Below are 144179 nucleotides of genomic sequence, written 5' to 3'. Positions count from 1 at the left end.
CACCCCTGGGTCTGGGACCTGGTTCACTCACCCCTGAGGTCTGGGACCTGGTTCACTCACCCCTGAGGTCTGGGACCTGGTTCACTCACCCCTGGGGTCTGGGACCTGGTTCACCCACCCCCTGGGGTCTGGGAACTGGTTCACTCACCCCTGGGGTCTGGGACCTGGTTCACTAACCCCCTGGGGTCTGGGACCTGGTTCATTCACCCATGGGGTCTGGGACCTGGTTCATTCACTTCTGGGGTCTGGGACCTGGTTCACTCTATCCTAGGGTTTGGGACCTGGTTCACTCACCCCTGGGGTCTAGGACCTGGTTCACTCACCCCTGAGTTAGGTCTCGGGACCTGGTGAAGGTCTTTTGATTGAAGGAACTGGAGCTATGCTGCTCCTTCCTCGGATCAAATCTGACTGCTTCTCGTTTCCCAAGTTCTGTATGTCCCCTACGTGTTTAGAGCTCCCTGTGAATGAGGTGAGTGAAAGAGGCGAATTAAAGGAATGAAAAGCTGAGTGGAAAGTGACATGCCTGACGAGGTGTGGGTTCAATACTGGTGCTGCGTACTCCAATATGGGCCTGATGTACACCGTGTACACTGTACAGTGTCTTGTATGACTACTTACTGAGGTGTCAGAGTACTATTCTCAGGTTTGCCAGCCACCCATGTGCTGCAGCAGTTATTGGTTGATGTGCGCCTCTGGAGATGTGTTCGGTATGGTGCTCACCCCAAGATCCTTTTCCTTGAGTGAGGTTTGTAGTCTTTGACCCTCTAGCATGTACTCCGTCTGCGGTCATCTCTGCCCTTCCCCAAGCATTATAACTCTGTACTTGGCGGGGTTAAACTCCATGAGACAGTTGCTAGACCCGGCTTGCAGCCTGTCCAGTTACTTTTCACGTCATCTGCGAACAGGGACACCTCTGGCTCTCCCTTCAAGTCATTCATATACTCGAGAGAGAGGGAGAGAGAGAGAGAGAGAGAGAGAGAGAGAGAGAGAGAGAGAGAGAGAGAGAGAGAGAGACAGACAGACAGACAGAGAGAGAGAGGAGAAACCCACGTGAGACAAAAACAAGAAAGAATTCTTATCATATATTTCGACTTCCAGCTGAAGTCCTCTTCAGCAGATACAGTGGAATGCAACAGATCAGATATTTATAGTACTAGGTAGAGCAGGTGTTGCATTGTGTGTTGAGTAGCGCATCACGTTGTTAGAGTCCAGCTGCCTGGGTGCTGTGAGTACTTAATGATATCTCTTAGTGCTCTACACTCTCTTAGAAACAGGCAGATGTGCATGTCAGGCTGTTTCTGACTGATAGACTGTGTATACTGAGAGGTGTATATCTCTCAGCTTATATACACTGAGAGGTGTATATCTCTCAGCTTATATACACTGAGAGGTGTATATCTCTCAGCTTATATACACTGAGAGGTGTATATTTCTCAGCTTATATACACTGAGAGGTGTATATCTCTCAGCTTATATACACTGAGAGGTGTATATCTCTCAGCTTATATACACTGAGAGGTGTATATCTCTCAGCTTATATACACTGAGAGGTGTATATCTCCCAGCATATATACACTGAGAGGTGTATATCTCCCAGCATATATACACTGAGAGGTGTATATCTCTCAGCTTATATACACTGAGAGGTGTATATCTCCCAGCATATATACACTGAGAGGTGTATATCTCCCAGCATATATACACTGAGAGGTATATATCTCTCAGCATATATACACTGAGAGGTATATATCTCTCAGCTTTTATACACTGAGAGGTGTATATCTCTCAGCTTATATACACTGAGAGGTGTATATCTCCCAGCATATATACACTGAGAGGTGTATATCTCCCAGCATATATACACTGAGAGGTGTATATCTCTCAGCTTATATACACTGAGAGGTGTATATCTCTCAGCTTATATACACTGAGAGGTGTATATCTCTCAGCTTATGTACACTGAGAGGTGTATATCTCTCAGCTTATATACACTGAGCGGTGTATATCTCCCAGCATATATGCACTGAGAGGTGTATATCTCTCAGCTTTTATACACTGAGAGGTGTATATCTCCCAGCATATGTACACTGAGAGGTGTATATCTCCCAGCATATATACACTGAGAGGTGTATATCTCTCAGTATATACACTGTGCGGTGTGTATCTCCCAGCATATATACACTGAGAGGTGTATATCTCTCAGCTTTTATACACTGAGAGGTGTATATCTCTCAGCTTATGTACACTGAGAGGTGTATATCTCTCAGCTTATGTACACTGAGAGGTGCATATCTCCCAGCATATATACACTGAGAGGTGTATATTTCTCAGCTTATATACACTGAGAGGTATATATCTCTCAGCTTTTATACACTGAGAGGTGCATATCTCCCAGCATATATACACTGAGAGGTGTATATTTCTCAGCTTATATACACTGAGAGGTATATATCTCTCAGCTTTTATACACTGAGAGGTGCATATCTCCCAGCATATATACACTGAGAGGTGTATATCTCTCAGCTTATATACACTGAGAGGTGTATATCTCCCAGCATATATACACTGAGAGGTGTATATCTCTCAGCTTATATACACTGAGAGGTGTATATCTCTCAGCTTATATACACTGAGAGGTGTATATCTCCCAGCATATATACACTGAGAGGTGTATATCTCTCAGCTTATATACACTGAGAGGTGTATATCTCTCAGCTTATATACACTGACAGGTGTATATCTCCCAGCATATATACACTGAGAGGTGTATATCTCCCAGCATATATACACTGAGAGGTGTATATCTCCCAGCATATATACACTGAGGGGTATATATCTCTCAGCTTTTATACACTGAGAGGTGTATATCTCTCAGCTTATGTACACTGAGCGGTGTATATCTCCCAGCATATATGCACTGAGAGGTGTATATCTTATATACACTGAGGGGTATATATCTCTCAGCTTTTATACACTGAGAGGTGTATATCTCTCAGCTTATGTACACTGAGAGGTGCATATCTCCCAGCATATATACACTGAGAGGTGTATATTTCTCAGCTTATATACACTGAGAGGTGTATATCTCTCAGCTTATGTACACTGAGAGGTGTATATCTCTCAGCTTATATACACTGAGCGGTGTATATCTCCCAGCATATATGCACTGAGAGGTGTATATCTCTCAGCTTTTATACACTGAGAGGTGTATATCTCCCAGCATATGTACACTGAGAGGTGTATATCTCCCAGCATATATACACTGAGAGGTGTATATCTCTCAGCTTATATACACTGAGCGGTGTATATCTCCCAGCATATATACACTGAGAGGTGTATATCTCCCAGCATATATACACTGAGAGGTGTATATCTCCCAGCATATATACACTGAGAGGTGTATATCTCCCAGCATATATACACTGAGAGATAACTAGAAGATAATCGCAAAAAAGTTAGAACTGGGAATAACTAAAAGATAATCGGAACTAATAGTTAAAACCTGAAAGATAACGATAAAGCAAACAGATAATAATCAGAAATAGATAATTACTAAAATGGTCAAAAAATGGGTAATAACTGAAGAATAATCGCAAAAAAATAGCCAAACATAAACAATAACTGATAGATAATCAGAGAAAATAGGTAAATCTGAGTAATTAAAAAATAATCAGAGAAAATAGGTAAATCTGAGTAATTAAAAAATAATCAGAGAAAATAGGTAAATCTGAGTAATTAAAAAGAAATTAGAGAAAATAGGTAAATCAGAGTAATTAAAAAATAATCAGAGAAAATAGGTAAATCTGATTAATAAAAAAGAAATTAGAGAAAATAGGTAAATCTGAGTAATTAAAAAATAATCAGAGAAAATAGGTAAATCAGAGTAATTAAAAAATAATCAGAGAAAATAGGTAAATCTGAGAAAATAGGTAAATCTGAGTAATTAAAAAGAAATTAGAGAAAATAGGTAAATCAGAGTAATTAAAAAATAATCAGAGAAAATAGGTAAATCTGATTAATAAAAAAGAAATTAGAGAAAATAGGTAAATCTGAGTAATTAAAAAATAATCAGAGAAAATAGGTAAATCTGATTAATAAAAAAGTAATTAGAGAAAATAGGTAAATCTAAGTAATGAAAAAGATAGAGAAAATAGGCAAACCTGAATAATAACTGAAAGATAATCAGAGAAAAGGTAATCAGAGCTGAGACCACTCATCGTGAGAGGGAATCAGAGGTCCCTCTCGCCTCTTCTTACTCCACTTTTTCGTACTTTCTGAGTGGGAAGACAGAGGTTCATTAATCTTGCGTTGAGGCTCGAGCCTCCGTACGTGTCGTTATGAGGAACAAATTAAGTCTTACCCTGACTCCATTTGCTTAAGTAAATCAGACTGATAATTAATTTCTTTCAAGATTCTTTCATTTTTTTTTCTTTCTTAATTTTATTTGAAGTAAATGAATGCGCACTCTGTTTTGTCTGGAGTTACGTCTGTCTGTCTGTCTGTCTGTCTCTCTCTCTCTCTCTCTCTCTCATTCACACAAACACAAGAGTTTTTACAGAGTTGGAGAAGAGCGTATGTGAGTGATGGTGAATGAATGTGAGTTTAAATGAGTGAAAGTTTTGTACTCATAAATAATCACAGGTTAATTAAGTCAGAGGACCCCCCCTGGGGGGGGTAGAGAGACGGGGGGGGGGGGTAGTGCAGGGTTGATGACCATTGATTTCTCGTTTATAACAACACTCTACCACCACTACCCCCCCCTGTGTGTGTGTGTGTGTGTGTGTGTGTGTGTGTGTGTGTGTGTGTGTGTGTGTGTGTGTGTGTCTCCATCAACTAGAGTGCACACACCTGGATGTGCTGCTTCGAGGAGGTCTTGTCGCACCTCTTTCTACCGACCGTCTTCACCGTTTCCCCCTTCCGTTATATTTAGTGTTTTATAGACTCTGGTCGTGGATCGGGCCACGGGGGGGCGTTGACCCCCGGAATACCCTCGTGGCATACCTCAGTTTAGGTGACTCTAAATGATGCTCTCAAGTCTCTGAAAAAAAATCTTAGCTTATAAAGTTCTGTATACGAATATTTAGCTATGTATTTTATATGCATATATGCAGTCATATATTCCATATACCTTTATATGAAATATACAGCTATATGTGCTTCTGGCGCGGGTATATATTACTCCAGCAAATGTCTTCTTGAACGGTGTCTGCAGCATCTGTCTTCTTGAACGGTGTCTGCAGCATCTGTCTTCTTGAACGGTGTCTGCAGCATCTGTCTTCTTGAACGGTGTCTGCAGTATCTGTCTTCTTGAACGGTGTCTGCAGCATCTGTCTTCTTGAACGGTGTCTGCAGCATCTGTCTTCTTGAACGGTGTCTGCAGCATCTGTCTTCTTGAACGGTGTCTGCAGTATCTGTCTTCTTGAACGGTGTCTGCAGCATCTGTCTTCTTGAACGGTGTCTGCAGCATCTGTCTTCTTGAACGGTGTCTGCAGTATCTGTCTTCTTGAACGGTGTCTGCAGCATCTGTCTTCTTGAACGGTGTCTGCAGCATCTGTCTTCTTGAACGGTGTCTGCAGTATCTGTCTTCTTGAACGGTGTCTGCAGCATCTGTCTTCTTGAGCGGTGTCTGCAGTATCTGTCTTCTTGAACGGTGTCTGCAGCATCTGTCTTCTTGAACGGTGTCTGCAGCATCTGTCTTCTTGAGCGGTGTCTGCAGTATCTGTCTTCTTGAACGGTGTCTGCAGCATCTGTCTTCTTGAACGGTGTCTGCAACATCTGTCTTCTTGAACGGTGTCTGCAGCATCTGTCTTCTTGAGCGGTGTCTGCAGTATCTGTCTTCTTGAACGGTGTCTGCAGCATCTGTCTTCTTGAACGGTGTCTGCAGCATCTGTCTTCTTGAACGGTGTCTGCAGCATCTGTCTTCTTGAACGGTGTCTGCAGTATCTGTCTTCTTGAACGGTGTCTGCAGCATCTGTCTTCTTGAACGGTGTCTGCAGCATCTGTCTTCTTGAACGGTGTCTGCAGTATCTGTCTTCTTGAACGGTGTCTGCAGTATCTGTCTTCTTGAACGGTGTCTGCAGTATCTGTCTTCTTGAACGGTGTCTGCAGTATCTGTCTTCTTGAACGGTGTCTGCAGTATCTGTCTTCTTGAACGGTGTCTGCAGTATCTGTCTTCTTGAGCGGTGTCTGCAGTATCTGTCAGTATCTGTCTTCTTGAACGGTGTCTGCAGTATCTGTCTTCTTGAACGGTGTCTGCAGTATCTGTCTTCTTGAACGGTGTCTGCAGTATCTGTCTTCTTGAACGGTGTCTGCAGTATCTGTCTTCTTGAACGGTGTCTGCAGCATCTGTCTTCTTGAACGGTGTCTGCAGCATCTGTCTTCTTGAACGGTGTCTGCAGCATCTGTCTTCTTGAACGGTGTCTGCAGCATCTGTCTTCTTGAACGGTGTCTGCAGCATCTGTCTTCTTGAACGGTGTCTGCAGCATCTGTCTTCTTGAACGGTGTCTGCAGCATCTGTCTTCTTGAACGGTGTCTGCAGCATCTGTCTTCTTGAGCGGTGTCTGCAGTATCTGTCTTCTTGAACGGTGTCTGCAGCATCTGTCTTCTTGAACGGTGTCTGCAGCATCTGTCTTCTTGAACGGTGTCTGCAGCATCTGTCTTCTTGAACGGTGTCTGCAGCATCTGTCTTCTTGAACGGTGTCTGCAGCATCTGTCTTCTTGAACGGTGTCTGCAGCATCTGTCTTCTTGAACGGTGTCTGCAGCATCTGTCTTCTTGAACGGTGTCTGCAGCATCTGTCTTCTTGAGCGGTGTCTGCAGTATCTGTCTTCTTGAACGGTGTCTGCAGCATCTGTCTTCTTGAACGGTGTCTGCAGCATCTGTCTTCTTGAACGGTGTCTGCAGCATCTGTCTTCTTGAACGGTGTCTGTAGCATCTGTCTTCTTGAACGGTGTCTGTAGCATCTGTCTTCTTGAACGGTGTCTGCAGCATCTGTCTTCTTGAACGGTGTCTGCAGTATCTGTCTTCTTGAACGGTGTCTGCAGCATCTGTCTTCTTGAACGGTGTCTGCAGCATCTGTCTTCTTGAACGGTGTCTGCAGCATCTGTCTTCTTGAACGGTGTCTGCAGCATCTGTCTTCTTGAGCAGTGTCTGCAGCATCTGTCTTCTTGAGCAGTGTCTGCAGCATCTGTCTTCTTGAACGGTGTCTGCAGCATCTGTCTTCTTGAACGGTGTCTGCAGTATCTGTCTTCTTGAACGGTGTCTGCAGTATCTGTCTTCTTGAACGGTGTCTGCAGTATCTGTCTTCTTGAACGGTGTCTGCAGTATCTGTCTTCTTGAACGGTGTCTGCAGCATCTGTCTTCTTGAGCGGTGTCTGCAGCATCTGTCTTCTTGAACGGTGTCTGCAGTATCTGTCTTCTTGAACGGTGTCTGCAGTATCTGTCTTCTTGAACGGTGTCTGCAGCATCTGTCTTCTTGAACGGTATCTGCAGCATCTGTCTTCTTGAACGGTGTCTGCAGCATCTGTCTTCTTGAACGGTGTCTGCAGCATCTGTCTTCTTGAACGGTGTCTGCAGCATCTGTCTTCTTGAACGGTATCTGCAGCATCTGTCTTCTTGAACGGTATCTGCAGCATCTGTCTTCTTGAACGGTGTCTGCAGCATCTGTCTTCTTGAACGGTGTCTGCAGCATCTGTCTTCTTGAACGGTGTCTGCAGCATCTGTCTTCTTGAACGGTGTCTGCAGCATCTGTCTTCTTGAACGGTGTCTGCAGCATCTGTCTTCTTGAACGGTGTCTGCAGCATCTGTCTTCTTGAACGGTATCTGCAGCATCTGTCTTCTTGAACGGTGTCTGCAGCATCTGTCTTCTTGAACGGTGTCTGCAACATCTGTCTTCTTGAACGGTGTCTGCAGCATCTGTCTTCTTGAACGGTGTCCTCAGCATCTCTCTCCCATGTTTTATTCCGTGTTCATTCTTCTCATCTCCTTTCGTTATTCTCTTTATCATATTCTTCATTTTAGGAATGATTCAGTTCGTTAGTGTCTTCATCATGCTGGTAGTCGGTTTAATACGTCTTACAGTGTCTTCCTGTAATCTCTGTTTGTTGTCTCCTTTAATATTTTCACATTAACGGCAAACAGTGATATATATATTTCAGTTTTATCCTGTGTATGTTTGTGAGGAACGGTGGGGGACCAAGTACTGATTTTTGGGGACTCCACTCGTCACTTGTGCCCATTCCCATGCGTCTTCCGTGCTGCCTCTGCCTGGAGTATACCTGGAGGGCATTCCCAGGGTTAACGCCCCCGCGGCCTGGTCCATGACCAGGTCTCTTGGTTGACAGGGCCTGATCAACCAGGCTGCTACTGCTGGTGGCACGAAAACCGACGTACGAACCACAGCTCGACTGATCACCTACTGACTTTAGGTGCCTGTCCAGCGCCAAGGGTCTATTGATAATCCCCCTAGAGTATGCTGGGAGGCAGATGAACAGTCTTGGGTCCCTGACTCTTATTGTGTTGTCTCCTGGCACCCCTGCTTTCCACTGAGGGAATGTTGCATCTCCTACTGAGTCTTTTGCTTTGGTAGGGAGTGATTTTCGTGTGCGAATTTGGAACTAGTCCCTCTAGGATTTTCCAAGTGTATATTATCATTATCTTTCTCACCCGCTTTCCAGGAAATACAAATCAAGAAACTTCAATCGTTCCAGTAATTTAGATGTTTTATCGTACTTATGTGTGCCGTGAAAGTTCTCTGTATATTCTCCAGGTCAGCCTAGAGAGAACAAGCGGTTTGAAGACAATCATCCTTGGCTTGGCATCTCTGGTTTTGAAGATTCTCATTACTCAACCTATCATTTTTGTAGCAGATGTGGTAGATACATTGTTGTGATCTTTGAAAATGAGATCCTCTGATATTATCATTCCCAGGTCCTTCACATTACTTTTTCGTTTCTCCACTTTGTATACAGCCTCTTACGTGATTGCTAAATTCTTTCTTGGAGTCGAGAGAGATATGTCTACCCAGCTCTGTTTCTTCTTTCACCTCCATATTTTTGCCATAAATATACTTAAAACCTTAATTTTTAAAAGGGGGGGGGGGGACCGATAAGCCAGCGGAAGGCCTCGGTCAGATGACCGAAAGTTCTTTGCCATAGAACTCGAGGTGATTCACGAGACAAAATTTTGCTCTTCTCTAATCCTAAACTGATTGGAATTTATATTTATATTTCTTTCGAAAATGCTACAGTATTTTGATTCCTGTCTTCTTCAGTTCATTAATACCTTGTATAATATCATCCTCACAGAATATATGCGCCTAGAGGTGTATATCTCTCAATGTATATATGCTCAAAATTTATTTTAATCATGTAGTCGATAGGCTTCAAACCCCAATCACCAAACAACATTACCCCTCTGGATAATGTTGTTGTCTTGCTGTAAACTCTGTATGAGTGTCACGTTTATTATTTAAACGAAATCCTGTCGACCACTAGTCAACACTAGTGTTGCTGAATCAACACTAGTGTTGCTGAATCAACACTAGTGTTGCTGAATCAACACTAGTGTTACTGAATCAACACTAGTGCTACTGAATCAACACTAGTGTTACTGAATCAACACTACTTACTGAATCAACACTAGTGTTACTGAATCAACACTAGTGTTGCTGAATCAACACTAGTTACTGAATCAACACTAGTGTTACTGAATCAACACTAGTGTTGCTGAATCAACACTAGTTACTGAATCAACACTAGTGTTACTGAATAAACACTAGTGTTACTGAATCAACACTAGTTACTGAATCAACACTAGTGTTACTGAATCAACACTAGTGTTGCTGAATCAACACTAGTGTTACTGAATCAACACTAGTGTTACTGAATCAACACTAGTGTTACTGAATCAACACTAGTGTTACTGAATCAACACTAGTGTTACTGAATCAACAGTAGTTACTGAATCAACACTAGTGTTACTGAATCAACACTAGTGTTGCTGAATCAACACTAGTGTTACTGAATCAACACTAGTGTTACTGAATCAACACTAGTGTTACTGAATCAACACTAGTGTTGCTGAATCAGCACTAGTATTACTGAATCAACACTAGTGTTGCTGAATCAACACTAGTGTTACTGAGTCAACACTAGTGTTACTGAATCAACACTAGTGTTACTGAATCAACACTAGTGTTACTGAATCAAAACTAGTGTTACTGAATCAACATTAGTGTTACTGAATCAACACTAGTGTTACTGAATCAACACTAGTGTTACTGAATCAACACTAGTGTTACTGAGTCAACACTAGTGTTACTGAATCAACACTAGTGTTACTGAATCAACACTAGTGTTACTGAATCAAAACTAGTGTTACTGAATCAACATTAGTGTTACTGAATCAACACTAGTGTTACTGAATCAACACTAGTGTTACTGAATCAACACTAGTGTTGCTGAATCAACACTAGTGTTACTGAATCAACACTAGTGTTACTGAATCAACAATAGTGTTGCTGAATCAACACCAGTGTTACTGAATCAACACTAGTGTTACTGAATCAACACTAGTGTTACTGAATCAACACTAGTTACTGAATCAACACTAGTGTTACTGAATCAACACTAGTGTTACTGAATCAACACTAGTTACTGAATCAACACTAGTGTTACTGAATCAACACTAGTTACTGAATCAACACTAGTTACTGAATCAACACTAGTGTTACTGAATCAACACTAGTGTTACTGAATCAACACTAGTTACTGAATCAACACTAGTGTTACTGAATCAACACTAGTGTTATTGAATCAACACTAGTGTTACTGAATCAACACTAGTGTTACTGAATCAACACTAGTGTTACTGAATCAACACTAGTTACTGAATCAACACTAGTGTTACTGAATCAACACTAGTGTTACTGAATCAACACTAGTGTTACTGAATCAACACTGAATCAACACTAGTGTTGCTGAATCAACACTAGTGTTACTGAATCAACACTAGTGTTACTGAATCAACACTAGTGTTACTGAATCAACACTAGTGTTACTGAATCAACACTAGTGTTACTGAATCAACACTAGTGTTACTGAATCAACAGTAGTTACTGAATCAACACTAGTGTTACTGAATCAACACTAGTGTTACTGAATCAACACTAGTGTTACTGAATCAACACTAGTGTCAACACTACAACACTAGTTACTGAATCAACACTAGTTACTGAATCAACACTAGTTACTGAATCAACACTAGTTACTGAATCAACACTAGTGTTACTGAATCAACACTAGTTACTGAATCAACACTAGTGTTACTGAATCAACACTAGTGTTACTGAATCAACACTAGTGTTACTGAATCAACACTAGTTACTGAATCAACACTAGTGTTACTGAATCAACACTAGTTACTGAATCAACACTAGTGTTACTGAATCAACACTAGTGTTACTGAATCAACACTAGTTACTGAATCAACACTAGTTACTGAATCAACACTAGTTATTGAATCAACACTAGTTACTGAATCAACACTAGTGTTACTGAATCAACACTAGTGTTACTGAATCAACACTAGTTACTGAATCAACACTAGTTACTGAATCAACACTAGTTACTGAATCAACACTAGTTACTGAATCAACACTAGTGTTACTGAATCAACACTATTGTTACTGAATCAACACTAGTTACTGAATCAACACTAGTTACTGAATCAACACTAGTTACTGAATCAACACTAGTTACTGAATCAACACTAGTGTTACTGAATGAACACTAGTGTTACTGAATCAACACTAGTGTTACTGAATCAACACTAGTTACTGAATCAACACTAGTGTTACTGACTCAACACTAGTTACTGAATCAACACTAGTTACTGAATCAACACTAGTTACTGAATCAACACTAGTTACTGAATCAACACTAGTGTTTCTGAATCAACACTAGTGTTACTGAATCAACACTAGTTACTGAATCAACACTAGTGTTACTGAATCAACACTAGTTACTGAATCAACACTAGTTACTGAATCAACACTAGTTACTGAATCAACACTAGTGTTACTGAATCAACACTAGTTACTGAATCAACACTAGTTACTGAATCAACACTAGTTACTGAATCAACACTAGTGTTACTGAATCAACACTAGTTACTGAATCAACACTAGTGTTACTGAATCAACACTAGTTACTGAATCAACACTAGTTACTGAATCAACACTAGTTACTGAATCAACACTAGTTACTGAATCAACACTAGTGTTACTGAATCAACACTAGTTACTGAATCAACACTAGTTACTGAATCAACACTAGTTACTGAATCAACACTAGTGTTACTGAATCAACACTAGTTACTGAATCAACACTAGTTACTGAATCAACACTAGTTACTGAATCAACACTAGTTACTGAATCAACACTAGTGTTACTGAATCAACACTAGTGTTACTGAATCAACACTAGTGTTACTGAATCAACACTAGTTACTGAATCAACACTAGTGTTACTGAATCAACACTAGTTACTGAATCAACACTAGTGTTGCTGAATCAACACTAGTGTTACTGAATCAACACTAGTGTTACTGAATCAACACTGGTTACTGAATCAACACTAGTGTTACTGAATCAACACTAGTTACTGAATCAACACTAGTGTTACTGAATCAACACTAGTTACTGAATCAACACTAGTGTTACTGAATTAACACTAGTTACTGAATCAACACTAGTGTTGCTGAATCAACACTAGTGTTGCTGAATCAACACTAGTGTTACTGAATCAACACTAGTGTTACTGAATCAACACTAGTTACTGAATCAACACTAGTGTTGCTGAATCAACACTAGTGTTACTGAATCAACACTAGTGTTACTGAATCAACACTAGTGTTACTGAATCAACACTAGTGTTACTGAATAAACACTAGTGTTACTGAATCAACACTAGTTACTGAATCAACACTAGTGTTACTGAATCAACACTAGTGTTGCTGAATCAACACTAGTGTTACTGAATCAACACTAGTGTTACTGAATCAACACTAGTGTTACTGAATCAACACTAGTGTACTGAATCAACACTAGTGTTACTGAATAAACACTAGTGTTACTGAATCAACAGTAGTTACTGAATCAACACTAGTGTTACTGAATCAACACTAGTGTTGCTGAATCAACACTAGTGTTACTGAACCAACACTAGTGTTACTGAATCAACACTAGTGTTACTGAATCAACACTAGTGTTGCTGAATCAACACTAGTGTTGCTGAATCAGCACTAGTATTACTGAATCAACACTAGTGTTACTGAATCAACACTAGTGTTACTGAATCAACACTAGTGTTACTGAGTCAACACTAGTGTTACTGAATCAACACTAGTGTTACTGAATCAACACTAGTGTTACTGAATCAAAACTAGTGTTACTGAATCAACATTAGTGTTACTGAATCAACACTAGTGTTACTGAATCAACACTAGTGTTACTGAATCAACACTAGTGTTACTGAATCAACACTAGTGTTGCTGAATCAACACTAGTGTTACTGAATCAACACTAGTGTTACTGAATCAAAAATAGTGTTGCTGAATCAACACCAGTGTTACTGAATCAACACTAGTGTTACTGAATCAACACTAGTGTTACTGAATCAACACTAGTTACTGAATCAACACTAGTGTTACTGAATCAACACTAGTGTTACTGAATCAACACTAGTTACTGAATCAACACTAGTTACTTAATCAACACTAGTGTTACTGAATCAACACTAGTGTTACTGAATCAACACTAGTTACTGAATCAACACTAGTGTTACTGAATCAACACTAGTGTTATTGAATCAACACTAGTGTTACTGAATCAACACTAGTGCTACTGAATCAACACTAGTTACTGAATCAACACTAGTTACTGAATCAACACTAGTTACTGAATCAACACTAGTTACTGAATCAACACTAGTGTTACTGAATCAACACTAGTGTTACTGAATCAACACTAGTTACTGAATCAACACTAGTGTTACTGAATCAACACTAGTTACTGAATCAACACTAGTTACTGAATCAACACTAGTGTTACTGAATCAACACTAGTTACTGAATCAACACTAGTTACTGAATCAACACTAGTTACTGAATCAACACTAGTGTTACTGAATCAACACTAGTTACTGAATCAACACTAGTGTTACTGAATCAACACTAGTTACTGAATCAACACTAGTTACTGAATCAACACTAGTTACTGAATCAACACTAGTTACTGAATCAACACTAGTGTTACTGAATCAACACTAGTTACTGAATCAACACTAGTTACTGAATCAACACTAGTTACTGAATCAACACTAGTTACTGAATCAACACTAGTGTTACTGAATCAACACTAGTGTTACTGAATCAACACTAGTGTTACTGAATCAACACTAGTTACTGAATCAACACTAGTGTTACTGAATCAACACTAGTTACTGAATCAACACTAGTGTTGCTGAATCAACACTAGTGTTACTGAATCAACACTAGTGTTACTGAATCAACACTGGTTACTGAATCAACACTAGTGTTACTGAATCAACACTAGTTACTGAATCAACACTAGTGTTACTGAATCAACACTAGTTACTGAATCAACACTAGTGTTACTGAATCAACACTAGTTACTGAATCAACACTAGTGTTACTGAATCAACACTAGTTACTGAATCAACACTAGTGTTGCTGAATCAACACTAGTGTTGCTGAATCAACACTAGTGTTACTGAATCAACACTAGTGTTACTGAATCAACACTAGTTACTGAATCAACACTAGTGTTGCTGAATCAACACTAGTGTTACTGAATCAACACTAGTGTTACTGAATCAACACTAGTGTTACTGAATCAACACTAGTGTTACTGAATCAACACTAGTGTTACTGAATCAACACTAGTGTTACTGAATCAACACTAGTGTTACTGAATCAACACAAGTGTTGATTCAGCAACACATGCAGCAGCAGTGTTTGCTGGACCATATAGGGCGGAATTTTTTACATTTTGTCCAGAGGGAGAGATTTTTTTGGACAGTGATGCTCAGCCTGTGAGCGTGAAGGTAACTGTGAAGATAGACAGTATTGAACAGTGTCACTCATACTGTGAGTCAACATACCATCATAAAGGCAGTATTGGACAGTGTCACTCATACTGCGAGTCAACATACCATCATAAAGACAGTATTGGACAGTGTCACTCATACTGTGAGTCAACATACCATCATAAAGACAGTTTTGGACAGTGCCACTCATACTGTGAGTCAACATACCATCATAAAGACAGTTTTGGACAGTGCCACTCATACTGTGAGTCAACATACCATCATTAAGACAGTATTGGACAGTGTCACTCATACTGTGAGTCAACATACCATCATAAAGACAGTTTTGGACAGTGCCACTCATACTGTGAGTCAACATACCATCATAAAGACAGTTTTGGACAGTGCCACTCATACTGTGAGTCAACATACCATCAATAAGGCAGTACTACTAACAATCTCGGCTTTTCCAACCTACACAGCGTTGATGAGCAGAACACAGACAACACACAGGGGCGCATCTACTATTAAACTAATGAAGCTTAAGCTTGAGGGACCCTAATCCCTGAGGGGACCCCATAAGCGTCTTTAGTCCACATTGTTTAAAAATTTTGGGTCTACTGTATAAGTATCTTATTCATTATTTTCACGGTATTGTACACCCACCATAATGTGTTTCAGTTCCTTTGCTACCTGGAGAGAGTTCCGGGGGTCAACGCCCCCGCGGCCCAGTCTGTGACCAGGCCTCCTTAGGTCAGTGTCCCAGGATGCGACCCACACCAGTCGACTAACACCCAGGTACCCATTTTACTGATGGGGAACATAGACAACAGGTGGAAAGAAACACGTCCAATGTTTCTACTCTGGCTGGGAATCGAACCCAGGCCCTCACCGTGTGAAGCGAGAGAGTTAACCACCAGGCCACCAGAGCCATATCTTAGTTTATCCATAATTGATCCAAGATCTATCTTAGAGAATAAAAGCAGGTTAAGCTTAATAACTTTCAGGAAGTAAGGTAAGAAGTTAGTACACATTTCTCTTGGTGAAAGTTACTCTCGCTTCCTCGAGGAAATTTCCTGCAATAAAGAAAGAAAAACTGAAAATATATCTGTGAAATCATGAGGTTTGTTATCTAATAATTTTTAAGTCTTTACTAAGAAAACATTCCGAGTATTGCTAACTGGTTTGAAAATATTTTCCTTGGTGGAAGACGGAGGTTCGAGCCTCAAGGGGGCCCCACACACACATTAAAATCATCATCGCTATTAAAAATCCTCCCTTCATTGGTGCTTAATAAACAATATTACAAAATTTAATTTCTGCACCTGTATATCTATTTAGGATTGGATACCTTTAGACATTCATTGAAAACTTATAACGAAGGAATTGAATCGTAATTTCGATCCTATTCATTTTGTTTTCTTTATATCACTTATACAGTTTCAGGAATCTATACTTTTGTTTCTGTTTTGGTCGTTGTCAGATAATTCTTCATGGTACAAGTTTTTTTTTTTTAGCTCAAATGAATGAGTTGTGCTTCCAGCTTGATGAACTCTGTTTACATGTCTGTAAAAAATATAGTGCTTAACAGATGGTTTTAAAGCAAGGATATTCAACCTGCAACCTGCAGTGGTAACGTCGGCTTGTTTCCCGGCCTGTAATACCGTAGCTGTTTCCCAGCCTGCAATGGTGAAGCTGCTGTATATATATATATATATATATATATATATATATATATATATATATATATATATATATATATATATATATATATATATATATATATATATATATATATTGAGAGAAATACACTCATCAGAGTGTATTTAAATACTCTGGCATACACCTCTTGTGTAAGGAGCAGTTAGAGAACTTGTAAATACAGTGTCTTCGGTCACCTGGATGCACAACTAATGGTGATTTATAAAGAGGTGGTCTAATAAGCCAGTGGAAGGTCTCGGTCAGATGACCAGAAGCTCCAGTTGCGGGTCATCATGTGACCAAGACCCTCGTCAGGAAACACTTGTCCTTTTTCTTGACCAATCTGACCTAACTCACCTGACCTAATTCACCTGACCTAACCACCTGGACACATGATTCTTCTATGCATAGTAAAATAAAATCAATAATTAGTGTCAGTGTTAAAAATCAGACTCACTCACTCACTCTCTCTCTCTTTCTCTCTCTCTTTCTCTCTCTCTCTCTCTTTCTCTCTCTCGCTCGCTCGCTTTTTCTTTTGCCGTCGTGCAGTAGCGTGGCAGTTTTTAACTTGTGCCAAACTGCCAAGTGCAGCTTTACAATCCCCCTCCACACACACACACACACACACACACACACACACACACACACGAGGGATACAAAAAACATGATAACGACATTTAAAACACTGAGAGAAATTGACAAAGTGGATTGAAAGAAAATATTTTAGATATAAAACACACCAACAAGGGGTCACAACTGAAAGTTGAAAAATCAAATGACTCACAGGGATGCTACGAAGTATTTCTTCAGACGTAAAGTTGCCAGAAAGTGGAACAATCTGGAGAGTGATATAGTGGAGGCAGAATCCATTCATACCTCAGGGCCAGGAGCTGTGAATCGACCCCTGTAACCACAAATAGGTGTGTACATACACTCATTTCGTCGCTGCTCGAGAGAGTACAAGGAACCATGTTCCAGTACTCCACCAACACAGTGACACGCGAACTTTTTCTTACTGCCATTTCTGGACTGTGTTTTCTAAGAGCGTTGTGTGTGTACATGTTTTTGGGCAGTAAAGTCCGGCGCAGACTGTCGTTTTAACTGCACTATTGACATCCCGGAGAAGCAGAGTCACAGACAAATGGTGCAAAGTCGGCATGTGGTGAGACAGACACATTTGCGGAGAGGAAGTTTAGTGAAACGTTCCGCCTGTGGGACAGGCTTTTGCAGTCAGTACACAGGGATGTATAATTAAGCAGTTCACACAGCGGCCTCACTCACCCGACTACGGTTCTACAAATTTCTTTGTCGTGCATCCCAGTGTATTGAATGAACAAGCCTGCCCACGGGCGAAACGTCTCAATAAAATTCGTCTCTGCAACTTAGTCTTTTCACCCACAAAAGCAGGGTTAGTCTCACTAAGACTCGATAAGGCTCCGCTGGCTGTCCGGCGGCGCCATCAACCGCCGTGCCCTTTCACAAACAAATCTCTTACATTATGTCTTAATGGACTTAGTTTCTGTGCTTTGCCTTGTGTTGCAGAGTACACAAACTGAATCCGTAAAGGTCTTCTAGTGTGAACTTTGTCGCTAATTTAGCTTCTCTAGCGTGGACTTAGCCGGTGACTGCTGGTCGAGTATGTATTGTGTGAACTTTTCACTAGATGGCACCTAAACATATAAACCACAGAACGGGTGGGGTTTGAACCCATGGCAAATAAGTACCTAAACTCCAGGCCAGTGCAATCATGTTAAGAGTACGTGAGTCACTAAATACATATACTGTGTGGGTTTGTGGTGGTGTGCTAATTAGCTACCTACCTGGAGTCTACCTGGAGGGTATTCTGGGGAGCAACGCCCCCGTGGCCCGGTCCACGACCAGGCCTCCTGGTGGATCAGGGCCTGATCAACCAATCTATACTTGCTTGAGCATTAAGAGTTTTGTGTGATGTATCTTATATATGAACTCAGATTAAGTTGTAATAAACAACTGTCGATGAATAAACAGAAGGGTAGACGAAGGGATCGAACCGGGGTCCGTAAATTGGCAGTCTGGGTTAGCCTAGATGACACACCGTCTGTCAATTTACGGACCGCGGTTGAAGCCCCTCGTCCACCCTTCACTTTATTAGTCTTATACATGTTTAGTCAGTTGAAGGACTAGTATTAGTTATCATACGTTATCAGTGCTTCAGATGACACCCGAATCTGCATGACAGTGTCTTCCATTGCAGACACTGCAAGGCTCCAGGCGGACATCAACCAAATCTTTCAGTGGGCTGCAGAAAACAATATGAAGTTCAACGATGAGAAATTTCAATTACTCAGATATGGTAAACACGAGGAAATTAAATCTTCATCAGAGTACAAAACAAATTCTGGCCGCAAAATAGAGAGAAACACCAACGTCAAAGACCTGGGAGTGATCATGTCGGAGGATCTCACCTTCAAGGACCATAACATTGTATCAATCGCATCTGCTAGAAAAATGACAGGATGGATAATGAGAACCTTCAAAACTAGGGAGGCCAAGCCCATGATGACACTCTTCAGGTCACTTGTTCTATCTAGGCTGGAATATTGCTGCACACTAACAGCACCTTTCAAGGCAGGTGAAATTGCTGACCTAGAAAATGTACAGAGAACCTTCACGGCGCGCATAACGGAGATAAAACACCTCAGTTACTGGGAGCGCTTGAGGTTCCTGAACCTGTATTCCCTGGAACGCAGGCGGGAGAGATACATGATTATATACACCTGGAAAATCCTAGAGGGACTAGTACCGAACTTGCACAAGAAAATCACTCACTACGAAAGCAAAAGACTTGGCAGACGATGCAACATCCCCCCAATGAAAAGCAGGGGTGTCACTAGCACGTTAAGAGACCATACAATAAGTGTCAGGGGCCCGAGACTGTTCAACTGCCTCCCAGCATACATAAGGGGGATTACCAACAGACCCCTGGCAGTCTTCAAGCTGGCACTGGACAAGCACCTAAAGTCGGTTCCTGATCAGCCGGGCTGTGGCTCGTACGTTGGTTTGCGTGCAGCCAGCAGCAACAGCCTGGTTGATCAGGCTCTGATCCACCAGGAGACCTGGTCACAGACGGGCCGCGGGGGCGTTGACCCCCGAAACTCTCTCCAGGTAAACTCCAGGTATATCGTGACTATGATTTCTCAGGTGGACTGTAAACGTATGTTTGGGACATCACTTCAAACAGTAGAGAAAGATCATATTGGAAAAATGTCATTTTCGGTTTATAGTCGTGAGATGTTTACCTACAACAGACGCTGCTGCTTTGTAAGCAATGGTAAACCTGTCTCACAAAAGTGGGCGCTCAAAACACATAAGTTTACCCTCAAAACGCTTCAAACTCTGAAAGTCTACCTTCAAATCCTCTAGTTAATCCTTAGCTCAGACACCACACGGAAAAATGTTAGTGCCTTTAAACCCTGGCTCTCAGATGCCTTCTATTTTTGCACTGAAAAATACAACACAGGAACACACATCCTATATTACACCCCCCTTCTTAACGCATTAATTACCTTGGATAGACTATCTGTCTGTTATAAATTGATCATGTCAGGTTAAGAGTCAGAGATATTCCAATATGACCAGGAAAGTATTAATGATCCCATATATATATATATATATATATATATATATATATATATATATATATATATATATATAATGTAGTAGGTTGGTAGACAGCAACCGCCCAAGGAGGAACTACCGTCCTGTCAAGTGAGTGTGAAACACAAGCCTGTAATTGTTTTGCATGATAGTAGGATTGCTTGCCTTTTTTCTGTCTCATAAACATGCAAGGTTTCAGGTACGTCTTGCTATTTCTACTTACACTTAGATAACACTACATACGCAGGCACAAGCATACATATATTCACCCTCTGGGTTTTCTTCTATTTTTTCCTAGTTCTTGTTCCTGTTTTTTTTCCTACTTATCTCCATGGGGAAGTGGAACAGAATTCTTTATCCGTAAGCTATGCGTGTCGTACGAGGCGAATAAAATGCCGGGAGCAATGGGCTAGTAAGAAAGAAATGATTGCTAATGTTATGAATGAAAATAGTTTGGATGTCCTAGCCCTAACCGAAACAAAGCTGAAGGGGGTAGGGGAGTTTCAGTGCGGAGAAATAAATGGGATTAAGTCAGGAGTATCTGGGAGAGTTAGAGCTAAGGAAGAGGTAGCAATAATGTTAAAGGATCAGTTATAGAGAGAGAAGAGGGAATATAAATGTATAAATTCAAGGATTATGTGGATTAAAATAAGGGTTGGATGCAAAAAGTGGGTCATAATAAGTGTGTATGCACCTGGAAAAGAGAGGAGTGTAGAGGAGAGAGATTTTTGGAGATGTTAAGCGAGTGTGTAGGAACTTTTGAGCCAATTGAGAGAGTAATTGTGGTAGGGAACCTAAATGCAAAAGTAGGAGAAGCGTTTAGAGAGGGTGTGGTAGGTAAGCTTGGGGTGCCAGATGTAAATAATAGTGGGGAGCATTTGATTAAATTTTGCATAGAAAGAGGTTTGGTTATAAGTAACATATATTTTAAGGAAAAGAAGATAAATAAGTCTACAAGATATGATATAGGGCGTAATGACAGTAGTTAGAGTACGCATTGGTAGATAAATGACTGTTGGGTGGACTTTAGGATGTACATGTATATAGAAGGGCCACAGATATATCAGATCGCTTTTTAGTTGCAGCTACAGTGAGAGTAGTGCTGGCAAGAGGTATGTGGTTAAAAGATAAAGAGTCTAACACAGAGTGAGAGTTGTCACAGTTGCTCTTTGCTGATAACACTGTGCTTTTGGGAGATTCTGAAGAGAAGTTGCAGAGGTTGGTGGATGAGTTTGATAGGATATGTAAAAAAAGAAATATAGGAAAGAGTAAGGTGATGAGGTTAACATGAAAATTAGGTAGCGAAACATTGGATATTAGATTGGGGGGAGAGAGTATGGAGGAGATGAATGTGTTCAGATATTTGGGAGTGGACGTTTCAGCGGATGGGTCTATGAAAGATGAGGTGAATCATAGAACTGATGAGGGGGAAAAGGTGAGTGGTGCACTGAGGAGTCTGTGGAGAGAAAGAACTTTATCCATGAAAGCAAAGAGGGGAATGTATGAGAGTATAGTTATACCAACACTCCTATATGGGTGTGAAGCATGGGTGATGTTGCAACAAGGGAAAGGTAGGAGGCAGTGAAAATGTCATGCCTGAGGGCAATGTGTGGTGTGAATATAATGCAGAGATTCCGTAGTTTGGAAATTAGGAGGAGGTGCGGGATTACCAAAAATGTTATCCAGAGGGCTGAGAAGGAGTTATTGAGAGGGTTTGGACATGTAGAGAGGATGAAACGAAATAGAATGACTTCGAGAGTGTATAAATCTGTAGTGGAGGGAAGGCGGGGTAAGGGTCGGCCTAGGAAAGGTGGGAGGGGAGGGGGTTAAAGGAGGTTTAGTTTGCGAGGGGCTTGGACTTCCAGCAAGAGTGCTTGAGCATGTTAGATAGGAGCAAATGGAGACAATTGGCTTTTAGAACTTGACGTGTAAGCAAGGTAACATTTATGAAGGGGTTCAGGGAAACCGGCAGGCCGGACTTGAGTCCTGGAGATGGGAAGTACAGTGTCTGCAATCTGAAGGAGGGGTGTTAATGTTGCAGTTTTATAACTGTAGTGTAAGTGCGCCTCTGTAAGACAGTGATGGAGTGAATGATGAAAGTTTTTCTTTCTTGGGGCACCCTGCCTTGGTGGGAGACGGCCGATGTGTTACTAAATAAATATATATATATATATATATATATATATATATATATATATATATATATATATATATATATATATATATATATATACATATATATACACCGAGGCAGGGTGGCCCAAAAGGAAAAACGAAAGTGTCTCCTTTTACATTTAGTAATATATACAGGAGAAGGGGTTACTAGCCCCTTGCTCCTGGCATTTTAGTCGCCTCTTACAACACGCATGGCTTACGGAGGAAGAATTCTGTTCCATATCCCCATGGAGGTAAGAGGAAATAAACAAGAACAAGAACTAGAAAGAAAATAGAAGAAAACCCAGAGTAGTATGTATATATATGCTTGTACATGTATGTGTAGTGTGACCTAAGTGTAAGTAGAAGTAGCAAGACATACCTGAAATCTTGCATGTTTATGAGACAGACAAAAGACATCAGAAATCCTACCATCATGTAAAACAATTACAGGCTTTCATTTTACACTCACTTGGCAGGACGGTAGTACCTCCCTGGGCGGTTGTTGTCTACCAACCTACTACCTACAATATATATATATATATATATATATATATATATATATATATATTATGCAATAATACCACAGTAAACAGGTGATTTCAGAATATGCAAAACAACCACTGTGAAAGAATAGAGAAATTCCAAGCGCATTCGTGACTACTCACATTATCAAGGAACAATAAAGGTAATGCATCAAAGGAAGGCATCTAAAGGGTCTAGACCACACCTCGCTATCACATTCCACAACAAAGCAACACCTGACGCGCGACTCATAAGAAAGGGAACACTGCAGGACGCCCGCTGGCCCAACTAGACAGGTCCTTAACACAACCCACAAACTATTCTACGCAAGAATTAAGAATTTTAAAATTTATTATTTGTCCAATGTATTATTAAATTCTTCCCAAATTCTATTAATTATAAATGAATCTAATTTATATAAACCAAAGGAAATATTCATGTTATTGTCAAAACTGCTTTTTATGAAACAAGATTCAATTATATTCCTGTCGACCATGGACTTGCTTGATACAACTTTCTCAACTTTTTGAAAATCAATTGGATGGTTAAAATCTCTCACATGAATAAATAGAGCATTGGAATCTTGTATAGTTCTAATGCTAAATTTATGTTGTTTTAATCTTAGTTCGAGATTTCTACCAGTTTGACCGTAATAAACTTTATCGCAAATTTTACAAGGAATCTTATAGACACATCCATCAGCATTTTGGGGGGAATTCTTTATCAAAAGTTTTTTTTACCGTATCAAGATTTTTAAATACAACTTTGATATTAAAAGTCTTAAGAAGAGAAGGCATATCAACCAAGTTTTCATGGTAAGGGAGAACCAACATATTTTTAGTTGAATAAGGCTGGTTGTGATGAATTGTTTGAAAAACCGACAAGTTGAAGATTGAGACACTTATGCAACATATGGGAATCTTTATTCAGGAAACGTTTCGCCACACAGTGGCTTCATCAGTCCAATACAAAGCAGAAGGTGTAAGGAGAGGAGGAGTTTGAGGTAACCAGTCCCTCAGCCTGGAGTCGATGTGTTCAGTCCATCAATCTTGCAGAATGTACAGCATAGGGCCGTAGACGTGGATGGTACCACTATGACCCCACCTCCTCCTGCTTCGCCTCACCTCACTACAGTATATAAGCCACGTCTACGGCCCTATGCTGTACATTCTGCAACCTATGCTGTACATTCTGCAACCTATGCTGTACATTCTTCAAGATTGATGGACTGAACACATCGACTCCAGGCTGAGGGACTGATTACCTCAAACTCCTCCTCTCCTTACACCTGTTTTGTATTGGACTGATGAAGCCACTGTGTGGCGAAACGTTTCATGAGTAAAGATTTCCATATGTTGCATAAGTGTTTCAATCTTCAAGACCGGTTGTCCCTTTTTGGATTGTAAAAAGTATTTCTAGCAATTTTAAAAGATTTATCAATTACGTTTCTTGGGTATTTCAGATCATTAGCTATTTCATAAATTTTGGATATTTCCTCATCTATGAACTTCTTCTTATGACCAGAGTCTTTGGTAAGATGGGTAAGGAAGAAGAATGGGTAAGGATAGAAATATTGGAAAATGGTGGGAGGGGGGAGAGAGGTAGGATATAAAAGGTAAGTGGCCCAACCACTTTGGTGCAATTTAAAAAGTGTATGTGGAATAATAAAATATTCTTGAAGGGGTATAATACTAACCCATCAGTCACATAGATATAACATATATAAGTACATGACTCTGAATTGGTAGTAATTATACAAGTTGCAATTGCTTTTTTTTCGATTGCACAACGAATATTTAAACGACAATGAAGGCGATAATTGTCTGGACAATTCGTAAAGAATTAGTTGACACGTTAACTTCTTACACGGTGGTGTCCCGCCATAGTAAATGTAGCATAATTTTAACAGTAGAATGCTATACAAGATATCTCCCTAATTGGGGGTGATGATTTTCTTAGTAGACATAGAAGGGTTGTGGTGTTACCCAATCATCTTCATCTGCAGAGAGGTTGCTCAAGATCATTGGTCGATAGTAATCGTCTTTATGGATGAAGCGACGCAGCCTCTGTGGGAGAGTCATTCTTTGGGTCCTGTGAGGAGGAGTATTGATGATATAATCCGTGGTATTTACAACTTGGAGAGGATGTTCTCTATCTGGCATGTAGAGTTCTTGCATTGCATAGAGTTGTTTCTTCTTCAGGGTATCACGGCGTACATTTAAGGCAGTATTATCCTGTTGTACGTGTAAATCTGCCATTTTGACTCTGTCTCTCCTCCTGGTACCCGTAATAAAGCGGAGAGCTCTATTCTGGACCCGTTGTAACTTTAGCATGTTGGTCTTTGTTGTTAACGACATTGGGACACAAGGGTATTCGAGTGTTGGTCTTATCATCATTTTATACAGATGTTTTTTGACATATGTTGGGGCTTCATTAAATCTAAAGAGACTGCTAAGACCGGCTTTGGCTATGTTTATCTTTTTATTGACGTGAGATGAGTGGAGCAGCCTGTCTATTTCATATCCCAAGATCTTGTTAGGATTTCTAATGGCTACATGTGTACCTCTGATGGAGATATCCCCTTTATCTTCGATGGTTGATGCAAAACATCCTGCCGTGCTAAAAAGGACTTTGTCAGGTTGGTCGTAATTCTCCATTTCTTTTCCCAATTGGATGTTCGACGAAGTTCAATATTCATTTTTCTATGACTCTTTCATATTTGTATTTTCCTGTTACAGGAGTTGACGAGACAACATGGATAACATCATCTGCAAATTGCGTTATAATTGTATCACTAAACTCTGGTTGAGGAAGATCATTCACATAAATATTGAATAGAACTGGACTAGGACAAGAACCTTGTGGGACACCAGCTGTTGGTATAAAAGGCTCTGTTGATCTGCCATGAAAGGTAGAAATGATTTTTCTTTGAGTTAGGAAGTTATATATAAATCTGAGAAAGGTCCAGTTATGGTCTGGTAGGTCAATAAGTTTGTATATAAGACCATCATGCCATAAGCTATCAAAAGCTTTATGAACATCTCTGGTGGCAATTAGGGCAAGATTGTCCTGATGTTTTAGACTCGGTACAGTATCATAAATAATATTTATTGCGTGATGAGTACCTCTATGTGTTCTAAAGCAAAACTGTTTTTCAGTAAAAAGGTGATTAAACTCCATATAGTAGTTCAGTCTGTTGGTAATGATCTTCTCAAGAACTTTCCCAGTGACTTATCTATGAACTCTGGACTACAATTACGTAAAGCTCTCAAAAACATTGATGAGAAAAGAGACAGTTTAACTCTATCTTGAAGTGAAGAATAATAGTGTACATAGGAACAGTTATTTGTAGGTTTCCTGTAAATTTTAAATTTGAATTCATTATTACCCTTAATAATTGAAACATCTAGAAAAGGCAATGAATTATTTTCTTCAAACTCAACAGTCAAGTTTATAGAATGGGCTAAGCTATTTAATTTGCCAAGGAAATTGTGTATATCTACATTCTTGGGCATAAGACACAAAATATCATCAACATATCTGAACCATTTTGCTCTATTAGGGAGGATTGTGTTAAGCAACCTTGTTTAAAAAAAATTCCATGTATAGGTTACTAAGAACAGGTGAAAGAGGATTTCCCATTGCCATACCAAACTTCTGAGTGTAAAACTTATCATTAAATACAAATTTTGAATCAACAATGCAAAGTTTAATAAGTTTAATGATAGTAGGAACTGGCAATGTGTGTGTGTGTGTGTGTGTACTCACCTAGTTGTACTCACCTAGCTGAGGTTGCGGGGGTCGATTCCGAGCTCCTGGCCCCGCCTCTTCACTGATTGCTACTAGGTCACTCTCCCTGAACCGTGAGCTTTATCATACCTCTGCTTAAAGCTATGTATGGATCCTGCCTCCACTACATCGCTTCCCAAACTATTCCACTTACTGACTACTCTGTGGCTGAAGAAATACTTCCTAACATCCCTGTGATTCATCTATGTCTTCAACTTCCAACTGTGTCCCCTTGTTACTATGTCCAATCTCTGGAACATCCTGTCTTTGTCCACCTTGTCAATTCCTCTCAGTATTTTGTATGTCGTTATCATGTCCCCCCTATCTCTCCTGTCCTCCAGTGTCGTCAGGTTGATTTCCCTTAACCTCTCCTCGTAGGACATACCTCTTAGCTCTGGGACTAGTCTTGTTGTAAACCTTTGCACTTTCTCTAGTTTCTTTACGTGCTTGGCTAGGTGTGGGTTCCAAACTGGTGCCGCATACTCCAATATGGGCCTAACGTACACGGTGTACAGGGTCCTGAACGATTCCTTATTAAGATGTCGGAATGCTGTTCTGAGGTTTGCTAGGCGCCCATATGCTGCAGCAGTTATTTGATTGATGTGCGCTTCAGGAGATGTGCCTGGTGTTATACTCACCCCAAGATCTTTTTCCTTGAGTGAGGTTTGTAGTCTCTGGCCCCTAGACTGTACTCCGTCTGCGATCTTCTTTGCCCTTCCCCAATCTTCATGACTTTGCACTTGGTGGGATTGAACTCCAGGAGCCAATTGCTGGACCAGGTCTGCAGCCTGTCTAGATCCCTTTGTAGTTCTGCCTGGTCTTCGATCGAGTGAATTCTTCTCATCAACTTCACGTCATCTGCAAACAGGGACACCTCAGAGTCTATTCCTTCCGTCATGTCGTTCACAAATACCAGAAACAGCACTGGTCCTAGGACTGACCCCTGTGGGACCCCGCTGGTCACAGGTGCCCACTCTGACACCTCGCCACGTACCATGACTCGCTGCTGTCTTCCTGACAAGTATTCCCTGATCCATTGTAGTGCCTTCCCTGTTATCCCTGCTTGGTCCTCCAGTTTGGAACTGTGTCAAACGCCTTCTTGCAGTCCAAGAATATGCAATCCACCGACCCCTCTCTCTCATGTCTTACTGCTGTCACCATGTCATAGAACTCCAGTAGGTTTGTGACACAGGATTTCCCGTCCCTGAAACCATGTTGGCTGCTGTTGATGAGATCATTCCTTTCTAGGTGTTCCACCACTCTTCTCCTGATAATCTTCTCCATGATTTTGCATACTATACATGTCAGTGACACTGGTCTGTAGTTTAATGCTTCATGTCTGTCTCCTTTTTTAAAGATTGGGACTACATTTGCTGTCTTCCATGCCTCAGGCAATCTCCCTGTTTCGATAGATGTGTTGAATATTGTTGTTAGGGGTACACATAGCGCCTCTGCTCCCTCTCTCAATACCCATGGGGAGATGTTATCTGGCCCCATTGCCTTTGAGGTATCTAGCTCACTCAGAAGCCTCTTCACTTCTTCCTCGGTTGTGTGCACTGTGTCCAGTACATGGTGGTGTGCCCCACCTCTCCGTCTTTCTGGAGCCCCTTCTGTTTCCTCTGTGAACACTTCTTTGAATCTCTTGTTGAGTTCCTCACATACTTCACGGTCATTTCTTGTTGTCTCTCCTCCTTCCTTCCTTGGCCTGATTACCTGGTCCTTGACTGTTGTTTTCCTCCTGATGTGGCTGTACAACAGTTTCGGGTCAGATTTGGCTTTCGCTGCTATATCATTTTCATATTGTCTTTGGGCCTCCCGTCTTATCTGTGCATATTCGTTTCTGGCTCTACGACTGCTCTCCTTATTCTCCTGGGTCCTTTGCCTTCTATATTTCTTCAATTCCCTAGCACACTTGGTTTTTGCCTCCCTGCACCTTTGGGTAAACCATGAGCTCATCCTGGCTTTTTCATTATTCCTGTTACCATTGGGTACAAACCTCTCCTCAGCCTCCTTGCATTTTGTTGCTACATATTCCATCATCTCATTAACTGGCTTCCCTGCCAGTTCTCTGTCCCACTGAACCCCGTTCAGGAAGTTCCTCATTCCTGTGTAGTCCCCTTTCTTGTAGTTTGGCTTCATTCGTCCTGGCCTTCCTGCTTCTCCCTCCACTTGTAGCTCTACTGTGTATTCGAAGCTTAAAACCACATGGTCACTGGCCCCAAGGGGTCTTTCATATGTGATGTCCTCGATATCTGCACTACTCAAGGTAAATACTAAGTCTAGCCTTGCTGGTTCATCCTCTCCACTCTCTCTTGTAGTGTCCCTTACGTGTTGGTACATGAAGTTTTCCAGTACCACCTCCATCATCTTAGCCCTCCATGTATCTTGGCCCCCATGCGGGTCCAAGTTCTCCCAATCGATCTCCTTGTGGTTAAAGTCACCTATGATCAGGAGCTTTGCCCTGCATGCCTGAGCTCTTCTGGCCACTCTAGCCAGTGTGTCAACCATCGCTCTATTGCTCTCGTCGTACTCTTGCCTTGGCCTCCTGCTGTTCAGTGGTGGGTTATACATCACTGCTATTACCACCTTGGGACCTCGAGAGTGAAGCGTTCCCGCCATGTAATCACTTTCTTCTCCGCTGTCTCCTCTCTCCAGCTCATCAAAATTCCAGCAATTTTTGATCAGCAATGCCACTCCTCCACCCCCCCCTGTTCCCTCTGTCTTTCCTCAGGATTTGGTATCCCATTGGAAAGATGGCATCTGTTATCATACCTGTAAGCTTGGTTTCTGTGAGAGCTATGATGTCCGGTGATGCCTCTTTGAGTCTTTCATGCCACTCCTCCCACTTATTTGTTATACCATCAGCATTTGTGTACCATACCTTCAGTTTCCTTTCCAACACTGTGGTTTGTGGGGCCTGTGAGCATGGGAGACCTGGTGGCATACTGTGGGATTCTATAGCTCGGTGTTGGGTGGAGGCTGTGGGTATGGATTGTAGTATGTGTTGGGATGGTGTGATAGGTTGTATGGTTCTGAGAATAGTTGTGTGTGTGCTTGCCCTTGCTGTTCTGTTCTGCTCTGACTGACCTCTGCTGGTTCCATCCTTGTCTCTTTTCCTAGCTCCTTTCGCTTTTTTGTCCTCTCCCTCAGCTGCTGTCGTTCTGATTGTGTTCTGTCTCTGTCTAGGAACACCCTCTTGTACTCTTTCAATCGTGGTTTCTCTTGGAGGATCCTGTTCCGCACTGTTTCCGTCCTGAGAATCAGCATGATTGGTCGGTTTCTCCCCTTCGAGTACCCCCCTATTCTCTGAAAATTTACAATCTCGTCCATCTCTTCACCTATTTCCGTGATGATTTTCTCAATCTCCTTACTTTCTTCCTGCTGCCTTTCAGTGTGTGTCCTTTCCTCTCTCTCCTGAAGCCCATGGATAAACACTGATTTTGCCCTTTCCTCCTCCCATTGCTTCACCCTCTGTGACTCTGGATCCTGCCTGTATGTGGTCAGTTTCTCCCTTGATTTTTCCAGTGGCTCTTGATAGAATGGTTGTGCCTCAGCATTCGACCTATCACCCTCTCCGTCTGCAACCAGCTGTTCTTCCCTTCCACTCCTTGGCTCTTTTCGGCAGGTTGATATGACCTTAGCATAATTCATATTTCCTTCCTGTTCGGCCTTGCAGCTTCATATGCTGTGTCTTCTCTGGTCACTGCCCCTGTAACTCGCTTCAGCCTATTTATCTCAACTTCTAGGACCCTTATCTTGGCTACTGCAGTTTCGACTTGTGCCTCACAATTCTTTGTCTCCTTCTCCAACCTCTTTTCCAATTTCACAGAGAGCTCTTTCTCCATTTTTTCAGAAAGCTCTCCTAATTTTCTCTCCCACTCTTGTTCCATCCTTTTCCACTGCTCCTCCATCCACTCCTCCCTACAAGAACCATTCTCATCTGATCCTTGGTTCCTGCGAGTCCCCACCATTTTTTTTTTGTAAGAGAAGAGAGAAGGGAAAGGTAGAAGGAGAGAGAGAGGGGAAGAGTGAGAAGGGAAAGGGGGAGTGTGAGAGGGGGAAAGAGAGAGAGGGGAAGGGAAGGAGGGGGGGAGAGTGAGAAGGGAAAAATGGGGAAGAGATGGAGAGAGAGAGAGAGAGAGAAGGGAAGGTAGAAAGAGAGAGGGGGATAGTGAGAAGGAAAAAGGGGAAGAGAGAGTGAGAGTGAGAGAGAGAGGGGGGAGAGAGAGTGAAGGGAAGGGTAGGAGAGGGGGAGATTGAGAAGGGAAAATGGGGAAGAGAGAGCAAGAGAGAGAGAGAGAGAGAGAGAGAGAGAGAGAGAGAGAGAGAGAGAGAGAGAAAGAGAGAGAGAGAGAGGGAGAGAGAGAGAGAGAGGGAGAGAGAGAGAGAGAGAGGGAGAGAGAGAGAGAGGGAGAGAGGGAGAGAGAGAGAGAGAGAGAAGGCAAAGAGAGGGGGAGAGAGGCAGAAAGAGGGGGGAGATGGAAGAGTGAGAGGGGAGAGAGAAGGCAAAGAGAGGGGGAGAGAGTGGGTGAGAGAGGGGGAAAGAGGGGGGAGATGGAAGAGCGAGAGGGGAGAGAGAGGCTAGGGGGAGAGAGAGGCTAGGGGGAGAGAGAGGGGAGAGAGATGGGAAAAGGGAAAGGGGAGAGATAATGGGAGGGGAGAGATGTTAGAGGGGGAGAGATGTTAGAGGGGGGGAGGTGTTAGAGGGAAGAGATGTTAGAGGGGAGAGACGGGAGAGGGAAGAGAGAGAGATAGGTAGAGAGAGATATATAGGTAGAGAGTGAGATAGGTAGAGAGAGAGAATAGGATAGGAAGAGAGGGAGAGAGAGAGGAGCGAGGTTCAGATGGTCAGTTCACAGGATGGTGTGAAATCCTGTGTATGTGTGTGTTTGCATGTTTACTACAGCTTACAAGTGCTTGTTCCTGTGTGTGTGTGTGTGTGTGTGTGTGTGTGTGTGTGTGTGTGTGTGTGTGTGTGTGTGTGTGTGTGTGTGTGTGTACCCCCACTTCTAAGTATTCATACTGCTAATAAATACCGGTAGATACCAGTAATTCTAAGCTTACCAATACTTGTAACACTTATCGATTCTACTTCTAAAATTCAGAAAGTAGCTAGGCTGTAAAATTTAGCTTGTCTCAGCTTAAGTGTCTGACGTTATGCCTCACTACCGCTTTACTCCTTGCACTCTCCTCTATGCTATTTCTACTCTAATTCTGGTAATGGCTTGCAGGAGTGAGTGACCAGTATCTAACAGTGATGCAGGACCAGAACTCAATCTTGCAAAATGCAACCTCAACAGGTGAAATACTTGCGCTGACAGCGGTGTGATGACAAGTTGCCAGAAGCTGATGATGTAGTCGTCGTACATAGGCCTTCTATCACCATTTTGTAACTCCTTCACCCGTGATGTTTATAACCATATATGCTCATGCATCCCGCGTTCCTCAAGTGATTTCACTTTTCACTTATTACAGAATACACTTCACATTCGGTGTTACACTTTATATGTATAATGGCATACAAACTGTTGTGACGTCATTGCTTCAGTAGGCCTACTGCCACCTTCCCTTGTTGTATATTTTATTTTTATTTTTCCTTTTGCTTATTAACTTTTTCACTCTCACATTATGGTGCCCCACATTTCACTTGTTAACCAAACGCTGGTAATTCTTGATCACCCGTTTCCACACTCACTTTGATCTTTTTATGTTTGTATCTTTGTGGCAACAGTGCCTAGTAGATCCACAACGGTTTGACACTTTTAAAAGAAAATACTGAATTAAGGTTTCCTCTCGAATTTTTTCAACTAATAACTATAGTTATCACTCGTAGGTTTGTTCACTGAGTTTGTCACTACCACTGAATACTGCTAGCGGTTATTGCACGCCTCAAAAACACAAAGGTTCTTGGAGCCTTGTGCACCCACGTCTGCACCCACCGCGTGTGTGTGTGTGTGTGTGTGTGTGTGTGTGTGTACTCACCTATTTGTACTCACCTATTTGTGGTTGCAGGGGTCGAGTCTTAGCTCCTGGCCCCGCCTCTTCACCGGTTGCTACTGGGCCCTCTCTCTCCCCGCTCCATGAGCTTTATCAAACCTCGTCTTAAAACTGTGTATGGTTCCTGCCTCCACTACGTCATTTTCTAGGCTATTCCACTGCCTTACAACTCTATGACTGAAGAAATACTTCCTACTATCTCTCTGACTCATTTGTGTCTTCAACTTCCAATTGTGGCCTCTTGTTTCTGTGTCCCCTCCCTGGAACATCCTGTCTTTGTCCACCTTGTCTATTCCATGCAGTATTTTATATGTCGTTATCATGTCTCCCCTGACCCTCCTGTCCTCCAGTGTCGTCAGGCCGATTTCCCTTAATCTTTCTTCATAGGACATTCCCCTTAGCTCTGGAACTAACCTTGTCGCAAACCTTTGTACTTTCTCTAGTTTCTTGACATGCTTTATCAAGTACGGGTTCCAAACAGGTGCTGCATACTCCAGTATGGGCCTGACATACACGGTGTACAGTGTCTTGAATGATTCCTTACTAAGTGTGTGTGTGTGTGTGTGTGTGTGTGTGTGCGTGTGTGTGTCAACGGTAAACAGGTACCTTCTTGATTCGCCAGAACTCTCCCGGTCCGGGTCTTTTCCAGATGGTGATCCGGCCCTGGCTCCCTGTTTTGGGAGTGTCTGAGACCTACGTCTGTCATGGGAGGAATTACAAGTACCTCCTCATCTTCTGGGACCACCTGTCCTCAGGTCTAGCCCCATTTCCCGCCCTCACGGGGTTCTTAGGAAGAAGCTAGGCCTCTGGTCTGCCATCTTCCCAACCCCAGGGGGGCCCGTGGGAATGGCAGTCTTTTGAGCTGAAGGTGGCAACAAGCTCTGGCCAAACAGGTACCTGGGTGCTAGTCAACTGTTTTGGGTTGCATTCTTGGGAAGAGGACCGAAGAACAACACAATAGAAATAAGCCAGGTATCCTGGGTCAATAGCAAGAGAAAATCTTTTCCATCTTGGAGTGAACGCGAGAAAGAACACTCGTTATATATACACTGCGAAAAGCGGAGGCGCGAGTAAATCGTGTTAAGGAAAGCAGGTCGTTGAGAGAGTAAAGGACCAGAGAAACTTTGAGAGAGAGAGAGAGAGAAAGATGTATGTGCTAGAGTCAGTGAGATTATTCCCCGGCTCACGTCTCCTCGCCACTCCAACACATAACACAGTTTGAGACCTCTGCCAAGGAGGTCTCCGCCAGCTCTTTCAAAAGCGAGGAAAGATGTACCGCTTTTATTCCTGTCGCGTTATTCACCGGCCTTGCATTCTGTTGAATGGGTTTGCGTTCCTGTTTGAACCTCTCACTGGAATTTTTCACTGGCGCCGGGGACGTGGGAACCTTGCTACCCTGAAATTGACAAAATGATACGTACTTTGATGTGTTTTTTTTATGTCCCTCTGGCAAGGAAGTTTATTGTGTAGAATAGCAAAAAAAACTGACAAAATGATATGTAAACTTTGATGTATTTTCCGAGTCTCCCCAGGAAAGGAAATTTATTATGTAAAATCGCAAACGAAGTCTTTACTTGCTTAAAACTGAGAGCCTTTGATGTGTTTCCATAAGACACCTGCTGTCCATGTTCACCAAGCAGTAAAATAGGTACCTGGGCGTTAGTCGACTGGTGTGGGTCGCATCCTGGGAACATAGTTGACCTAATTTCGCCGAAATGCTCTCCCTAACAAGAGGTTTTCTATATAGTAGTATGTCATCGATGTCAGCTATGGTCTGTAGACGCTATATATGCACTTATAGAAATAAAGATTGTTGTGAGAATAGTTAGGTTCTGTCTTCTGTTTTCTGTATCGCCATGATGGTTCCATCGGTCAAACTCAAGAAAAGAGCATGGTGCCATAATCAGAAAATAAGGAATATCCGCTAGGAATTTTTATTGACCTAAGAAAAGAGTTTGACACAGTAGACCACGGCATCCTACTCCACAAACTTGACCACTATGGTATAAGAGGCCATGTGCTTGCATATTTTAAATCCTACCTTTCTAATAGGTATCAGTATGTCACCATTAAAGACTCAGCCTTATCAATACAGCCACTTGATACTGGAGTTCCGCAGGGAAGTGTCCTTAGTCCCCTGCTCTTCCTCATTTACATCAATGATTTTCCAAACGTATCCCTACACCTGAAACTCATTCTCTTTGCTGACGACACGACTTATGTAATCTCCCATCCTAATTTTGCCACCCTCAACATCATTGTTAACGAGGAGCTGCTCAAAATATCGACTTGGATGACAGCCAATAAACTTACACTTAACACTGGCAAAACCTACTATATTATGTTTGGTAGCAGAGCAGGTGTTGCGCAACTTAACATTAAGATCGACAACACTCTAATTGCCAGACATAATGAGGGCAAATTCCTTGGCCTATACCTCGACAACAACCTAAATTTCAGCACCCATATCCAACACATAACAAAAAAAGTATCCAAAACGGTGGGGATCCTCTCCAAGATACGATACTACGTACCGCAAACTGCCCTTGTCACACTATACCATTCACTTATATATCCATACCTCACCTATGCTATTTGTGCTTGGGGATCAACTGCAGCAACACATCTAAAGCCAATAATAACCCAACAAAAAGCCGCAGCAAGAATAATCACTAAATCCCATCCCTGGAAACACCCCCCCCCCACTCTTCATAGATCTAAACTTACTCCCTGTTCAGAACATCCACACTTACTACTGTGCAATCTACATCTACAGGACCTTAAATTCCAATATTAACCTTGACCTAAAACGCTTTCTTGATAGTTGTGACAGGATCCACAGGCATAACACCAGACACAAACATCTCTATGACATTCCCCGTGTCCGACTAAACCTTTACAAAAATTCAATATATTTCAAAGGACCTAAAATCTGGAACACCCTACCTGAAAACTCTAGAACTGCAGACACATTCATCACTTTCAAACCTACAGTTGAAAGTTAAGACACTTGTGCAACATCTGGTTATCTTTATTGTAGACGTTTCGTCCTCCAGTGGCTTTATCAATAAAGATTCTTGGACATAACAAGAAAACAGAAGAACTATATACAAAAGATGAGGTAATCAGTCCTTCAGCCTTGGAGGTGGTGTTTGGAGCACCGTGGTTGTAGAGATTCTACAATCTCTACAACTATGGTGCTCTAAACACCACCTCCAAGGCTGAGGGACTGATTACCTCATCTTTTGTATATAGTTCTTCTGTTTTCTAATTATGTCCAAGAATCTGTATTGATAAAGCCACTGGATGGCGAAACGTCTACAATAAAGATAACCAGATGTTGCACAAGTGTCTTAACTTTCATCTTGTCGGTATTGTATACCTGTCTTGCACAAAACTACAGTTAGAAAACATCTTATCTCCCTGATACACCCCGACAACTAACTACATGATAACCACCTGGTGGTTCACAATTACACTCACTCACCCACTGACTATAAACCCAGAAATACTAATCTTAATCTTAAAATAATAAATCCTAACTAGTCATAAGTTTGCCTATGATTCTCCAATATAGACACCTTGTATTGTGCCAAAACAAAAGCATTCACATTGCTAAACTCACAAATTATGATGTAGTCACTTAGCCTTAATACCATAATCTGTAAGGATTTAATGTTAAGAATTAATCTAAGTCTGCCCAAAATGCCTAGCCATGCTAGGTGTCCTAGTGGCTCCCTCTGTAATTAGTATTTTATAACATGTAAACCACAAAATACCCAAAACCTGTAAACCCCACATTGTAACCATTATAGAGAATAAACTTGAACAATGAACAATGTGAACGAAGCAATTCTGTCGTCAAGTGGAGTTCAGGCTGAGGGAGGGACTGTACGCAGTTACACTGAGTGAAGACCACGGATCACACTCTGACTGGGATACATGTTGGTGTTATTCAGAGGCAAATTATCATCATTATAGTGAATTATCAGTGTGTTAATCCAGTATTCAACCATCACTGCAAGAGGAGAGGGTAGTATAGTGAAGACAATGTAAGAGACAGACATAACAGTCACCTGGATCCACACAACTGCCCACCGTGACCACATCAATAAGGTAAATAATTACTGTAAATCTGATAATATTGATGAAATTTGTTTCTCCGAAGAAAGGTTTACCATCGATTTGGAAAAGATGGTAACATTACCATCCATGTTAGATACAACATAAAAAATTAATAGTGCAATAGGCCTACTGGCCCATTCTGGGCAGGTTCTTCTCAAACCAACTAATAAATATTTGCCCAACCTACTTTCAGTGTTAGCAATCTAATGGTAGCCAACCATTTACAGTGGTAGAAACCAATTTACAATGGTAGAAACCAATTTACAATGGTAGAAACCAATTTACAATGGTAGAAACCAATTTACAATGGTAGAAACCAATTTACAATGGTAGAAACCAATTTACAATGGTAGAAACCAATTTACAATGGTAGAAACCAATTTACAATGGTAGAAACCAATTTACAATGGTAGAAACCAATTTACAATATTAACGATCCATTTACAATGAATAATTCATTATCAGTGATAGAAATCCAATGGTAGTAATCCATTTATAGTGCCCCGCTTCACACGGCGAGTGTCCGGGTTCGATTCCCGACGAGGGTAGAAACATTGGGCGTGTTTCTTTACGCCGATTGTCTATGTTCCCCATCAGTAAGATGGGTACCTGGGTGTTAGTGGACTGGTGTGGGTCGCATCCTGGGACAAAACTGACTTAATTTGCCCGAAATGCAGAGCATAACAAGTGGCTTTCTACATAGTAGTACGCCATTGATGTCAGCTATGGTCTATATACCTTGTACATGTACTTGTAGAAATATAGTATTAAAAGAAAAAAAGGCCATGTCGGACCGAAACGTCGTCGTAAGCTCCTTTCTTCTATGTGCGAGTTTTGTGTATTAGTATTTACAACGCTAGCAACCCATTTTCAATGGTAGCAGCTCTTACACAGTCCCAGGTTATGCAGACATGCCTTACAATAGCTGCATTCATCCTCGGCGTTATGTCCATAAATTCCCCTAAAAAAAAAAATCCCGTAAAAAAAATATAGAAAGAACGCAGGAGAATGTACGTGAGAAAAGGGGATCACCTAAACTGCGTAAACACATGAACGTCACAAGTCAGAAGACAGAAGTCAACCTTCAACTTCCAGACCAGACGGATTATCATCATGGGGGATTTTTTATTTATTTTAATCATAGGGAAGCGCTAAGCCCGTAGGGTTATACAGCTCGTGTGGCGGAGGGGGGGGGATGAAAGGTATTCAGGCTCAATTCAGGGAACCCGAGCACAGATGCAATTCCCTAGATCAAGAGCCCCTCACCTGTCGTCCTGTCTGGTCAGCCCCTTGAGGGGCTGAAAAAGACAGGTCGACAGTGTAAGTTTATTTAGGTACAGGTATACCTAATTACAATTATCATACTGTAAATTATTTAGGATATACGATAAGCTCCGTATAGACTACGATGATGTGCTGAGATAGTGTATAATGCTTATTACTGATTATCGTAGGGATGATGTGTAATTAGCAAGTGGCTTGACTCTGGGTTACAGCAGTTAAGGTGGAACAAGTTGTAGATAATTAGGATTGATGTTGAGCTTAACTTTGACGTCATCTCGTAGTGAGAGGTCAGCGGTCACTCCTCGTACTGTGAGGGAGGGGGTGGTGACGCTTCGTACTGTGAGGGAGGGGGTGGTGACGCTTCGTACTGTGAGGGAGGTGGGTGGTGACGCCTCGTACTGTGAGGGAGGGGGTGGTGACGCTTCGTACTGTGAGGGAGGTGGGTGGTGACGCTTCGTACTGTGAGGGAGGTGGGTGGTGACGCTTCGTACTGTGAGGGAGGTGGGTGGTGACGCCTCGTACTGTGAGGGAGGGGGTGGTGACGCCTCGTACTGTGAGGGAGGGGGTGGTGACGCCTCGTACTGTGAGGGAGGGGGTGGTGACGCCTCGTACTGTGAGGGAGGGGGTGGTGACGCCTCGTACTGTGAGGGAGGGGGTGGTGACGCCTCGTACTGTGAGGGAGGGGGTGGTGACGCCTCGTACTGTGAGGGAGGGGGTGGTGACGCCTCGTACTGTGAGGGAGGGGGTGGTGACGCCTCGTACTGTGAGGGAGGGGGTGGTGACGCCTCGTACTGTGAGGGAGGGGGTGGTGACGCCTCGTACTGTGAGGGAGGGGGTGGTGACGCCTCGTACTGTGAGGGAGGGGGGTGGTGACGCCTCGTACTGTGAGGGAGGGGGAGGTGACGCCTCGTACTGTGTGGGAGGGGGTGTTGACGCCTCGTACTGTGAGGGAGGGGGTGGTGACGCCTCGTACTGTGAGGGAGGGGGTGGTGACGCCTCGTACTGTGAGGGAGGGGGTGGTGACGCCTCGTACTGTGAGGGAGGGGGTGGTGACGCCTCGTACTGTGAGGGAGGGGGTGGTGACGCCTCGTACTGTGTGGGTGGGGGTGGTGACGCCTCGTACTGTGAGGGTGGGGGTGGTGACGCCTCGTACTGTGAGGGAGGGGGTGGTGACGCCTCGTACTGTGAGGGAGGGGGTGGTGACGCCTCGTACTGTGAGGGAGGGGGTGGTGACGCCTCGTACTGTGAGGGAGGGGGTGGTGACGAGACTGACAAATTTAAGAATAGCCTTAAGGAACATGAACCAGGAGGCCTTCACCTTGTAAACGGTGTACGTCATGCCCGTCTTATAATACGCAGAGCCAGCATGGAACCCACATCATGGCTCGGCTGGTAACGCACTCGACTCTCACATAAGAGGTGCCCGGGAATCACTCACAGGCACAGGTGAAATGTAGGACATGTTTCCTTAAACCTGCTGTCCCTGTTCATCTAGCTGTAAGTAGGTACCTGGGGTGTTAGGTTAAGGACCCCCAGTGGAAATCCCAGTTCTCTGGGCTGCTAACCTTCAAGGTTAAAAATCCGGCCAAAATCCTCAACAAGCTTGGAAAAATGGATCGACTTTTACTGAAACTAGTCCCAGAAGCGAATGGAAGACGCTACGAGGAGAGGCTAGAGGAGCTAGCCTAGCGACATTAGAGGGCAGAAGGACCAGGAGTGACATGATTACGACGTACAAAATACTGACAAGGTTGACAAGGAGTGTCTGAGAGGAGGATCACAGATGCACAACGTCACACCTGGAAGTTGAAAAAAAAAAATTTTTTATTATCACACTGGCCGATTCCCACCAAGGCAGGGTGGCCCGAAAAAGAAAAACTTTCACCATCATTCACTCCATCACTGTCTTGCCAGAAGGGTGCTTTACACTACAGTTTTTAAACTGCAACATTAACACCCCTCCTTCAGAGTGCAGGCACTGTACTTCCCATCTCCAGAACTCAAGTCCGGCCTGCCGGTTTCCCTGAACCCCTTCATAAATGTTACTTTGCTCACACTCCAACAGCACGTCAAGTATTAAAAACCATTTGTCTCCATTCACTCCTATCAAACACGCTCACGCATGCCTGCTGGAAGTCCAAGCCCCTCGCACACAAAACCTCCTTTACCCCCTCCCTCCAACCTTTCCTAGGCCGACCCCTACCCCGCCTTCCTTCCACTACAGACTGATACACTCTTGAAGTTATTCTGTTTCGCTCCATTCTCTCCACATGTCCGAACCACCTCAACAACCCTTCCTCAGCCCTCTGGACAACAGTTTTGGTAATCCCGCACCTCCTCCTAACTTCCAAACTACGAATTCTCTGCATTATATTCACACCACACATTGCTCTCAGACATGACATCTCCACTGCCTCCAGCCTTCTCCTCGCTGCAACATTCATCACCCATGCTTCACACCCATATAAGAGCGTTGGTAAAACTATACTCTCATACATTCCCCTCTTTGCCTCCAAGGACAAAGTTCTTTGTCTCCACAGACTCCTAAGTGCACCACTCGCCCTTTTCCCCTCATCAGTTCTATGATTCACCTCATCTTTCATAGACCCATCCGCTGACACGTCCACTCCCAAATATCTGAATACATTCACCTCCTCCATACTCTCTCCCTCCAATCTGATATCCAATCTTTCATCACCTAATCTTTTTGTTATCCTCATAACCTTACTCTTTCCTGTATTCACTTTCAATTTTCTTTTGCACACCCTACCAAATTCATCCACCAATCTCTGCAACTTCTCTTCAGAATCTCCCAAGAGCACAGTGTCATCAGCAAAGAGCAACTGTGATAACTCCCACTTTGTGTGATTCTTTATCTTTGAACTCCACGCCTTTTGCCAAGACCTTCGCATTTACTTCTCTTACAACCCCATCTATATATATATTAAACAACCACGGTGACATCACACATCCTTGTCTAAGGCCTACTTTTACTGGGAAATAATTTCCCTCTTTCCTACATACTCTAACTTGAGCCTCACTATCCTCGTAAAAACTCTTCACTGCTTTCAGTAACCTACCTCCTACACCATACACCTGCAACATCTGCCACAATGCCCCCCTATCCACCCTGTCATACGCCTTTTCCAAATCCATAAATGCCACAAAGACCTCTTTAGCCTTGTCTAAATACTGTTCACTTATGTTTCACTGTAAACACCTGGTCTACACACCCCCTACCTTTCCTAAAGCCTCCTTGTTCATCTGCTATCCTATTCTCAGTCTTACTCTTAATTCTTTCAATAATAACTCTACCATACACTTTGCCAGGTATACTCAACAGACTTATCCCCCTATAATTTTTGCACTCTCTTTTATCCCCTTTGCCTTTATACAAAGGAACTATGCATGCTCTCTGCCAATAGTTATAACTATATTAAGAAATTAATCTTTAGCTTATTAGTTAGCAATGGAAACGACCTAGACAGTGGCAGGATCCATGCATAGTTTTAAAAATAGGTAAGATAGGGCTCGCCCAGCCAGGAGTGAACCTAGTAGGAGCCAGGAGCCGGGGCTCAACCCCTGTAACCACAATTCGGTGAACATCACATGTACATATATACGCACACTAAATCATACATATGCATACTGGATATTCTGAAGGTTTGTAGACACTGCAGAGGCGAGTCGATAAGTTACAATATATTAGGCAGGCACAGGAACTCTTACAAAAACTTGCTATCACAGTAATGACATCAACGCTGAGAGTTATGGAACATTTATTGCATGATAAACATAGCGACACAATCGCCCGGCAGCTAGTGGAAACAGCCTCTACCCACCCACTTGCCTACCCACCCACTTGCCTACCCACCCACCTGCCTACCCATCCACCTGCCTACCCACCCACCTGCCTACCCACCCACTTGCCTACCCACCCACTTGCCTACCCACCCACTTGCCTACCCACCCACCTGCCTACCCACCCCCCTGCCGACCCACCCACATGCCTACCCACCCACCCACTTGCCTACCCACCCACCCACTTGCCTACCCACCCACTTGCCTACCCACCCACTTGCCTACCCATCCACCTGCCTACCCACCCACCTGCCTACCCATCCACCTGCCTACCCACCCACATTCCTACCCACCCACTTGCCTACCCACCCACCTGCCTACCCATCCACCTGCCTACCCATCCACCTGCCTACCCATCCACCTGCCTACCCACCCACTTGCCTACCCACCCACTTGCCTACCCACCCACTTGCCTACCCACCCACTTGCCTACCCACCCACTTGCCTACCCACCCACTTGCCTACCCACCCACTTGCCTACCCACCCACTTGCCTACCCACCCACTTGCCTACCCACCCACCTGCCTACCCACCCACCTGCCTACCCACCCACTTGCCTACCCACCCACTTGCCTACCCACCCACTTGCCTACCCACCCACTTGCCTACCCACCCACTTGCCTACCCACCCACTTGCCTACCCACCCACTTGCCTACCCACCCACTTGCCTACCCATCCACTTGCCTACCCATCCACCTGCCTACCCGCCCCCATGCCTACCCATCCACCTACCTACCCGCCCCCATGCCTACCCACCCACTTGCCTACCCACCCACTTGCCTACCCACCCACATGCCTACCCATCCACCTACCTACCCATCCACCTACCTACCCATCCACCCACCTACCCATCCACTCACATGCCTACCCATCGACCTACCTACCCACATGCCTACCCATCCACATAACCTATCCACCTACCTATCAACCCACATACCTACCCATATACCTACCCATCCACTTACCCACCTACCTACCTGCCTACCCATCAACCCACCTCCCCCCCCCCCCGGTCAAGCACGTCAAGAAATTAGAGAAAATGCAAAGTTAGCAACAAGACTAGTCCTGGAGTTCAGGGTTATGTCCTATGAGAAGAGCTTAAGGAATATCAACTTTAAAACACTGGAAGACAGGAGGGGTAGGGTTGACATGATAATGACGTATAAAATACTGAGAGACATTGACAAGGTGGATAGGGCTAGAATGATTCAGAAATGGGACACGGCAACTAGGGGACACAACTAGAAGTTAAAAACTAAGACTAGTCACAGGGATGTTAGAAAGTGTTTCTTCAGCCTTAGAGTTGTCAGGAAGTGGAACAATCTGAAGAGTGAAGCAGTGGAGGTAGGATCAATACATAGCTTTAAGAAGAGGTACAATAAAGCTCGTGTAGGCGGGAGAGAATGGACCTAGTAGCGAAGAGGTGGGGCCAGGAGCTGTGATTGGATTCCTACAACCGCATATAGCTGAATATGTACTCGGTTCTATAAACGTGTACATAGCTGACTATAGAGGAAGGACAGGGACTGAAGGTTCACCAGTAATAAATTGAAATCCAAGGGAATTATTGTAAATAATCAGAAAAAACTGAAGAGTGCAGAACTAGGATTCCAAGTCGGGAAGAGGAAGGGGGACCGAGGTGGCATAGTGGTGGTGAGAAATGGTATGGTGATGCGAACAAGATGTGGAAAGACACGTACAGTTCAGGACATTTATTAGAGGGAACGTTTCGCTACCAATGGCGAAACGCTTCCTGTAATAAATGTGGTGAAGTATACACAAGCGTGTTGCTGGTGCAGTCTACCAGATATACTCATGTATGTTAGTGGCTTTCTTTGTGTTTACCATTGTTACTACATGTAAACTACACATTGTATACTATGCAAAGAAATCAATTTTGTAGTAGTATTAGTGGAGGTGAGCTCGATCATTACCAGTCATGCTCTGGTGGTTAAAGACAGGAGATTTAAATAACTTACCACCCTTTATATACAAAAAAACGTCACAAGTACTACCACCAATCATTGCAACACTCTTTAACAAATCCATAGAATCCTCTACCTTCCCTACAGTTCTCAAAATAGCAAGGGCCACCCCGATCCATAAAGGAGGAGACCAAACAAACTTGAATAAATATAGGCCAATATCCAACTTACAGCCTCTCTCTAAAATCTTCGAAAAATTAATTCATAAGCGAATCTATTCCTACCTCATCTCCCACAATATACTCAACCCCTGTCAATTTGGATTCAGGCCTAATAAAAATACTAATGATGCTATTATACACATGCTAGAACACGTATACACTGCAATAGAGAAAAAAAAGAAGTCCCACTGGGGATCTTCATTGACTTACGTAAAGCTTTTGATACAGTTGACCACGACTTGCTCCATATAAAATTGTCGCACTATGGTATAAGAGGGCGCTCCCTCAACTACCTAAAATCTTACCTCTGCAACAGAAGCCAATGTGTACACAAACGGGGCAAACTCTTCCGCACAGCCAATTACAGTTGGTGTCCCACAGGGAAGTGTCCTAGGCCCTCTTCTCTTTCTCATATACATAAATGACCTACCAAATGCATCGCAACTACTCAAACCCACACTATTTGCAGATGACACTACATATGTCTTCTCTCACCCGAGCCCAGTCATTCTAGCCAATACTGTAAATACAGAATTACAGAAAATATCTACCTGGATGAGTACTAACAAACTTACTCTAAACATAGACAAAACCTACTTCATTCAGTTTGGTAACGGAGCTACAGACGTCCCTCTTAACATAATGATAAACAGATCACCTATCGCAAAACTCAGAGGGAAAATTCTTAGGAATCCACCTTGATAATAGACTCAAATTTCAAACACATATACAACAAATTTCCAAAAAAAATTCCAAAACCGTAGGCATACATGTACTATCAAAGATACGGCACTATGTTCCACAGTCAGCCCTCCTGGCCCTATGTCACTCATTTACCCCTATCTCACCTATGGAATTTGTGCATGGGGCTCGACAACAATAAACCATCTCAGACCATTAATTACCCAACAAAAGGCTGCAGTCAGAATGATAAATTCCCACTACAGGCAGCACACTCCACCAATATTCAAAACTCTAAACCTACTCACCATACAAAACATCCATACTTATTACTGCACCTACTACATACATAGAACACTTAACTCTGATATAAACCCTCCCCTCAAACGTCTCCTTACCAACCTCAACAGAACACGTGAGCATAACACAAGGCACGGATCACTCTTTGATGTTCTTCGAGTCCATCTCACGCTATGCAAAAACTCAATGCACATAAAAGGCCCTAAAATCTGGAATTCATTACCTATAAATATAAAAGAAACACTGTTTATAAATTCAAGTCTCTTCTCAAAAAATAAATTACCCACAACTAAATAAATACTGAATAACTGTATCTCATAAATTCTCATATAAATGTTTCTCATTATTGTATCTCATAATGTCTAACCTGTGACATTAAACTTTATTTTTTAATTACACTACCTAACAGAGTACTTCATTCTACTGAATGCTCAGCAACACAGTAAATGACCATATGACCTGTCTTTGTAATACTCATTTGTGCTAAATTGTTATCTGTTTACAATAATGTTTTTACCACTGAATATATCATTGCTTAGTTAATCTTAAGTTTAAGCCTGCTCATAATGCTCTGCATACATGGGGCTTTGGCATGTTGCACTTTAATAACTGTATTCCTTTGTACTTCTCTGTATCACGTTCAAATTAATAAATAAAATAAATAAATAAAAGCTCTCTTCACACGGCGAGGGTCCGGGTTCGATTCCCAGCCAGAGTAGAAACATTGGGCGTGTTTCTTTCCACCTGTTGTCTATGTTCCCCATCAGTAAAATGGGTACCTGGGTGTTAGTCGACTGGTGTGGGTTGCATAATTAACCTCGTATGCCCGAAATGCTCTGCATAACAAGGGGTTTTCTATGCAATATGTGTTGCGCATTTATTATTTCGCATTTAAACTGACGCCTGATACGATGAATAATGAGAACCTTCAAAACTAGGGACGCCAAGCCCATGATGATTCTCTTCAAATCGCTTGTGCGCTCTAGGCTGGAATACTGCTGTACACTAACGGTCCCTTCAAGGCTGGCGACATTGCAGACATGGAGAGAGTACAAAGAACTTTCATGACACACACAAGTGCAATAAGGCACCTAAACTACTGGGAACGGTTGAAGGTTCTTTATCTGTATTCCCTCGAACGTAGGCGAGAGATAAAAGATAATATACACTTGGAAGATCCTGGAGGGATTGGTACCAAACCTGCACACGAAAATCACTCCATATGAAAGCAAAAGCCTCGGCAGGAGATGCAACATTCCCCTGATGAAAAGCAGGGGTGCCACGAGTACACTGAGAAACAACACAATAAGTGTCCGGGGCCCAAGACTGTTCAATTGCCTCCCAGCATACATAAGGGGGATTACCAATAGACCCCTGGCTGTCTTCAAGAAGGCACTGGACAGGCACCTGAAGTCAGTACCTGACCAACCGGGCTGTGGTTCGTACGTCAGCTTGTGTGTGGCCAGCAGTAATGGCCTGGTTGATCAAACCCTGATCCACCATTAGGCCCGGTCTCAGACCGGGCCGCGGAGGCGTTGACCCCCAAAACCCTCTCCAGGTAAACTCCAAGAAACGCCTAAGGGGTTAAAGCCTTGTTTAAGGGCAGCTGATACTCAGGGCAGCCAAAACTCGGGGTTCCACTGTAATTATATAAATAATATCAGCACATCTGTGGATGCATATTAGACCCACCAGTTGACATGTATTAGATGCGTGACATAATTTGTTTGCTCTTGAACATTGGCAAAAATCAAACATTTCTGCTAATTTGAGCTTGATTTCAAGCTACTTTTAGTCTTTAAACCACTGAAAATCATCTCTATTTCTGTAATATCTTCCATATCTTTATACTGTGCACACTAATCATGCAGACCCATTCTCTCACATGTAGGCCTACCAGCTTTCTCCTGCAAGATTTGAAGCCACTAGAATTTTGCCATTCTCTCTCTTCTGACAGGTAAGAGGCAGTTAAATTTTCATTTATTGTACAGTACAGCGATCCTCTGGTTTGCGATGCCATCGGTATCCAATAAATCCGGTATTTGATACATTTTAACGCAAAATTTTTGCCTCGGTTCCCGTTAGAATACCCGGTATGTGATTCGTCCAAGACGTGTCCACGTGTGTGCCAGTGTTTACAAGCCAGCCAGTGTGCTCGCATCTAAGGATACATTCGGAACATTCCATATTATCAGTGTTTTTGGTGCTTGTTTCTGTAAAATAAGTCACCATGGGCCCCAAGAAAGCATCTAGTACCAACCCTTCAAGAAAAAGGGTGCTAATGACTACTGAAATGAAGAAAGAGATAATTGCAAAGTACGAAAGTGGAGTGCGTGTGTCGGAGCTGGCCAGGTTGTATACAAAACCCCAATCAACCATCTCTACTATAGTGACCAGGAAAACGGCAATCAAGGAAGCTGTTGTTGCAAAAGGTGCAACTGTGATTACAAAACAGCGACTGCAAATGTTAGAAGATGTTGAGAGACTGTTATTGGTGTGGATAAATGAAAAACAGATAGCAGGAGATAGCATCTCTCAAGCGATCATTTGTGAAAAGGCTAGGCAGTTGCATGATGATTTGGTAAAGAAATTGCCTGCAACTAGTGGTGATGCGAGTGAATTTAAGGCCAGCAAAGGTTGGTTTGAAAGATTTAAGAATCGTAGTGGCATACATAGTGTGATTAGGCATGGTGAGGCTGCCAGTGACTCTCAAGCTGGTCCTAGTGGCATTAAAAGAAGGGAAGTAACCCCAGAAAGGACTTGCTACCTCAAGTCCTATTGGAAGGGGATTCTCCCCTCCTCCCATCCCATCAACCATCACCAGATCTTCATTATTATTATTATAATCAAGGGGGAAGCGCTAAACCCGTAAGACCATTATAAGTACAGATCTTCATTAAAGGTAAGTGTCATGTATTCTATTGTTAGTAGAGTACTACAAACTGTACATGTCTTCAGTTTGTGTGCATTAAACTTAATATTTCATGTAAAATTTTTTTGTTCATACTTTTGGGTGTCTTTCACGGATTAATTTGATTTCCATTATTTCTTATGGGGAAAATTGATTCGCTTTTCGATCATTTTGGTTTACGATGAGCTCTCAGGAACGGATTAATATCGCAAACCGGGGGTCCACTGTACTTCAGTTAAATTTTCATTTAGTATTCATTTTTATAGTTTCTGTGAGCTGTATAATTTTATACATTGCTTTAAGTAGAAGTTAGTACATTATTATTAATAAATTATATTGTCATTTTTAGTCTGGAACAGATTAACCCTTTGACTGTCGCGGCCGTATATATACGTTTGCGAGGTACCGTGTTTGACGTATATATACTCATAAATTCTAGCGGCTTCAAATCAGGCAGGAGAAAGCTAGTAGGCCCACATGTGAGAGAATGGGTCTGTGTGGTCAGTGTGCACCACATAAAAAAAATCCTGGAGCACGCAGTGCATAATGAGAAAAAAAAAACTCCGACCGTTTCTTTTAATTAAAATGCCGACTTTGTGGTCTATTTTCGTATAGTATTTGTGGTTGTATTCTCGTTTTCTTGGTCTCATTTGATAGAATGGAAACTATATTATAGAAATGGAGGTGATTTTGATTAATTTTACTATAAAAAGAACCTGGAAATGGAGCACAAAGTACAGGAAATGTTTGATTTTTGCCGATGTTCAAAAGTGAACAAATGATGTCATTGTCCAATAAATGTCCAAATAGCCATTCTAATACGCAGTCATGAATGGGTTGATGTAATTTTTACAATTATTACAGTATTGCAGTAGTCTGCATAACAGTAAATCTTCTATTTTTTGTTTGAATAAAATTTCAAAATAAAAAGCAAGAGTAATATCACAGGGACCTGGAGACATGACTGATGAACAAAGAAAATGTTATTTTAGAGCCAGGAATGTCTGCATTGTTCATTCTGGACCTTATTTTGAAATTGTCGTATTTTTTAATTTTCGTGAAATTGGCCAAATTGCAAATTTCTGACCATGTTATTGGGTAGTTGAAATCGGTAAATGGGCAGTTTCTTGTACTCAATCGATAGAAAAAATAGAGTTCTGAAGAAATAGTTATGAGTTCGGTTGACTGGAATAACGGAATTAGCCGAAAATAGGGCTCAAAGTGGGCGAAATTGCCGATTTTTAAATATCGCCAAAGTTGCTAACTTCGCGAGAGCGTAATTCCGTCAGTTTTCCATCAAATTTCGTTTTTTTGGTGTCTTTACAATCGGGAAAAGATTCTCTATCATTTCATAAGAAAAAATAATTTTTTTTTTTTCGAATATTTTGCGACACCAGAAGCAACTTCAGGATTTGGCCCTTCGACAGTCAAAGGGTTAATTTTATTCACATTATTCTTTATGTGAAAAATTGGTTTGGTTGTCGACCATTTTGGCTGTCGAAATAACATCTGGAACAAATTAAGTTAGACAGCTGAGGTTCCACTGTATAAAGATTAAGGATTTTATTTCTTTGCATAGTTTACAATGTGTAATTACAATTTTGATTTGCTAAGTACAAAGAAAGCCACTATCATGCCAGGGCATTTCGGGAAAACTGAACCTAATGCTTAACAGACAACTTAGTACTAGGCATATTTATCATAGCTGGTTCGAATTGTACATGATTTTTTATGTTACAACAGAGGCAGTTAGTGATTTAACATTAATTGAATTAACAAGTAATTGATTAACAAGTTAATTATAATATTTTGGCTCGTTTTACATAATGAGATTGAGACCATTTTAGTTTTGAAATCTTGTAATATTTGGAAATTTTTAAGTTGTTGGTGGCAATAATATACAGCCTCTCCTCACTTAGTGACGTATTCGTTTACTGATGCCTCGGACTTACAACGGGCTCTCTGACCAGTATGAATGCCTAAATAATGTATATTAGAGCTGATTTCCTCTATCCTGTTTATTACAATATACAGCACATAACTGTATAACATTTAAAAATATACCAGAAATGTTAAAAATAGTGCAAAGGTGACATTAAAACAATATCAAAGATAGATAACACAAACCCACTACCATTATAGTATGCTCCTCACTTAGCGATGAATTCGTTTACCCATGTAGTCTTAGGAACGGAACTCCATCATTAAGTGAGGAGAGGCTGTACAGTGTTTGTGTGGTTAATTTTGGAAGATGAGGTGATTTCTAAGTAGAGCCTTGAATTGGTGTGCAGGCAGCAGGGGCCCTTTTGTACGTTCAGGCAATGAATTCCAGATCTTAGGGCCCTTTATATGCATAGCATTTCTGCATACGGAGAGATGGACACGAGGGATATCAGTGTGTTTTGTCTTGTTATGCAATTGCGTTAAGGTTAATGAGGTGAAATAACATTACTAACAATGGGTCACAGCTAACTAGTAGTGCCTTAAGCTCACTGAATGACTCTGGTTCCATTCTGTAGTAGATGATGCTGAGCATGATGCCTTACACTTGCTACCTGTCCACCTAGCAGTTGTCAGGTACTATACCTGGTGTTAGCAGCTGTGGGTAGCATCCTCATAGTTAAACCATACTACGGGCGGGGATAGAACCCGCGATCAGAGTCTCTCAAAACTCCAGACCATCTCGTTAGCCACTGGACCAGCTAGCCACAATAAGATTTGTCCAACTAGGTATATTTCTACACCATAGGAAGGTTAGCATAGGCACCACTGTGACCACAAATGCAAGTTTTTAACTAGTTGGACAAATCTTATTGTGGCTAGCTGGTCCAGTGGCTAATGCGACGGTCTGGAGTTTTGAGACTCTGATCGTGGGTTCTATCCCCGCCAGTGGTATGGTTTGTTTGCAATCGTATCATTACGATTTCATGAGTCATCCTCATAGTTGTTAGCATACCTATTACAGCTGGGCTTTGAAATCAGCTAAAGTTAAGTACAGTGGAACCCTGGAGTTTCTGGTGTGGATATAGTGCAATTTGGGTTTTGACCACTTTTTTGGGGTGAAATATAACCCCAGGTTACGTATCTCCGCTCGGAAATCGTCCATGCCAGACGCGTCCACTTGGGCCGCTCATACATTCGTGACAGTCCGCCATTGTTACCAGTTCACTAAAAGTGTCCCTCTAGTTTTAATGCCATAGTAATAATACTAATACAAAATAATCACTCTTGGGCACATTAAATGTCATATTTTATGTTAATATAGACATTTTCATTAATCCATCTGATATTTTCTTCAAAATTATATAAGAAATGCATTACATAGCATATAAACATGCAATGGTGGTGTGCTAGCCAGGCAGAGGGAAAACATTACATTTTCTCTGGAACAGCACCAGAGAAGACATGTATGAATCTGGCCCCCTTAATACATAATGATTTTGTTTACAATTCTTGGCATGAATTATTCATTACTTCTCCCTTTGTTTATGATAACCTCTAAAGTTGGTTGACAGAAATAATTAAACTCGGTGAACATTGTACGTCGATGGTAATATGGCTCTGGGCCACATTAAATATTGTGCAGCTAGGATGTGAAGAGTTGGAGAAATATCACCCTAACAAAGCTGTTGCAAGCCGTGTCTGCTTGGTCCGGCAACTCTCAAGCTGGTCCTAGTGCCAGTAAAAGACAAAGAAGGGAAGTAACCCCGGATAGGGCTTTGATACATGAAGTTCTTATGGAGGGGGATTCCCCTTCCAAACAATAACCTCTCCTCACTCTTCCCTCCTCGCCGTCTTCCATACGCCACAAGTCTCTTCAGTAAAAGTGATTTAAATGTTCATTTATCAATTAAAATTAGTCGTTTATATATTTCTTATTGTTTTCTGTATGTAAAACTATAGTTATTCTCTATAAATTGTATATTTTTTTCTTTTAATATTTTTGGGTGTCTGTAACAGATTAATTGGATTTACACTACTTCTTATGGGAAATATTACTTCGGTTTGTCCATTTAGGATACGACTGACCTTCTGGAACGGATTAAGGACGAAAACCGGGGTTCCACTGTACCTGTTCTTAGCATGTGAATTAAACTGTGTAAAAAAAAAAAAAAAAAAAAAAAAAAAATGATATTCATCTATAACGGGGACACTTGGTATTTTCTCAAACAAAAACACACTGAATATTTTATAGACCATGTATGGTAGATTAGGCATGGAGTATTATTATAATTGAGGGGGAAGTGCTAAACCTGTAGGATAATACAGTGCCTGTGGGGGTAATGGAAGGTATTCAGGCTTAATTCAGGGAACTGGAGCACAGATCCAATTCCTAGATCAAGAGCCCCTCACCAGCATCAAGGAACCTTCCTTGAGGGAACTATTTCTGTAATCCATTCATTTTACCCTATATTCCTGTGGCCCCTCAAGGGAGGTTCCTTGATGCTGAGGAGCTCTTCATCTAGGAAATTGGATCTGCTCAAGTTCCCTGAATGCCTTCCATCCCTCCACAAAAGGCACTATATAATCCCTGTGTGTTTAGCACTCCCCCATGATAAAATATTCTTGTGGGTATAGCACTTAGTTATAATTATATTAATTTACCCAACATTACATTTACAGAAAAGCAATGAACATGAATGGGTTATACAGTGCAAAGTGGCAATTAACTTGGGATGCAAATGAATCAAATTTATTAATCCTTTTTTATTCACATAAATGTACCCACAACAGCAAGATACTGTATACAGAGCTATCATTCCATAATATTATATACAAACTTACAACATTCACATAACCTGTTAACTGTACACAAAGATGCAGCAATATATACTGCTGAGTTTTAACACTACTCAAAAAACCATTTGCTAGGTCAAATTATTTATTCCTAGAGAGAATAATTGTTCTCTTCACAGGTAGACAATGGCAGAAGCTAACTAGTGGAAATAAACACACTGGTAGCAGAGAATATTTCAAAGGATTCTGCTACCAGTGTCTATATTTGAACTCTTCACAGACAATTACCTCTGATTTTATCACTGTGGGAAAATTGTTTAGCCACTGGTGGTATTTACAGTGATCATCCATTTGTGCATTATTAAAAAAATATTCACAACAGATAATCGTGGAATAAGCAATAAACAGGACCCACCACTATAATGGTCATTAATAAAAAGTAGACAGGTCTGCAAAATAGAAAAATATTGAGTACATCTGCATTTTTCCACGGACATCTCCAAGTGAAGTATAAGAAAACACTCCTCACTCATTGAAGTGTGCTTTTCAAAAAAAAAAAAAATCTACAAGACTTTCCCAGCATGAAACACTTCTCTTGTATTAGCTTAGCTATTACTGTACAAATATTGTGCACCTTTCTGGTAAGGTGTACTAAATGTATATGTAATTAATAAAGTCAGATTTACAAATACATGAAGCCTCAGCATTATTAAAAGATAAATACTAAGATTTTATTGCATTTAAACACAAATGCACTTCCCCATGAATATAATCTGTAAAATTATTAACAATGAGGCTTCATATAAAAGAATATAAAATATATAAAAAATTTTTTGGTTCAATAAAAGTTTGAATAAATAAAAGTAAAAAAGTCACTTCTTCCAAACAAAATGAATATAAATATGTGTGTAATGTTAACCGACTCCTTCACTGCATTAACTTAACTAAAACACGGAATGTTTCAGTATTTAACACATCCTGACTAAGTCTTGTTTCCCATCTTGGCCTTCGATGTCTGCAGTGAAAATAGAAGTGCCATTAGAATAGTCAATTAGGAGGAAAAAGTTTATTAACACAAGTTCATAATATACACATCACTGATTATATTGAATAACCAAACTTAGTTAAGTTTTGTTTGGAAGGGAGAGGGGGGTGGAAACTAGTTGAATGTCGTCTAAATGGATCATGTCCAGAACGACTATGCACAGCAAGGGGGACTTAAAAAAGTTTGTATGACCCTTGTGTGCATTTCCATTTTTGGGTTGCCCAACTTTGTCCCCCACCAATGTAATAAATTATTATTATTATAATCAAAAAGAAGCGCTAAGCCACAAGGACTATACAGCGCTGCAGGGCAGGAAGGAAGCGAGGGCATCAGGTGGCAAAAGGGAGATGGATGAGCAACAGGTTACGGATAACAGCGGGGCAGTGGATGGTGAAAGGGTAAAGGGCAGCAAGAGACTGAACTAGAAAGGGCTGAGGGGAGTGCGAAAAGTATCATCAGAGTTTGTGGAGTAAATCAGTCGTTGTCAAGAAGTCAATGAGAGAGTCAGGATTAAAGGAGGGTCCATCAGCAAGAAGGGAAGGTAAAGAGAGAGTAGGAGAACGAAGACGACGTTGGAGGTAAATTCTGCGTGCTCGTTGATAGAGAGGGCAGTCTAACAGAATGTGGCTAATCGATACTGGAACTTGACACTGCTCACAGAGAGGAACAGGGTGCCTCTCCATGAGATACCCATGAGTAAGACGAGTGTGGCCAATGCGAAGGCGGGAGAGAGTGGTCTCCCAACCTCGGCACTGATGACAAGAAGACGGCCAGTAACCTATGCTCGGTTTAATAGAATGAAGTTTGTTACCGAGCAGAGTTGACCAACGTTGTTGCCAACGGGTGCGAAGGTGGGTAGCTATTGCAGCAAAATAGTCCAGAAATGGAACACCTCGATAGGAAATTGGTAGGTCATATACTGCTGACCGCGCAGCAGTGTCTGCCTGTTCATTGCCCTGTACGGCGACATGACCAGGGACCCAACAAAAAACAATATCTTTATGTTTGGTAGAGATACGGCGTAGCCAAAGTTGGATACGGAGAACTAGGGGATGAGATGTATCAAATTTTCGAATAGCCTGTAGAGCACTAAGGGAGTCTGAGACTACTACAAATGATGACACAGGCATAGATGCGATACGAATAAGTGCTGCAAGAATGGCATACAGTTCAGCAGTAAAAATGCTAGCTGAAGATAGTAAATGCCCTCGTACGACGCTGTCCGGAAACACTGCTGCGAATCCGACGCCGTCTGAAGACTTAGAGCCATCTGTGTACACAGCGGTGGCATGAGAATGAGAGTGGAAGTGATCAAGAAAAAGAGAGCGGGAAGCCACCGTAGGCAGTTGAGCTTTCGAGCAAGGGAGTGAGAAAGAACAGACCCGAACAGCTGGAACTTCCCAGGGGGGTAGGGAAAAGTGAGATGCTACATGAACATATAAAGGTGGTAACTGAAGGGAAGACAAGAGTGAAAGTAGGCGAAGAGAAAAGGGACGGAGCAAACAGGGGCGGCGAACGAATAAAGAATGTCTACTAATATCGGTGACCATTCTATAAATGGAAGGATTGTGTAGATCGTGAGAGCGTACATAGTAACGAAGGCAATGGGCATCACGGCGATCAGACAAGGATGGAACATTTGCTTCTGTATAGAGGCTCTCAACAGGGGAAGAGCGAAAAGCACCAAGGCACAAACGTAAGCCTTGGTGATGGATAGAGTTAAGGCTAGAGAGAGTAGCAGGAGAGGCCGCGGAATAAATCTGGTCACCATAATCGAGTTTCGATAAAACGAGGGCTGAATGTAGGCGAAGCAGAGTTCGACGATCAGCTCCCCAGGAAAGATGAGCAAGCGTTTTAAGAAGGTTTAGCCGGCTGTGACAAGTTGCCTTCAGAGAGGTAATGTGAGGTTTCCAGGTTAACCGACGGTCAAAGAGAAGGCCTAGAAACCTGACTGTATCACGTTCGGGGATACGGGAGCCATAGAGATACAAAGGATGATCGGAGATAACAGAGCGTCTAGTGAAAGTAATTTGGTGAGTTTTGGTACTTGAAAATTTAAACCCATGTGTGGTGGCCCAAGTGGAAACACGGTCGACCGCATGCTGGAGAGAAACTGCAATAAGGTGACAGTCAGCGCCTGCACAAGCAATAGCGAAGTCATCAACATAGAGTGATGACCAAATATTGGGTGGAAGAACAGAGGCCAAATCATTTATAGCAAGGAGAAAAAGTGTTGTGCTTAGAACACATCCCTGAGGGACACCTTCAGCTTGGACGAAGTCCGGGGAAAGAACATTATTGACTCGAACACGGAAATGTCTGTCAGTTAAAAAGTTCTTAAGGAAGGATGGTAGATTGCCTCGGAGGCCTAAGGAATGGGCCTGGGCCAAAATATTATACCTCCAAGTTGTGTCATATGCCTTCTCAAGGTCAAAAAATATGGCAATAACTGAGTGATTATTCGCAAAGGCATTACGAACATACGTATCCAAGCGTAGTAAGGGGTCTATGGTAGAACGACCCTTACGAAAGCCATATTGACTAGCGGAGAGACTGTTGTGAGTCTCTAAATACCACATTAAACGTCGATTTACGAGGCGTTCCATCACTTTGCAAACTGCACTTGTAAGAGCGATGGGGCGATAGTGGGAGGCATCATGTCCTGTAGTACCCGGTTTGCGGAAAGGGAGAACAATGGCAGATTTCCACAGCTGGGGAAGAACTCCTTGTGCCCAAATAAGATTGAAGAGGTGTAAGAGGACTACAAGGGCTGACCGATGTAAATGTTGTAACATACGAATATGAATGTCATCAGGCCCAGCTGCCGATGATCGGCAAGCTGAGAGCGTTGCCTCCAGTTCTTGAAGTGTAAAAGGCACATTATACTGTTCTTCTCCGAGAGAAGAAAAGTCCAAGGGTACTAACTCTCTGGCAGACTTTGAGGAAAGAAACGAGGGGCATAGATGGAGCCCTCGGGAAATACGGACCAGATGTGTGCCAAGTTCAATGGCAACGTCGAGAGGGTTTGCTATATCAACACCAGTGACCCGTAGAACAGGAGCCGGGTCAGGAGAGTATTTACCACTCAATTTCCTCACTTTTTTCCAGACTGCACTCATAGAAGAAGCAGAGGTGATGGTGGAAACATAGTCTCGCCAACAAGTGCGTTTAGCTTCACGGATGACACGGCGAGCGATCGCACGCTTCTGCTTAAAATCAACAAGTCTCTCAGCGGTTCTATTGTACCGGTACCTGCCCCATGCAGCACGTTTCAAACGTACTGCACGAGCACAAGCAGGAGACCACCAAGGCACGCACTTCTGAGAATGCCTGCCTGAGGTTTGGGGTATAGAATGAGAAGCTGCGGTATAAACTGATGTCGAGAAGATGTGTAGGAGCTCATCAATGGAGGATGAAGAAGGAACCTCACTAAAAGCAGTGAGGTGTGAGTAAAGATCCCAATTTGCCCGATCAAATTGCCAGCGAGGGCTACGGGAAGGTGGTGAATAGGAAGGAGAAGTAAGAATGATCGGAAAATGATCGCTGTCATGTAAGTCTGGTAGAACAGACCAGGTGAAGTCTAGTGCAGTGGAGGAAGAGCAGACTGATAGATCGATGCAAGAGAGAGTATGAGTACGAGGATCAAAATGGGTGGGAGTACCCGTATTTAAAACATGGAGGGGGTGAGAGGCAAGAAAAGCCTCCAACTGAATGCCACGTGAGTCACAATGAGACCCCCCCCAGAGGAAATGGTGGGCATTAAAATCACCAAGTAACAGAAGTGGTGGTGGTAAGGATGAAACAAGAAAGGCAAAGTCTGGGATAGAAAATGCTCGAGAAGGAGAGAGATATAAAGAACATATTGTAAACCACTTATTCAAGTGGATACGGGCTGCAGTGTAATGCAGCGAGGTATGGACAAATAGTTGACAGTACGGAATATCATTGCGTAGAAGAAGGGCACTTTCATTAAAGGTCCCATCTGAGAAAGGATCCGAGGAATACAATAAATTATAGCCTGAGATAGGTTGGAAAACAGCCGAGTGTAATTTTGGTTCTTGTAAGCAAGCACCAACAGGGGAAAACCTGGAAAGCAACATCTGAAGCTCACCCCGATTACCCCTGAGGCCGCGGATATTCCACTGTAAATAGGCCATGATTGGCGATGAAGAAAATATCAGGAATCTGTAGGTAAAGGCACCTACGGACTAGAGGGGTTAGAAAAGTCAACGTGTGGTGGCATTGGAAGATGTTCAAGTAGCGAAGGAACGGAGCGTTGCGAAGAATGGGGTTGTGAAGATGGAGGAGAGGGAAGAGAAGGAACAGGAAGTGAATCAGTGTCCATTGAAGGTTTAGTCTCTGCAATATATTCTGAAATGGCTTCAAGTGTTTCTGAATTCAAAGATGTATGGGAAACCATATTGGAGATAGGAGGAGGAGGGTGAGTAAAGATTGGGACAGTAATGGACTGTACCAAAGTAGAGGGGGAGGGAAAAGTGTAAGGGACTGGAGATGAAGTGTGGGGGGGGACAGAAGAGGTAGAAACCTGGGAGGTGACAGAAGAGGGAGAAACTTGGGAGGGGACGGGGGTGGAAGGCATAGTACGAGGAGGAGGGTGAATCTCCACACTTGTAATAGAGCCAGAGAGAGGGGAAGAACTAGGTACAGAGACTGGAAAAGTAACGTGTGGAGGTGGAAGAAGGGAAGGAAGGGGCAAAGAAGATTTGAGCAATGTGGATTTTTTGGACTTCTGAGTAGAGGGGCGATTGGTATTAGGTGTCGTACGAGGTCTTGTCGATACTGGGGCTTGTGAGGAAGGACGCGAAGATGTGAGAACAGACTGAGTTGTAGTCGGGACGTCAGAGCCAAGGACAGCAAAAGGATTAGATGCCGTAATGGCTATGGGAGGGGTAACAACAGAGGAGGCTGCAGAAGATGGGACCCCAGAAGTGGGGGGATGTTTGGAAACACGAGAATAAGAAACACGGGGTAGTCTCCCTTGGAGGCGGAGATGAGTAACTGCCATAGCATAAGGGAGACCTTCTGCCTCTTTGAGGCAACGGATTTCACGTTCATTTAAGTAGACCTGGCAACGGCGGGAGTACGAAGGGTGAGCTTCATTACAATTAAGGCAAGATGGAGGTTGACTGCAAGATGTATTAGAATGGTTGTCGGCACCACAGACTGGGCATTCGGCCATAGATCTGCAATATTTCGCTGGGTGACCAAAACGCCAGCAATTTCTACATTGTTGCGGTGTAGGTATCACCTTTCGAACTTGTAACCGATGTCCCGCGACATATACAGAGGACGGGAGTTCTCGGCTGTCAAAAGTTAAACGAGCCACATTGCAAGGGTAACGTCTCCGCCCCCGGGCAGGAAGGACATAAGTGTCTACTTTGAGGATTGGGAGATCCTGGAGTTCCAGCTGTTCAAAAATGTCATTGCCACATGACTGGAAATTCTGTTGGACTATGGTATGGGGCAGAATGACAGTACCACTACAAGAATTGAGAGAAAGATGTTTTTCAATAGTGATAGGAGTAGTATCGATATTCGAAAGGAGAGAAAGATCATGAGCTTGGGTAGCATTCTGGACAGTGACGATGCGCGTACCGCTCTTGAGAGCGTGAAATGAAATATCTCTGCCAACATGACGCAGGAGCGCTTTGGCAATACTATGGTCGGAAAGGTAGGCAGAAGAAGAAGTTGGTCTTAAAGTAAAGAATTTAGTCCATTGTGTGGTCCGAAACTGAGCGTGGAGAGGGAGTGCTTGACGTGTCGGTCGTTTCCGAGTAGAATGGGAAGGTAACGACGGAGCATCATCAGGAGATTGACGTTGGCGTTTAGGAGTAGGACCGGAGTTGGTCCGGCATGAAATGGGTGGGCGATTCGAAAATTGCCGTACCGTAGAGGGAGAAGCCGGAAGCATAGTCAAAGGAGAGCGGAGTTCAGACAAATCGAAGGAGTCAGTCGAAGCCCCGGTACCTGAAGCGGGTGAGGAAACAGCACCAGCAAGAGGTACAGGGGCATCAGGAGTGTCCGAAGAGTGGTCTAAACACAAGGCAGGGTCAGAATGGGGTGCGGTATCAAGGAGGGGCCCGGGGGTAGTGGTTTCATGGACTAGGGCTGCCATGGTTAGGTTACTCCTTTGCTTTTTGTTTTTAAGAAAAAAAAAGAAAGAAGAAAAGAAAATAAAAACAAAAAAAAGAATAAAAAAAGGGGGGAGCGGGGAGGAATAGTTCCCAGGAGGAATGAAAGGGCCGGAAATCTCCCTCCGCGCCCAAGAGGACTCGACACCGCTAGTAGCGCAGATGCAGCATGGAACCCGTGCCATACCCTACCCTTCATGCCAGTAAACCAGCAATCCGGGATAGCAACCTCACATCTGCCGAGCTACCTCGGTGGACAAAAGAGAGGGCGGCCGGATATCCGCCACAAAGCATACCTCCTTCAGCCACCACCCCCGGAATCCGAAAGGTGGCTTCCAGAGATACACCCGTCGCCCAAAAGACACCCAAAGCTACTCCGGGATACCGGAGAGGGATCGGGACATCCCTAGGCAATCCAGATTCCACGGCAAACTACGCCACCGCCAAGAAACCTCAACGGAATGGGATCGACCCCGGTGTCCTTTCCCCTACCTAGGAACTAGCGCGCCTGTGGGAGAAATCACGAAGGCTAAAAAGAGGAAGGGCAAAAGGGAGGGGTGAGGAGGAGGAGGAGGAATGGAAAAAGGGGAGGATGGGGAGGATGGGATAGGGGAGGGGAGAATGGGGGGTAATTAGGTTCGGTCTGAGGAAGAAGACCGACAGGGCTAATTCCTCAGACCAAGAGCCTCTTCACCACGCCAAGGAGCCCCCCTTGAAGAGGCAATGTAATAAAAATAACCACAAAATGATGCAGACACATTTTCACAGCCTCCAAAACACCACTCCTACACAAGTGTGATGAATACCTTCATTTTGTACAAACTATTTGTTTCTGCATTCCAGTAATTAATCTAGGAAAGAACTACTACAACCTGGTGAGTGGGTCACTAATTTAAGTTTTTTTTTTTCATTCGATTCTGTAATAAGCACCCCTCAAGGAAGGTTCCTTAATGTTGGTGAGGGGCTCTTGATTTAGGGAATTGGATCTGTGCTCCAGTTCCCCAAATTAAGCCTGAATGCCTTCCACATCCCCCCCCCAGGCGCTGTATAATCCTCCGGGTTTAGCGCTTCCCCCTTATAATAATAATAATCTGTAATAAGCATTCAGAGCACTTGGATTCGTTTCTTAGATTTTACTGAGGTTACCTGTATTAGCTTCAGGTTTATTTGAAATAATGTACCACCTATTTCTCTAAGCCATTACCTAACCTCCATATTTTTCCAACCCACAGGTTTTGTCAAGGATCAGTAGTCAGTAAAGACCAGTGAAGCAGTCACTTACGGCAAGTGATACTGGAAGGAAGTGTTCACCCTCAAATCTGTGTTAACTGTCCAGCTGCTTGGTCTAATGATGATGTCAAGGAGACAGTCTCTACTATATTCCTGCTACTGGACTGTGCTGGCCAGGAATATACTCTGTTGCCACCCTCTATCTTTATAAACATTCCACCACTACCTTGATTACTGGACTTGTGTGGAGCCTAGTACACTCCATCAAAAAGCTAAACAGCCCTCAATATCTTGTGTGGCTGGGATTATTTATTTTTTACAGGGTTATAAGTTAATGTTTTCCTTTATTATAATAGATGTGTGCTTTAAAAAAGTTACATACTGTTGTACAGACAAATCTCTATTCTATTTTCAAAATGCTAAATAAAAAATGCTTTCTCACTAATGCATACTTAAGTTCTCTTACTTTACTGCACATTATTATTATAATCAAAAAGAAGCGCTAAGCCACAAGGACTATACAGCGCTGCAGGGCAGGAAGGAAGCGAGGGCATCAGGTGGCAAAAGGGAGATGGATGAGTAATACGTTACGGATAACAGCGGGGTAGTGGATGGTGAAAGGGTAAAGCGCAGCAAGAGACTGAACTAGAAAGGGCTGAGGGGAGTGCGAAAAGTATCATCAGAGTTTGTGGAGTAAATCAGTCGTTGTCAAGAAGTCAATGAGAGAGTCAGGATTAAAGGAGGGTCCATCAGCAAGAAGGGAAGGTAAAGAGAGAGTAGTAGAACGAAGACGACGTTGGAGGTAAATTCTGCGTGCTCGTTGATGGAGAGGGCAGTCTAACAGAATGTGGCTAATCGATACTGGAACTTGACACTGCTCACAGAGAGGAACAGGGTGCCTCTCCATGAGATACCCATGAGTAAGACGAGTGTGGCCAATGTGAAGGCGGGAGAGAGTGGTCTCCCAACCTCGGCACTGATGACAAGAAGACGGCCAGTAACCTATGCTCGGTTTAATAGAATGAAGTTTGTTACCGAGCAGAGTTGACCAACGTTGTTGCCAACGAGTGCGAAGGTGGGTAGCTATTGCAGCAAAATAGTCCAGAAATGGAACACCTCTATAGGAAATTGGTAGGTCATGTACTGCTGACCGCGCAGCAGTGTCTGCCTGTTCATTGCCCTGTACGTCGACATGACCAGGGACCCAACAAAAAACTATCTTTGTTTGGTAGAGATACGGCGTAGCCAAAGTTGGATATGGAGAACTAGGGGATGAGATGTATCAAATTTTCGTATAGCCTGTAGAGCACTAAGGGAGTCTGAGACTACTACAAATGATGACACAGGCATAGATGCGATACGAATAAGTGCTGCAAGAATGGCATACAGTTCAGCAGTAAAAATGCTAGCTGAAGATAGTAAATGCCCCCGCACGACGCTGTCCGGAAACACTGCTGCGAATCCGACGCCGTCTGAAGACTTAGAGCCATCTGTGTACACAGCGGTGGCATGAGAATGGGAGTGGAAGTGATCAAGAAAGAGAGCGGGAAGCCACCGTAGGCAGTTGAGCTTTCGAGCAAGGGAGTGAGAAAGAACAGACCCGGACAGCTGGAACTTCCCAGGGGGGTAGAGAAAAGCGAGATGCTACATGAACATATAAAGGCGGTAACTGAAGGGAAGACAAGAGTGAATGTAGGCGAAGAGAAAAGGGACGGAGCAAACAGGGGCGGCAAATGAATAAAGAATGTCTACTAACATCGGTGACCATTCTATAAATGGAAGGATTGTGCAGATCGTGAGAGCGTACATAGTAGCGAAGGCAATGGGCATCACGGCGATCAGACAAGGATGGAACATTCGCTTCTGCATAGAGGCTCTCAACAAGGGAAGAGCGAAAAGCACCAAGGCACAAACGTAATCCTTGGTGATGGATAGAGTTAAGGCTAGAGAGAGTAGCAGGAGAGGCCGCGGAATAAATCTGGTCACCATAATAGAGTTTCGATAAAACGAAGGCTGAATGTAGGCGAAGCAGAGTTCGACGATCAGCTCCCCAGGAAAGATGAGCAAGGGTTTTAAGGTGGTTTAGCCGGCTGTGACAAGTTGCCTTCAGAGAGGTAATGTGAGGTTTCCAGGATAACCTACGGTCAAAGAGAAGGCCTAGAAACCTGACTATCACGTTCGGGGATACGGGAGCCATAGAGATACAAAGGATGATCGGAGATAACAGAGCGTCTAGTGAAAGTAATTTGGTGAGTTTTGGTACTTGAAAATTTAAACCCATGCGTGGTGGCCCGAGTGGAAACACGGTTGACTGCATGCTGGAGAGAAACTGCAATAAGATGACAGTCAGCGCCTGCACAAGCAATAGCGAAGTCATCAACATAGTGATGACCAAATATTGGGTGGAAGAACAGATGCCAAATCATTTATAGCAAGGAGAAAGTGTTGTGCTTAGAACACATCCTTGAGGGACACCTTCAGCTTGGACGAAGTCCGGGGAAAGAACATTATTGACTCGAACACGGAAATGTCTGTCAGTTAAAAAGTTCTTAAGGAAGGATGGTAGATTGCCTCAGAGGCCTAAGGAATGGGCCTGGGCCAAAATATTATACCTCCAAGTTGACATATGCCTTCTCAAGGTCAAAAAATATGGCAATAACCGAGTGATTATTCGCAAAGGCATTACGAACACACGTGTCCAAGCGTAGTAAGGGGTCTATGGTAGAACGACCCTTACGAAAGCCATATTGACTAGCGGAGAGACTGTTGTGTGTCTCTAAATACCACATTAAACGTCAATTTACGAGACGTTCCATCACTTTGCAAACTGCACTAGTAAGAGCGATGGGACGATAGTGGGAGGCATCATGTCCTGTAGTACCCGGTTTGCGGAAAGGGAGAACAATGGCAGATTTCCACAGCTGGGGAAGAACTCCTTGTGCCCAAATAAGATTGAAGAGGTGTAAGAGGACTACAAGGGCTGACCGATGTAAATGTTGTAACATACGAATATGAATGTCGTCAGGCCCACCTGAGAGCGTTGCCTCTAGTTCTTGAAGTGTAAAAGGCACATTATACTGTTGTTCTCTGAGAGAAGAAAAGTCCAAGGGTACTAACTCCCTGGCAGACTGAGGAAAGAAACGAGGGGCATAGATGGAGCCCTCGGGAAATACGGACCAGATGTGTGCCAAGTTCAATGGCAACGTCGAGAGGGTTTGCTACATCAACACCAGCGACCCGTAGAACAGGAGCCGGGTCAGGAGGATATTTACCACTCAATTTCCTCACTTTTTTCCAGACTGCACTCATAGAAGAAGCAGAGGTGATGGTGGAAACAGTCTTGCCAACAAGTGCGTTTAGCTTCACGGATGACACGGCGAGCGATCGCATGCTTCTGCTTAAAATCAAGAAGTCTCTCAGCGGTTCTATTGTACCGGTACCTGCCCCATGCAGCGCGTTTCAAATGTACTGCACGAGCACAAGCAGGAGACCACCAAGGCACGCACTTCTGAGAATGCCTGCCTGAGGTTTGGGGTATAGAATGAGAAGCTGCGGTATAAACTGACGTCGAGAAGATGTGTAGGAGCTCATCAATGGAGGATGAAGAAGGTACCTCACTAAAAGCAGTGAGGTGTGAGTAAAGATCCCAATTTGCCCGATCAAATTGCCAGCGAGGGCTACGGAAAGGTGGTGAATAGGAAGAAGTAAGAATGATTGGAAAATGATCGCTGTCATGTAAGTCCGGTAGAACAGACCAGGTGAAGTCTAGTGCAGTGGAGGAAGAGCAGACTGATAGATCAATGCAAGAGAGAGTATGAGTACGAGGATCAAAATGGGTGGGAGTACCCGTATTTAAAACATGGAGGGGGTGAGAGGCGAGAAAAGCCTCCAACTGGATGCCACGTGAGTCACAGTGAGACCCCCCCCCCCCCAGAGGAAATGGTGGGCATTAAAATCACCAAGTAACAGAAGTGGTGGTGGTAAGGATGAAACAAGAAAGGCAAAGTCTGGGATAGAAAATGCTCGAGAAGGAGAGAGATATAAAGAACATATTGTAAACCACTTATTCAAGTGGATACGGGCTGCAGTGTAATGCAGCGAGGTATGGACAAATAGTTGACAGTACGGAATATCATTGCGTAGAAGAAGGGCACTTTCATTAAAGGTCCCATCTGAGAAAGGATCCGAAGAATACAATAAATTATAGCCTGAGATAGGTTGGAAAACAGCTGAGTGTAATTTTGGTTCTTGTAAGCAAGCACCAACAGGGGAAAACCTGGAAAGCAACATCTGAAGCTCACCCCGATTACCCCTGAGGCCGCGGATATTCCACTGTAAATAGGCCATGATTGGCGATGAAGAAAATACCAGGAATCTGTAGGTAAAGGCACCTACGGACTAGAGGGGTTAGAAAAGTCAACGTGTGGTGGCATTGGAAGACGTTCAAGCAGCGAAGGAACGGAGCGTTGCGAAGACGGAGGAGAGGGAAGAGAAGGAACAGGAAGTGAATCAGTGTCCATTGAAGGTTTAGTCTCTGCAATGGCTTCAAGTGTTTCTGAATTCAAAGATGTATGGGAGACCATATTGGAGATAGAAGGAGGAGGGTGAGTAAAGATTGGGACAGTAATGGACTGTACCAAAGTAGAGGGGAGGGAAGAGTGTAAGGGACTGGAGATGAAGTGTGGGGGGGGGGACAGAAGAGGCAGAAACCCAGGAGGTGTCAGAAGAGGGAGAAACTTGGGAGGGGACGGGGGTGGAAGGCATAGTACGAGGAGGAGGGTGAATCTCCACACTTGTAATAGAGCCAGAGAGAGGGGAAGAACTAGGTACAGAGACTGGAAAGGTAAAGTGTGGAGGTGGAAGAAGGGAAGGAAGGGGCAAAGAAGATTTGAGCAATGTGGATTTTTTGGACTTCTGAGAAGTAGAGGGGCGATTGGTATTAGATGTCGTACGAGGTCTTGTCGATACTGGGGCTTGTGAGGAAGGACGCGAAGATGTGAGAACAGACTTGAGATGTAGTCGGGACGTCAGAGCCAAGGACAGCAAAAGGATTAGATGCCGGAGTGGCTATGGGAGAGGTAACAACAGAGGAGGCTGCAGAAGATGGGACCCCCGAAGTAAGGGGATGTTTGGAAACACGGGGTAGTCTCCCTTGGAGGCGGAGATGAGTAACTGCCATAGCATAAGGGAGACCTTCTGCCTCTTTGAGGCAACAGATTTCACGTTCATTTAAGTAGACCTGGCAACGGCGGGAGTACGAAGGGCGAGCTTCATTACAATTAAGGCAAGATGGAGGCTGACTGCAAGATGTATTAGAATGGTCGTCGGCACCACAGACTGGGCATTCGCCCATAGATCTGCAATATTTCGCTGGGTGGCCAAAACGCCAGCAATTTCTACATTGTTGCGGTGTAGGTATCACCTTTCGAACTTGTAACCGATGTCCAGCGACATATACAGAGGACGGGAGTTCTCGGCTGTCAAAAGTTGAGAGAGCCACATTGCAAGGGTAACGTCTCCGCCCCCGGGCAGGAAGGACATAAGTGTCTACTTTGAGGATTGGGAGATCCTGGAGTTCCAGCTGTTCAAGAATGTCATTGCCACATGACTGGAAATTCTGTTGGACTATGGTATGGGGCAGAATGACAGTACCACTACAAGAATTGAGAGAGATGTTTTTCAATAGTGATAGGAGTAGTATCGATATTCGAAAGGAGAGAAAGATCATGAGCTTGGGTAGCATTCTGGACAGTGACGATGTGCGTACCGCTCTTGAGAGCATGAAATGAAATATCTCTACCAACATGACGCAGGAGCGCTTTGCCAATACTATGGTCAGAGAGGTAGGCAGAAGAAGTCGGTCTTAAAGTAAAGAATTTAGTCCATTGTGTGGTCCGAAACTGAGCGTGGAGAGGGAGTGCTTGACGTGTCGGTCTTTTCCGAGTAGAATGGGAAGGTAACGAAGGAGCATCATCGGGAGATTGACGTTTAGGAGTAGGACCGGAGTTGGTCCTGCGTGAAATGGGCGGGAGATTCGAAAATTGCCGTACCGTAGAGGGAGAAGCCGGAAGCATAGTCAAAGGAGAGCGGAGTTCAGACAAATCGAAGGAGTGTCGAAGCCCCGGTACCTGAAGCAGGTGAGGAAACAGCACAAGCAAGAGGTACAGGGGCATCAGTAGTGTCCGAAGAGTGATCTAAACACAAGGCAGGGTCAGAATGGGGTGCGGTATCAAGAAGGGGCCCCGGGGTAGTGGGTTCATGGATTGGGTTCTCCATGGTTAGGTTACTCCTTTGCTTTTTGTTTTTAAGAAAAAAAAAGAAAGAAAAGAAAATAAAAATAAAAAAAAGAATAAAAAAAGGGGGGAGCGGGTAGGAATAGTTCCCAGGAGGAATGAAAGGGCCGGAAATCTCCCTCCACGCCCAAGAGGACCTCAGCACCGCTAGTAGCGCAGATGCAGCATGGAACCCGTGCCATACCCTACCCTTCATGCCAGTAAACCAGCAATCCGGGATAGCAACCTCACATCTGCCGAGCTACCTCGGTGGACAAAAGAGAGGGCGGCCGGATATCCGCCACAAAGCATACCTCCTTCGGCCACCACCCCCGGAATCCGAAAGGTGGCTTCCAGAGATACACCCGTCGCCCGAAAGACACCCAAAGCTACTACGGGATACCGGAGAGGGATCAGGACATCCCCAGGCGATCCAGATTCCACGGCAAACTACGCCACCGCCAAGAACCTCAACGGAATGGGATGGACCCCGGTGTCCTTTCCCCTACCTAGGAACTAGCGCGCCTGTGGGAGAAATCCCAAAGGCCAAAAAGAGGAAGGGCAAAAGGGAGGGGTGGGGAGGAGGAATGGAAAAAGGGGATAGGGGAGGGGAGAATGGGGGGTAATTAGGTTTGGTCTGAGGAAGAAGACCGACAGGGCTAATTCCTCAGACCAAGAGCCTCTTCACCACGCCAAGGAGCCCCCCTTGAAGAGGACTTTACTGCACAGTTTATACATACAGTTGTAAATAGGTTCTGATATTGTGCTGTCAAAATAGTGCATACTTTTTTATCTCGTGGAAAAAAAGCGATACAACCTTGGCCCTCACCTAACCCGAAGTTGGTTAGCCTACCTAAAGTAAGTCGCAACTCGTCTTTTCTACGCAGTATAGCAGGTTCTATACTTCTCGCATACATTTTCCTTAGATTGCCCTAATTCTCCAGAAGCTGGTTAGCTGTACCTCAAGTAATCCTTCACTCATCCCCTCAAGATTCCTCGATGCCACTGAGGGGGCTCTTGCTCTAAGAAATTGGATCTATGCTCCAATTCCTTGAATCAAGCATGATTGCCTTCAATTTCTCCCTCAGGAACTGTATGACCCCCTACAGGTTTAGTGCTCTCCCATGAATGTAATAACACTTAATAACAGCTGTAATTTACTCATGAATTCCCCTAATACAGTTTACTGGCCAGTACCTCATCTTGAGTTTCCTTTGCCATGCCACAGATAAAGCTAAATATTGACTCCCTACTTATGCCACTTTGATTTCTTAAGATTATAACCAAAACAAAGCGCTGAACCCACTAGGATTCATACAGCGCTGCAGAGCAGGGGGTGGTCTGGATCAGAGTAGCAAGGGTAGAGAGAACAGATGTAGACACACAAAGGGCTGTGAGGAGTGCTAAAGTATTATCAATGTTTATGTAATAAATCTACTGTCAAAAGTCAGAGGTCTGAGTCAAAGGTAGGAAGATAAAGTAAGGGTGTTAGAGCTGTGACAACATTGGAGGTAAATTCTGTGCTCATTGATTGGACAGTCCAGAAGAATATAGCAAACTGAAATTGGAACATGATAATTCTCTGAGTGAGCCTCTCCATGTGATACCCGTGAGTAGGCGAGTGTGCCCAATGCGAAGATGGGAGAGCATAGTCTCCCAACCTTGGCATCGATAAGGCCAGAAATCTAAACTTAGCTTGATAGAATATGATTTAAGTCATATAAGGGGACGACTAAGCTGGCGAGAGGAAAGGTTGAGTGAGAGGGATAGTACCAGGGCTTAACCCAGTTGCTAGGTCAATAGTGGATCAGGAGGTCAGGAGACTGGACTTGGCGAGGATGACTGATAAGGCATGTGGGCAGGCAAGCACCAACACGCAACTGTGTAGGGTTTTGGAGGGGAGGGTAAAGGGGGTGTTGGTTAAGGTCCATGCCTGTTAAGACAGGCTAGTGCATACAAATTTAATTATAATGGGAATTTGGATCAGGAGCCAGCAGGGATTAGAATAGATAGTGGGGGTTGGCAGGTCTGCGAATGTCTTCATCAAGGAGAGCAGTCCAATAGTCGTGTAATGTGTCTAGTTTGTCAATCTGTCTGTCACTAAGCATCTTCCAGTACGTTCAGTGATGGGATGGTCGACTGGGCATGGAGTGACTTTTGTAACGAAGTTGTCCCAACTGGCAACAAACACCCAATGCAAAACCTTGTTCTGGATTCGCTGCAGTTTGAGGATGTTAGTTTTAGTTGTGAAGGAGAGAGAGCTAGAGGGTAGCAAGTGATTAGAGGACGAATAAGTGTTTTATATGGGTATAGTTTGGTGCGTTGAGAGGCTTTCCGTAGTTTGAAGAGGCCTGTGAGGGCTCTTTTTGCTATGGCTTGCCTTTGTTCATGCATGTGAAGGGGGTCGTCTAGAGTGATCCCCAGCACAGCAGTTGTTCTGGTGACTGGGAAGAATGTGTGGGTATCAGCTGTTCTGAACTCAACAGGTAGTGGGGGATCAAGTTTTCTATAGTTGAAATACGTGATGCTGGATTTGGTAACATTGGATTTAATCCTCTATGTTCCCGAAGGCTAACCTGTCAACCTTGTCTTGTGTTCTGCGTGCAAGTGCATTTGTTCTGGAGTAGAAGAGTTGTGTAATATTGCCTGCATATGCAAGAGTGATGGTGCTGTCGAATACAGATGTTGGGATGTTGTTGGTGTATAAAATGTATAGGGTAGGGGAGAGGACAGAACTTTGGGGAACTCCAGCATGCAATGGGAAGTAGTCAGAGTAACAGCCTTGGAATTTAATCCTCATTGTGTGTCCATCTAAGAAGTTGCAGAGTAGTTATTGAGTAGTGAGGGGGAGGTTAAAGTTTGTGTTTTAGCCGGTTATGCCAGACTGTATCTAAAGCTTTTTCTACGTCTTTTGCAAATGGAATACTTCCATAAAATTGGAGGTCGTGTACTGCTGACCACTCAGCAGAGTCCGCCGGCTCGTTGCCCTGATCATCAACATGACCAGGAACTCAGCAGTGGCCAGCAGTGCATGTGCAGCATGGAACCCATGCCAGTAAATCGGCAATCCAGCATAGCAACCTCACATCCACCGAGCCACCTTGATGGATAAGAGATAGTGGTTGGATACCTGCCACAAGGCATTCCTCCTTCAGCCACCACCTCCGGGATACAGGAGAGGGACTGGGACATAGCCGTATGATCCATATTCCATGGCAAACTGCGCCAAGGAACCAGAATGACTGAGGGGAGGACCCTAAATGCCAAGAAACAGGAGAGAGAGGGATGTGGAGGATGGGACAGGGAAGGGGGATAATTAGTTTGTCTGAGGAAGGAAACCGAAAGGTCTAATTCCTCATTTCAAAAGCCTCTTCACTGCCCCAAGGAGTGGATTGATTTCTGGTATGATTTCAACTGTTTTAATTGACAAACATCCACCAAGGAAAGTTAATCACAATTACTCCATTTGAAGCCAAAACACAAAAAAAAAATAATAAACAAATCTCATTTTTATTTTACCTCAGGGGCCATCTCCACCAAAGAATGGAACACATTTGCCATTATTGTACTGACCGTGACACTTGTAATTCTAGTTAGTAGCTTACCTGCAAAATGCCGACAATAAGACCAAAGAGACCAATTGCACTACCAAAGATCTCTATGATCAGGATTCGCACAAAGAGAGAGCCATCAGCAGCATCAGCCAGTGCAGCAGCTGATCCTGTTTAATGAAAAGAGTAAATATAATTTAGTTTAAATTTCAGGAGGACTCAAGAAATATATACTATTTCTATTAATTTTATAAAATCTGCAAAATCTATGATGCCTGTTTCCTTCAGAAAACCCAAAACACTAATTAGTGGTAAAATAAGATAACAAAGAGGGTGGACCAAGCTAGGGTAGAAGTACAAGGCCCCTAAGGCCAACCTATACATGTCTCTCCCATCAGTTACTATTTTTTTTATATCCAAGTGGTTTCTCTGCATACACTGCATTTTTAACACTATATAATTCAGGCATCTTACCAACTATGCCAACAGCAAGGCCACAGAACAGATTAGTGAAGCCCACAGTCAAACCAGCAGCAAACATCAAGTAACCAGACAGTTGGTTCTGCTCCAAAACACCCTCATCACCTAACTTGTATTCCTGCAAAAATAAAACCAAGGAATGAGGAGGTATAAATGATAACAAAATGCGTTACATATTATGCATTTTTTTTTTTAAACAAGTCGGCCGTCTCCCACTGAAGCAGGGTGACCCAAAAAGAAAGGAAATACTTTCATCATTCAACACTTTCACCTCACTCACACAATCACTGTTTTTGCAGAGGTGCTCAGAACACAACAGTTTAGATGCATATACATATAAAGAGACACAACATATCACTCCAAACCGCTAATATCCCGTACCCCTCCTTTAGAGTGCAGGCATTGTACTTCCCATTTCCAGGACTCAAGTCCGGCTATATAAAAATAACCGGTTTCCCTGAATCCCTTCACTGCTCACACTCCAAGAGATTGTCAGGTCCCAAATACCATTCGTCTCCATTCACTCCTATCGAACATGCTCATGCACGCCTGCTGGAAGTCCAAGCCCCTCGCCCACAAAACCTCCCTTACCCCTTCCTTCCAACCTTTTCGAGGACGACCCCAACCCCGCCTTCCTTCCCCTACAGATTTATACGCTCTCCATGTCATTTTACTTTGATCCATTCTCTCTAAATGACCAAACCACCTCAACAACCCCTCTTCAGCCCACTGACTAATACTTTTATTAACTCCACACCTTCTCCTAATTTCCACACTTTGAATTCTCTGCATAATATTTACTCCACACATTGCCCTTAGACAGGACATCTCCACTGCCTCCAACAGCCTCCTCGCTGCAGCATTTACAACCCAAGCTTCACACTCATACAAGTGTGTTGGTACCACCATACTTTCATACATTCCCTTCTTTGCCACCAATGATAACATTTATCTCCACATATACCTCAAAGCACCACTCACCTTTTTTCCCTCACCAATTCTATGATTAACCTCATCCTTCATAAACCCATCCGCTGACACATCAACTCCCAAATATCTGAAAACATTCACTCCTTCTCTCCAACGTGATATCCAATTTTTCTTTATCTAAATCATTTGATACCCTCATCACCTTACTCTTATCTATGTTCACTTTCAACCTTTACACACAGGGTTTTATTATTTTTTTTTTTTTTTTTATTATCACACCGGCCGATTCCCACCAAGGCAGGGTGGCCCGAAAAAGAAAAACTTTCACCATCATTCACTCCATCACTGTCTTGCCAGAAGGGTGCTTTACACTACAGTTTTTAAACTGCAACATTAACACCCCTCCTTCAGAGTGCAGGCACTGTACTTCCCATCTCCAGGACTCAAGTCCGGCCTGCCGGTTTCCCTGAATCCCTTCATAAATGTTACTTTGCTCACACTCCAACAGCACGTCAAGTATTAAAAACCATTTGTCTCCATTCACTCCTATCAAACACGCTCACGCATGCCTGCTGGAAGTCCAAGCCCCTCGCACACAAAACCTCCTTTACCCCCTCCCTCCAACCCTTCCTAGGCCGACCCCTACCCCGCCTTCCTTCCACTACAGACTGATACACTCTTGAAGTCATTCTGTTTCGCTCCATTCTCTCTACATGTCCGAACCACCTCAACAACCCTTCCTCAGCCCTCTGGACAACAGTTTTGGTAATCCCGCACCTCCTCCTAACTTCCAAACTACGAATTCTCTGCATTATATTCACACCACACATTGCCCTCAGACATGACATCTCCACTGCCTCCAGCCTTCTCCTCGCTGCAACATTCATCACCCACGCTTCACACCCATATAAGAGCGTTGGTAAAACTATACTCTCATACATTCCCCTCTTTGCCTCCAAGGACAAAGTTCTTTGTCTCCACAGACTCCTAAGTGCACCACTCACTCTTTTTCCCTCATCAATTCTATGATTCACCTCATCTTTCATAGACCCATCCGCTGACACGTCCACTCCCAAATATCTGAATACGTTCACCTCCTCCATACTCTCTCCCTCCAATCTGATATTCAATCTTTCATCACCTAATCTTTTTGTTATCCTCATAACCTTACTCTTTCCTGTATTCACCTTTAATTTTCTTCTTTTGCACACCCTACCAAATTCATCCACCAATCTCTGCAACTTCTCTTCAGAATCTCCCAAGAGCACAGTGTCATCAGCAAAGAGCAGCTGTGACAACTCCCACTTTGTGTGTGATTCTTTATCTTTTAACTCCACGCCTCTTGCCAAGACCCTCGCATTTACTTCTCTTACAACCCCATCTATAAATATATTAAACAACCACGGTGACATCACACATCCTTGTCTAAGGCCTACTTTTACTGGGAAAAAATTCCCCTCTTTCCTACATACTCTAACTTGAGCCTCACTATCCTCGTAAAAACTCTTCACTGCTTTCAGTAACCTACCTCCTACACCATACACTTGCAACATCTGCCACATTGCCCCCCTATCCACCCTGTCATACGCCTTTTCCAAATCCATAAATGCCACAAAGACCTCTTTAGCCTTATCTAAATACTGTTCACTTATATGTTTCACTGTAAACACCTGGTCCACACACCCCCTACCTTTCCTAAAGCCTCCTTGTTCATCTGCTATCCTATTCTCCGTCTTACTCTTAATTCTTTCAATTATAACTCTACCATACACTTTACCAGGTACACTCAACAGACTTATCCCCCTATAATTTTTGCACTCTCTTTTATCCCCTTTGCCTTTATACAAAGGAACTATGCATGCTCTCTGCCAATCCCTAGGTACCTTACCCTCTTCCATACATTTATTAAATAATTGCACCAACCACTCCAAAACTATATCCCCACCTGCTTTTAACATTTCTATCTTTATCCCATCAATCCCGGCTGCCTTACCCCCTTTCATTTTACCTACTGCCTCACGAACTTCCCCCACACTCACAACTGACTCTTCCTCACTCCTACAAGATGTTATTCCTCCTTGCCCTATACACGAAATCACAGCTTCCCTATCTTCATCAACATTTAACAATTCCTCAAAATATTCCTTCCATCTTCCCAATACCTCTAACTCTCCATTTAATAACTCTCCTCTCCTATTTTTAACTGACAAATCCATTTGTTCTCTAGGCTTTCTTAACTTGTTAATCTCACTCCAAAACTTTTTCTTATTTTCAACAAAATTTGTTGATAACATCTCACCCACTCTCTCATTTGCTCTCTTTTTACATTGCTTCACCACTCTCTTAACTTCTCTCTTTTTCTCCATATACTCTTCCCTCCTTGCATCACTTCTACTTTGTAAAAACTTCTCATATGCTAACTTTTTCTCCCTTACTACTCTCTTTACATCATCATTCCACCAATCGCTCCTCTTCCCTCCTGCACCCACTTTCCTGTAACCACAAACTTCTGCTGAACACTCTAACACTACATTTTTAAACCTACCCCATACCTCTTCGACCCCATTGCCTATGCTCTCATTAGCCCATCTATCCTCCAATAGCTGTTTATATCTTACCCTAACTGCCTCCTCTTTTAGTTTATAAACCTTTACCTCTCTCTTCCCTGATGCTTCTATTCTCCTTGTATCCCATCTACCTTTTACTCTCAGTGTAGCTACAACTAGAAAGTGATCTGATATATCTGTGGCCCCTCTATAAACATGTACATCCTGAAGTCTACTCAACAGTCTTTTATCTACCAATACATAATCCAACAAACTACTGTCATTTCGCCCTACATCATATCGTGTATACTTATTTATCCTCTTTTTCTTAAAATATGTATTACCTATAACTAAACCCCTTTCTATACAAAGTTCAATCAAAGGGCTCCCATTATCATTTACACCTGGCACCCCAAACTTATCTACCACACCCTCTCTAAAAGTTTCTCCTACTTTAGCATTCAGGTCCCCTACCACAATTACTCTCTCACTTGGTTCAAAGGCACACAGGGTTACATTCCTAAAAACCAGTGTCTAGTCCAATCCAGTGCTTAACTGATCTTAAGAACATATTGCAAAAAAATAGGGTTACATTCCACAAGCCTCCAAAAATCCCAAATAACTTCTAAAAATATACTAATACAGGATGTCAAAAATAATACAATTTATCTTACAACACACGTTGTTAGTGTTTACTTAATCCCACTGTGGCATACCCAAAAAATAATTTCAGTGTGAAGAAAGATTATGAGAAAAAAATACAGAATCAAAGATTGCATTTTCATGAATTGAATAATACTAACATGAGTGGAATATGAAAAAAAGCCTATGATTTTATGGAGTGTTGAAGAAAAAAGTATCATTTGTCGGCAACAATGGCATAAATGCAAGAGCACTATTTAAAATTTACAGGGAGCAATAGCAATCCTTTCCCCATACCATATTTTTTATTGCAACAATTTCTCAAGTTCTGTAAGGACACTTACAGTGTAAATGTTCTCTAATTGAAGTTCTACTGTACATTAAAAGATGCACAATTAGGAGAGTACTTACCACTAAGATACCAGCGAGAATAATGGCAATAATCAGTCCGTAGATGGCTACAGCCTCGCAGAAAATAACAGAAATAAGGTTCTTGGTCTTGATACGAGGGGCACGAACGCCACCTCCAACAATGCTAACTCCTGTTGTATGGATGCCCCTGAAAATACAAAAATCTGAAATATACAAGGTAAATCAAGCGAAAGAGAAATATAATAAAACACAACTTGGAAAGTCCTTTGGAAAAATAATTAAAATGTGAGAAATATGGGAGAGCTCTAAACCAACAGGGAATGAATAGTGATCAGGTTTATATAAAAGTGAAGGGTAGCTCCAATTCCCTGGATCAAGAGGTACATCAAAGCATATGAATTAAAGGGTAGTATGCCAAACCACAAAATTTAAAGCACTACAGCCAGTCATATTTAAAACTACAGTAAACCTGGATATAATGTACTAAAAGGGAAGAGGGTTTTGTCTGAGTGTCCATTAAATCAGAATGTCAAAAAAATAAATAGCGAATAATCATTAAATTACTCCAGTGTAAATGTAATACAGTGGACCCCCGCATAGCGATCACCTCCGAATGCGACCAATTATGTAAGTGTATTTATGTAAGTGCATTTGTACATGTATGTTTGGGGGTCTGAAATGGACTAATCTACTTCACAATATTCCTTATGGGAACAAATTCGGTCAGTACTGGCACCTAAACATACTTCTGGAGTGAAAAAATATCGTTAAACGGGGGTCCACTGTATATAGCAGTGAATAACAAAAAAAGGCACAATACCGTGACTGGATCGATACACAAATAACCCGCACATAGAAGAGAGGAGCTTACGGCGACATTTCGGACCAACTTGGACCATTTTTTTCTTCTCTGGGTTGTCTTTCTTCTGTCTCGTGTTCCTTCATTATTTATTTCATCACTTCCCCTTCCCCCCACCTCTGTACACTTGCTCTCCCTCTGTGGGCACCTAGCTCCCTTACAGTGCTCCCCTTTCTTTGTATTTGACTGGCTCCTCCTCCTCAATTCTTCACCACCACCACCACCTCCTCCACCACCTCTTCCTCCTCCACCACCTCCTCCTCCTCCCCCACCTCCTCCTCCCCCACCTCCTCCTCCACCTCCTCCTCCTCCATCTCCTCCTCCTCCTCCTCCTCCACCTCCTCCTCCACCACCTCCTCCTCCACCACCTCCTCCTCCACCTCCTCCTCCTCCACCACCTCCTCCTCCACCACCTTCTCCTCCACCTCCTCCTCCACCTCCTCCTCCTCCACCACCTCCTCCACCTCCTCCTCCTCCACCTCCTCCTCCTCCTCCACCTCCTCCTCCACCACTTCCACCACCTCCTCTTCCTCCACCACCTCCTCCACCACCTCCTACACCACCTCCTCCTCCACCACCTCCACCTCCACCTCCTCCTCCACCACCTCCTCCTCCACCTCCTCCTCCACCACCTCCTCCTCCTCCTCCTCCTCCACCTCCTCCTCCACCTCCTCCTCCTCCTCCACCTCCTACTCCTCCACCTCCATCTCCTGCTCCACATCCTCCTCTTCCTCCTCCACCTTCGCTTCCTCCTCCTCCACCTCCTGCTCCTCCTCCTCCACCTCCTCCTCCACCTCCACCTCCTCCTCCTCCTCCTCCTCCTGCCTATACCAGTCTGCTCCACTTCTGGTTAGTGTGACTTTGTAAATGGTCCAAGTCAGACCGAAACATCGTCGTAAGCTCCTCTCTTCTATGTGCAGGTTATTTGTGTATAGCAGTGAAGAGTAGTAGAGCACCTTGATAAGAATGAACTTATCAATGACAACCAGCACGGTTTCAGGGATGGGAAATCCTGTGACAAACCTACTGGAGTTCTATGACAGGGTGACAGCAGTAAGACGAGAGAGGGGTAGGTAGATTGTGCTTTCTTGGACTGTAAGAAGGCATTTGACACAGTTCCACACATGAGATTAGTGCAAAAGCTGGAGGACCAGGCAGGGATAACAGGAAAGGCACTGCAATGGATCAGGGAATACCTGTAGTGAAGACAACATTGAATCATGGTATGTGGCGAGGCCTCAGAGTGGGCACCTGTGACAGGGGTCAGTCCTAGGACCGGTGCTGTTTCTGGCATTTGTGAACATGATGGAAGGAATAGACTCAGAAGTGTCCCTGTTTGCAGATGATGTAAAGTTGATGAGAACTCAATCTGACAAGGACCAGGCAGAATTACAAAGGGATCTGGACAGGCTTCAGGCCTGGTTCAGAAACTAGCTCTTGGAGTTCAACCCCACCAAGTGCAAAGTCATGAAGATTAGGGAAGGGCAAAGAAGACTGCAGACAGAGTACAGTCTAGGGGGCCAGAAATTACAAACCTTACTCAAGGAAAAGGATCTTGGGGTAAGTATAACACCGGGCACATCTCCTGAAGCACACATCAACCAAATAACTGCTGCAGCATATGCGCGCCTAGCAAAACCTAAGAATAGCACTCCAACATCTCAATAAGGAATCGTTCAGGACCCTGTACACCGTGTACATTAGGCCTATATTGGAGTATGCAGAACCAGTTTGGAACCCACACCTAGCCAAGCATGTAAAGAAATTAGAGAAAGTGCAAAGGTTTGCAACAAACCTAATCCCGGAGCTAAGGGGCATGTTCTATGAGGAGAGGTTAAGGGAAATCGACCTGACGACTCTGGAGGAGAGGAGAGATAGGGGGGATATGATAACCACATATAAAATACTGAGAGGAATCGACAAGGTGGACAGAGACAGGATGTTCCAGAGATGGGACACAGCAGCAAGGGGTCACAGTTGGAAGTTGAAGACTCAGATGAATCACAGGGATGTGAGGAAGCATTTTTTCAGTCACAGAGTTGTCAGGAAGTGGAATAGTCTGGGAAGTGATGTATTGGAGGCAGGATCCATATATAGTTTTAGAAGAGGTATGATAAAGCTCGTGGAGCAGGAAGTGTGACTTAGTAGCGGCCAGTGAAGAGGCAGGGCCAGGAGCCGTGACTCGACCCATGCAACCAGGTGAATGTAAACACAATTTACAGCTATACTACAATATACACTGAAAACAAATGTCTTTCTTTCTGTCAACACACTGGCTGTATCCCACCAAGGCAGGGTGGCCCAAAAAGAAAAACGGAAGTTTCTCCTTTCAAATTTAGTAATATACACAGGAGAAGGGGTTACTAGTCCCTTGCTCCCAGTACTTTAGTTGCCTCTTATGACACGCATGGCTTACAGAAGAATAATTCTGTTTCACTTCCTCATGGAGATAAGCAGTAATAAACAAAAACAAGGACTAATAAGAAAACAAGAAAACTCAGAGGGGTGTGTATGTATATACATGTACATGCATGTGTAGTATGACCTAAGTGTAAGTAAGAGTAGCAAGACATAGTGTAAGTAGTAGCAGCATGAGTACTCAACCATTTACCCAGCAGATTCTGTACATTATTCTATCATTTCTTTAACTTGATAGTTTTCTAAACCATTATAACTTCTAATTATGTTTTTAAAACCATCTGAGAAACTGTATATATAAGCACTCATTTAGTCAGTGCCTTATTACAATGTTTGTACAGAGGTGAATGACCTAAATAAAGAATGACCTGAAATAAAGAATCTTAATCTTAATTTATATCATTATTTCACAAGTTTGCTATAAGTAAGTAAGTAAGTAAGTTTATTCAGGTATACACAAATACAGTTACATAGAATTATCATACATAGCAGCATATGTGTAGAGAACCTAAGATAACCCAAAAAAGTCAGAGTGACTTCTTTCCATTGGGGTCCTTTAGGTCCTTTAGTGAGAGTTTACTGTACATAAAGAAGAATTTACTCACATGGCAGCTCCAACAACAGAGAGGGAGACAGTCAAACCAATCCCCAAAGCTCCAAAAAAGTATGGGGAGGCACTTGACAAGAACCAGCCAAAGTCAATCCTCTCACCCTGCCCAGTGATGGTGTAGCCAATACCTGTTGGATATGATTCATAACAATCCCATGGAAACAAGTAAAAGAAATGTTATAAAACTAGTCTTTGTTACAAATGAGTTCTTGACATAGTAATCAGTACAACAGGATGATTCATCCCAAGTTCACAGTAAATGGATTCTTACAAGTAATTTTCAAATCCTAATTAATTAACCATCTTTTTCTTTGCATTTGTGACAAAAATAAATATTATCAATACGAAAACTATTTTTTTATTAACACACTTTTCTACCATATCAAACTAGTGGAACCTTGGCTCTGTACTTGAACAATTCAGTAATCAGACGCTTTATTCAGAAAACAAATAGCTCAGTAGTCGACCATTTGCTCAGCACTCGACCAAACAAACACAACCTGCCAGAACTTCACTGTAAACTATTTCATGTTTCTTTGCATTTTTTGGCATTTTTTATATTATTTGTATAAATAAGTCACCATGGGGCCTAAGAGGGCTAGTGATAACAGCCAACCAAAAAGAAAATTGGTTGGGAAAAATTCATTCTGTACTCGAACAGATCAGAATTCGAACAGCCTTCCGGAACCAATTAAGTTCGAGTGTTGAAGTTACACTGTACTAGTATACAAGAAACTGAAAACTAGAAATTACTTTATATTACTGTACAAACAAATCAAAAACAAGGATTGCAAGACTAGCAGACTACTTTAACCCGTAAACAGTCCAAACGTATACTATATATGTTTTTACCGCTAGTGCCCCAAACGTATATATACATTTTAAGTGTCATACATTTAACAGTGCCACGATAAGCCTGAGTCACCTAGACATGAGAGAATGGGTGTGAGCACTCACTGTGCGCCATATTAAAATAATTGGGGATGCCTGGGTACAATATGCTCGTTTTTCCTATTAAAAAACAACAATGTTTTTTTTCTCAAAAAAGTTGGGGCAGTACGGTAGTGAACGTATATATACGTTTGGACCGTTAACGGGTTAAATACAACTAGGTCTCCATTAGTGTGAATAATGAATCGTGTGAAATGGCTGTGCTATTTGAATTATATTTAATTTTTTGTGACCGATTTGAAGAGTTGGGGAAAAGCTAGCATTAATTAATTCTGCACTAAATCAAAATTTACACCAATCAACACCTGGTTGTATAAACAAGACAAAAAATCAGACAGAGCTGAAACTGTATCTAATTTCCACTTACCAATAGCAGCCAGGAGGAGGAGGTAGAGGTAGAATCCATACTCAACGTAGCTCCTCACGTACCCCATGGTTGCTTGTCTTCTGAAAATAAAAAAATAATTGTCAAATCATTTAAGGATTGTGTAACTAAGTTTATGATTGGCTATGAAAAATTTCCCCCTACAACAATCTTAAAATGACCCTTTACAGTAGTATCTCACATTACAGGGTGAACATTCTTTTACAAAGACAACACAGAATTCCTACAAGAAATTATAGCAAAAGGCAGTTTTTTCAAATGAAATTAGCACCTCCTAATATGTACTGTATATGTGTCACAGATAGCTACTTTCTATTGCCATAGTCTTTTCTCATGCTTACTTTCTAATAGAACTTTCACTATTTAATGGTGCTAGCAAATAAACAAAGCAGCTGTATACCAAGTAACAATAAATAGATAGTACGGTACAGCAGAGATTGCTGATAAATAAATAAATGGAATAATGTTGTTGAGTTTGTACTTGGTTATAAATGAACATATTCTATGATTCAAGGATAAAATTATATTTTTTTAAATCAAAATGTCATGAAGTAATTTCGGTTCATTAATATAAATCTGCCTGATTATATATGAGAAATATTTTAACTGTACAATCATTCATGTTTAAATCAGTTTCTGGTACTGTATTGAGATAGCACACTTCTCATAAGCTTCTAATCAATTCATAAATAAGCAGAGCTCAAACCCATGGAAAGCTAGTCTTAAAACTACCAGGCCGGTGCATTGTCTATTGAACCATACCTGTGATGAGTTTCGAGTCTTACTACTCTCGGAGCCTGGCCATGAGCCAGACCATGCTGGCCTAACAAGATTAATCCAACTAGGTATAGCAATATAGTGGTACCTCCATACAAGTCCACTTTGGAATAAGTCCAACTTTGATGTTTGGACAGGAAAATTTTTTGCTTGGTGTACAACCTTTGTTTGGAATATGACTCATGTGCTAGAACTTGTGTGTGTCAAAATTAGTCACAACACCACACACTACCCTAAAACTCTGCACTAAAGCACTATTCCTGAGGTGCTTTGGAGTGACTTCTCACACAGAGTTAACTCTGAGAGTTTTGGAAAGATAACTTTACTATTGCCCACTGCATAGCTCATTGACAAAGCCTGGCAGGAAGTTTCATACAGAACAATGAACTCTGCTTGGAGGAATTTGTGGCCAGAAGCAGTGGCTGAAAGGGACTTTGAGGGTTTTGACTGTGTCTATAGTGGAGGATATTGTCTCTTTGGGCAGGTCCATGGGTCTGGATGTGAGTGACGGTGGTGTGGAGGAGTTAGTGGAGGGGCACAAGGAAGAGCTAACCACTGAGGAGCTGCAGGAACTTGAGAACTTAATCCTGGAACAGATTAAGGACATATACGAGGTACCACTGTAGTACTTAGTTGGATGAGAGTCTATATTCAGTTTTCTGCTACTGTACAATACAGTACAACCTTTTTTTTTTTTTTTTTTGATGTCAGGTGTTCAATATACCTCCAGAGAAAGAATTTCCTGAGTCATTCTGGCACTTGGGCTTTGGCCTGAGTGCCAAGAATGGCTCAACTGGAGTTGAAAGTCACCTTACCATTATCATAGGGCTGTGAGCTGTACACCACTTGACATGAATGCTCACCATGCCCCTATAAACAGTACATCATTTGTACTGTACCATCTCCGACACTCCTTTAGGAGCCATTACCAGGTTCATGTAGGTTTGCCAGGACCCATCCTGGCAAACCTACATGAACATGAACTCTAATTTAACAGGCTACAATTTAACAGATTTCAGATTTAGCAGACATAATCTGTTGCCGGACAATGTCTGAAAACAACGGACAAAATCCATTAAATTCATAATTGTCTGTTACAGCTATGGTCGGCTGGTTAAATCAATTTTGGATTAAACAAACAGATTTTGTTGAATCCACAATTGTTGATTATCATTATGATCCACTGGGTAAATTCACAAGATTTCAAATTAAACAGACTAAGTCTGTTAAATCTAGAACCCATTGTTATGATCACTGAAAAACAATGTCGTAATTTTGATTCACAAGACAATAGGTTAGGTTTTATAACATTAGATAAGAGTACAAAGAAAACAGCATTTTTGCATGGTAAACAGCAAAAGACAGACATTGCACAGCTTACTTAAGATTGGAGAATTTACATGAAATCAAACACACCTGGGAGCTAAGTACATATTGACCAAAAGCGTCAAACTTGTAAGGGCCATACAGGAGGGTTATTAACTTGAAACAACCCAAAAAACCCAGCATGGCTTATTTTCAGTGAGGGATATTTTATGGTTTCCCAAAGGATGTGACCCATGTTGCAACTCCTGAATGGGTTGCAATGATTATTATGTATATATATAATGTATATTACCTTTTCATATAATTTTATACTGCTTATATTTGCGATAATAGCTAAATCGTAAATGTATGACTTTATATTATTATTTGACTTATGTTGTTAGGTAGGATGTAACATATTATGTGCTCAGTTCAAGTCTTGATTGTCTAACTACTGTAATTATCGCTCCTTGCTCGTTACTTTGCCGGCTTCTGAGCTGCAGTTGTCCACGGAGCTATCACGTGATTGAGGGGGGGGTGTCCTCACCTCGCCTAAAGTATTCAGTCTGCTCTAGACTCGCTTGGTGGTTGGACAGATTGTCTGTCTCATTATTCTTGTTAGTTCTGTAGAACTCTGTTCACAGAACATTGTATAGACTTAGTGATTTTCGACGTTGTACTGAGGTTGTGTGTCACATAGACACTCGAAACATCTCAGGTCCTGAGCTTTAGCTTCTCACCTAACTTGTACTGGTATCTGTGTATTATCACAGTCGGGGATTTTCTTATGCTGAACTTAGATTCAGTAGTATGGGAGTTTTGTGACTTTTGTGGAGGATCTGCAGATGGTCCCTACTTAGTGTCGTTATATTATCTCCTTGTTCCTGAGTCTGTGTCGCAGTTGCTTGTTATATTGCTATTGAGCTTAACATTCTTTTCATTGTTCAAGCAGACTGTTTTGATTGCCAGTCAGTCAAGAAGTTAGTTTATTTGAGGACTTTGTCAGTCACTTGTTTAAGTCTAGTCGAGTCGTGAGACATAGCGAACTACTTAGAGCACTTACACACATACACAAACTTACTTGTACATATTTGTAATATCTTATTAAATGTTAATGTACCAGACGGTACTTAAGAATGATAATGTGATATGTGCTTTCAGCACAATAATATTGTACTCAAGAGATGTGATATTATTTTGATTACTGTGATTAATTTAATTTAATTTAATTTGATAATATACCTCTAGACTTAATAAATTTATTAAATTTTAATTTCTCTAGTTAGTAGCCTACCAGTTGTAATCCTGAAGCATTATTGAATAATACTGAATTCTAATGGATAATTGGACAAGGATACTGACTACTTGTTACGAAAACCCAGTAACAGGCTGGATGCTAGAAGGGCAGTCCTTTCTAGTATTCACTGGAGATCTCTAAGCTTTTAGAATCGCGTTTTTTGTAACAACCCACAACCATCTACTATGCTGTAGACATTTAGTAACTGCTTGGTAAGATAGGCAGTAAGTGTCCCATAGTACCTAGAAGTACCAGGGCATTAGTCAACTGGTGTGGGTCGCATCCTGGGAGACAAGATTATAGACTTTGGTAGAATTACCAACAATATGTTGGGTAAAAGGACAGTGCAACTAGTGCAATGTTTTACTATCACAATAATATGTGGTGTAATGGAGTGAACACATCAACTCCTGGCTGAGGGACTGTTTACCTCAAATTCCTCCTCATCTTCCACCTTTCTCTGTTGGACTGAAGAAGCCATTGGCTGGCAAAATGTTGCACAAGATTAAAGACCTGAATGGAAATAGGACAGATAGTTGAAGACACTTGTGGAATATCTGGGAATCTTCAGTGATGAAATGTTTCACCAGTCAAAGGCTTCGTCAATCCAATACAGAGAAGAACAGTGAAAGATGAGGAGAATGAGGTAATCAGTCCCTCACCCCAGAGTCAATGTGTTCTAAGCCATTACACCATAAAAACAATGATGCACTGTCCAGGTTATCCTGGGTTGCTAACCCTCCCTACCCCAGGTAATCCTGGGTTGCTAACCCTCCCTACCCCAGGTAATCCTGGGTAGCTAACCCTCCCTTCCCCAGGTAGTCCTGGGTAGCTAACCCTCCATACCCCGGGTTATCTTGGGTGGATAACGCTCCCTACCCCGGGTTATTCTGGGTTGCTAACCCTTCCTACCCTGGGTTATTCTGGGTAGCTAACCCTCCCTACCCTGGGTTATCCTGGGTGTCTAACCCTCCCTACCTGGGTTATCCTGGGTGTCTAACCCTCCCTACCTGGGTTATCCTGGGTGTCTAACCCTCCCTACCTGGGTTATCCTGGGTATCTAACCCTCCCTACCTGGGTTATCCTGGGTATCTAACCCTCCCTACCTGGGTTATCCTGGGTGTCTAACCCTCCCTACCTGGGTTATCCTGGGTGTCTAACCCTCCCTACCTGAGTTATCCTGGGTGTCTAACCCTCCCTACCTGGGTTATCCTGGGTGGGTAACACTCCCTACCTGGGTTATCCTGGGTAGCTAACCCTCTCTACCTGGGTTATCTTGGGTAGATAACCCTCCCAACCACGGGTTAAAAAACCCAACAAATATCTCATCAAGCCATACCACGAGCGGGGATAGAACCCGCGGTCAGAGTGTCTCAAAACTCCAGCCCGTCGCGTTAGCCACTGGACCAGCTAGCCACAATAAGATTCATCCAACTAGGTATATTTCTACACCATAGGAAGGTTAGCACAGGCATCACTGTGACCACAAATGCAAGTTTTTACAGACGAATCTCCAGCTAGTGTGGCCGTGACGAACTCTAGCTCAAGTCCCCTCACTGCCGTCAACATGACTCACAAGTTGTAATGACACGATTGCAAACAAACCATACCACGTGTGGGGATAGAACCCGCGATCAGAGTCTCAAAACTCCAGACCGTCACATTAGCCAGCCGTCACGTTGACGGCTTTGAGGGGACTTAGGAAGGTTCCTTGATGTTGGTGAGGGGCTCTTGAATTAGGGAATTGGATCTGTGCTCCAGTTCCCCGAATTAAGCCTGAATGCCTTCCACATCCCCCCCCCAGGCGCTGTATAATCCTCCGGGTTTAGCGCTTCCCCCTTGATTATAATAATAATAATTTGAGGGGACTTGAGCTAGAGTTCGTCATGGCCACGCTAGCTGGTCCAGTGGCTAACGCGACGGTCTGGAGTTTTGAGACTCTCTGACCGCGGGTTCTATCCCCGCCCGTGGTATGGTTTGTTTTTAATCGTGTCATTAAGATATAGTGAGTCATGTAGACAAATATCTTATCTTAGAAGGACCTGTCCATATGCTCGCCCCACCCGGGATTTAACCCGGGACCTTCCCGTTGTGAGCTGAACTCACTACCACTGAGCAACATTATTAAAGGCTGAAAATCTGCAACTTTTAAGCAAATATTACATTAATTGATATAAAATAAAATTTTTATTCAATAGTGCAACTTAAATATTTCTACTGGGGTTCTCGTACTCCACATAAATATTACCATCAATTATACTAAACACCAGATATTATACTCTAGCAATTATAATTATAGTTTATTAAAATAAACATTAAAATATACTGTTATATTATTTAGTTTGATTTTAAAACAAAACTGATCTACATCTTGACAGCAAATATCCTCTCATATAACACCATTATTACCACCTGGGTGAGTGGTAAGTGAGAGCCAAGCATCAGTAGACTTAACACTGGAAGTCTACACTGTCACACAAGGTTGTTACAGCCTTTAATTTACCTTAAAATACAGGAAAATAAGAGAAGTTAGCGAGGAGCTGCCAGACTCAACAAGATACTCAGGATCGATCACCTGACTCAATTTGTCTCGTATTTTTGGCACACTCAGTGTGTTATACCTTTACTTATAACTAATTTAATATATATTTTTAATTATGTTTATCTATGTTAATTGTAATTTTGGTAATTGTTTTTATTTTTATTATTTAAAAAGTGGTCATTTTATGGCGAAATGTTTTTAAAGTTTTGTCTGAATTTATTATTTTCACAAATGTTTATATACATTATCAAAAAATTAATTGTTGTGTATTTTAGTTTGTAACTGAATAATACAATGTGGTTTAAGTGATAATGTATTTATATCATAGTGGTGTTGAGGAGTAATATGGTCGGTGAAAGGAATTTATTATTTTCACAGGCGTGTAAACGCGTTATTAAAAAAATTAGTGTAATGTATTTTAGTTGTGAATTAGATAATACAACGTGTTAAAGTGATAACATGTAGATATAGTGGTGTTATATGAGCGTGGTAGTGTTGGTGATAGTAACAGTGAGTGAGGGTGGCGGCGGCCATCATTGTTGTTGTTGTTGGTGGCGGGGTGAAGGAGACACTACTACTCTCATACCTTATAAACCTCCAGTATTATCCCCCAGTGTGTCTTACCACCCCGTGTGTCCCTCCACCAACTGCTGTCCTCACACTCGAAACCCCCCCGGTGCTGGTAGTGTCGCCTGAGGGGCCAAGATAAGCTGTGAATGACGAGCTAAGCTTTTCCTGCCTCTACCTTTAAGCTTACTTTAGCCACGGGACATAAGCTTTATTAAGCTGCTCATTTGGTGACTTACAATACTAGTGCATCCAGCATGCCAGGCAAGAAGAAGAAATACAATGCCAGGTTCCCGCCAGTAAGTAATGTATCCTCGGGTTCTATGTGCATTAAAATTTTTTTTAAATTTTTCGAACCAATGAATTCTAAGAATATAAGAAAATAAAAGTGAAGGAGCACTGCATAGGCCTACTGGCCCATGTTAGGCAGGTTCAGCTCACGCCCACTTTTGTACCTGTACAACTTGTATTTAAAGCTACTCAAATTTTTCTCCTCATTGACGTTACCTGAGAGTTACTTCCTCTCATCATTATTATCAGCTTTATTATAATCATAACTGAGCGCTTAACCCACAAGGGTCATACAGCCCACTCATCCACAGCTATTGTCAAACTAGTGCTACTTTCTATCCTTTCTAAATTTAAATTTCTCCAACTCGAGTCCATTGTTGTGAGTCTTGTCTAGATATTTTCAACATTCTCTATGTATCCCATTTATTTATTCCTGTTTTACATTTCTTCACTTCATTTGTATCTTCGCTTAATTCTATGCCTTTTAGAAGTACTCTATGTACCTGACAGAGAGAACCCACCCCAACCATCGAACACCACCGACATCATCATTAACACACCTCCCCACAGATCCCAAAGAATGACCCTCCAACAAAGAGTTCAATGTTTCATTCACAAGGAGAACTTCCCTCGACCAAGGATCCTGAGTGACCTCCCTGAAGAAATAGAAGAATGGATATCACTGGAACCATTCTTTGTCCAGCATCAAGGATAAATGTACCCCAATTTTGGGAGACCTGCTTCTGTCAATCTACGCCTCACAACTAACCTTATAACATCTGTAAACTTCCTACGGCAGGACACCACCCCAGAAACTGCTTAGCCAACCAACTAGGGGTTAGCACCCAGTCTCCATCGAATACCCTGCAACTACCACCTGCAGCAGCAGCAGCCTTACAACCGACCTCTTTCGCAAAAAAAAAAAAAGACAATTGCAAATAGTATGCATCCTTCCAACTCAGCTGGTATACAGCTGGTAAAACTGCAACTGATGGGTAGGAAGTATACCTATCTTATGGGTCTAATGTATTCATGAATACCACAACATACACACACACTTGTTTAAATTGTGCCAAAGTGGTTAGGCCACTTACCTTTAAAACCTTACCTCCCCCTCCACCCTCCCAATCCTTTTATCATATTTCCATCCTTACCCATCCTTCTTCCTTCCCCATATTACCAAAGCTCTGGTCAGAACTTCGTACCTCGGAAAAGTGCAAGTTCAGTGACTTCAGCCTAATTTTTTTGTAGGAAAGATTTCTAATACATGAATCATATATGTCATTTTTCTTTATATTTTCAAAATTATTTATGCTCATCCTGAGCAGCAAAAGATATATAAAAGTAAAGTACAGCCTTAGGACTTGTATTATTTATATTTCTTGTTATGAAGTCAAGGTTTCCGTTAGTTTTATTGCAAACACTTATGCATTGTTATCTTGCCTTGAAATTTCTGCTACCCAGAACTAGACGTTTTTCGCTTTCTCTTGGAGTATAATTTATATTGTGTAGTTTATAAGTACAGTCTCACGATTTGAATCTTGCACTTGTCCTCGTTGCACTGCATCTGCCACTTCTCTGACCATCAACCTATCCAGGTCATCCTTTAGCCTCCTAGTTCTCACGTTAGAAATTATTTGACAGCATATATTAGTGTCATTGGTAAACCTTTCTTATGGTCACTATTCTTTATCTTAGTCTACTGCCTCTAATACTGTACTGGAATGCCCCTCTCTGAAACAGCGCTGAGATTCATTGATCACTTATATCATCAGTCAAATTATGCTCATTAAAGTGGCTACATATTATATTGGCTATAATTGTTTAGCTGGTTGATGAAAGCCCTGAGCAGTGTCTTGTACAGCAAAAGAGTAATTTTCAGTAAAGTCCTTCGAAACAGTCATTTCACTTTCTTCTAAATTTGCTTTCAAAGATTTCAGTTATTCACTTTGATGCTTTGAGACAAAGTGGTTACTTGTCAACTTTCAAATTTTGTTCGCAAGCATGCTGATAAATTCATCCAACATTAGTTTGCATGTTTCTAGCTTTACACGATCAGTATGCATCCACTGTGTAAATTCAGTCAGTTCATCCACATCCCAATCATTGAATATTTCTTCGAGATAAACTGTAAGTTTTTCCTTGCTGGGAGAATGTTAACATTGCAGTAGCATGTAATCTGTAGTGTTCCATTTGCAAGCAGTTTTTTTCTATAAGCACTTCGTAATCATCTTTAATATTGGCTCCTTCCAACTTGAGTTTGATGTTCTGATGTATGGTACAGACGCAAACAGAATGGGTGCCTTAAGCACCAATTGTTACACACGACTGGTCTGAGCTCACAAAATTTTGTAAGCCCAATTTCAGTGCCATGCCTTTCACAGTATACTATATACATCTCTCTAAGGTTGCTCAACAGCAACTGCTTCTGTTTGTGCATCTTTTCTCCATCAATCCAAACTGGAGCACAACCTTTCTTTCCAGGACATTTGCTGAATTCATCGTCTTCATAAAATTCTTGTACTCTGTTGACCGCCTCTTTTGACAACTACTTTCCAACTCTCGGTTCTGGCAAAGCCAAAATACCTTGTTCTTTCTTGATTTTTCTGGCTGCCCTCACCACACTCTTCAAAGCTGTAGCTTCAATAAACCAAATTTTTGGAGCCCAAGTCATTTGAACTTTCTTTTTGATCTGTTGGATATTTTGATTTTCCTCTTCATTTCTTCAGTCACAGAAATGTAGTCTTCACATAAGCTGCATTCTGTCATCTGACTAGACAGTCCAATGTTCTGAACATTGAGTCTGGCTGCGGCAGTGATCTTGTGCATCATCACATTTTGCACTTGTTCAATTTTTCATTTTGTATAGCCTTTTTATCTCTGCTGCTCACTTTCGAAAAATTCAAGGGTTGTTCACCCAAGGCAGACGAGCTTTTATTAATTGTGGCAGACTTGTCCATGTCAAAATTATCCAAAGATGAGGACAAGGTAGTTGAAGTCTCCGCTATTCAAGCATCAGCTTTGTCAAACAATTCAGTTTGTCAGCCATTCAGCATCGACCCTCAAAAGTCCTGTTCCAGTATGATTTTGCTTTCCAAATGGATTGCAGCATGTCTTTTGCATTGTTTCATATTTTTTTGAGGTAGCATATTGCTTCATGATGCAAACAAATTTGGTCATTGTCCATAAGATTTACTTTTGAACATCGAATAAGTAGTGCTTTTTTGTCTGTGGATAAGTCATGTACCAATTTAAATCCAATTTTCTTGCAATAAAATAAGTCCTGATATGTCGATGATGGTTTTTCTCTTCTAACGATAAAAGTTGTGGGACTACCGTTACTGGCAGATTCCGTAGTTTACATACTAGAAATTTGCTATCAATTGTCTATAATTAATTTACCTGAAGAGATAAAACATAGTCTTTTAGAGATGAATAATGACAGGTGTTATAAGAGCTTCATTTAACAGCATATAATGTGATATGACATCCGCATATAGTAACATGTTGAACTGTTTGCGTCGATCGTGTCCAGCTACTGTTTGTGTCCTACCATACAAGTGTGTTTGTGTGGTGGTGCAAGTATGGCCCCCAAGCGAACAGCAACCACCATTGATGAGCCAACCCCTAAGCACTCCAAGAAAGTCATGAATCTGGAGAAGGTGAAATTGCTAGACAAGTGTAGGGCAGATTATTTGAGCAATTCTGCCATTGGAAAATTATTTAATGTAAGCGAAAGCTCAGTGCACTATATGAAGAAAAATGAGGTGAAGATAAGGGCAGCAATAGCATCTACTGTTCCTCCCTCAGCCAAGCAAGTGTCACAAGAAAGAAACGGTACAATGTCTAAGATGGAATCAGCATTATTTGTGTGGATTTCAGACCAAAATAGAAGAGGAAATCCCATAGACAGCAATGCTGTTCGTGCAAAGGGTAAGACTTTGTATGATACGTTGGCTAGTGATGAGGCCATCACCAATGCAGAACCAGGACATCCTATCATCACCCATTTTGACTTCCTAGGAAGTAAAGGACGGTTTGATAAATTTAAGAGACTGTTCTCCCTGCACAACCTGAAGATGAGTGGAGAATCAGGTTCGGCAGATCACGTTTTGGCAGCTGCATTTCCTGGCACATATGTATGTAGTACATAAACAATACAATGGGAAATGATGAATGAAACATTAACAGCATAACACTTACCTTTATTGGAGATTCTTCTTAGTATATGGGAGACTGGAGGAGGAGAGAGAGTGGATTGTTTATAGTTTGGAAGGGGAATCCCCTTCCATCAACACCTCAGGTACCTGAATAAGTGTTACACTGCCTCTGACTGCTTCACCTCTCCTGCCAACGGTTTATAAGCTCCTTCTCAGCACGTATGCCGTATTCTATTCAAGATTGATGGACTGACCACATCGACTCAAGGTTGAGGGACTGATTACCTCATTCTCCTCCTATTCTTCAAGATTCTCCTTTGTATGGACTGATGAAGCCACTGTGTGGCGAAACGTTTCCTCAATAAAGATACCCAAGAGTTGCACATGTGTCTAATTTATCAACACCTCAGGTACCATTTGCTTTTCTGGGGTTGCTTCTCTTCTCTGTTTCTTAATGCCACTAGGACCACCTTGAGAGCCACTGGAGTCCTGTCTCACAAAATAACTGTGGAGAGAGCTCTGTTTCTGGTGTCTCTTTAACACTTCCCTAAAATGGCCCAAGACTTTGTCACTGTACATGTTGCCAACCTGGCTTGCAACAACCTTGTTAGGGTGATGTTTCTCCATAAAGCTTTCCATCTTACCCCACATAGTAAAAATCTCTTTAATTTCTGAAGAAGGCACCTTCTTCCATCTCTCTTCCTCCTCCTCTGCAGCAAGATTCTGAGCTGCAGTGTGTTGCTCTTCCTGCTGAAGCTCTTGCAGCTCCTCAGTGGTGAGCTCTTCATTGTGGTCTTCCACCAATTCCTCTACATCCTCCAAACTCACATCCAACCCCATGGAACTCCCCAGTGCCACAATTGATTTTACAACAGACATAGGCTCATTAGGGTCAGTCCCAAATCCTTCAAAATCCCTCTTGTCGACACAATCTGGCCACAATTTTCTCCAGGCAGAGTTCAAAGTCCTGGTAGTCACTCCCTCCCAAGCCATACCTATAAGGGTTATGCAGTGGAGGATGCTGAAGTGTTCTCTCCAAAATTCCCTTAGGGTCAAGTGAATGTCTGTGGTCACAGTCAAGCACCTGTGAAACATTGCTTTTGTGTAGAGTTTTTTAAAGTTTGCAATAACCTGCTTGTCCATGGGTTGGAGGAGAGGAGTGGTATTCGGGGGCAAGAACTTTACTGTGATGAACCCAAACTCCTCGAAAATTAGGTCATCCAAGTTTGGAGGATGAGCAGGTGCATTGTCCATTACTAGCATGCACTTGAGATCCAATTTCTTTTCCAGGAGATACTCCTTCACACTAGGGCCAAACACTTCATTGAACCACTCAACGAAAATTTCCCTCGTGACCCATGCCTTACTGTTAGATTTCCAAAACACATAATTTACTCTTCATAACATTGTTTTTCCTGAACACTCTGGGATTTTCAGAATGGTACACTAGTAATGGCTTCACTTTGAAATCCCCACTAGCATTAGCGCAGAACATTAGCGTCAGCCTGTCTTTCATAGGCTTATGTCCTGGCATTGCCTTTTCCTCTTGTGTAATGAAGGTCCTCTTTGGCATTTTCTTCCAAAAGAGGCCTGTTTCAACACAATTGAACACTTGTTCAGGTTTCAGTCCTTCACTGTTTATGTACTCCTGGAATTCATGCACATATTTTTCAGCCGCCTTGTGGTCCGAACTGGCAGCCTCACCATGCCTTACCACACTGTGTATGCCAGTACGGTTCTTAAATCTCTCAAACCAGCCTTTGCTGGCCTTAAATTCACTCACTTCACCACTATTTGCAGGCAATTTCTTTACCAAATCTTCATGCAACTGCCTAGCCTTTTCACAAATAAACAAAGTCATAAGAGTATCTCCTGCTAATTGTTTCTCATTTATCCACACCAATAATAACTTCTCAACCTCTTCCAGTACTGGTGATCTCATTTTTGTCAGCATAGTTACTTCCTTTGCAACAACAGCATCCTTTATTTCATTTTTCTTGGCCACTATGGAATATAAGGTTGTGTAGGGTTTCTTATACATCCTGGACAGTTCGGCCACACTTGTACCACTTTCATATTGTTCAATGATGGTTTTCTTAAATTCAGTCGTATTTCTCACCTTCTTTACCACAGGCTTGGCACTAGGAGCTTTCTTTGGAGCCATGGTAGCTTATTTAGTACTTGCAAGCACTAAAATAAATGGAATATTATGAAATATTTCGCTGGAGCACGCGAGGGGACCTTCGCTCACTGGTAAACAATGCCAGACTGGCTGCCGCCCTGGCTCACGCCGTGCGTACGCGTCCCGGACGAACTACGACTCGCGAGTCAACCTATGAAAAGCGAGTCCATGTTTATACGAAAATACCCCTATGATTGGCGAATTTTACGATTGCCGGGAACTACGAAAAGCGGGGGACCACTGTATTATATTTCCCTACAATATATTTGCGCATCAAAACATTTGTGAATGCTACAGTATAGTATTATTATATTACCCTACATCATATTTGTGCACCAAACGTTTGTGAATTTTCAAGATTCGCGAGGTTCTTGATCCCCACGAGGTTCTTGGTCCTCCATGAATATGGAGGACCTCCTGTATGTATTTTTTTAAACAGGGTTATGTCACAGAATAGTAAACAAAATTTCATGGGGATGATCTTCTTCTTTCAACGTACTAGCCGTATCCCACTGAGGTGGGGTGGCCCAAAAGAAAAAAACTAAAGTTTCTCCTTTTAAATTTAGTAATACAGTGGACCCCCGCTTAACGATCACCTCCAAATGCGACCAATTATGTAAGTGTATTTATGTAAGTGCGTTTGTACGTGTATGTTTGGGGGTCTGAAATGGACTAATCTACTTCACAATATTCCTTATGGGAAAAAATTCGGTCAGTACTGGCACCTGAACATACTACTGGAATGAAAAAAGTTTGTTAACCGGGGGTCCACTGTATATACAGGAGAAGGGGTTTACTAGCCCCTTGCTCTCGGCATTTTAGTCGCCTCTTATGATACGCATGGCTTACAGAGGAAGAATTCTGTTCCACTTCCCCATGGAAATAAGAGGAAATAAACAAGAACAAGAATTAGAAAGAAAATAGAAGAAAACCCAGAGGGGTGTATACGTATATATATATGCTTGTACACGTATGTGTAGTGTGACCTAAGTGTAAGTGGAAGTAGCAAGACGTACCTGTAATCTTGCATATTTATAAGACAGACAAAAGACACCAGCAATCCTACTATCATGTAAAACAATTACAGGCTTTCATGGGGATATCTTTTATTATTACACGAGCGAGAGAAGGCTAAAATTTTACATTTTTTGATGCATTGATATTTTTCTCCACTTTGAAGCTCAGTCAGTATGTCAGTTTCAAAAAAATGTAAATCCATGATAGTTCCATTGGATTAAGCATAAGAAGTTGTGTAAGATAGCAAAGTTTCATTTATTTTGGTCGAAAGAGTGAGAAATTATTTTGATTCAAAGTTGCAGAAATTTCGTAGGGTTACAGTACTCAGTCGCGGCATGGTGTCAAACAAAGGGTTCTGTCTCGGCAACCATTTCATTGACCTATCTAAAACTTTACCAAAGTTAGCTTGGGACATGGTGGATTCAGCACATTGTTTCATCAAAATCCGTGGTGGTGAGGTGGGGAGCCCTGATTCACTTAACATGGAATGACCCTCAAATAGGATTGCTTATCTTTTGTTTCTGTCTCATAAACATGTAAGATGATAGGTAAATCTTACAAAACTTTACTTACATGCAGTATATACATTACTTTCCTCTGTACTTCAGCTATTAATCCTGTATTATTTTAAGTATTTCGTAATCCTTATTATTTTCTTTCCAATCTTGGAGGTCTGGGCTGAGACCAAGCTGTGGAGAAGGTAGTCCCCAGGACCACTAATAGACCACAGATGGCACTGTACTTCACTTATACGTATCTAAATGGTCTCCCTGAATCTCTTCACTGACACAATACTAAACTATTCTAACAATGAGTTAAATGTTAGGCTGAGTAAACAAAAAAAAAATCTTCCACTTAAACTCACTTCGATTGTTTGTGGTCCGTGATTATCCAGCCTCTGTAAAGAAATTTGATATTTATATAATGCTGTCATTTTCATTGCAGGCAAGAATCAAGAAGATTATGCAGACTGATGAGGAGGTTGGGAAGGTTGCTGCAGCTGTCCCTGTCATCATCTATATCCTTTCTTGCCATACATAATAGTCTTTAATAATGCTGACTTAGGTTTGTGAAAAACTACCAGCACACTCAATCAGCCTATAAGAAGAGATGATGCAGCCCAAAAACTCAGGCTTAAATCAGATATTAAGTAAAACCAGTGAGCTACAAGTTTATTTTCACTATAGATATTATAATTGTAGAGTAAATGGTCCAAGTCGGACTGAAACGTCATCGTAAGCTTCTCTTTCTTATGTGCGGGTTATTTGTGTATAATGGTAGTCATTTTGAATATTTAGTTTGGTTAAAATTTTTTATTTTATTTTATTATTATTATCACACCGGCCGATTCCCACCAAGGCAGGGTGGCCCGAAAAAGAAAAACTTTCACCATCATTCACTCCATCACTGTCTTGCCAGAAGGGTGCTTTACACTACAGTTTTTAAACTGCAACATTAACACCCCTCCTTCAGAGTGCAGGCACTGTACTTCCCATCTCCAGGACTCAAGTCCGGCCTGCCGGTTTCCCTGAATCCCTTCATAAATGTTACTTTGCTCACACTCCAACAGCACGTCAAGTATTAAAAACCATTTGTCTCCATTCACTCCTATCAAACACGCTCACGCATGCCTGCTGGAAGTCCAAGCCCCTCGCACACAAAACCTCCTTTACCCCCTCCCTCCAACCCTTCCTAGGCCGACCCCTACCCCGCCTTCCTTCCACTACAGACTGATACACTCTTGAAGTCATTCTGTTTCGCTCCATTCTCTCTACATGTCCGAACCACTGAAATTCCTGTATAGTAATTAGATTAGAAATGATAGTGAAGTGATAATGAATACAGAATTTAAATGACCTTAAAGTTTTTGTTTACCTGATTTTACCTTCAAAGGAAGGCAAAGCCATGGTGCCAGTGAGTGACTGTTGATCCAAGGAATTGGAGCTGCCCTCTTTATTGGATCAAATTAATTACCTCACATTCTTCAGGTGCTGGGGAGAATAGGGAAGTAATATACTATATTACTGTAATATAGTATAGTGCCTGCATTCTGAAGGAGGGTTGGGGATATTTCCAATTTTGAACTGCATTATCACCGCCTCTCTGGCAAGACAGTGATGGAGTGAGTGATGGTGAAATTCTTTCTTTTGGGTCATCCTGCCTCTGTGGGAGACTGCCTTTTTTTTGGGGGGGGGAGAAGAGAAATATAGCAGTACAGGTGCTCCTCGACATACGATGGGGGTTACATTTCGCATCGTAAGTTGAAAATATTGTATGTCGAATATGATATGATAAATAACTAGTGTCGCTGAATAAGTAAATAAACAAATAATTACTGTAACCAACTAAATACCAGTATTGAAAAATAAATGAATAAAAGTTTATCCTATCAGTAAATGTGCAGTACTGAATGTGCAATGCTGTCACACCATTGTAAATTTGAAATATGTATTGAAATATTGCATATTAATGCAGTGCAATACTTTCACCTTATTATGATATGCAAATCTTAGTTCATTTCTTCACAAAAGCTAACTTGTTTGTTCATAACTAACCCAGAATTTTGATATATTGCATATACTGGACATTTAATTTCCAAATTATGGGTTATTTGCAAATTTTTCAGCCACTGTATTGTAACTTGTATTAGTAACCTGTTAAATTTCAAGACACTAGCAAATGTTACAAAGGCTACTTACTTAAATCTACAGATTTGTAAGAGATGGTTTCCTAGAGGTGTCCATGAATATAAAATCTGCAAATATCACTTAATTTTTTCTGCGTGATAAGTTTGGTTTCTGATATGACTGTATCCTGTGTTTTAGAAGGCATGTGTTTTTTAAATACTGACGATCTGTTGGAGTGTGAGCAGGGTAATATTTAGTGAAGGGATTCAGGGAAACCGGTTATTTTCATATAGTCGGACTTGAGTCCTGGAAATGGGAAATACAATGCCTGCACTTTAAAGGAGGGGTTTGGGATATTGGCAGTTTGGAGGGATATGTTGTGTATCTTTATATGTGTATGCTTCTAAACTGTTGTATTCTGAGCACCTCTGCAAAAACAGTGATAATGTGCGAGTGTGGTGAAAGTGTTGAGTGATGATGAAAGTATTTTCTTTTTGGGGATTTTCTTTCTTTTTTGGGTCACCCTGCCTCGGTGGGAGATGGCCGACTTGTTGGGAAAAAAAAAAATAGTACTTTAGCCTCACTAATATTAACATCCATAAAAAAGCCAAGACAAAAATTATTTGAAAGACAGAAATGCAATTCACATGTTTTGAATGTAATCCTGTGGTTAGTTTTCATCATAGGGGTCGTGCATTAAAACAAAATGGATATGGAAGCTATTTTCAGAATACTTTTTTTAACACACTGGCCATCTCACACCAAGGTGGGATAACCCTTTCCCCCCAAAAAAAGAGGAAACACATTCACTGTCATTCATTCAGTTGCTGTCTTTCCAGAATTATGCTGATGACCTGAACTGCAGCATCCTTAGGTCTGGCTAACTGGTTTCCCCTGAATTCCTTTATAAAAGTTACCTTGCTCACACTCCAACAGCATGTCAAAAACCACTTACCCCCACTTGCTCAGATCTAATATGCTCACACAAGCCTGTCAGATGTTCAAAACTGTAGTATTCAAAGCCTTCTTTATCCCCTCTCTCCAACCCAACTTTATCTCAGGAAAATTACCTCAAATAATATATTTCCACCAATTTGAAGCCTGTTTCAGGCCATTTCTAGTCTGAACAGTCCATGTCAAGCATTATTCTAAAAGCTGAATATTAGTGACTTCAATGCCCCAAAAGTACTAATCCATCCATTCTCACCACCAGTGAGCATTTTTTCTTCAGATCATGTTTCTTTTTACCTCAAAGTACTTAGATTAAAAAATCCTTACCAAAATCACTAGCATGTCTTCTGTTTTATCAGTTGGCAGCAAGAAACACCCAGTAATCCAAAGTCAAGTTGTAGATTTGCTGTTCCCATCATGTACTGCATGGGGCAGGATGTCTTTATACTGTGCACACCCACCACCTACACCCATTATCATGTGTCTAGGCTGAAATTTACTGCTCAGCATATTTGAGGGTGCTATAGCTAAGACTTGGATATATGTAAGCACTACTGACCTCAAAAATGTATATAGTCATGATAGTGAAACAGTTAAGCAAGAGTATTGAAGAATCAAAGCATATGTATTTGGGTGTTTGGCTGTACAGTAGTTCCCCATCTCATATAGGCAGGGGATACGTTCTGAGACTCCATATGTAAGTCATTTTTTGTTTACATGCATACCTATGATAAAGGTGATTTGATAAATTATGCAAAATAAGTGGAGAATTAGCACTTTTTCACCCATGGGAAGCATTTCTGAGCTTCTCTTAGGCTTTGAAGAACTGCCGCCATCACTGCTTTTGTGCTTTGGTGTCATTATTAAACAAAATTAAGGGCTATTTTCAAGACAGTCAACTATGGATAACTGAAATCACAGATACTCGGTTCTGTTGTACTTGCCTGAAGGTAATCAGATAACTCCTTAACTTTGAATACCTCGAGGCCTGGAGCTTTTTGTGGAGTCCTTGCTGACCCGAGCTGGAGAGATCACCATGGCACGCCATGCCCGGACTCTCACCCCTGCTCACTTGTAAGTTCATTATGTATATGTTCTTTTAATTTGTATTAAATTTGGTTCTTTGCTCACTAACAAATTGTTACATGTTTATTAATAAATAATTGCAGATAACAGAATACTATATTCTAATGCTTTTTTTTTTATGAAATTCATTTTAAGCAGTATATTTTGGTACAGTTTATATAAAAATAATTTTAATATGTATACTGGATATAACTAAAATATGTTTAAAAAATTCTAAAAATGCAGAAAAATTATAAAAACTTTTAATTTATTCTGTATTTTAAATTAAGATTCAGCATACTGCATTAGAATATAATTGACAAATTAGAAAGCCTATATTGTATTTTATATATACAATATAGTGACAAATCACATTATAGCAAAACAATATTATGAATTACAGTATATAGAGAGACTTGCAACAAGGAAACCATTAACAAAGTGGTTGTATATTCCTGATCAAACCTGGCCTTGGGTGAAACATCATAGTTAAAGGTTTCCTCATACTACCAGTGTCTTTATTTCCACTTTTGAGCTTATACCATCATGTACTTAATTGTCCTGACAAAGCAATCAGCCAACAGGAGCAACTTTTGTACTTGATGCATTTAAGAAATGGTAGCAACTAGGATAAGTTTACTCCCACTCATCTTTCCCAATTGGACCACCCATTTCCTACACCAATATGAATCTGCCTTATGCAGAGTGCCCAGACATTCACTAATGAAGATAGCATAATGTTCCACACTGCCAGGCTTCTAAGTGAGTCACTTTAGAACACCATCTCAGTAGTATATTGCTGAGGGTATCAGAAGACAGGTTCTGTAGCAAACAACAAACAGCACCTTAGTTTAAGTTTATGGTCAGTATTAAGGAGGATATAAGTTTAGAGTTGATGTTATCGTATAAGAAGATGTACAAAGAAAGTCTAATTGTCAGCATAAGAATGTAGAATTACAGAGGATCATCAAGAGAACATTTATCCTGACCACACACACTGTATGCTTTGTGACAGAAGTACAGTAGTCCCCCCCCCCCCCCGTATCCATTGGGGATATGTTCCAATACCTTCCACAGTTACCTGAAACTGTGGATAGTAACCGAAACTGTGGATAGTAGCGAATCCTATATACATGTAAGAAATTTTTCATTTACGTACATACCTATAATAAAATTTAATTGATAAGTTATGCACAATAAGTTGAGAATTAGCATTTTTTCACTGATGGGAAGCACTTCAGGCTTCTCTTGGGCTTTGAAGAACTACCAGCATCACTTTTGTGCTTTGGGACTATTATTAAGCAAAATTAAGGGTTAAATAACAAAAAAAGGCACAATACCGTGACTGGAATGATACACAAATAACCCGCTTATAGAAGAGAGGAGCTTACGACGACGTTTTGGTCCGACTTGGACCATTTACAAAGTCACACTAATGAGAAGTAGAGCAGGAAGGGGTATACAGTGGACCCTTGACCAACGATATTAATCCGTTCCTGAGAGCTCATTGTTAATCGAAATTATCGTTAGTCAAGTTAATTTTCCCCATAAGAAATAATGGAAATCAAATTAATCCTTGCAAGACACCCAAAAGTATTGAAAAAAAAAATTTTACCACATGAAATATTAATTTTAATACACACAAACTGAAGAAGACATGTGCAATTACATGACACTTACCTTTATTGAAGATCTGGTGATGATTGATGGGATGGGAGGAGGGGAGAGTGTGGATGGTGTTAGTGTTTAGAAGGGGAATCCTCTTCCATTAGGACTTGAGGTGTCAAGTCCTTTTCCGGGGTTACTTCCCTTCTTCTTTTAATGCCGCTAGGACCATCTTGAGTCACTGGACCTCTGTCGTACAACATATCTGTCCATAGAGGCCTGTACCTCCCGTTCCTTTGACATTCCTAAAGTGTTTCACAACATTGTCAGTGTCACAATTAAACACTTGTTCAGGTTTCAATTCTTCACTGTCTATGTACTCCTTGAATTCCTGCACACATTTTTCAGCTGCTTTTTGGTCCGAACTGGCAGCCTCACCATGCCTTATCACACTATGCATGCCACTATGATTCTTAAATCTCTCAAACCAACCTTTGCTGGCCTTAAATTCACTCACATCACCACTAGTTGCAGGCATTTTTCTAATTAAATCGTCATGCAACTTCCTAGCCTTTTCACATATGATCACTTGAGAGATGCTATCTCCTGCTATTTGTTTTTCGTTTATCCACACCAATAACAGTCTCTCAGCATCTTCTATCACTTGCGATCTCAGTTTTGAAAGCATAGTTGCACCTTTGGCAAGAACAGCTTCCTTGATTTCTGTTTTCTTGGCCACAATAGTAGCGATGGTTGATTGGGGTTTTGTGTGCAACCTGGCCAGCTCTGAGACACACAGTCCACTTTCATACTTAGCAATGATCTCTTTCTTCATATCCATAGTAAGTCTCACCCTTTTTGCTGTAGGGTTGGCACTAGAAGCTTTCTTGGGGCCCATGGTGACTTTTTTTGCAGGTGCAATCACTAAAAACGCTGTGATAATATGAAATGTTCCAATTGTATGTTTGGATGGGACTGTGGTAGCTGGCTGGCTTGTAAACACTGGCCACAAGTGGACGCGTCTCGAACAAAACGAATCGTGTTGGTCAAGTTTTTTGGCGCTAGTCGAGGCAAAATTTTTGCGTTAAAATGTATCGCTAGTCGGATTTAACGTTAGACGATGCCATCGTTGGTCGAGGGTCCACTGTATATAGGCAGGAAGAGTTGGTGGTAGTGGTAGTAGTAGTAGTGTTAGTAGTAGTGGTAGTAGTAGTGGTAGTAGTAGTAGTAGTGGTAGTAGTAGTAGTAGTAGTAGTAGCAGCAGCAGCAGCAGTAGTAGTAGTAGTGGGGAATAAGGAGGACGAGCCAGTCAAATACAAAGAAAGGGGAGCACTGCAAGAGAGCTAGGTGCCCACAGAGGGAGAGAAAGTACACAGGGGTGGGGAAGAAGGGGAAGTGATGAAATAAATAATGAAGGAACAGAAACACGAGACAGAAGAAAGACAACCCAGAGGAGAAAAGGGGAAAGAGGGAGAAAAAGAAAAAAGGAGGAATCAGGTTAAGAAGACCTACTACTACTACTACTACTACTACTACTACTACTACTACTACTACTACTACTACTACTACTACTACTACTACTACTACTACTACTACTACTGCTACTACTACTACTACTACTACTACTACTACTACTACTACTACTACTACTACTACTACTACTACTACTACTACTACTACTACTACTACTACTACTACTACTACTACTACTACTACTACTACTACTACTACTCCTACTACTACTACTACTACTACTACTACTACTACTACTACTACTACTACTACTACTACTACTACTACTACTACTACTACTACTACTACTACTACTACTACTACTACTACTACTACTACTACTACTACTACTACTACTACTACTACTACTACTACTACTACCACCACCACCACCACCACCACCACCACCACCACCACCGAAACGTCGTCGTAAGCTCCTCTCTTCTATATGCGGGTTATTTGTGTAAAAATTAAGGGTTATTTTTAGGCCAAAGTAAACTACAGATAACTGATACCGCAGAAACCAAGTCTGTGGATGCAGGGGTTCTGCCATACCTGGAAGAATTCTGGTAGCTCTTGCATCATTACCAACCTATCTAATCACCCATTATCCAACACTGAGACTGCAGTCCTCAGCTTATGACTTAAATTTTCCACTGGCATCCAATACACAAACACACTCCCTGAGAATTATAGGCACATTGAATTCATGAGGATACAAGGTATCCTTGCTTGCCTCACAAGAGACTCCCACACCCTCGCTTACCATGCACTGCTTTGTAGTTATCAAGAAATTTCAACTCCAAACTTTAGGATCACTACCTCCAACAAGTGAGGAGTGGTCATTTTTAACATTGATTATCAAACCAAGATGGATATTCTGCTTAATGACCAAAACATATACAAGATCATTATACCTCAGATACTGTGTGTGTGCACGTGCGCGCAGACACGCATGCACGCACGCACACATGCACGCACATGCGCGCGCGCACACACACACACACACACACACACACACACACACACACACACACACACACACACACACACACACACTGCAATGGATCAGAGAATACCTGACAGGGAGGCAACAACGAGTCATGGTATGTAATGATGTATCACAGTGGGCACCTGTGACGAGCGGGGTCCCACAGGGGTCGGTCCTAGGACCAGTGCTATTTTTGGTATATGTGAACGACATGATGGAAGGGTTAGACTCAGAAGTGTCCCTGTTTGCAGATGATGTGAAGTTAATGAGGAGAATTAAATCTGATGAGGACCAGGCAGGACTTCAAAGAGACCTGGACAGACTGGACACCTGGTCCAGCAAATGGCTTCTCGAATTTAATCCTGCCAAATGCAAAGTCATGAAGATAGGGGAAGGGCACAGAAGACCACAGACAGAGTATAGGCTAGGTGGCCAAAGACTGCAAACCTCACTCAAGGAGAAAGATCTTGGGGTGAGTATAACACCGAGCATGTCTCCGGAAGCACACCTCAATCAGATAACTGCTGCAGCATATGGGCGCCTGGCAAACCTGAGAACAGCATTCCGATACCTTAGTAAGGAATCGTTCAAGACACTGTGCACCGTGTATGTCAGGCCCATACTGGAGTATGCAGCACCTGTTTGGAACCCGCACTTGATAAAGCACGTCAAGAAACTAGAGAAAGTACAAAGGTTTGCGACAAGGTTAGTTCCAGAGCTAAGGGGAATGTCCTATGAAGAAAGATTAAGGGAAATCGGCCTGACGACACTGGAGGACAGGAGGGTCAGGGGAGACATGATAACGACATATAAAATACTGCATGGAATAGACAAGGTGGACAAAGACAGGATGTTCCAGGGAGGGGACACAGAAACAAGAGGCCACAATTGGAAGTTGAAGACACAAATGAGTCAGAGATATTAGGAAGTATTTCTTGAGTCATAGAGTTGTAAGGCAGTGAAATAGCCTAGAAAATGACGTAGTGGAGGCAGGAACCATACACAGTTTTAAGACGAGGTTTGATAAAGCTCATGGAGCGGGGAGAGAGAGGGCCCAGTAGCAACCGGTGAAGAGGTGGAGCCAGGAGCTAAGACTCGACCCCTGCAACCACAAATAGGTGAGTACACACACACACACACACACACACACACACACACACACACACACACACACACACACACACACACACAAAAAAAAACAACCCCACCACCACCCCTCTAACCTCATGTTAGAGACACTACCAGAGAGAAAGGTGGTGGTGATCCAGCTAGACTGGACCTAGTATTCACCTTGAATAGTTCGGACATCGAGGATATCACGTACGAAAGGCCCCCTGGAGCTAGTCATGTGATTCTGTGCTTTGATTACATAGTTGAGCTACAAGTGGAGAGGGTAACAGGAATAGGTCGGGAAAAACCAAACTATAAAAGGGGGGACTTACACAGCAATGAGGAACTTCCTGCAAGACGTTCAGTGAGAGAGAGAATTGGCAGGAAAACCAGTAAAAGAAATGATGGGTTATGTTTACCTGGAGGGAGTTCTGGGGGTCAACGCCCCAGCGGCCCGGTCTGTGACCAGGCCTCCTGGTGGATCAGAGCCTGATCAACCAGGCTGTTACTGTTGGCTGCACACAAACCAACGTACAAGCCACGGCCCGGCTGGTCAGGAACCGACTTTAGGTGCTTGTCCAGTGCCAGCTTGAAGACTGCCAGGGGTCTGTTTGCTATTTCCTGTGGTATTTCTAGTTTGCAATGTTGGTTTTATCTTATCTTTGACTACACTTGATTCCCCACTACGGCTCCTGTCTCCCATGAGGTCATTTATATGCATTCCATCCTGCGTACAATTCCCGACTACCTGGACAAAATCTCCAGCTTCACTATTACTGTCTCCCAGGACAGCACCTCCAGCTTCACCATTACTGTCTACCAGGACAGCACTATCAGCCCCACATTTACTGACAACCAGGACATCACCTCCAGCCTTACAGTTTCTGTCTACATGACCAGCAGCAAGGGCAGTACCATCCAGCCCAGACTTTTTATGTTCCCATCTGTTGTAGAAAGCTTCCAGGTTGTCTATGAAAGCAGCTTTGATGTTATCCTCTTTTAATACCAATGTGATATTAGTCCACAGATTTATCTCATTTGGACATACCCAAAAACACTTCCCTGTTTTAATACTTCTTGTACTTCTTGGATATTTGCACAAGGGACATGACACCAATTTCCACAAAAATGACAATTTATCCATGTGGAAGCCCGTTTGTTTGATTGATTGCAGACTACACAGGGCTTCATAATGATTTGAATGGTTGAATTACTGTAATTCTACTAGCAACCTCTTGAATACTCTATTAATAACCTCCTTAAAATGAAGCTCTAGCTATTTGTATTTCTATTTCTAACTGTTCTTGTATGTTAGGACAGCTTACCGGAGTACGCAACAAAATGCACGGATATCATCCCATGATACATAATCTGGTCTACATATGTTATTTTTTTTATATTAATTTCTGTAGCTCGTGGTACTTTACCAGTATTGCCAGCTTTCTTTTTTTTCCACTTTCTCTCTTATCCACAAGTCAGAATAATTTCTTTCGAATGCTGCCTCATTTAGAATATTTTTTCAGGTTTACGTTCTCATTCCAAGATGTGATAAGTTTTTCTTCAATAAATATTTATCTTGTTAAACCTTAAGCCAATAATAACTTGGCAAAAAGCTGCAGTGTGAATGATGACACAGTCCACTGCTAGACAACACACACCCCCACTCTTCCAAGACCTAAATCTGCCTACTATACAAAACATTCACTCTTACTACTGTGCAACCTACATTTACAGAGAAATAAATTCTAATCTTAATCCCAACTTGAAGCACTTTTTTGATAGTTGCAACAGGACCCATAGACATAATACTATGCACAAAAAACTGTGACATACCTCGTGTCAGTCTTAATCTTTGTAAAAATTCAGTGTACATAAAAGAGACCAAAATCCGGAACTCTCAGCCAGAAATCTCCAGAGCCACTGTCTCAGCCAACACCTTCAAAATTACCATTAAAAAACACTTCTCCCTATCATATCCCAACATCAGCCAAATATGTGAAAACTGTATATCCATATTCTCATTGTCACAGACATATGGAAAACAATATAATCTTACTCTCAATATCTGTGATCCTCACAAATCATTAAACATTGAATATATCCACATTATTTAAAATGCTAGAATCCTCATTACCTGTAATTCTTAAAATAATTAAACGCAATAAAAGCCGTATAGCATGTGCTACTAGGATATTCACTTCTCTTGTATTCATTGTAACTCCTAAATTTATATTTACAACCACCTAAGAGACTGTATACAAAAAGCTCAATTAGTCATTGCCTTATTAATCTTAAGTTAATCTTAATTTTACCCGAAATGCTCTGCATGTTAATTGGCTTTCTGCATGCACACCTAAATGTCATTCACCTCTATACAAACATTGTATCATGCTGAAATAAAAAATCTAATCTAATAACCTTTATTTTAGCTTTTTGTTTTCCTCACTTCCATAGCACCACTTCTGCCATTAATAATTAATTGCTTGTAATGTTTAATTTCTCTTGCTGTACACAAATTTTGGTGGGAATTTGCATTGGGAATCAGAATTCTTAATGTGGTTAATCACTATTTATCTTACACGTGTTACCATGAGAGTGTTTCAGAAACAAAATCTTTACAGAAAGCAGTGTATTATGGCAGAGAGGAGATTTGACTTCCTGCAAGAGTTAGTGGCTTCAGTGGCAGATATCAATGCTGATGGAGAAATGGAGACTGGTCCTCCAACCCCTAGCACACCCATAACTCCTGTTCTCTCGTTCTCCAGCCCAGGAGCTACACCTACATCACCCACTCAGCAGTTACCCTCCCACCCATATTCTCCATCTCCAGTGGATACAAGCAGTAAGTCGAGCATTGATTATTCTTATTAAGTTAACATGCGAGTGCGGTTAACGTAGTGCGGTTTGGCAGACAATGTTCACACATGTTGAAAATGGTACAAAATACTGACAAGTAGATGATTAAGACATATGTGCAACAGTTTATTGTTGAAATATTTTGCCTACACAGTAAGCTTCTTCAGTCAGATACAGAGGCAACAGTAGTAGTGAAATAATGATGATATAATCAGTCCATCAACCTTGAAGAAATAGTACAGTATTTAAGGTGGTCAGTCCCTCAGCCTGGAGAAGAGTTCAGCTCCATGGTCTGGAGCGATATAAAGCTGAAGCATGAGAATGGACTCTTAATTAAATTCTGTCCAGGGTTGGTGGACTGATTACATCATCTTCATTTCACTGCTACACTTGCTGCCTCTGTATTTGACTCATTTCACTGCTACACTTGCTGCCTCTGTATTTGACTAAGGAAGTCGATTGAGTAGGTGGAACATTTTAACAGTAAAGATACCCAACTGCTGCATGTGTCTTAATCATCAACATTGTGCACTCCATGACCAGTTAGGTTCTTTTTTTTTTTTTTTCACAAATTAGTTTACAGGCTAAGAACTGTTGCCATACCTCTGCTCATTTCAAGGCCCTGCCCTATCACAACAGTCAACTAACACCTAGGTACTTATTTAGTGCTAGGTGAACAGGGAGAGCAGGTATAAGGAAACATGCCCAGTGTTTCCACCCGTACCGGGGATTGAACCTCACACACTTAGTGTGTGAGCTGAGTGCCTTTTTCAGTTTGGCAACAGTTATGGTGAGTAACTTCTTGGATACAGTCTTTCGGAATGCAACTTTTCTAAATTATGGCAGAATTTTATTTTTTATTTTTCTAGGATACCTTGATTGTCCCAGGTAAGTCAAGCAAATCTGATGAGGAAAGATGTGGAGATAGTAGTACTAGAGGGCTTAGGACACATTTCTTTTACAACCCCATTTATAAAATATGCTAAATAACCTTTGTGACTTCACACAGCTCTGTCTAAATCCAACTTTTACTGGAAAATAATCTCCCTTTCTTCTACATATCCTAACCTGAGCCTCAATGTCCACATAAAAACTCTACTGAGTTTACTAACACACTACCTGTGCCATGCATTTGCAACATTTGTCTCATTGCTTCCCTATTTATGCTATCATGTGCCATTTTGAATCCATAAATACAACAAACAGTTCCTTATATAACTTTTATTCCTGTAACATGCTTCAGTGCATACACTTGGTCCATACCTAAATCTTTATTGTTCCTCAGTGCTGCTCTCTGTCTTACCCTTAACCATGCACTTTACCTGGTATACTTAGCAGGCTTATTTCCTTGTAATTATTATACTCTTTCGTATCCTCTCTTCCCCTTATACAAGTAAACTAAAGTTTGCTCTTTGCCTGTCCTTAGGAACAATTTTGTTGCAACTCTTACATTACTTTTTTAGGTTAGGTTAGGTAAGATTGGTCAGAAAACAGGACAAGTGTGCCCTGAGGTGGGTCTTAGTCATATAATGACCTAAAGTTGGAGCTTTTGGTCATCAGATTGAGGCTTCTCCCAGGCTTACTGGTCCACCCCTTTAAAAATTAAGGTCATAAGTAGAACCATATTAATTTTTTCTGTTTTTATTTCTTTAAATTTACCACAATCTAATGTTTATTGCAGGTGAAAACATGTTGGAAGGTAAACCATCAAGAGGTAGAGGTAGAGGGAGAGGCAGAGGTAGAGGGAGAGGAATTGGTAGGGGTCAAGGATCCTCACCAAACACAAGTACTCCTGGACCCGGTGTAAAACGACCCAGGTTAGTATATAATGTACCACGTGCCTAGCACTATATTATTGTTGTCAAGAATAAAAACTCATAGTGAACAAGAAAAGGAACAATATCCTAGTTGGAACAATATGCAAATAACCGACAAATAGGAGAGATAAGGTTATGATGACATTTCGCTTTGACATTGACCATTTACAAGTCATGGTCAAGTAAATGGTCCAAGTCAGACTGAAATGTCATCATCAACTTCTGTCTCCTATGTGCAGGTTATTTGTGTATAAAAACTCGTAGAATTGTATTAGGTGTTGTCTAGTTTTTTATTATAATTTAAAAAGCATTTTATCCACACTTTGTCATCCACATCTCTCAATCCACTACATTCATACATATGACCTAGTTTTTAATATGGAGTACTGGTGTGGAACCAACATATAGTAACACACCAGTTAATCTTTAGGGCATGCAAAGGAGAGCATCAACATTGGTACCTGAACTGAGGTAAGTGATGCAAAGAGAAATAATGCAAGAACACAGTCTTGCTGGAGGAATGAAGAGGGGACATGATCATGATAAAAAAAATAGTACTGGTAGATGAGGCTAAGCACTTTACCAGGGATACAGTAAGAATTATAGAGCATGGTTGGAATTATACACCCTATGAGTCACAAAAAAAAAAAATGAGTCACAGTTATATTAAGAGGTGTTCCTTCAGATGAAGAGTGGCGAATAAGCGGAATGAGTTGAGCAGTGACACATTGGAAGTGAACTCTCTAAAATTGTATATAATAAAGAACAAAAAGGCACAATACCATGACTGGAACAATGCACCAGTAACCAGCACATAGGAGAAAGACTTCCAACAACATTTGCATCCAACTTGGACCATTAACTAGTTAATGGTAATGTCATCATAAGTTTCTTTCTCCTATATGTGGGTTATTTGTGTACTGTTTATAATAGACATGACAAAGTTCATTTATGTTAGTCGAAAGTCAAGAGGTGGGACTATAAAAGCTGGATATAGGGAATTACTCCACTACCACACTTAATCCAGCACCACACCCATTTTACTTCCACTCCACATTCACTACATCACACTAAAGAAGACATGATTGAATGGCAAATGAATTTCTGTGATATTGCAGGGGTCGTCCCAGAAAAATCATACCTATACCAGTGCCCACTGAAGAGCCTGACTCTGATGATGGACTCTCCCTCGATGTTGACACAGATGAGGATTCAGTGAGTACAGTAATAGTACTGCTGAAATGCTTTGAATTTTTATTAATTTATCATCAAATGTGTTAATGACCACTGCTGTAATTGTGACACATTTGTCTTATTTCCTGATACTACTTGCATTCTAACACTTGCATTGGGGATCAAAAAACTATTGATGCATGATCAAGGATAAAATTACAATTTCTTGAATTGTTTATGCATTTTTTTTTTTTTTTACATACCGGCTGTCTCCCACCGATTAGGGTGACCCTATTTTGAAGTTATTTTGCCAACCAGTGGCTTTATTAATTTGGTACAGAGGTTATTGGAAAGTGTTGAAACTTGGACAGTAGAAGACAAGGTAATCATTCCCGATGTGTACCAACACCACAGTCGGATTACCCTCTAACATTAACATCCCCACCTCTCCATTGTGCTGGCACCTCCAGGACTCGAGTCCATCTAACAGGTTTCCATGCTCACACTCCAAGAGCACATCTTTTAGATAATACTTGTCCCCATTCATCCCTAATATACTCAGTGTGATCTGCCAAACTAAGAGCAAGTGTATACATGTACACACATTTATTGATAGTGATTGTTACCTGGCCTGAGAAGACTTCACCAGTCAGAAATGGCCATTAAGCTAGGGAATTCAAAGTATATTTTGTCATTATTCAAAATTATGACCTATGAATGTACCATATAAAAATTTTTAAACATCACAGAGTTTTGAAAAATAAGACAACGAGTTTGCCATGTAAACTTGGCCCATGTATAACTACCAGAATATTACAGCACATTGTGAATGTTGCTATGAACTGTTAATTATTTAAATGTTCAGCACAAGTTGCTGGCTTAAAAATATTGTGATTCTTAACCCCTTTCACTGTTGGTTTCGACACTGGCTTGCAAGCCAGTGCCGGTCCGGTAATACTACACCAAAATTCTAGCGCCTTCAAATCTGGTGGGAGAAAGCTGGTAGGCCTACATGTAAGAGAATGGGTCTGTGTGGTCAGTGTGCACAGTATAAAAAATATCCTGCAGCACGCAGTGCATAATGAGAAAAAAACTCCGATCGTGTTATTGGTTTAAAATGCCGACTTTGAGGTGTATTTTCGTATGATATTTATGGTTGTATTCTTGTTTTCTTGGTCTCGTGTGATATGGAAGATATATTATTACAAAGATAGAGATGATTTTGAGTAGTTTCACAATGAAAAGTACCTTGAAATTGAACTCAAAGTAGCGGAAATGTTTGATTTTTGCCGATGTTCAAGAGTAAACAAATGACATCACTGTCCAGTACGTGTCCAACTGGCCACTCTAATACACAGTCATGAATGGGTTGACATTCTTTATACAATTATTACAATAATGCAGTAGTCTGCATGACGGTAAATCTTCCATTTTTGTGTGAATAAAAATTCAAAATGGAAAGCATGAGTAATATAAGAGGGGCCTGGAGATGAGGAATGAACAGAGAAAATGTTACTTTAATGCCAGGAATGTCTGCATTGTTTATTATGGACCCTATTTTGAAATTGGCATCTTTTGAAATTTGTGAGAAATTGGCCAAATTGCCAATTTCTGACCACTTTATTGGGCAGTTGAAATCAGTAAATGGGCAATTTCTTGTACTCAGTTGATAGAACAAATGGAGTTCCAGTGAAATAGCTATGAGACTGATCGACTGGAACAATGGAATTGGCCGAAAATAGGGCTCAAAGTGGGCAAAAATCGCCAATCCGTTTATATTGCTGAGACCGCTAACTTCGCGAGAACGTAATTCCATAAGTTTTCTATCAAATTTCATACTTTTGGTGTCATTACCATCAGGAAAAGATTATTATTTCATAAGATTTTTTTTTTTTTTAATTATTTGACACAGCAATTTTGTGAGCAGGGGTCTTAACAGTGAAAGGGTTAAAATAGCATGTTTCCAAGATAAAGGCCATTTCACACATGCAAACACAGTTTATTAAATTCTGTATTCTATTTAAGTTTTTGAGTCAAAACTAATGAGTTCAATTGATAAATTGCAAGACTGTGATGGAATGAATGAGGGTGAGTGTGTTTTGTTTTTTAGTCACCCTACCATGGCAGGAGACAGCTGGTGTGTTAAAAAAAAAAATGAAATGTTATAGATACTTATTGTAATTCAAAACTCTCTTGGAGACAGAAAGAAAACAACAGATTAAGAAGGCAATATATCTCAGCCTCTGTTAAAGAGGGTGTCAGTTAAAAATCAGAATATGCAAAATATACATTCTCAATCTGTTCTTTTGTTTTTGTCTCCATGGGGTTTTGAATTGTATTAAATGCATAACAGTTTTACTTTCATTTTTATTTTTAGCAAGAAACAGACACTGATGAAGAAGTCATAGCAGCAGCCGAACATTCTGGTAACTGCAGTAGAGATTATAGGAAGTCACCGTCACCTGCCCAGATACTATCAAAACCCCCTCCATCTCAGCCAACAAAACAAGGGTAAGTTAACTGCTGGTAAATGTTGTCGTAGAGGCGATAAAGGCTTTCCACTAGGATTTGTCATTCATCTCTCATGAATAAAACAAAATGGTACAATACTGTGACTGGACCAATATATAAATAACCTGGTCCAATTTGAACTGAAACGTCGGTCCAAGTCAGACCAAAATGTCAGTCCAAATCGGACCGAAATGTCATCGTAAGTTTAAGTTTCTTTTTCCTATGTGCGGGTTATTTGTGCATGAATAAAATGCATATATAACACTTTAGTATTATTGAAGATTGAGACATGCAATATATGGGAATCTTTATTAAGGAAATGTTTTGCCACACAGTGGCTTCATCAGTCTAATACAAAGTAGAAATGGGTAAGGAGAGGAGGAATTTGAGGTAATCAATCCCTCAGCCTGGAATCAATTACACAGCTGTGATGGAATGAACATGTTGATTCCAGGCTGAGGGACTGATTACCTCAAACTCCTCCTCTCCTTACCTATTTCTACTTTGCATTGGACTGATGAAGCCACTGTGTGGCAAAACATTTCCTCAATAAAGATTCCCATACATTGCATAAGTGTCTCAATCTTCAACTTGTCGGTTTTCAAACCATTTGTCACATTTGGTATCATCATTTCTAAGATGTTTTGCCTATGCACCAGGCTGTTTCATCTGCTTGTTGGTATTGTATACCACTGATATAATGATATTCATCTGATCACAAGCATATTTTTGCACAGCATACACAACTGGTCACAGAGATGGCTATTTATCTCCTCTGTATGTCCATCCAGCATTTCTTAACTTTCTTTTCCTCCTTGGGAAATTCCAATGATTCATATCTGTTTTTCTGTGCTTCCATATGCAAAAGCTCAATTACCTACTGTAGATTCATTTTTCCCCTTTCTTAACCATTTTCATTCTCATGCCACTGTAGTATACACCGATGTTTCTGAACCCCCAGAAAGTGTCAGGTTCGCAGCAGTTTTTCTGGGCAGAATTACAGCCTCTCCTCATTTAACGACAGAGTTCCATTCATAAGACCACGTCAATAAACAAATTTATCACTAAGTAATGAGCATACTATAATGGTAGTGGGTTGGTGTCAACTATCTTCAGTATTGTTTTTAATGTCACCTTTGCACCATTTATAACATTTCTTGTATATTTTTAAAATGTTTATACAGTAGTGTACTGTATATTGTAATAAACAGAATAGAGGAAATCAGCTCTAATATACATTATTTAGGTATGCATACCAGTCAGAGAGCCTGTTGTAAGTCCGAGTCGTTGGTAAACGAGTACATCGCTAAGTGAGAAGAGACTGTACTCTATTTCTAAATTTTGTTTGTTTTCTTTCAGGTTTAGTGAGGGCTCACAAATTGCCGGGTTGCAAATCTCTCTGGGTACAGGGTTCAGCCGGGGCGGAACACCTGTTAAAGGTAGAGAGACTTCTCCTCATCCTGTATCATCCCCCACACCAGTCCTCCCTTCCAGTGTAGCCAGTTCTAGCCCCATCCCAGGGATTCAGATTACCATCCCTGGATTATCTACCTGTTCTAGACTGCCTTTGGGAGGAGTGCCATCTGCCACCCCAGTGCCGAGTGCCCTGGGCCGCACGCCTCTCACTTCAGAAGCACGACCTTTTTTTGGGGTTCCCGTTCCAGTGATAACCTCTGTTCATGCTCTGCAGAATCGATTGCCTGTCTCCAATTCACATACGCTATCTGCTCAATCTCGAACGTCATCCAATAACCAGGTTGACGAAGACTATGATTCATAGGGATTTTTCTTTTTTCTTTTTTCTTTTTTTTTGTCAAAATTTGAAATTTGTCTTCCTTCTGTCCGTTCTTTCCTTTTTAATTTTTTTCAATAAGTGTGAAACTAATATTTTCAGAACAAAACTAAAATACCTCTTAATTTTACTAGTTTGTGTATTGATCCTGATAAATTACTGCCAGACTATATCAGAATTGCATTAGATATGAGTAGGTTCACACTAACGAGAACGCGTACTTAGTAGATTTGTACGAGATGTTTCAGTATCTGTAGAAATTCTTTTTACCTTGTTACACTACAAATAATATTGTATTTGAATGGATTGATTCTTTACATGACTCTGAGGTAACGTTTGTACACATACTATACCTCCAAATAATTACTGATAACTTAGGAGGATGCTATATTTAACATTGCCTGAAATCTTTACATTGCTGTCTTAACAGTTGCATGTTAATTTAGTACTTTTTTCTTGTATATTTTGTATTATTAACTTTTATTTTTACGTTTGTACAGTAAGCACTTTTTCTACATGTTAAATTCTTCGTCTTAATTTTGTTTTTCCTTGTCTTTGAAAACAATTGCTCTTCTCCAGTACTCCTTTATTTCTGTTATAGTTTTCTTAGTCATCGTACAACCTGCCAAATCACCGACCACACCTCTCCATCTACAACTCACAACTAACCCCTGTATACAGGAAACTTTAGATGGCACCTTCTAACACATTTCCTCTACAATTTTTTTTTTTTTTTTTTTTTTTTTTTTTTTTTTTTTTTTGTTAACTGTTCCAGCCATGGTTTTTTGACTGCCCTCTCAGTCTACAACAAGTACTTGCTATGAAATGCATTTCTATGCTTTTTGATATTTAAATCTTGTGTCCATTAATTTGCTAAGGGTACATGTCATGTTTATGGATTATTTAAAGAGACCTTGCAAAAAATACAGTGATTTAACTTCTCATTTAGGCTAAACACCAGAATATTAAGTAATGTGATATATTACTGCATTAAAAAATAAGGTAAAGAAATACTGATATGCTTTTGTGATGTGTTCATATTCCCAAAAAGTATTTTTTTTTTTTAATTTTTAATTATTATTATTAATCATTTTCATTGTCATAGTTATAAATCCTACTTAAGAGTAACCTTTAATATTTGAGAAAGGTGTGTGGATATTATTATTATTATTATAATTGAGGGGAAGTGCTAAACCTGTAGGATTGTACAGTGCCTGTGGGGGGGATGTGGAAGGTATTCAGGGAACTGGAACACAGATCTAATTCCCTAGATCAAAAGCCCCTCACCAGCATCAAGGAGCCCTCCTTGAGGAGTGTAGGTGGGTATGTAAGTTTTTATGGGAATTTGTTGTGTTTACCTTCTGCCATTGTTGACAATCCCCAAGCAAAATAAATGATAATGATAATTCTGTAAGATGCCAGTCTGTAACTGCCAGACAGACATAGCTTGCTTCAAGACTTGACCTACGTGTCATACCAGATGTAGCTAAGCCATGACTTGCAAGCCACATGTGGCTTATTTGCTCAGCCAATACAAATTGCCTCACACTATCCAGAACTAAGCAAACCTTGGATATTGTTTTACAAGCTGCCTTGATGGAGCAAATAAACCGCATGGTTCTCAAGCCATGTCTTTCCCACATTATCCACATATTCTACAACAGTGGTCCTCAACCTTCCTCTTCAAGTGGGCCACATATAATGGTCAAATGTGTGATGAGGGCCTCATGGTTTTGTTGACACAGTGTAGTATGGCACCTACATACAAGTGAATTTGTAATTTCACGTGAGGGCCACATCTGTTTCCTAGAAGGGCCACAGGTTGAGGACCCCTGCTTTACTGTATTCAAAATTCATACCTTTGAAAGGGTAGTGTCTTGATGCTGACAAGGAACTGAAGCTACTCCGCCAATCCATTTAATAAACTAGATTACCTCCCATTCCTCAGGTGCTGTATGATCCCTACTCTTGAATAGAACAGTAATAAAAGCTATTAATGTAAACTCTTACACTAATCGCTTATATTTGGGAGTATGCTGTCTTTTGCTCTTTTTTTTTTTTTAATATTCTCTGCATCATGGCTGAGTTTGAAAAAATCTTTAATCTTTGAAAAAATATTCTGTTCAGTTTCTAGGAAGAAAATGTCATGGCTAAGTCTCTGAAAGTCAGAATATAAATTTTGCTTCAGTTATTTACATTTTTTTTTTTTTTATTTCAGGGTAAGTGATACTGGTGAGTGTAGTAATCATAAATGTATTTCTTAAATTGATTTAATTTTAGTTTAATTTCATGAGGTTAACTTATAAAATGATTTGTTTCTAGGTTCATTTATTTATGATGTACTCTTTACATCGACAAATTTCTTATATTCCTTTTCACATCAAGACTCAAAGAAGAACATTTATAGTAAAGCAGCAAAATGAGATTGAAAAAGAAAGTAGATGCTGACACAACGCTGGTGTTTTAAAAACAAAGTAAGTGTGCAAATTCTTATCATGGAAAGGGTTGGGTGTGAAGCTATGGCAAATGAGTCCTAAAATTCACAGGCCATTGTGTTAACCTCTCACAATGACCTTTGAATTTTAGGACTCACTTGCCATGGGGTCAAGCCCAACCCATTTCATGATTTCTTTGCAACCATGTTGTTATGATTTTGAGAGTCGTTCATATTCTTGAAAGTGAATCAAAAGTTGAGGTGGGCTCAAGAGCTGGAGCTTACTCTCTGGAAGTGCTAATATTAGTAGGTAATTACATTCATGCCACTTGCAAACTGGAAATCACTTGAGGAATAGAATTTGCAGATTAATGTTGATGCATCTTGCAACATTTTTTTTTTACCCTACTTTTCCTTGATGGTTAAAGACTCTTCATTAAGGAAATTTAACCTCTCCTTTCCTTCCTTGGATAAAATCTAAATATTTCTCATTCCATAGGTTCTGTATGCTTCCTACAGGTTTAGCAATTCCTTTTAAAAACACTACTAATGATAATTATTGGTGCACTTTCAAATTTCAGATATCTTACTCCTTACCTTTAAAAAAGTTTAAAAAAAATCTTAACCCTCTCACTACCTCTTAGATCTGTGTTAGTGATGCCAGTGTCACTTGTGTAGGTCTATGTTTTTAGCACAGTGCCCTCAGTCATGCTGTGAATGGTAAATTTTATCCTGGACATGAGAGAATGGGTCTGTGCTGTGAGTGTGCTCAATATACAAAAGAAATCCTGCCCCTATACATTAAGTGATGGGAAAAGCAAACCTCTTGACCTTTTATTTGGTTTAAAATGGTGCATTTGATGTGCTGTTTAGGATGGTTTTTATTATTTTATTGGCTGTCTCTCAATATCAGCTGATATAATGGAAGATGCACCACTGAAATAGAGATCATTTTTGTTGGTTTTAAGCCTAGAAATATCTTAAAATAGGACTCAAAGAAGCAGAAATATTTTATTTTTGATAATTTTTCTTGAGGATGGATAAGGCCCCCCAACACATTTCTCTAGGTCTGTTTTATGAGTTTTTACTTGGTCTCCACATTTATTGGGATGCCCTAAATCACGATCAATCATTAATCCGAGAAATAGCGTAAACCTTTGATTTTTTTGTGTTATAATGGATTCAAAATGGAGGCCTGAGGATGTGATTAATGAACAGAGGCTAGGTTACTTTAGTGGCATATAGTGTTTATTTTGGATTCTGTTTCAAATTGGAATTTACTGAATTTTGTGTAAAATGGACCAAATTACTGACTTCTGTGCACTTCATAGCATAGTTCTGATAGTTGAATGAGCAGTTTCTTGTGCTCAGTTTGTAAAATGGAAGGCATACTAGTGAAATACCTAAGAGTTTGGACTCTAAATAGGCAAAAATTTTAACCAGACTGCCAACTTTGCGGCTGTGTAATTCTGTAAGTTTTCCATCAAATTTCATATTTTTGGTATTGGTACCTTCAGAAAAAGATTCTCTCCCATTTCATTTGTTTTTTAAATCTCGGTTGTGTCAGCACTTTTAATTTTTGGATCCCAACAGTAATGGTTAATAATGATAGTATTTTGAAAGTGAGTGTCATATACAGTACTGAGTTGCTGATTATAATGGGCTGCTGGTTAGGGGCTCTTGTTCTAAACAGTTGTACTTCTGCTCCAATTCCTTGAATTAAGTCTGAATGCTTTCCTCTCCCCCAGGCTCTATATGACTCCTGCGGGTTTAGCACTCCTCTATGAATATAATAAAAATAAATAATGATAGAAATAAGACATTGCATAATAGCAAATTTACATAAAATGACTTCACATAAAGCAGGGGAGACCTATACAATATTATATAGTATACAGTGGAGTGCCTAAGTTGTTTTTTTCCCTTGCTGTTTTTTTTTAAATTCTAATTCAATGGACACTCGAACATTCCCCTTATCAGTACTTTATAACAAAGGTTTACTATATCATCTTTGAACATAGGAGTGTTGTGGTTTGGTGGGTCAATATAAGATCACAGTGTGTTCCCTTTGTGTTCCCTTCTGAAATGACTACTGTAGAGAGAGAGAGTGATGGCACAAGAAATCTAAAGCCAAGACAGCAGTGCCTAAGTGTGTGCAATAAGGCAAACATACTACTAAGATTTATTTCAAGAAGTATAAGTAACAGAAGTACAAAAGTTATTTTACAGCTCTATACATCACTAGTGAGGCTTCATATGGATTATGCCACTCAATTTTGGTCTCCTTACTAGAGGATGGATATAGACTCATTAGAGAACATACAGAGAAGAATGACTAAAATGATTTACTGTATAAGGAATCTCCTGTATGAAGATAGACTTAGAGCCTTGAATCTCCACTCACCGGATAGACGTAGAATGAGGGGGAGATATCATCAAAGTGTACAAGTGGATGATGGGCATAAACAGAGGTGATATTAATAAAGTACTGAGGGTGCCGAACCAGATAAGAACCAGAAATAAGGGATTTAAGTTGGATAAATCTAGATTTAGAAAGGACATAGGTAAGTACTGGTTTTTGAACAGAGTTGTGGATGCATGGAACAATCTTCCGAGTAGGGTGATCGAGGCTAGGACCTTGGGTAGCTTTAAAAAGAGATTGGACAAATATATGAGTGGGAGGGGCTGGGTTTGATTGGTGTCGTGGGTATGGGAGTAAATTCTTGGATAGCTTTGGGTCAGGGTGGTTTTGATAAGGACCTGCCTAGTATGAGCCGGTAGGCCTTCTGCAGTGTTCCTCCATTCTTACGTTCTTATGTTATCACCCTACCACGGTGGGGAAACTGTCAGTGAGATAAAATATCCAATAAGCCCTAGTGTGTATGTGTGTGTGTATAATCAGTGAGAGGTTAGATAAATACACGAGTGAGAGGGGTTGGATTTGAGCAGGACTTGCACTTAAGTTAATAGGGTTACCAAAGCTTATTCCTTGGGTAACATTGACAATAGGCTAGGCAGATATTTTGTTAGTGGGTTTGGGTTTGAGAAGGACATGCCTAGTATGGGCCAGTAGGCCTGCTGCAGTGTTCCTCCTTTCTTATGTGACATAAGAACATAAGAAAAGAGGAACACTGCAGTAGGCCTGTTGGCCCGTACTGGGCAGGTCCTTCACAAATCCAAATTACTAACCTCTTAACTTTTGTTCTATAAATCTGGAAAAAAGCTTTTTAATTTTGTAGTCCCGTTTAGCTTTTCTTATTCCCTTTTTAACATCCCTCTTAATGTCAATGTATTGATTCATAAGATGACCCTCACCTCTTTTGATGTGCCTATAAATTCTTTTCTTCTGATCTAAAAGATATTTGAGCCTATTACTCATCCATTTTGGGTCATTTCTATTCGATCTAATTTCTTGATATGGGATAAATGTTCTTTGGGCAGCATGTATGGTGTTTAGAAAGCTGTCATATTGATAGCTCTCTTCGTTACCCCAGTCAACAGATGATAAGTGTTCTCTAAACCCATTGTAATCTGCTACGCGAAAATCTGGGACCATTTCTGAGCTGTTCCTACTGTCATACTTCCATTCAATGCTAAAAGTAATTGATTTGTGGTTGCTTGTGCCAAGTTCCTCTGTAAATTCTAAATTATTAACGGGTTTCCTCGTTTGCCAGAACCAAGTCAAGCAGTTAGGGTTTTATTCTAAAAAAAATAAATAACCTAAGAAATGCTTGACCACAACAGCAATGAGGAAATTGTGTGTTGTTAGTCCTAATGGTGTTGTTCCCAGTTTTCCTCTTTGTGTACAGTTTTAGTTCTGAATGGTTAAATAATGCAATTGTTGCATATTTCTCAATGCTTGGTTGCTATATCCAATCAGAAAACTTGCAATGTTTTAGATTTGCAATTAAACTTTTCTAGCTCTAACATGTACTTTGTTTTCATGTATGGGAAACTCTCTTAAAGTTGATGCTATATGTTTTACATCATTTTCAAAATAGGAAACTGTTTTAATAATTTACTTCCCAGTATTATACTGAGTCAGTGCTTTGTAGTTACTGTTGACATGTAACAAAACTGAGAATGTGATGTAAATGGTTGAGAAAACTGACAAGTTGAAGAATGAGACATTTGTGTAATATTTGGGAATCATTATTGAGGAAACGTTTCGCCATTCAGTGGCTGTTTCAGTCCAGTACAGAGAAGAACAGTGAAAGATGAGGAGTTTGAGGTAATCAGTCCCTCAGCCTAGAAACGATGTGTTCAGTCCATTAATCTTGAGAAGATTCTTTTTCTGTATCAGACTGAAGAAGTCACTGGCTGGCAAAACATTTCCTCAGTAAAGATTCCCAGTTGTTGCACAAGTGTCTCATTCTTCAAAACTATGAATCACATGATTGCTAGAGTAGCAGGAACTGATGATTTCTAAGTGTTGTTCATGGTCTTTCGAATGTCTGTATGCAATTAATCAAAAAAATTCCGAGTTGCCATTTCTGTATTATGGCTATGAACTCAATATGTGCCCTACAGAAAAATTAAGTCTTCACACAAAAGTAATTTTTTCACGAACTATTAAATGTATCCGAGTATGTTGACATTTTGTAACATCTTTTTTTTTATATCTTTTTTTGGGTTGCCCAACGTCAGTGAGAGATGGCCAGTTTGTTGGAAAAAAAATGTTTTTGTTCTCTTATTAAGGACATTTGCAATAATCTTGTTTCCAAATGTGGTTTTGGTCAATGAGAATTTCAGTGAGATGAGGTACTTCAATTAAATTTAAGAATAGTTAAAGTAAAGATTAAAGTAGGATGGAGCAGTGGAAAGGATTGAGGGTATATAAAAAGAAATAGGTTAGAAAGAATAATTGGGCCAAGAATTTTGTTGTTTTTTGAGTGGTTTTTGTTACATAGTGATGAGATGTTGATGTATGATTTACACTTTGAAAGCTGCTCACGTTGTTTGGAAGAATATTTATAGGGTTGATAAATGAGACACTTTTGCAACAATTGGGTATCTTTATTCTGGAAACATTTTGCCACACAGTAGCTTCTTCAGTCCAGTGCATAAAAGGGTAGAATAAGATGAGGAGTTTGAAGTAATCAGTCCCTCAGCCTTGAGTCGATGTGTTCAGTCCTTCAGTCTTTGACAAAAGTGCAGCATATTCACAGAGATGCGGCTTGTATACTGATGAGAGATGAGGTGGAGCAGTGGTAGGCGGAGTCACCAGCGAGCAAAGGTACTAGTGGAAGTAGGTCGTGTCTGTAGATTAGACAAGTTACAAAAGTGTCTCATTTATCAATGTGTTGGTTTTGTATACCATTTATTCACAAGAATGAAATACATGTACAATTATAGGGTTGTCTTGGCTTTGCTTTATGTCATGACTTCTCATGATAATTTTGGTTTCTTCTCAATTTCTGTGTGTTTTAATATTTCTTGTAATTATTATTTAGGAAATTTGAGTCTTCACATTCATAAAGATGTTTTTCTGTCTGTTTTTACTATCTGTGCTTCTTGTTCCTTGTGAAATGAGATGGAAAAAGTTCACACAACTCTATTATTTGTACATATTTGTACATATATATATATTTTTTTTTTTTTTTTTTTTTTTTTTTTTTAAAAAATTAGGCCGTCTCCCACCGAGGCAGGGTGACTCTATTATTTGTACATATTCTTACCTACAAGTAGTTATATGTATAGATATTCTTTCCTGCTCTTAATTTCTCTGCAATCTTGCACAGTTTGAGATAATTTTGTTTTAAACGCATAAGCCTAAAGAAGAAAACACATTCAGCATTACTCGTTCTTTAGCTGTTTCTCTGAGTATGGAGGCATCACAATTCAGATGACTCAGAACTGCAGTGTCCCCCACCCATCTTTTAGAGTGCTAGTATTGTATTTCTAACTTCCAGAACTTAAACCTTGATAGACATTTTAATGAGAGAAATTTTGTTATCAAAATCCATTTTCCCAAGGATTCCCTTTAATAGGAGATGCATTCCTATGGAAATAATCTAGTATGCTTTCTTATTAAATCCACCTTGTTATAAAAGGAGGTTATTTGCAGAATATACAATGTCAGGAGTCAAAATCTTCCCCTGGACTCTTTCCTGTGAACTGTATAGAGACAAGCAATATGTTAGGTGTTCACTCTTCACATTATGGATATGTTTCATGTGCATGTATAGCCTTTGTACAAGGTATGAACATGGTCAAATGCAATACAGTATCATATCTAATCAAGTTTTGATCCAAGGATAGGAACCCACGATTGTTTTAACCTCTTGTGAATCGTCATGGGGTCCTGACTGTAGTACAGTTTTATGTACAGTATATTGAATACCTGCAGTGTGTAGCCAAATTCTTTAATTATTTACTATAAAATAATGAGTGCCTTTAGTCACAAAAACACAAGCCCGGTGCAGTAGTAACAGTCAGCCACCTTGCCAGTGATGCCATCATACTGGCTGCAAGTTACACAACACACTGGCCATTTCTCACCAAGGAAGGGTGGCCTAAGAAAGAAAAACCACTTTCACCATCACTCACTCCATCACTGTCTTGCCAGATACTATGGTTCAAAACTGTAAATATCCCCACCCCTCCTTCAGAGTGCAGGCACTGTACTTCCCATCTCCAGGACTCATGTCTGGCTAACCGGTTTTCCTCAGTCCCTTCGTAAATGTTACTTTGCTAACTATATATACAAATTATAGATCCATGAACCCAGCTCATGAGTAACAAGCACAAGGAGAAACAAAATATAACTGGCTATTTGGATGAAGCAATTGGAATGAAAACGTTGGATGATGTTTGATTGCTGAAGTGCAAAAGATTGTAAAGATAGCATTTTGAAGACAAATTATATACTATAGTAAAAAATTTCAAAAGTATCACATAGGTAAAGGCAGACAATCATGAAGAAAGGTCATTGAACACACTGCCTCTAGTGTCATTTTGGGCAGATTCTGCCATTGGATCAAATTTTTTTTAACTCCAATTTCCCAGGTGCTGTATGGACCCTCTTGGTTTAATATTTTTTAATGATAATGATAATCTTAGAGCATACTTACAAAGAATGAAATGTCACAATACCATGACTGGAACAATGCACAAATAACCCGCACATAGGAGAAAGAAACTTATGACGACGTTTAGGTCCAATTTGGATCATTAACTAGCCACATTAGTTGATGGACCAATTCAGACCAAAACATCATCACCTAAGTGTGGTTTATTTATATAACATGACTCATAGTTCTGAGAACAAGAGAGTGATTATGCATAACACATTTTCTAAATTAGGTTACGCTATACATTTCTCTGATAAAATTAACATTTTTGGGCAGATAAAAAGAATTGAAACTACATATAAATCTAATAATGCTTTCACTTAGGTAAACTTAAAATCTGCAAGCAAGATTCTCTCCCATAATGATGTGAACATTGCCTTTTTGAGTTTTAATACCAATAAGTCGTGTATGAAAAGGTTTTCAGAAGATGCCTGGGTGAATGCTGGCATGTATAAGATTCCGTGCACCAGTTGTGATAAATATTACGTTGGGAAAACAAATGGTTTTAAGTGTAGAGCATGTCAACTGCACTGCTGGTACACCTGCACTGCTTCTCTTTATGTACCTGACTTGTATGGATATAATATAGACTTCATTTCTATATGTATTCTTCTTTACATTTAGTTTCGGGAGTCTAGACAGTGATAGAGTTAAAACTGACAGAAGTTACGTACTTCATCAGCACTGGTGTTATCTGTACAGACAGGTAAGAAGGAAGGCTGACAAGAAAATCAAATTTTTGGCTGTCAAGATGTATAAAATACAGCCATGAATGTATTGCATTACCTCCATGTGAGTTTGTGCCATAGACCCATTTTTATTAAGCTAGTTTGTGAATACACAGTGTTGTATAAAAAAAGATGTATTTTCACTAGATAACTGTAGGTTTTTATACTTGATTTTTGCATTTTCCCCTAAATTTGTTCTGTTCATAAATTTTGAAGTATTTATTTTACATATGATGTAAATGTTTTAGAGAACCGACACATTTTTCAGAAAAACGAAATGTTTCACCAGCCAATGGCTTCTTCAGTCAGGTACGGAGATGAATGGTGGAAGATGAGGAGGAGTGTGAGGTAATCAGTTCCTCAACCTTGAGTTGATGTGTTCAGTCCATCAGTATCGCATACCTGACTGAGGAAGGCACTTGGAGAAATGTTTCCACAGTAAAGATTCCCAAATGTTGCATAAGTGTCTAATTCTAGCACCAGACGAGTCTGGCCCATGGCCGGGCCCCAGGAGTAGAAAGACTCAAAACTCATCAAAGGTAAAGGTTCTTCAATTTCTTTACACTTTATTTTACAGGCTAAAAGCTGTTATCCTACCTCAGCTTTCAGTATTTCATTGTCCATAAATCTTGAGTTTACAACCATTGCACAGGATGCCACTCACAGCAGTTGGCTGACACTCAGGTACCTATTTACTGCCAGGTGAACAGGGAAAACAGGTGTTAGGAATCACGCTCAGTGTTTCCACCCGCCCCTAGGGTAGAAAGTGAGGGTCTTGCGATTATGTAGGTTTCTGTCACTTTTTGCAGTGCAAGTGTTCAGGCCCATGACAGCTGTACTAAGTTCAGTCAGTCCATCAACTGTTGATGCTGCATAATAAACAATTTCAATATGTTTAGTGATATTAAAGATTACTTTTGCATTGAAACCTATATTACATTTCATCCCTGACTAGATTTTATCATCCTCAATAAATTAACGAATTAGACACGTGTGCAACACTTAGGTATTGTTGTTGTGGAAACCTTTCAAAATCCAGTGGCTTCCTCAGTCCAGTACAGAGAAGAGTGGTTAAAGATCAGAAGGAGTTTGAGGTAATCAGGCCCTCAGCTTGGAGTTGATGTGATCAGATCAACATCAGGCTGAGGGACAGATTACCTCAAACTACTTCTGATCTTCAACTATTCTTCTCTATATTGGACTGAGGAACCCGTTAGATGGTGAAATGTTTCCACAATAAAGATACCTAAGTGTTGCAGAATTGTCTAATTCATCATCCTGTCAACTCTCTTTACCAGTTATCTATATCCTTGATAATAAACTTCAGTCATTTACAAAACTTAGTAATAATAGCTTCAAATGTCTTCTCACTATGCTTATACCTTCATTCCTACATATTTAGTTAACTCAGCTGATCGCAAACAATGTTTTTTTTATATCAAACATACAGGATTACCAATAAAAATAGGATGTGGCATAATTCAAATTCAGATTTTTATTTCTCTTTATGCTGTACAAGGATAATGTAATTTACATGTTCAGGTGCTTCTCAGCTTACAATGGGGTTACATTTCAACGAACCCATCATAAGTCAAAAATGTAAGTCAAAAATAAATGATATGCTAAATAAATAACTACTGTCACAGAATAAGTAAATAAGCAGATAATCGCTGTAACTAAATACCAGTGTTGAAAAGTAAAAAAAAAATGTGTATGAGCTATGGACTTGCTGCCTTCGTGCTGGGTAATTTGAATCCTTTTTCCAATTCCTAAGTCTTCCTCTCCCTGAGGTCTTCCTTCCTTCTGAGGTCTTTCCATGTTCTCTTTATCTTCCCCAGGTCCTCTTTTTTCCTCGGTTCCTCCTGACCTCTTCCCTCGCCTCCCTATACCCTTTCATATATCACCCTGGCAGATAATCTTAAGATTCATCTCTAAAATAATTGCTTTTGCACCATTGTAAGTCGAGGAGCACTGTAATACAACATTGTTCAGCACAAAAGAGAGCCACTAGTAAGCTCTCTTAGTAATCTATTCTGTATAGTGTGATAGTTTGTAGATTCACTTGAAAATGTGCACTTAACCCTTTCAGGGTTGATGTCGTACTAGTGTGGCTTGAAAGCCAGGGTTGGTGCCGTATTTGAACACATAAATTCTAGCGCCTTCAGATCTAGCGAGAGAAAGCTGGTAGGCCTACATGTGAAAGAATGGGTCTTCATGGTCAGTGTGTGCAGTATAAAAAATATCCTGCAGCATACAGTGCATAATGAAAAAAAAAAAAAACTCCGACCGTGTTTTTGGACTTTGCAGTCTATTTTTGTATGGTATTTATGGTTGTATTCTTGTTTTCTTGGTCTCATGTGATAGAATGGAAGATATATTGGTTAGTTTCATGATAACAAGTACCTTGAAATTGAGTGCAAATTAGCGAAAATGTTCGGTTTTTGCCGATATTCATCAGTAAACAAATCATGCTATGCATCTAATACACATCAACTGGTGAGTCTAATATTCTTGCACAAGTGTGCTGATATTATTTATATTGTTTTTACAATGGTGCAGTAGTATAGTAAATCTTCTATTTTTTGTGAGAATAAAAATTCAAAATGGAAAGCTAATGTAAGAAGGGCCTGGAGATGTGACTAATGAACAGATAAAATGTTATTTTAGTGGCAGGAATGTCTGTCTTGTTTATTCTGAACTTTATTTTGAAATTTATGTGAAATTGGCCAAATTGCCAATTTCTGACCACTTTATTAGGCAGTTGAAATAGGTAAATGGGCAATTTCTTGTATTCTATCGATAGAACAAATGGAGCTCTAGCGAAATAGCTATGATTTTAGTAGACTGGAACATTGGAATTGGCCGAAAATAGGGCTCAAAGTGGGCAAAATCACCAATGCGTAAATATCATCAACACCGCTAAATTCACGAGAGCATAATTCCCTAAGGTTTCCATCAAGTTTCATACTTTTGGTGTCATTATGATATGAAATAGATTCTCTATCATTTCATAAGAAAAAATAATTTTTTTTCCAAAAAATTTTCGACCCTGAAAGGGTTAAAATTGAATAGCATGTACAGTGCTATGAAGGAGTTTTTACATAGTATTTTCAGTTTTGAATGCAAATTTTTAATCACTTTAACAAAAAAATTGCACTGTATAGGTAAGCTTTACAAGAAAGCCTACTGTAATTCGCTATGATGTTAGGTCTCATTGCTACTGGAGCTTTATAAGAAAGCTTACTTTAGCATAAAGTGGACCAGCATAGAATGAGGGGGAAGTCACCTGTATACTTCAGTGTGTTCCTCTCAGAAGAAAGGTTAAGCAGTAAGTACATTGTAGATCCTAACTAGGCTATCGCTACTTAGAAAAAGATATCTTGTTGGTGGAAGAGATTTAATATATAGGCAGGATTGAGGATGGGAGGAAGAAGGCTTTCTTTCTGGTGCTAGAGCCTTGATCTAGAAAGGGATAGTTATGGAAAATTAAACTCCTTTACTGGTATATATAAGCTTTGATCTAGGATACGAGTTCAAAAGAAAAAACTCCCTTACTGGTGCAAGGACTTTTATATGTCATGGAGGGTTGCAGAATAGAAAAAACTCCTTTGTAAGGACTTTTATATATCATGGAGGGCTGCATAATAGGAAAAACTCCTTTGTAAGGACTTTTATCTAGCACAGAAAAAATCTCCCTTACTGGTGCAAGGGTTTTTATATATTAGGGTAGGGGGCTTCAGAGCAAAAAAGAAACCTTGCTGGTTTAAATTGTTGACCCAGCATTCAGATGAGAGAGGTGTTCAGGGATAAATAAAAGCTTCAACAATAGAATTATGTGGTACCAAATAAGTATTCTTTATTAATTTCATTTATTTTTGTAAAGTAGAGTACAGTATACAGTTGACATTGGAGTAATTGACATGTATAAATTTAAGGGAATTAAGAAACCCTCTTGTTATTCATAGCATTTTAAAATTCACTTCTTATTACTAGACAATGAGACAAAGCTAAAGTGTGTCATATATGATGTTTAAATGCTGTAAAAATTTGGTCTCCATGAGAAAGTGGAGAAGAATCCTTCCTCCGTAAGTTATGCGTGTCGTGAGAGGCGACTAAAATGCCGAGATCAAAGAGCTCGTAACCCCTTCTCCTGTATAAATTACTAAATGTAAAAAGAAGGAAAACTTTATGAAAGTTTCTTCTTTTTTGGGTCACCTGCCTTGGTGGGAGACTGCCGGTGTATTAAAAAAAATTGGTGTATGATTTATGATATTTTGAGATTACAGTGGTACCTCGAATTTCAGCCTTAATTCGTTCCAGAAGGCTGTTCGAGTGCCGTTACCGAACGAATTTGTTCCCATAAGGAATAATGTAAATTTGATTAGTCTGTTTCAGACCCCCAAAAATACACTTACATAACTGTTCGAGTTGGGAGCTGTTCAAAATTCGAGGTACCACTGTAATTCATGTGTTGAAACAATGGTGATAGTGTGATCATCAGTATGAATGCTGATGATGACACTATCACTATTCTACTGATACATCAGGTTTAAACATAAATTGTATATGAATGATGTGCAGTACCAACAAGATAAATAATTAGACACATGCAGTATCTGGGTATCTTTATTTGTAGATGTTTTGCCATTCAGTAACTATCACTACAATACAAGGACATAATGTGAAGACAATAGACCTAGTTCTACTGTCTTCACATTAAATTTGAACTTGATGCTTCACTAAGGGTAAATCCACGTCACCTGGGGAGGATGGTAGTTCTTACAACGTACTCATATTGCTCTGTCGAATTCCAGGAAATCCTATACTTGAATTATACAACATGAGCTATGTAAGTGGAGAGTTCCCCATGCCCTTGTATTGATGAAGCCACTGGATGGCAAAATGTCTACAAATAGATACCCAGATGTTGCACGTGTCTAATTTTTCAACATCAATTGTCTAAGCAAGGTCTAAGTCAGATTTAGGTTTTTTGATATATAGTATTTTTGAAGCTGGTGACTGAAGGGAATCTTTCTTCATCTTATGGAAGAAAGTTCCAAATTTTAGGTCCTTTTATTGGCATGGAGTGTCTGTATAGATTGAGTCACAGTTGCGGTTTATCATATACTTAATTTTTTTTATTGTGTCTGTGTTGTGTTACAGCTCTGATTTTTATAATTTAAAAAAAAAGTCAAGAAACTACAGGCTACACAATATATAAAGTGCCTTTTTTAAAGTCCACATGATGGGCTTTTGGTGCACAAGATAAGTCTTTTATTTAATCTGTGTCAAAAGTAATTGTGATCAATGTAAATTTCAGTATTCCTTCAGTAATTAAAATATTTGTGATATTGTAAATTGAAAATAAATTTGTATATATTGCACCTCCAAAAAGCATGGCACAAAAATTTTACTGATGTATATATACGTATGTAATTTAACCAGTCACTTTAAATATGATCAGTAATTTGCATTTATTACTACTAAATATAATTTTGGAGAAATTCATGATGGTGATGGACTGCATTGAATGTCTCCACAGTTTTTCTTATTATTATTATTATTATTATTATTATTATTATTATTACTATTATTATTATATTATTATTATTTATTAATGCCTTATTCACCACTTTAAATTATTTTCATGGTAGTGAATATTTTAAGGGTTTGTTTTTGTTACTGACAATGTAACTGTGGTGTAACCTTATTTAGTTGTGTGACATTAGTTATGACATATTGTGTTCATGTTATGACGTTTGTTCGTGTTATGACGTGTTCGTGTTATGACGTGTTCATGTATAACATGTTGTCTTTATGTTATGATGTGTTCGTGTTATGTGTTCATGTTATGGTATGTTGTATTCATGTTATGACATGTGTTCATGTTATGACATGTTGTGTTCGTGTTATAATGTGTTCATGTTATAACATGTTGTGTTTGTTATGACATGTTGTGTTCAACTTGTATTAAGTACAAATTAACCTGTCTTGTGTTTAATGTAGCAACCAACTTAACTGTCATAGATCCTAACTCTTCTCTTTTATTATGTATTGTACGTGACCTTACATATTTAGGACTTTCTTGTATGTGACCTTATTTAGGACTTTATTGTATGTGACTTTATTTAGGGCTTTATTGTATGTGACCTTATTTAGGACTTTCTTGTATGTGACCTTATTTAGTGCTTTATTGTACATGACCTTATTTAGGACTTTATTGTACATGACCTTATTTAGGGCTTTAGTGTATGTGACCTTATTTAGGGCTTTATTGTACATGACCTTATTTAGGGCTAATGCAATGTAAATGATGAGTACACTTGACCTTAGGTGATTCCCAGAATTACTGAATTATGTAGTAATATTTTAATACCATGCAAATACACAAATCTTTTGAATATTATTGCCTCTGTTTAACCTAATTCAAGTTTGACTTTATTTAAACTAATTCAAGTTCGACTTTATTTAACCTAATTCAGGCTCGAATTCACTTTAACCTAATTCAAGTTCGACTTTAACCAACATTGTTTTAAATTGTTCCATTGTAATAATTCCATATTGGAAATCAATTCAAACTGAACCATTTTTTGTAATGTAATTTTTGTAAACTAATTTTAAAACTAATCATTCACTACTGAACTTCTCTACTAAACTTATTAAAGCCTGTTTGCATTACCTATAACAACTTAAATCTTTTATATTCACTGTAACCCATCAAAGGTCCATATAATGATCTGTTATTGCCTTACTAATCTTAAGTTAATATTAAGTTTGCTTGAAATGCTCTGCATATAAAGGGGCTTTTGACATGTATACCCAACTATTATATTCCTTTGTACAACTACGTATATATCATGTCAAAATAAATTTATTATTCTTATTCTTAAATTCAATTTCAAATTCGACGTTAACCTAATTCAAGTTCAACTTTAAAATAATTCAAGTTCAATTTTAACCCAATTCAAGTTAAGATTTGACTGTATTTAAAAAATTACTCAACAAAAGAAACATACAATAATGGGAAGGCTTACAGGATGCTCAGTATTTCAGGCCAATTTTTTTTTTGTGTGTGGAATATTCATAAGTCATCTTCCATCAAAAAAGGCTGACCCTCTAAAACAAAAATGCATTTACCATCATTCGCTCAACAGCCGTATTGTCTGACCCCTCAAGGAAGGTTCCTTGATGCTGGTGAGGGGCTCTTGATCTAGGGAATTGGATCTGTTCTCCAGCTCCCTGAATTAAATCTGAATACCTTCTACATTCCCCTACAGGCGCTGTATAATCCCATGGGTTTAGTGCTTCCCCTTTGATTACAATAATAATGTACTGTCAGAGGAGTGCAGACATCCCAGCTCAAATGACACTCTGAACTGCAATATCCTGGCTCTTCCTTCAGTGCGCAGGACACCCCAGGATGCAACATCCTGGCTCCTCCAGATTGCAGACATTCCAGGCTGCAACATCCTGACCCCTCCTTCAGAGTGCAGGACACCCCAGGCTGCAACATCCTGGCCCTTCCAAATTGCAGACATTCTAGGCTGCAATGCTGTATAGCCCTTGTGGCTTAGCGCTTCTTTTTGATTATAATAATAATCTAGGCTGCAACATACCTGCCCCTCCTTCAGAGTGTAGGCACTGTACCTACCACCAGGCTCTGATGTGAACCCAGTAAATACAAGACTCTTGTGAACCCAGTAAATGCCAGATTCTGATGTGAACCTAGTAACTACCAGACTAGTGTGAACCTAGTAACTACCAGACTAGTGTGAACCTAGTAACTACCAGACTAGTGTGAACCTAGTAACTACCAAACTAGTGTGAACCTAGTAACTACCAGACTGGCGGGAACCTAGTAACTACCAGACTCTGGTGTGAACCTAGTGACTACCAGGCACTAGTGTGAACCTAGTGATTACCAGGCTCTGGCATGACCCTAGTGATTACCAGGCTCTGGCATGACCCTAGTGATTACCAGGCTCTGGCATGAACCTAGTGACTACCAGGCTTTGGCATAAACCTAGTGACTACAAGGCTCTGGCATGAACCTAGTGACTACCAGGCTCTGGCGTGAACCTAGTGACTACCAGGCTCTGGCATGAACCTAGTGACTACCAGGCTCTGGCATGAACCTAGTGACTACCAGGCTCTGGCATGAACCTAGTGACTACCAGGCTCTGGTGTGAACCTAGTAACTACCAGGCTCTGGCGTGAACCTAGTGACTATCAGGCTCTGGCATGAACCTAGTGACTACTACCCCTCAAGGAAGGTTCCTTGATGTTGGTGAGGGGCTCTTGATTTAGGGAATTGGATCTGTGCTCCAGTTCCCCGAATTAAGCCTGAATGCCTTCCACATCCCCCCCCACAGGCGCTGTATAATCCTCCAGGTTTAGCGCTTCCCCCTTGATTATAATAATAATAATAGTGACTACCAGGCTTTGGCATGAACCTAGTGACTACCAGGCTCTGGCATGAACCTAGTGACTACCAGGCTCTGGCTTGAACCTAGTGACTACCAGGCTCTGGCATGAACCTAGTGACCACCAGGCTCTGGCATGAACCTAATGACTACCAGGCTCTGGCATGAACCTAGTGACTACTAGGCTCTGGCATGAACCTAGTGACTACCAGGCTCTGGCATGAACCTAGTGACTATCAGGCTCTGGTATGAACCTAATGACTACCAGGCTCTGGCATGAACCTAGTGACTACCAGGCTCTGGCATGAACCTAGTGACTACCAGGCTCTGGCGAGAACCTAGTGACTACCAGGCTCTGGCATGAACCTAATGACTACCAGGCTCTGACATGAACCTAGTGACTACCAGGCTCTGGCGTGAACCTAGTAACTACCAGGCTCTGGCATGAACCTAGTGACTACCAGGCTCTGGCATGAACCTAATGACTACCAGGCTCTGGCATGAACCTAGTTACTACCAGGCTCTGGCATGAACCTAGTGACTACCAGGCTCTTGCATGAACCTAGTGACTACCAGGCTCTGGCATGAACCTAGTGACTACCAGGCTCTGGCATGAACCTAGTGACTACCAGGCTCTGGCATGAACCTAGTGACTACCAGGCTCTGGCATGAACCTAGTGACTACCAGGCTCTGGCATGAACCTAGTGACTACCAGGCTCTGGCATGAACCTAGTGACTACCAGGCTCTGGCATGAACCTAGTGACTACCAGGCTCTTGCATGAACCTAGTGACTACCAGGCTCTGGCATGAACCTAGTGACTACCAGGCTCTTGCATGAACCTAGTGACTACCAGGCTCTGGCATGAACCTAGTGACTACCAGGCTCTGGCAACCTCCAGGCTGGACTACCAGGCTCTGGCATGAACCTAGTGACTACCAGGCTCTGGCATGAACCTAGTGACTACCAGGCTCTGGCATGAACCTAGTGACTACCAGGCTCTGGCATGAACCTAGTGACTACCAGGCTCTGGCATGAACCTAGTGACTACCAGGCTCTGGCATGAACCTAATGACTACCAGGCTCTGGTATGAACCTAATGACTACCAGGCTCTGGCATGAACCTAGTGACTCTGGCATGAACCTAGTGACTACCAGGCTCTGGCACCTACTACCAGGCTCTGGCATGAACCTAACTACCAGGCTCTGGCATGAACCTAGTGACTACCAGGCTCTGGCATGAACCTAGTGACTACCAGGCTCTGGCATGAACCTAGTGACTACCAGGCTCTGGCATGAACCTAGTGACTACCAGGCTCTGGCATGAACCTAGTGACTACCAGGCTCTGGCATGACCCTCGTGACTACCAGGCTCTGGCATGAACCTAGTGGCTACCAGGCTCTGGCATGAACCTAGTGACTACCAGGCTCTGGCATGAACCTAGTGACTACCAGGCTCTGGCATGAACCTAGTGACTACCAGGCTCTGGCATGAACCTAGTGACTACCAGGCTCTGGCATGAACCTAGTGACTACCAGGCTCTGGCATGAACCTAGTGACTACCAGGCTCTGGCATGAACCTAGTGACTACCAGGCTCTGGCATGAACCTAGTGACTACCAGGCTCTGGCATGAACCTAGTGACTACCAGGCTCTGGCATGAACCTAGTGACTACCAGGCTCTGGCATGAACCTAGTGACTACCAGGCTCTGGCACCTAGGACTACCACGCACTGGCAAGAAACTAGTGACTACCAGGCTCTGGCATGAACCTAGTGACTACCAGGCTCTGGCATGAACCTAGTGACTACCAGGCTCTGGCATGAACCTAGTGACTACCAGGCTCTGGCATGAACCTAGTGACTACCAGGCTCTGGCATGAACCTAGTGACTACCAGGCTCTGGCATGAACCTAGTGACTACCAGGCTCTGGCATGAACCTAGTGACTACCAGGCTCTGGCATGAACCTAGTGACTACCAGGCTCTGGCATGAACCTAGTGACTACCAGGCTCTGGCATGAACCTAGTGACTACCAGGCTCTGGCATGAACCTAATGACTACCAGGCTCTGGCATGAACCTAGTGACTACCAGGCTCTGGCATGAACCTAGTGACTACCAGGCTCTGGCATGAACCTAGTGACTACCAGGCTCTGGCATGAACCTAGTGACTACCAGGCTCTGGCATGAACCTAGTGACTACCAGGCTCTGGCATGAACCTAGTGACTACCAGGCTCTGGCATGAACCTAGTGACTACCAGGCTCTGGCATGAACCTAGTGACTACCAGGCTCTGGCATGAACCTAGTGACTACCAGGCTCTGGCATGAACCTAGTGACTACCAGGCTCTGGCATGAACCTAGTGACTACCAGGCTCTGGCATGAACCTAGTGACTACCAGGCTCTGGCATGAACCTAGTGACTACCAGGCTCTGGCATGAACCTAGTGACTACCAGGCTCTGGCATGAACCTAGTGACTACCAGGCTCTGGCATGAACCTAGTGACTACCAGGCTCTGGCATGAACCTAGTGACTACCAGGCTCTGGCATGAACCTAGTGACTACCAGGCTCTGGCATGAACCTAGTGACTACCAGGCTCTGGCATGAACCTAGTGACTACCAGGCTCTGGCATGAACCTAGTGACTACCAGGCTCTGGCATGAACCTAGTGACTACCAGGCTCTGGCGTGAACCTAGTGACTACCAGGCTCTGGCATGAACCTAGTGACTACCAGGCTCTGGCATGAACCTAGTGACTACCAGGCTCTGGCATGAACCTAGTGACTACCAGGCTCTGGCGTGAACCTAGTGACTACCAGGCTCTGGCATGAACCTAGTGACTACCAGGCTCTGGCATGAACCTAGTGACTACCAGGCTCTGGCATGAACCTAGTGACTACCAGGCTCTGGCATGAACCTAATGACTACCAGGCTCTGGCATGAACCTAGTGACTACCAGGCTCTGGCATGAACCTAATGACTACCAGGCTCTGGCATGAACCTAGTGACTACCAGGCTCTGGCATGAACCTAGTGACTACCAGGCTCTGGCGTGAACCTAGTGACTACCAGGCTCTGGCATGAACCTAGTGACTACCAGGCTCTGGCATGAACCTAATGACTACCAGGGTCTGGCATGAACCTAATGACTACCAGGCTCTGGCATGAACCTAGTGACTACCAGGCTCTGGCATGAACCTAGTGACTACCAGGCTCTGGCATGAACCTAATGACTACCAGGCTCTGGCATGAACCTAGTGACTACCAGGCTCTGGTGTGAACCTAGTGACTACCAGGCTCTGGCATGAACCTAGTGACTACCAGGCTCTGGCGTGAACCTAGTGACTACCAGGCTCTGAAATTATCAACTTGAACATTATTATTATTATTATTATTATTACTATTATAATTATTATTAGTGTCCCGCAGCTCGATCGCTAGCTAAATATAAGTTGTTTATCTGGTTCGAAGGACCAGCAACTTGCAGTTTTTCCTGGGAAATTATGGGGACAAGGTTCCGAAGTATATTCCTAAAATATTTCATCGACATAACTTGAAAGGGGGCACAACTAAGCAACAATTTATTGTACTTACCAATGTTTGTTGTACCTCAGAGCCAGGTGAGATTTTAGAGACGCTAGGCTGCACTATGCCTCTCCGAGACCCCCACACACACTCCCACCCACAGAGTCGGGCCTATCAAATTACAACATAAAATTAACCAATGTTGATAAATTACAAGATACTGAATTGACTAACCATACCACGGGCGGGGATAGAACCCACGATCAGAGAGTCTCAAAACTCCAGACTGTCGTGTTAGCCACTGGACCAGCTAGCCACAATAAGATTCATTCAGCTAGGTATATTTCTACACCATAGGAAGGTTAGCATAGGCACCACTTTGTCATTATGATTTCGCGAGTCATGTTAACGGCTTTGAGGGGACTTGAGCTAGAGTTCGTCACGGCCCCGCTAACTGGAGATTCGTCTGTAAAAACTTACATTTGTGGTCACAGTGGTGCCTATGTTAACCTTCCTATGGTGTAGAAATATACCTAGTTGGATGAATCTTATTGTAGCTAGCTGGTCCAGTGGCTAACGCGACGGTCTGGAGTTTTGAGAGAGACTGACCGCGGGTTCTATCCCCACCTGTGGTATGGTTTGTTTGCAATTGTTTCATTACGATTTCGTGAGTTAAGTACTGAGTGGACTGTATGATGGTTTGTGACTTAAAAAGAAAGGGGGAAATCTGTTGAGTATTTAACATTCACAAAAAATATATGTATATTATATAATGAGCACTCACCATTTAATTACTGGATAATTATTTTATGGAAACACACCCTAACGTTACCACTACAGCTATAATTTATGATGGCCAATGCAAAACTACTGTACATTATGGGTAAGCATCACTTAGCTAAGGTGTGCTGCTGGGAAAATCTGTATCCTCTGTTTTTCCGTTCTTGATGCTGAATTGTAAGGGTTTTCCACACTATCCCAATTCTTCAGCAGGAACGTGTCAGCAATTTCTAGATTATGAATTGAGGCAGATATACACCAATTGACCTTCGAGAACGCCTGATTACATTGCACAATTGAGACCAAATCGGTACCTATTTTCTGCTAGGTGAACAGGACACTGGGTGTAAAGAAATGTTTCCACCCTACTGGGAATCGAACCTGGGCCCTCCGCGTGTGAAGCGAGTTTTGCCAGCCGGGACATGCCAGCAGTGTGTTGTTACACTATTCCATATGATACACTGTGGGAACACCAACAGTGTTGCTACACTATTCTATATGATAATTACACTGTGGAAACACCAGCGATGTTTCTACACTATTCTGTATGATAGTTACACTGTGGGAACACCAGCAGTGTGTTACTTCACTATTCTTTATGATAGTTACATTGTGGGAATACCAGCAGTGTTGCTACACTATTCTATATGATAGTTACATTGTGGGAACACCAGCAGTGTGTTGCTACACTATTCTTTATGATAGTTACATTGTGGGAATACCAGCAGTGTTGCTACACTATTCTATATGATAGTTACATTGTGGGAACACCAGCAGTGTTGCTACACTATTCTATATGATAGTTACATAGTGGTAACACCAGCAGTGTGTTGCTACACTATTCTATATGATAGTTACATTGTGGGAACACCGGCAGTGTGTTGCTACACTATTCTATATGATAGTTACATTGTGGGAACACCAGCAGTGTGTTGCTGCACTATTCTATATGATAGTTACATTGTGGGAACACCAGCAGTGTTGCTACACTATTCTATATGATAGTTACATTGTGGGAACACCAGCAGTGTTGCTACACTATTCTATATGATAGTTACATTGTGGGAACACCAGCAGTGTGTTACTTCACTATTCTATATGATAGTTACATTGTGGGAACACCAGCAGTGTGTTGCTACACTATTCTATATGATAGTTACATTGTGGGAACACCAGCAGTGTTGCTACACTATTCTATATGATAGTTACATTGTGGGAACACCAGCAGTGTGTTACTTCACTATTCTATATGATAGTTACATTGTGGGAACACCAGCAGTGTGTTGCTGCACTATTCTATATGATAGTTACATTGTGGGAAGTAATGTTATATTCATGTTTATAAGCAAAACACGGGTGCAACACTAGGAATCTTCACTGGCGAAATGTTTTGCTCGCGCTGCAGCCGTCATCAGTCGAGCTCAGGGATGAGCTCCAACTCCCTAAGACCGTCATGGAAGTGGCGAAGCAGTCTGAGGGAATCAGTCCTTCAGTCTTGATGGAAGGAAGTCCGAGTGGAGGAAACACTGAATATTTCGACGTTTCTGAACAGTTTCAGACGTTTCTCCGGACATTTGTGAAAACGATGCTGCGTCTGAGAGATTACGGGAAACCATTTAATTTTTTTCCACTGCGTGATGAGGTAAATTCTCTTGTAAAAAAATGTAAAAATGGCATTTAAAAAAAAACTATATTGTAAAAATACCTTTGTAAAACAATGCCTGTAAATTCAATAAAGGGAGAATAACTCCAAAGGAACTGGAGAATAAATCCAGAGGAAATTGACAAGAAATCCAAGGAAAGAGAGAATAAATCCAGAGAGATTTATTCTCCCTTTTTTTTTTGTTGCACAGGATCCTTAACCTTGTCAAACCCTGTGTAAAAAAAAAAAAAAAAAAAGGGGAGAATAAATCCAATAAAGGGAGAATGAATTCAGAGGAAATTTAAAATAAATCTAAAAAGGAGAATAAATCCAATGAAAAAAAAGCTAAAAAATTCAAAGAGAAGGAGAATAAATCTGAACAAAGAATATATCCAAAAGAAAGGGATAATAAAATTTTGCCGAAAGGGAGAATAAATCAGAAAAAAAGTGTGTGGGGGAGGGGGGAGTTCGCGAAAGGGAGAATAAATCAATAAAAAGGGAGAATAAATCCAAAAATAAATGGGAGAATAAATCCAAGTAAAGGGTAAATCTAGTTCTCTGAATCAAGAGCCCCTGACCAGCATCAAGGACCCTCCACTGCGCATCCCAGATGACCTTCAAGATGGCGGTCACGTGACGCCTGGCTAGTCTAGGACAGTGCAGCAGCGTCACCCGCACGGGTTTACCGCTCCCCGTGAATATCACAAAAATAAAGCGTCCCTTGATAAGGTGGGCGGAGCGTCCTTGATCAAGTCCCACTGTGGATTAAGGTCTGCGGTACATGAGTGTATGAATATACATGAGATAGTTGAGAGAGTGAGAGAGAGAGAGAGAGAGAGAGAGAACTGATGTAAGAAGCAGTTCTAGCTTGTAAATAAAATCAGGAACCCTTAAATTAACCTTGTAAAACCTCATGTGTAAAAGAGAGAGAGAGGGAGAGAGAGGGAGAGAGAGAGAGAGAGAGAGAGAGAGAGAGAGAGAGAGAGAGAGAGAGAGAGACAGAGAGAGAGAGAAAGAGAGACAGACAGAGAGAGAGAGAGAGAGAGAGAGAGAGAGAGAGAGAGAGAGAGAGAGTGAGAGAGAGAGAGAGAGAGAGAATGAAAGTGAGTGAAAGTGAGAGTGACCGGGGGGTCACGACTGCCAGTTACGACAATGTTGCACCGAGAAGTCTGCCAAGTCACGGCAGACGCAACACTGTTGCATAACTGATCGACCTGACCTGCTGGAACATCTTGTAAGATGTTCTTCTGGAAGGATAATTTATCATGAGTTACTTTCTTAAAAGATACTTTCTTAAAAGATACTTTCTTAAAAGATACTTTCTTAAAAGATACTTTCTTAAAAGATACTTTCTTAAAAGATACTTTCTTAAAAGATACTTTCTTAAAAGATATTTTCTTAAAAGATACTTTCTTAAAAGATACTTTCTTAAAAGATACTTTCTTAAAAGATACTTTCTTAAAAGATATTTTCTTAAAAGATACTTTCTTAAAAGATACTTTCTTAAAAGATACTTTCTTAAAAGATTTCTTTCTTAAAAGATACTTTTTTAAAAGATATTTTCTTAAAAGATACTTTCTTAAAAGATACTTTCTTAAAAGATACTTTCTTAAAAGATATTTTCTTAAAAGATACTTTCTTAAAAGATACTTTCTTAAAAGATACTTTCTTAAAAGATACTTTTTTAAAAGATATTTTCTTAAAAGATACTTTCTTAAAAGATACTTTCTTAAAAGATACTTTCTTAAAATTTTTAAAAGATACTTTCTTAAAAGATACTTTCTTAAAAGATATTTCTTAAAAGATACTTTCTTAAAAGATATTTTAAAAGATACTTTCTTAAAAGATTTCTTAAAAGATACTTTCTTAAAAGATACTTTCTTAAAAGATACTTTCTTAAAAGATACTTTCTTAAAAGACACTTTCTTAAAAGATACTTTCTTAAAAGATACTTTGCTAAAAGATACTTTCTTAAAAGATATTTTGTTAAAAGATACTTTCTTAAAAGATACTTTCTTAAAAGATACTTTGTTAAAAGATACTTTCTTAAAAGATACTTTGCTAAAAGATACTTTCTTAAAAGATATTTTGTTAAAAGACACTTTCTTAAAAGATACTTTCTTAAAAGATACTTTTTCAAAAGATACTTTCTTAAAAGATACTTTCTTAAAAGATACTTTGCTAAAAGATACTTTCTTAAAAGATGTTTTGTTAAAAGATATTTCTTAAAAGATACTTTCTTAAAATATACTTTCTTAAAATATTCTTTCTTAAAAGATACTTTCTTAAAAGATACTTTCTTAAAATATTTTTTCTTAAAAGATACTTTGTTAAAAGATAAGGGACAGCAATTAGAGGACGGTGGATCGAGCCTTCACCATTCCTTGCCAAGGGTAATCCCACGGTTTTAGCGCTTCGTCACTATGGACCATCCCTGTGTCTGTGATGTAATGGCTTTAATTAAGGATGTCAGGTAAGATAAGATAAGAGTTTGTCATATCTTGGCGACAAGATTAACCTAATTGCCCGAAATGTTCTGCATAACCCGGGGCGCTGTTCTGTACAGTATGTCACTGATGTCAGCTATGGTCTGTATACCTTGTATCATGTACTTGTAGAAATAATAATAATAAATTATTATTATTATTATTATTATTATTATTATTATTATTATTATTATTATTATTATTATTATTATTATTATTATTATTATTATTATTATAACTGTGGTAAGGCACATCCCTTGTAATATCGTCTGCGTCCCGTTTTTTCTTAGGAAAAGTGAGATCAGATATTCGAAGGAGAGAGAGAGAGAGAGAGAGAGAGAGAGAGAGAGAGAGAGAGAGAGAGAGAGAGAGAGAGAGAGAGAGAGAGACAGAGAGAGAGAGAGAGAGAGAGAGAGAGAGAGAGAGAGAGAGAGAGAGAGAGAGAGAGAGAGAGAGAGAGAGAGAGAGAGAGAGAGAGAGAGAGAGAGAGAGAGAGAGAGAGAGAGAGAGAGAGAGAGAGAGAGAGAGAGAGAGAGAGAGAAGGAGTTTGTTATAAGATCAAGCTTTGACATAAATATTTGAACATGGAATAAGAAGCACATCGCTGCTACCACAGAGTTGTCCGGCAACCTCAGCACCAGCTGTTGACCTCCAGTACTGTTGTTCCTTCCTCAGCACCCGCTGTTGACCTCCAATACTGTTGTTCCTTCCTCAGCACCCGCTGTTGACCTCCAGTACTGTTGTTCCTTCCTCAGCACCCACTGTTGACCTCCAGTACTGTTGTTCCTTCCTCAGCACTACGATGACCTTCCAGTACTGTTGTTCCTTCCTCAGCACCTGCTGTTGACCTCCAGTACTGTTGTTCCTTCCTCAGCACCCACTGTGACTCCAGTACTGTTGTTCTTCCTCAGCACCCACTGCTTGACCTCCAGTACTGTTGTTCCTTCCTCAGCACCCACTGCTTGACCTCCAGTACTGCTTCCTTCCTCAGCACCCACTGCTTGACCTCCAGTACTGTTGTTCCTTCCTCAGCACCCACTGTTGACCTCCAGTACTGTTGTTCCTCCTCAGCACCCACTGTTGACCTCCAGTACTGTTGTTCCTTCCTCAGCACCCACTGCTTGACCTCCAGTACTGCTGTTCCTTCCTCAGCACCCACTGCTTGACCTCCAGTACTGTTGTTCCTTCCTCAGCACCCACTGTTGACCTCCAGTACTGTTGTTCCTTCCTCAGCACCCACTGCTTGACCTCCAGTACTGTTGTTCCTTCCTCAGCACCCTCCACTGCTTGACCTCCAGTACTGTTGTTCCTTCCTCAGCACCCACTGCTTGACCTCCAGTACTGTTGTTCCTTCCTCAGCACCCACTGTTGACCTCCAGTACTGCTGTTCCTTCCTCAGCACCCACTGTTGACCTCCAGTACTGCTTGTTCCTTCCTCAGCACCCACTGCTTGACCTCCAGTACTGTTGTTCCTTCCTCAGCACCCACTGCTTGACCTCCAGTACTGTTGTTCCTTCCTCAGCACCCACTGTTGACCTCCA

General features: G+C 41.2%; 2 protein-coding genes and 1 long non-coding RNA gene across 4 annotated transcripts; 2 read left to right on the top strand and 1 right to left on the bottom strand.

Moving 5' to 3' along the window:
• Positions 1–36127: 36127 nt before the first annotated feature.
• Positions 36128–61832, top strand: LOC138854992 (uncharacterized). The gene is made up of 2 exons (XR_011394164.1): positions 36128–37024; positions 61384–61832. It is a non-coding gene; the product is annotated as an uncharacterized lncRNA (long non-coding RNA).
• Positions 52910–87362, bottom strand: LOC128702036 (V-type proton ATPase 21 kDa proteolipid subunit c''). 2 transcript variants are annotated; one of them, XM_070101489.1, is made up of 7 exons: positions 87280–87362; positions 81380–81459; positions 80057–80189; positions 76214–76361; positions 71679–71802; positions 71259–71374; positions 52910–53969 (listed from the first exon to the last, which is right to left on the bottom strand). In XM_070101489.1, exons 2-7 carry the CDS (start codon positions 81444–81446, stop codon positions 53937–53939), a joined length of 621 nt encoding a protein of 206 aa, XP_069957590.1. In that variant the 5' UTR covers positions 81447–81459; positions 87280–87362; the 3' UTR covers positions 52910–53936. The 2 variants fall into 2 exon arrangements, with proteins under 2 accessions (XP_069957590.1, XP_069957591.1); XM_070101490.1 differs by having other exon boundaries at positions 81380–81456; positions 87280–87341.
• A 466-nt stretch (positions 87363–87828) lies between these two features.
• On the top strand, positions 87829–120207 carry NC2alpha (negative cofactor 2 alpha). Its single transcript, XM_053796010.2, has 8 exons — positions 87829–88184; positions 96481–96553; positions 100094–100187; positions 108018–108238; positions 109934–110069; positions 111188–111284; positions 113620–113753; positions 115113–120207. Exons 1-8 carry the CDS (start codon positions 88143–88145, stop codon positions 115531–115533), a joined length of 1218 nt encoding a protein of 405 aa, XP_053651985.2. The 5' UTR covers positions 87829–88142; the 3' UTR covers positions 115534–120207.
• Positions 120208–144179: the final 23972 nt, after the last annotated feature.

Source organism: Cherax quadricarinatus, chromosome 77 (genome assembly GCF_038502225.1).
Source record: "Cherax quadricarinatus isolate ZL_2023a chromosome 77, ASM3850222v1, whole genome shotgun sequence".
NCBI lineage: Eukaryota > Metazoa > Arthropoda > Malacostraca > Decapoda > Parastacidae > Cherax > Cherax quadricarinatus.
The sequence above is the reverse complement of the archived record's forward strand: the minus strand, read 5'-3'. Positions and strand labels throughout refer to the sequence as shown.

Bases quoted from the DNA above. Each gene is read 5' to 3' on its own strand.
- NC2alpha (XM_053796010.2), top strand. From the start codon at position 88,143: ATGCCAGGCAAGAAGAAGAAATACAATGCCAGGTTCCCGCCA. The intron at 110,070-111,187 runs GTTAGTATATAA...GTGATATTGCAG, and splicing joins CCCGGTGTAAAACGACCCAG to GGGTCGTCCCAGAAAAATCA. The intron at 111,285-113,619 runs GTGAGTACAGTA...TTTTATTTTTAG, and splicing joins TTGACACAGATGAGGATTCA to CAAGAAACAGACACTGATGA.
- LOC128702036 (XM_070101489.1), bottom strand. From the start codon at position 81,446: ATGGGGTACGTGAGGAGCTACGTTGAGTATGGATTCTACCTCTACCTC. The intron at 76,362-80,056 runs GTGAGTAAATTC...TTGTATTTTCAG, and splicing joins TCTGTTGTTGGAGCTGCCAT to GGGCATCCATACAACAGGAG. The intron at 53,970-71,258 runs GTAAGCTACTAA...TTTTCACTGCAG, and splicing joins TTATTGTCGGCATTTTGCAG to ACATCGAAGGCCAAGATGGG.